Here is a 144179-nt window from a genome sequence, read left to right as displayed (position 1 = left end):
ACAAAAATATATCTGTTGAAAATAGTCTTGTGTAGGCCCAACATCCCAGTGTGGTTTCGCAGTTCCACGGGTCAAATCGCTGTACTATTCAGTTTTGTGCCATTGGTATCTAAAAAAAAAGCAGTTTGAGTGTGTCGCTCACTGTTCAGCCGCAAATATCTGTAGTTAAAAAAGTGTGGCATACCCCAGTAAACAATAACTGTGGTTTTGCCATCCCACGGTAAAAAATCTCTATTATTCAGATTTTGGTAGTTTTTTCCGTAAAGAAAAACAGTAGTGTCTCCTGACTGTTGTGACACAAAAATATATCTGTTGAAAATAGTCTTTTGTAGGCCCGACATCCCAGTGTGGTTTCGCAGTTCCACGGGTCAAATCACTGTACTATCCAGTTTTGAGCCTTTGGTATCTAAAAAAAAGCAGTTTGAGTGTGTCGCTCACTGTTCAGCCGCAAATATCTCTATTTAAAAAAGTGTGGTATACCACAGTAAACAATAACTGTGGTTTTGCCATCCCACGGTAAAAAATCTCTATTATTCAGCTTTTCCTAGTTTTTTCCTTAAAGAAAAACAGTAGTGTCTCCTGACTGTTGTGACACAAAAATATATCTGTTGAAAATAGTCTTGTGTAGGCCCGACATCCCAGTGTGGTTTCGCAGTTCCACGGGTCAAATCGCTGTACTATCCAGTTTTGGGCCTTTGGTATCTAAAAAAAAAGCAGTTTGAGTCTGTCGCTCACTGTTCAGCCGCAAATATCTCTATTTAAAAAAGTGTGGTATACCCCAGTAAACAATAACTGTGGTTTTGCCATCCCACGGTAAAAAATCTCTATTATTCAGCTTTTGGTAGTTTTTTCCGTAAATAAAAACAGTAGTGTCTCCTGACTGTGTGACACAAAAATATATCTGTTGAAAATAGTCTTGTGTGGGCCCGACATCCCAGTGTGGTTTCGCAGTTCCACTGGTTAAATCGCTGTACTATCCAGTTTTCGGCCTTTGGTATCTAAAAAAAAAGCAGTTTAAGTGTGTCGCTCACTGTTCAGCCACAAATATCTCTATTTAAAAAAGTGTGGTATACCCCAGTAAACAATAACTGTGGTTTTGCCATCCCACGGTAAAAAATCTCTATTATTCAGCTTTTGGTAGTTTTTTCCGTAAAGAAAAACAGTAGTGTCTCCTGACTGTTGTGACACAAAAATATATCTGTTGAAAATAGTCTTGTGTAGGCCCGAAATCCCAGTGTGGTTTCGCAGTTCCACGGGTCAAATCGCTGTACTATCCAGTTCTGGGCCTTTGGTATCTAAAAAAAAAGCAGTTTGAGTGTGTCGCGCACTGTTCAGCCGCAAATATCTCTATTTAAAAAAGTGTGGTATACCCCAGTAAACAATAACTGTGGTTTTGCCATCCCACGGTAAAAATTCTCTATTATTCAGCTTTTGGTAGTTTTTTCCGTAAAGAAAAACAGTAGTGTCTCCTGACTGTTGTGACACAAAAATATATCTGTTGAAAATAGTCTTGTGTAGGCCCGACATCCCAGTGTGGTTTCGCAGTTCCACGGGTCAAATCGCTGTACTATCCAGTTTTGGGCCTTTGGTATCTAAAAAAAAAGCAGTTTGAGTGTGTCGCTCACTGTTCAGCCGCAAATATCTCTATTTAAAAAAGTGTGGTATACCCCAGTAAACAATAACTGTGGTTTTGCCATCCCACGGAAAAAATCTCTATTATTCAGCTTTTGGTAGTTTTTTCCGTAAAGAAAAACAGTAGTGTCTCCTGACTGTTGTGACACAAAAATATATCTGTTGAAAATCGTCTTGTGTAGGCCCGACATCCCAGTGTGGTTTCGCAGTTCCACGGGTCAAATCGCTGTATTATCCAGTTTTGGGCCTTTGGTATCTAAAAAAAAAGCAGTTTGAGTGTGTCGCTCACTGTTCAGCCACAAATATCTCTGTTTAAAAAAGTGTGGTATACCCCAGTAAACAATAACTGTGGTTTTGCCATGCCACGGTAAAAAATCTATATTATTCAGCTTTTGGTAGTTTTTTCCGTAAAGAAAAACAGTAGTGTCTCCTGACTGTTGTGACACAAAAATATATCTGTTGAAAATAGTCTTGTGTAGGCTCGACATCGCAGTGTGGTTTCGCAGTTCCACGGGTCAAATCGCTGTACTATCCAGATTTGGGCCTTTGGTATCTAAAAAAAAGCAGTTTGAGTGTGTCGCTCACTGTTAAGCCGCAAATATCTCTATTTAAAAAAGTTTGGTAAACCCCAGTAAACAATAACTGTGGTTTTGCCATCCCACGGTAAAAAATCTCTATTATTCAGCTTTTGGTAGTTTTTTCCGTAAAGAAAAACAGTAGTGTCTCCTGACTGTTGTGACACAAAAATATATCTGTTGAAAATAGTTTTGTGTAGGCCCGAAATCCCAGTGTGGTTTCGCAGTTCCACGGGTCAAATCACTGTACTATCCAGTTCTGGGCCTTTGGTATCTAAAAAAAAAGCAGTTTGAGTGTGTCGCGCACTGTTCAGCTGCAAATATCTCTATTTAAAAAAGTGTGGTATACCCCAGTAAACAATAACTGTGGTTTTGCCATCCCACGGTAAAAATTCTCTATTATTCAGCTTTTGGTAGTTTTTTCCGTAAAGAAAAACAGTAGGGTCTCCTGACTGTTGTGACACAAAAATATATCTGTTGAAAATAGTCTTGTGTAGGCCCAACATCCCAGTGTGGTTTCGCAGTTCCACGGGTCAAATCGCTGTACTATTCAGTTTTGTGCCGTTGGTATCTAAAAAAAACCAGTTTGAGTGTGTCGCTCACTGTTCAGCCGCAAATATCTCTATTTAAAAAAGTGTGGCATACCACAGTAAACAATAACTGTGGTTTTGCCATCCCACGGTAAAAAATCTCTATTATTCAGCTTTTGCTAGTTTTTTCCGTAAAGAAAAACAGTAGTGTCTCCTGACTGTGTGACACAAAAATATATCTGTTGAAAATAGTCTTGTGTAGGCCCGACATCCCAGTGTGATTTCGCAGTTCCACTGGTTAAATCGCTGTACTATCCAGTTTTCGGCCTTTGGTATCTAAAAAAAAAGCAGTTTAAGTGTGTCGCTCACTTTTCAGCCACAAATATCTCTATTTAAAAAAGTGTGGTATACCCCAGTAAACAATAACTGTGGTTTTGCCATCCCACGGTAAAAAATCTCTATTATTCAGCTTTTGGTAGTTTTTTCCGTAAAGAAAAACAGTAGTGTCTCCTGACTGTTGTTACACAAAAATATATCTGTTGAAAATAGTCTTGTGTAGACCCGACATCCCAGTGTGGTTTCGCAGTTCCACGGGACAAATCGCTGGACTATCCAGTTTTGGGCCTTTGGTATCTAAAAAAAAAGCAGTTTGAGTTTGTCGCTCACTGTTCAGCCGCAAATATCTCTATTTAAAAAAGTGTGGTATACCCCAGTAAACAATAACTGTGGTTTTGCCATCCCACGGTAAAAAATCTCTATTATTCAGCTTTTGGTAGTTTTTTCCGTAAAGAAAAACAGTAATGTCTCTTGACTGTTGTGACACAAAAATATATCTGTTGAAAATAGTCTTGTGTAGGCCCGACATCCCAGTGTGGTTTCGCAGTTTCACGGGTCAAATCGCTGTACTATCCAGTTCTAGGCCTTTGATATCTAAAAAAAAAGCAGTTTGAGTGTGTCGCTCACTGTTCAGCCGCAAATATCTCTATTTAAAAAAGTGTGGTATACCCCAGTAAACAATAACTGTGGTTTTGCCATCCCACGGTAAAAAATCTCTATTATTCAGCTTTTGGTAGTTTTTTCCGTAAAGAAAAACAGTAGTGTCTCCTGACTGTTGTGATACAAAAATATATCTGTTGAAAATAGTCTTGTGTAGGCCCGACATCCCAGTGTGGTTTCGCAGTTCCACGGGTCAAATTGCTGTACTATCCAGTTTTGGGCCTTTGGTATCTAAAAAAAAAGCAGTTTGAGTGTGTCGCTCACTGTTCAGCCACAAATATCTCTGTTTAAAAAAGTGTGGTATACCCCAGTAAACAATAACTGTGGTTTTGCCATGCCACGGTAAAAAATCTCTATTATTCAGCTTTTGGTAGTTTTTTCCGTAAAGAAAAACAGTAGTGTCTCCTGACTGTTGTGACACAAAAATATATCTGTTGAAAATAGTCTTGTGTAGGCCCGACATCCCAATGTGGTTTCGCAGTTCCACGGGACAAATCGCTGTACTATCCAGTTTTGGGCCTTTGGTATCTAAAAAAAAAGCAGTTTGAGTTTGTCGCTCACTGTTCAGCCGCAAATATCTCTATTTAAAAAAGTGTGGCATACCCCAGTAAACAATAACTGTGGTTTTGCCATCCCACGGTAAAAAATCTCTATTATTCAGCTTTTGGTAGTTTTCTCCGTAAAGAAAAACAGTAGTGTCTCCTGACTGTTGTGACACAAAAATATTTCTGTTGAAAATCGTCTTGTGTAGGCCCGACATCCCAGTGTGGTTTCGCAGTTCCACGGGTCAAATCGCTGTACTATTCAGTTTTGTGCCGTTGGTATCTAAAAAAAAAGCAGTTTGAGTGTGTCGCTCACTGTTCAGCCGCAAATATCTCTATTTAAAAAAGTGTGGCATACCCCAGTAAACAATAACTGTGGTTTTGCCATCCCACGGTAAAAAATCTCTATTATTCAGCTTTTGCTAGTTTTTTCCGTAAAGAAAAACAGTAGTGTCTCCTGACTGTTGTGACACAAAAATATATCTGTTGAAAATAGTCTTGTGTAGGCCCGACATCCCAGTGTGGTTTCGCAGTTCCATGGGTCAAATCGCTCTACTATCCAGTTTTGGGCCTTTGGTATCTAAAAAAAAAGCAGTTTGAGTGTGTCGCTCACTGTTCAGCCGCAAATATCTCTATTTAAAAAAGTGTGGTATACCCCAGTAAACAATAACTGTGGTTTTGCCATCCCACTGTAAAAAATCTCTATTATTCAGCTTTTGGTAGTTTTTTCCGTAAAGAAAAACAGTAGTGTCTCCTGACTGTGTGACACAAAAATATATCTGTTGAAAATAGTCTTGTGTAGGCCCGACATCCCAGTGTGGTTTCGCAGTTCCACTGGTTAAATCGCTGTACTATCCAGATTTCGGCCTTTGGTATCTAAAAAAAAGCAGTTTAAGTGTGTCGCTCACTTTTCAGCCACAAATATCTCTATTTAAAAAAGTGTGGTATACCCCAGTAAACAATAACTGTGGTTTTGCCATCCCACGGTAAAAAATCTCTATTATTCAGCTTTTGGTAGTTTTTTCCGTAAAGAAAAACAGTAGTGTCTCCTGACTGTTGTGACACAAAAATATATCTGTTGAAAATAGTCTTGTGTAGGCCCAACATCCCAGTGTGGTTTCGCAGTTCCACGGGACAAATCGCTGTACTATCCAGTTTTGGGCCTTTGGTATCTAAAAAAAAAGCAGTTTGAGTTTGTCGCTCACTGTTCAGCCGCAATTATCTCTATTTAAAAAAGTGTGGTATACCCCAGTAAACAATAACTGTGGTTTTGCCATCCCACGGTAAAAAATCTCTATTATTCAGCTTTTGGTAGTTTTTTCCGTAAAGAAAAACAGTAATGTCTCTTGACTGTTGTGACACAAAAATATATCTGTTGAAAATAGTCTTGTGTAGGCCCGACATCCCAGTGTGGTTTCGCAGTTTCACGGGTCAAATCGCTGTACTATCCAGTTATGGGCCTTTGATATCTAAAAAAAAAGCAGTTTGAGTGTGTCGCTCACTGTTCAGCCGCAAATATCTCTATTTAAAAAAGTGTGGTATACCCCAGTAAACAATAACTGTGGTTTTGCCATCCCACGGTAAAAAATCTCTATTATTCAGATTTTGGTAGTTTTTTCCGTAAAGAAAAACAGTAGTGTCTCCTGACTGTTGTGACACAAAAATATATCTGTTGAAAATAGTCTTGTGTAGGCCCGACATCCCAGTGTGGTTTCGCAGTTCCTCGGGCCAAATCGCTGTACTATCCAGTTTTGAGCCTTTGGTATCTAAAAAAAAAGCAGTTTGAGTGTGTCGCTCACTGTTCAGCCGCAAATATCTCTATTTAAAAAAGTGTGGTATACCCCAGTAAACAATAACTGTGGTTTTGCCATCCCACGGTAAAAAAATCTCTATTATTCAGCTTTTGGTAGTTTTCTCCGTAAAGAAAAACAGTAGTGTCTCCTGACTGTTGTGACACAAAAATATTTCTGTTGAAAATCGTCTTGTGTAGGCCCGACATCCCAGTGTGGTTTCGCAGTTCCACGGGTCAAATCGCTGTACTATCCAGTTTGGGGCCTTTGGTATCTAAAAAAAAAGCACTTTGAGTGTGTCGCTTACTGTTCAGCCGCAAATATCTCTATTTAAAAAAGTGTGGTATACCCCAGTAAACAATAACTGTGGTTTTGCCATCCCACGGTAAAAAATCTCTATTATTCAGCTTTTGGTAGTTTTTTCCGTAAAGAAAAACAGTAGTGTCTCCTGACTGTTGTGACACAAAAATATATCTGTTGAAAATAGTCTTGTGTAGGCCCGACATCCCAGTGTGGTTTCGCAGTTCCACGGGTCAAATTGCTGTACTATCCAGTTTTGGGCCTTTGGTATCTAAAAAAAAAGCAGTTTGAGTGTGTCGCTCACTGTTCAGCCACAAATATCTCTGTTTAAAAAAGTGTGGTATACCCCAGTAAACAATAACTGTGGTTTTGCCATGCCACGGTAAAAAATCTCTATTATTCAGCTTTTGGTAGTTTTTTCCGTAAAGAAAAACAGTAGTGTCTCCTGACTGTTGTGACACAAAAATATATCTGTTGAAAATAGTCTTGTGTAGGCCCGACATCCCAGTGTGGTTTCGCAGTTCCACGGGTCAAATCGCTGTACTATCCAGATTTGGGCCTTTGGTATCTAAAAAAAAATCAGTTTGAGTGTGTCGCTCACTGTTCAGCCGCAAATATCTCTATTTAAAAAAGTGTGGTATACCCCAGTAAACAATAACTGTGGTTTTCCTCTTCCACGGTTCTAATCTACTCTTTATTACCCTTTTTCCATTGATAGTGCAAGTGTAAGCTATTTTACTTCATTTACAATGGGCAAGGCGCGTGGCAAGGGACGTGGAAGTGGACGTTCTGGTGATGCTTCGTGCAGAGGACGGGGCCGTTGCCAAGGTGAAAATGTGCCACAACCAACAGCCACATCTTCTCGCTCCCACTTCTTGACCGAATTACTAGGGAAGCACAGAACAACACCAGTATTGAGAACTGATTAGTGTGAACAGGTTATTAATTGGATAGCAGATAATACTTCCAGTTACCTGGGCACCACCACCTCCGGTCTGTCTTCCACACGGTCAACTCTTAGTAGCCATGAGTCTCGACCGCATACTCCTCCTCACCCTGATGCTCCTTCCTCCCACCATGCCGAGTGTCGTCAGACAGCAAGTGATCCCACACTTGGACACTCTGAAGAGCTGTTCACTGGTCAATTTCCATATTTGTGCCCCTCGCCTGATACGCTTGAAGTGCTGGAAGAGGAGATCCCATGTTGCGATGCCCAAATATTTGAACAGCCACGGCCACAGGAAGTCGACGTTGGCAATCTGTCACAAGAGGTGGACGATGACGAGACACAATTGCCAGGAAGTGAGGAGGAGGATCGTGGTGCGCAAGTGGAAGAGGAGGAGGTGGTGGATGGTCTAGTAACTGACCCAACGTGGAAGGAGGACATGCAGAGTGAGGCCAGCAGCACACAGGGGGAGGGAGGCAGAGTACCCCAACAGGCAGGAAGAAGCAGTGTGGTGGCCGCAGACAGAAGGCAGGCAACCGTTCCCCGTAACACCAACACGAGGGACGTTGCCAGTACAAGCGGTAGGTCTTCCAGAGTCTGGAATTTGTTTAAAGACTCTGCTGATAACCCCAAAAAGGCCATTTGTTCCACCTGCCATGCCAGCATCAGCAGGGGTGATAAAACTACCAGCCTGACCACCACCAGCATGATCAGGCACATGGCAGCAAAGCACCCGACTTTGTGGGGCGAAACCCAGGGTCCACGACCAGTGAAAGCGGGTGTCACCACTGCTTCTTCCACTGTTGTGCGTGCAATAGAACCCCCTGTTGTGTGTGCAAGGCAATCCCCTGTCCATACTGCATGTAAAGATGCCCCCTCCTCTCAGTCTTCACTTGCTATGGCAGTTTCTCAAGAAACAGCATCAACGTCCACGTCCACGTCCCACCGCAGCGTTCAATTGTCCATATCCCAGACCTTTGAATGAAAGCGGAAATTCGCAGCTAACGCCCCACAGGCCACAGTCCTAAATTCGCACATTTCACGACTGCTTGCATTGGAAATGCTGCCTTTTAGGCTGGTGGAGACGGAATCCTTCCGCAATCTTATGGCGGTGGCCGTCCCTCGGTACTCGGTCCCCAGCCGACACTATTTTGCCCGGTGTGCCATCCCCGCACTACACAAGCACGTGTCCCAAAGCATCTGTCGTGCCCTCAACAACGCAGTTACTGGGAGAGTCCACCTGACAACGGACACGTGGACAAGTGCTTGTGGCCAGGGAAGATTCATCTCTCTGACGGCACACTGGGTAAACATAGTGGAAGCCGGGACCCAGTCGGACCTTGGGATGGAACACATACTCCCCACACCGAGGATTGCGGGCCCTATGTCAGTCAGAGTTGCCCCCACAGTGTACAGCTCCTGCGCATCCTCCTCCTCCTCCTCCTCCTCATGTTCAGCCTCCATCTCAGATATCACCACATCAGTTACAAGCTGGAAGCATTGCAGTTCTGCCTCCGCCAAGCGTCAACAGGCTGTGCTGAAACTCATAAGCTTAGGTGATAAACCTCACACTGCTTGTGAGTTGTGGACAGCTGTGAAAGAGCAGGCAGATCTGTGGCTGAGACCGCTGAACCTACATCCCGGCATGGTCATGTGTGACAATGGCCGTAACCTGGTGGCTGCTCTGAGGCGAGGTGAGATCACACACCTACCATGCCTGGCTCATGTGCTTAACCTCGTGGTTCAGCGGTTTCTTAAATCATACCCTGAGTTGCCAGATCTGCTCATGAAAGTACGCCGCCTGTCAGCTCATTTTCGCAAGTCGGCTACAGCTTCCGCCGCCCTTGCTGTGTTGCAGCAGCGTTTGCAGCTTCCGGCACACCGACTGGTGTGTGATGTCCCCACACGTTGGAACTCTACCCTCCACTTGTTGAAAAGGATTTGTGAGCAGAAGAGAGCAGTTGTGGAGTACCAGCTGCAACAAGGCCGTCGATATTCAGGTCAGACTCCACACATAAGACCTCAGGAGTGGACCTGGATGTCTGACATATGTACCATCCTGACAAACTTTGAGGAGGCCACCAAGATGGTGAGTGGCGATGACGCCATCATTAGTGTCAGCATCCCACTTGTCTGTCTTTTGCAACGCTCTCTGCAGAGAATTAAAGAAGAGGCATTGCAGCCAGAGTATGATGAGATGGATCAAGAAGCCGTAGCGGGCGACTACACACAGCCCAGCCTCATCTCATCCCAACGTGCATTGGGGAACAATGAGGGAGAGGAGGAGGAGGAGGTAGAATAGGAGCTGCTATCATGCGTTGTAGACGGTAGTACCTGTACAAGTGTCATACCGTCGGTTCAGCGTGGGTGGCCTGAGGACAGGGGGGAGGAGTAAGAGGAGGAGGAGGAGGAGAGCATGGTCAGTCGTCATCTTGGTGAGGACACGGAAATCTTGCCCGTTACCAGTCTGGCTCGCATGGCTGACTTTATGTTACTCTGCCTTAACCGTGACCCTCGCGTTGTCAAAATGTTGGGTGACAGTCATTACTGGTTGGTGCCACTTGTAGACCCCCGCTACAAGGAGAACATTAACTCTCTTATTCCTGAGGTGGAGAGGTCTACAAAAATGGGGCAGTACCAGAAAGCCCTTGCTGCAGAACTCTTAAAAAAATTCCCATCTGAACACGCTAGCGGCAGAGGTCACAGTTCGTTGCCCAACCAAGGCGTACAGGCGAGAGAGATGCAACTCCAATCCAGCAGAGGCAGGGGCACACTGTCACCATTCTGGGACAGTTTTCTGACACCCACACAGCTTACAGGCCCTGAGGCGCGGGGTACTCTCACAAGGAGTGGAAAGTTTCAAAAGATGGTGAGGGAGTACCTTGCCGACCGTACCAGCGTCCTCCGTGATTCCTCTGTGCCCTTTAATTATTGGGTATCCAAGCTGGACACTAGGAATAAACTCGCTCTGTACGCCTTGGAGGTCCTGGCCTGCCCTGCCGCTAGCGTGTTATCGGAGCGGGTTTTTAGTGCCGCTGGGGGAATTATAACTGATAAGCGCACTCGCCTGTCAACTGACAATGCTGACAAGCTGACCCTTATCAAAATGAACAAGGGCTGGATTGGGCCAGACTTCTCATCACCACCAAATGACAGCAGAGTAACATAAAGTCAAATCCACTGTGTTATTTCGGGAGGTGTATTCACATGCACCGCTTCACACCCACACATGGGTATACGCTTCCTCGTTTCGGCTGTTTTATCTTTTTCTCCTTATCCTCAGCCTCCACCACCACTATACCACCAGGGTGCCAGCATTGCAAGTTCCTCCGTCCTTATTTTTGGCAGCTTTTGCTTGAAAGGCATAAGCAAATACTATGGGAGACCCACTCTCCAATAATGGGACTTATGTTTGTAATATGCTGTACTGCATGTGACACGCCCCCTGGGCCGTGTGTACACGTGTGTGGGATACCCGGTGCCGGGTCTCTGGGGTCTGTAGTCTCCGTGGCGGTGACCCGATCCCATGGCTCAGGCTGGTCAAACCAGTGGCAGTCTTTCTTAGGTTTTGAGGTTAATTGTCCAACTGCGCCACCTATGGATTGCGGTCAGGGAGTACCACCGCTGCGAGGCAGACCGCTGAGGCTGGTGTTGTGTGCGCAGCAGAGAATGGGATAACTCCCCACGGGAGGAGTATAGCCTCAGGGCAGTGAGTGTGGATGATGGGGGTGATGGTGCATGAGCGCAGCAGGAACGACTCAGAGTCTTTGCAGTGCAGTTCAGGGTCTTTACTGATGATTATAAGGTAGACCCTCCCGGGAGTACTGGCTAGCATAAGAAGCCTGGTCAGTCTGTGTGCAAGCAGGAGTTCCCCTGGCTAGGTGGAGTTGTAGGCCTCTCCGTCTGTCTGCACTCTTCCTGGCTACCTTGCTGTAAGCGGGTAGAAGTAGCCCACGTCCCTGAGTGTACCGTGTAGTGCTCACCCGTATGGCTGGTGACTTGGGGCCTTCTGTTAGCCTCCGCTCCACAATGGCGGTGCTGGTCCCTTGCTTGTGACTGAGCCTCCGGGCTTCTATGGCCAAAGGACCAGAAATCCCCTGCTGGCTGGTTTCTGCTGCTGGATATATAAGTCCTCACAGCCTCGGACTCCTGTGTCCGGTTCCTATTGTCTTCTGCCAGGGCGAGCTCTGCTCAGCTTCCAGCCCCTGGTCTTTAGCTCCTAGCTCCTACAGAGCTCCTTGCTGTTACTTTCCCTTGCTCTCACTCTGACTCTGACTGTTCTCTGTTCTCTGACTCACTCAACCCCGCCCCAGATCCAGTTTATAAGGGCAGAATTCTCCCCTCCCAGGACTGGGGCAGGAGGATGTTGCATGTTTAAGGGATCCTGACCAGGAAACCTCCCACTTGCTCTCCGACGTAATATCTCTATTACTGTGGTGACCAGACCCCTGGGGTGCCACACATGGCTCTTGTAAGGGGCATTGCAGTTCCTCATAATTTTTGGAAAGCCTTCCATTCACTGCTTAGGCCAACAGTGCACAGGAGACCCAGTTGCTATAAATGGAAAAAAAGGTTTAGTTAACGCCCTCTGACCTCCATGTAATTTCCAAGGGGCATTGGAGTGCCTCGAAATTTTTGGTAGGCACTGCACTCACTGTATGCCCTATAACTGTGCAGCCGAACCGCTCCTTTTGTTACAGAAACATATCCTACAAGACATATCTGGTTGACTGGCCTGATATTGATGTGAATGGTCCCTGTTCCTCCTGCTCTTTCTCCTTTGCCACTACCTCATCCATCATTTATCACCTGAAGCTTTGTTTTAACGGGAGTCATAGAACTTGGATAGTAGCAGGAAAACATCCAGCAATCCTCGGAGGAGGTAGGATATGCGCCAAAACGCTGACCACCTCAGGCCTAGCCGCTACTACATACATGCGCTTGCATTACAACAAAACAAAGCAGATGCTAACTTCTGTCATCCTCATCATGCTCCTCACCTTGGCACTCTCAACTCCCCTGATGGAGAAGCCAGGGCCCACCGGAGGAGTCTGATAGCCCGGTGGGCTCAGCCAATGCTGCCCTAAAGCAGGCCAGGCTAAGAAAAGTGTGGTAAAGGTTACCGGGAGAAATAGCGGTGGCTGGGGACCGAGTATGGACACCCGGCCACCCCCTGGAGGCTGGGGAGCAAGCGGGGACACCCGGCCACCAGGCGGCTGGGGACTGAGTATGGATACTAGGCCGCCGACACAGCCATGGCGTGGTGGCCAGATTCCGCCTCCACATGCCTAAAAGGCCCAATTTAAAGTGCAAGCAAGCAAGCAGTATGGTATTGCAGCCTGGGGGTGGGTGGGTGGCAGGCTGCATACTTGCGCTTGCATTGCAAGGAATGGGAGAGGTACAATTGAACACTGCCCTGGGACAAGGAATTGAATGGGGATAGTTGCAAGTCTGCAACGACAGGTGCAAGGTGGGAGGCATCTTCGCATTTACCATGAACAGGGGTTTGGCATGCACACACTACAGCGGAATAGGCTCTCCTTCCCACTAAATGCACTGGGGAGGGCACAGGTAATGTTTTGGTATACGCGCTTAATCTTATGTATAAGGCACACCAGGACAAATAGGGGCGGCTGGGGACTGAGTATGGATACCTTGCTGCCGAAGCAGCCATGAGGTAGTGGCCAGCTTCGGCCTCCTCCAAACTAAAAGGCCCCATTTCAAGTACAAGCTAGCAGTATGGAATTGCAGTCTTGGGGTGGGTGGGCGGCAGGCTGCACACTTACACTTGCATTAAAAGAAAACATAGCAGATGCTAACTTCTGTCATCATCATCATACTCCTCACCTTGGCACTCTCAACTCCACCGATGGAGAAGTCAGGGCCCACCGGAGGAGTCTGGTTCTCTGGTGGGCTCGTCCAATGCTGCCTAAAGCAGGCCGGGCTAAGAAAAGTGTGTGGGGGGATGTTCCAAGGAGAAATAGGGGCGGCTGGGGACCGTTTATGGACACCCGGCTGCCCCCAGGCGGCTGGGGACCGTGTGTGGACACCCGGCCGCGCGGCGGCTGGGGACCGTGTGTGGACACCCGGCCGCGCGGCGCCTGGGGACCAAGTATGGACACCCGGCCGCCGGGCGGCTGGGGACTGAGTATGGATTCCAGGCCGCCAACACAGCCATGACGTGGTGGCCAGATTCCGCCTCCACATGCCTAAAAGGCCCAATTTCAAGTTCAAGCAAGCAAGCAGTATGGTATTGCAGCCTGGGGGTGGGTGGGTGGCAGGCTGCATACTTGCGCTAGCATTGCAAGGAATGGGGGTGGTACAATTGAACACTGCCCTGGGACTAGAACTTGCATGGGGATAGTTGCAAGTCTGCATCTTCTGATGCGGCAAGGATCACTTATGATGGGCACACTTTTAGACAGTGACCTGGGAGTCAGAGATGCTTCCAGGGGTCTTCCCAATGCTATTCCCATGTCTTTTCAGCACTTTATGCATGTGTCACACAGCACATGGCCAGATAAGGTTGTAAAATGTTAAAATGACATTTCCCGGTGAATGCATTTGTCATAGTTGAAAGCAATATAAAAGTGCAAAAACGCATAAAAAATGCTACTTGTGAACAAAGCCGAAGGTGTGGAGGAGTATTTTTGTTTTTGGTGATTTATTTTAACTTATACACAAGTCTTTTCCCTGGAAAGGAACTTCCTTAACATATTTCACAGGAAAAAAGTTTCACTTTCGTTTTTGAACGTTTTATTGTGAGCCCGTAAAAGTGGCTTAATACCTCTGACCACGTTGTTGACAGCAGAGACCTGGGGGTCAGAAATGCTTCCTGGGGCGATCCCCATGCTGTCCCCATGTCATTTGAGCACTGTCACTATCGTTTTGGGCACTTGTTAGGCTTTTAAAAGACTGCCGGGGCTGCCACTGCAAAAATGCTCGAGTCTCCCATAGACTAAAATTGGGCTCGTTGCTCGGGTCGAGCACCCGAGTATCACGGCGAGCTCGGCCCGAGCTTCGAGCACCCGAGCATTTTAGTGCTCGCTCAACACTAGTGGCAATACAAGTCTATGGGTCGGTAATAAAACACAAACAGCAGACAAATGGCATCATTGTACTGTCCTTGTTTAAAGGTGTTGTCCACTACTCGGACAACCCCTTCTCAATCCCTATGTTTCCCCCATTAAAATAATAACACCTAATCTCCCCTCCTGCTTCAGCAGCTTACTGGTATGCATGGGCCCCTCACCCACATCCTGGTATGCATGGTTCCCTCACCCCACAATCCTGGTATGCATGGTTCCCTCACCCCACAATCCTGGTATGTGTGGTTCCTTCACACCACATTCCTGGTATGCATGGTCCCCTCATCCCCCAATCCTGCTCTGCATGGTCCTCTCACCCCCCAGTCCTGGTATGCGTGGTACCCCTCACCCCTCAATCCTGGTATGCATAGTCCCCTCACCCCACAATCCTGGTATGCATGATCCCCTCATCCCCAATCCTGGTATGCATGGCTCCCTTGCCCCCATCCTGGTATGCATGATCCCCTCACCCCCCAATCCTGGTATGCATGGTCCCCTCACCCCCCCAGTCCTGGTATGCATGGTACCCCTCACCCCCCAATCCTGGTATGCATGGTCCCCTCATCCCCAATCCTGATATGCATGGCTCCATCATCCCCAATCCTGGTATGCGTGGCTACCTTGCCCCCATCCTGGTATGCATGGCTCCCTCATCCCCAATACTGATATGTATGGCACCCCTCATCCCCAATCCTGGTATGCATGGCTCCGTCATCCCCAATCCTGGTATGCATAGCACCCCTCATCCCCATTCTGGTATGTATGGTACCCCTCATCCCAATTCTGGTATGTATGGCCTCCTCATCCCAGAAACCTGGTATGCATGGCAACCAATCACTGATCCTAGTAAGCATGGCACTCCTCATTCCTATTCTGGTATGCATGGTACCCCTCATCCTGGTATGCATGGCACCCCATCCCTTATCTTGGTATGCATGGTACCCCTCATTCCTATCCTGGTATGTATGGTACCCCTCATCCCTATTCTGGTATGCATGGCACCCCTCACCCCCCAATCCTGGTATGCATGGTCCCCTCACCCCCAAATCCTGGTATGCATGGTCCCCTCACCCCCCAATCCTGGTATGCATGGTCACCTCACCCCCAATCCTGGTATGCATGGTCCCCTCACCCCCCAGTCCTGGTATCCATGGTCCTCTCATCCCCCAATCCTGGTATGCAAGGTCCCCTCATCCCCCAATAATGGTATGTGTGGTACCCCTCATCCTGGTGTGCATGGCACCCCTCATCCCCAATCCTGATATGCATGGCACCCCTCATCCCCCAATCCTGGTATGCATGGTCCCCTCACTCCCCAATCCTGGTGTGCGTGGTACTCCTCACCCCCCAATCCTGGTATGCGTGGTACACCTCACCCCCTAATCCTGGTATGCATGGTCCCTTCACCCGTCAACCTGGTATGTGTGGTACCCCTCACCCCCCAATCCTCGTATGCATGGTCCCCTCACCGCCCAATCCTGGTATGCATGGTCCCCTCACCGCCCAATCCTGGTATGCATGGTCCCCTCACCCCACAATCCTGGTATGCATGGTCCCCTCACCCGCAATCCTGGTATGCCTGGTTCCCTCACCCCACAATCCTTGTATGCGTGGTTCCTTCACCCCACAGTCCTGATAAGTGTGGTTCCCTCACCCTACAATCCTGGTATGCATCATCCCTTCATCCCACAATCCTGGTATGCATGGTCCCCTCATCCCCCAATCCTGGTATGCATGGTCCCCTCACCCCACATTCCAGGTATGCATGGTCTCCTCACCCCGCAATCCTGGAATGCATGGTCCCCTCACCCCACAGTCCTGGTATGCATGGTCCGCTCACCCCAATCCTGGAATGCATGGTCCCCTCAACCCCCAATCCAGGTATGCATGGTTCCCTCACCCCACAATCCTGGTATGCGTGGTGCCCCTCATCCTGGTATGCATGTTTCCCTCACCCCCTAATCCTGGTATTCATGGTCCCCTCACCCCCCAGTCCTGGTATGCATGGTACCTCTCATCCCCCAATCCTGGTATGAATGGTCCCCTCACCCAACAATCCTGGTATGCATGGTCCCCTCATCCCCCAATCCTGGTATGTGACGCGCCCCCTGGGCCGTGGGGTACTCGGTAGCTGGGCTGGTCGGTGCTGGGGGATGTCACAGTGGCAGTGACCCGGTCAGTGACCCAGGGCGGTCAATAAAAAGTGGATTATAATTTTTACAGTTTAATGTTTGTGACGCCAAGTTAATGCGCCCCCTGGGCCGTGGGGTACTCGGTAGCCGGGCTGGTCGTTGCTAGGGGAGATGTCAAAGTGGCGGTGACCCGGTCCGTGACCCAGGGCGGTCAATAAATGGGAAATTTGGGAAAGGGGATTATAGTTTTTATATAATGTTTGTGACGCCACCTGTGGTATGCGGCTAAAGGGAGCCGCTACTGCAGAGCAGGTCCTCTGGAGCTGTTGGTAATGCAGCAGAGTTGGTTCAGCTCACCACAGGTAGAGCTAAGCTCCAGGGCATTGCTGTGGTGATTATAGATGAGGTAGATGTTGCTGTGCAGTGTGTTGCAGGGGATGATGGCGCAGCAATAATTCACAGAGACAGTGGGGTGCAGTCTTCAGGGTTTACTCACACTTTTTAAGTTCCTCAGGTTACACTTTCTGAATTATAACTGCCCATGTCATCCTATGTTCACCAAGGAAGGGGTTCAGCAATCCCTCAGGTAATTCAAGAGCACTTAACGGGACCCCTTTCTATGTGCCTTTCTCAGTCGTCTTCCTGCGCTGTCTCTCACCCTCCTGCCCTGCGCCTCACAATCAGTGTCCCGAGCCGGTAGCCTCCGATCTTGTTGGGCGACCTGCAGTCCCCTGGACCCTCTGTGGCCACCTTTTCGGCGATGTAATCGTGGCTGTGGCAACTGCACCCTAAAAGTAGAGAAGCCTCCGGTTTCTAGCTGAACGTTGCAATTCTCACTAGTTAGGGGCCGGTCCCCTCTGCGGCCTGATCCCTCCACGTCCTGGTAGATTCGGGCATACGGGTGGCCTCCAGCACTTCCCGTACCCCCAGGATCCCCTCTTCCCTTCTGGAGCCTTCCTTTCTGTTCCTCTTCTCTCCTCAGTCAGCTCCTGTAGAGCTCCTCTCCAACTCACTGTCCTCCTTTGACTGGAACCCTTCTAGATGGTTCCATCCCTTCTTATACACCTGCTGAAGTGCTCCCCTTAACTCCTTCCTCCACCCACACCCATTACATGGTTCCCCCTCTCTTGGTTCCCCAACACTACAGCCAGGTACAGGGCTTAGCAGAGGAGCAGCGCATCTTGCCCCTCCTGCTGGTCTGGAATAGTGTTGGATGCAGGTGTTTGGGTGTCGTGCAGTACTCCATCCTTACCCTAAAGTGAGATACCACACCTCTGGGTGAGATGCTGCACCTCTGTGGCGACTGAACCCGCAGGGACGCCACTTATGCGTGGTACCCCTCATCCCCCAATCCTGGTATGAATGGTCCCCTCACCTCACAATCCTGGTATGCAAGGTTCCATCACCCTCAAATCCTGGTATGCATGGTCCCCTTACCCCCCAATCCTGGTATGCGTGGTACCCTTCATCCCCCCAATCCTGGTATGTGTGGTACCCCTTATCCCCCCAATCCCGGTATGTGTAGCACCCCTCATCCCTTTCATGCTGCACACATACAAAAAAATAAACAGTTATACTCACCTTTCTTCTCTGTGCTCCAGCGCTGCTGCGTCCTGTTCTGCCGGAGGCCGAGGTAGAAGTGCACCGCGCTGTCCAGCACCATTTTGCTGAAGACACACTGCAAATGTGTCTTCAGGAAAATGCGCTATGCGCACGTGCCGATCCGACGCCTCACTCCTGCCCCGGTCTCCGGCTAGAACAGAGGCGCCGCGGCAACGGTAAGTATGTAAGTATGGCGCCGGAGATCGCTTTATGCTTATGCAGACCGCGATCTCCGGCGCCATACACTCCTCTTACCTGTAACGGCTGGATACGGTCTTCTGTCTGAAGCCTTTATAGACTGCGCATCTACAAAGGCTTCAGACAGAGACACGCATCCCCGGTTATATTATAGATTTTAACTTAATTGTTGTAATTCATTCAATTTGTAAGTTGGACTTGATGTAGGTATATTGCAATAATGCTCTTTTTTTACTTACCTTGCAACTATCAGATTTTTCCTTACATTGTACTTATTATTGTCTTGTTGTGCACTTCTCTACTATTTATGAAGTTTAGTTTAGGTTTGGTTTAGTTAAATTTAGGTTTGTTTGTGGGCATTGCATGTTAATAAATGTGTTTTATTGTTCACTTGTATGAACTAGCTTCTTTGTCAATTTAAATGCTCGAAAAAACTGGAGTAATTTGTGCCAAACTCCCCACTGCCACTCGTGTTTCATGACTTGCACCATATCTATCATATTTTAAACACTTTCTGTTCATTGTCCAACAAGGTGGCATGGTCTTGCTTAAGATAGGAATTACCTAACATATTGTTCGCCACAGAAAGTCGTCAACATTTTTATGCAAAGTGCAGGCACAAAGTAAACCAACTAATAGGTAATGTAAACTTAGACTAGACAGTTTTTTAAAAATACTAGACTCATCAAACAATATAAATCACTTATATATCACTATACATCTGATGTATTTTAAAACTGTCTAGTAGAGATGAGCAAATAAAGTCCAGCAGCCCAAATTCTTACATTTTTCAAAAATTCACACTCACCAACATGTGGATTTTTTTGTAATTCGCTTCTTTGCAACTCAGCAAAATTGGCTGCTGCTGGCAGTCATTTTTCTGAACTATAATGGCTCAGCCCCTTCACTACTCACCACCTCCTGTCTGGTCTGCATATTCTGAATCCCTTGCTGTTTGTGATGGAATCTTTGGACCAAAGATGTGACCAGGATTAGACAGGTGACAGTGAGGAGTGGAGTGGCCAGAGAGGATAGTGCTGAGGTGAGTATAACAATTTTTATATTTTTTGCTTGTTATGTTGAGACTCCAGAGCAAAATATGGGACATTCAATTCATGGAGAATAACTTCTCTGCTAATCAAGTTTCCTAGAAAAAAAACCCGCAAACAGACAAATTTAAATTTTGCATTATCCACTCTCGTCTCTACTGTCTGGTCTAAGTTTGCACTGTCTAAGATTTACTTCTGTACTTGCCTGGATACATATACCTTATATTTGTTGCTGATGTGGTTTTCCACCACTTTAATATTCATCAGGAGATTCATCAATATAAGATGGGCAAGGGTCTGAAATCTACTATTTCCATTCATCAGCTTCTTGTTGTGACAAAGCAACAAAACTTCCTTAAGAATTATAACCCTACGTACCTCACGTACTATCTATAAACCCTATAAACACCATTCAAGAAAACTTTTAATAAAAGTATGCACAAAACTATTAATTTACATGCAAAAAATGTTTGACACTTAGAGTGGCGACCAAAGATTTAGCTTTTTTTTTAAAGTGTGCTTACTTCTGTCTGGTTGTTGTGATGCGATTTTCCTGGTGATTGCAGTAAACCGGAAGCAAATGGTTGTCAGCTATAAGGATGAAAATTGTGTTTGACATTGTTTTATCTTTTTAGGTGTTAGTTTTCAACATTTGCTGGGCCAAATGATTTGCATATTTTGTCATGGGTAGTCGAATTTTTCTTACATTTTTTTTGATATGTGTGTGTTTTTAGATTAAAACATAACAAAGACAAAGACAAATTTATCAGTAGATGTCAGGAAGCTTTTTATTCTGAGAGTGAAGTCAGGCAAAAGCCAAAAAGAGGTAGGTACGGAATTGAACTGTTCAACTGTTCTCAGAGTCAAGTGTCACATATATTAAAGAAAGAAAAAGAAGGTTATGGAACAGATGACAATTCTAGAAGTGGATGACCACGGAAAACTTCCTCCAGAGTTGATCACATTATTAAAAAAAAGTCAGTATCCGATGTCCATAAAAGTGCTGTACAAATTTTGCATGAAATTAACGAAGAATATTGGGTCAAAGTGAGTCGCCAAACTGTGGTGCGATCGCTAAGAGCAGTAGGATTGAATGCACGAGTTCCAGTCAAGAAGCCTTTCATCTCTGCAAAGAACGGGAAGATCCATCTTGAGTTTGCCAAAGAAGCCAATGGAAAGAGACAGATTGGTCTGGGATGTTGTGGTTGGATGAATCCAAGTTCAATCTGGTAGTGATGGCAAGCACTATATACCGCCCAATTGGAAAATGAAATGATGTAAAGTACCAAACACCTACAAGTGAAACATGATGGTGGCAATGTCACAGTTTGGGGCTGTTTTCTGCATCTGTCATTGGTCCTCTGCATAGAATTGATGGAAATATGAATGCTGCCATGTACAAGGATATACTGGAGAACGTAATGCTGCCATATGGTAAAACCAAAGTAGGCAGGGAATGGAAATTGCAGCAAGACAATGATCCTACGCATACATCCACTTTAGTCAAAAATTGGTTAGCAAAGAAAAATGTTTGCATGTTGCAATGGCCAAGCCAATCACCTGATTTAAATCTTATAGAGCACCTTTAGGATGTGTTAGGGTGGCGAGTTGGGGCCCGTACCCATAGCAATAAAGATGAATTGTTTGCAGATTTGCAAATGGAATAGAACAAGATCCCTCAAGATGTATTCCATATCCCGTCACTGTGGTGCAGTAATTAAAGCAAGAGGTTATGCTACAAAATACTAAGTTATGGCATTGTAAACAATGAATTACTCTCTATGTTGTGATCAAAAAATAGTATATGCAAAAGTTTTGGCAGTTTTCTTTAATTAAATGACCATACCTATATTCAAAAACATTTTGGTTCAAATTAAGGTCTTGCAGGATGACAAATTTATGCACTTTTAATTCATCAATAGGAAAATGTCATCACAGCAACCAGACAGAAGTAATCATACTTTTAAAAAAATGCAAAAATTTTGGTCGCCACCGTACATAAAAACATCCAAGTATAGGTTTCAAAATGCAAAGGAAACACATGCTCTGACCGCTAAAACATACATCAATCAAAATGCTCGAATTATACTTTTGTGGCTGCTGTAATATTGTAATAAAATGCAGTAAGAGGTAATCATATCTACCCCTAAATGGTATCAATAAAAACATCAGCTCAGAGTGCAAAAAATAAGCCATCACACAGCCTCAGATCCCCAAAAAATGAAAACGGCCTCGGAAAATGGTGACATTTTTTTTTCTTACAAATTTCCAATATTGTTTTCACCACTTTAAAAATCTATACATGTTTGGTGTCTATATTCTTGTACTGACCTGAAGAATCATATTGCAAGGTCAGTTTTACCATATAGTGAACATGGTAAAAAGCAACTGTGGAATTGCACTTTTTTTGCAATTTCAGCACACTTTTTTTCAGCTTTGCAGTGCATCACATGTTAAAATGAATAGTGTCATTCAAACGTACAACTCGTTCCGCAAGAAAAAAAGCTTTCATATAGCTACAGGGACTGAAAAAAAAAAAGTTATGGCTCTTGGAAGAAAGGGAAGGTTAAACGAAAGCACAAAAATAGGAAGGTCATGAAGGGTTTAATAATAGTCTTTTAGTAAATGTTAATCATAGCAATGCCTCCCTTTTTATTATTTACAGACAATTTATCCATCAGGTACTTCTCCATGCTAAGATAGTCTGGAGGGGATCTGCCTGTAAATTTCATCATATATGTCTACTAGGGGAATGCTGTGATATATTACCGATGGGTTAACCATCATAGGCCATACATGGCCTGTGATGTTTGCTCTTGTGTGTCTCCTTACATAGTTAAGTCATAGCAAATATATCAATCCTAGTGGTTACATAAACAAGTAGTACATACCTTTTTTTAGGATGCCGCAGAATGCCCATCACCCACTTATACCCTTGAAGAATTGGCAGGGTACTGGACTATGCGTGCATATTATGATGAGCGACCACTAAAATGCTCGGGTACTCGTTGCTCGGGTCGGACAAATTGTAATGCTCGAGTGCTCGGTCTGAGTAACGAGCCCAACGTAAGTCTATAGGAAACTTGAGCGTTTTTCCGGAGGCTCCCCATGGCGGTCTGCAGAGAGCCTAAAAATTGCCCAAATCGACAAAAACGGTGCTCAAATGACACGGGAACAGCATGGAGAAGACCCCTGGAAGCATTTCTGACTCCCAGGTCACTGCTGTCAACAACGTTTTCAGAGGTATTATGCCACTTTTATGGACTCACAATAAAACATGCAAAAATGAAACCAGAATGGATTTTCCTGGGAAATATGTTAAAAAACATCCTTTCCAGTGTAATGACTTGTATATAAGGCAACATAAATAACCAAAAACAAAAATACTCCTCCACACTTCTGGCTATGTACACACTGTAGCATCGGCGTCTCTGCCCCCTGCCAGGCAGAGACGCCGTCCCTCTCACCTCCCCGCTCCCCGCGCGGCGTACTCCTGCCTCCTCTTCCTGCTGCTGCCGGCGCGCGCAGCTTCCCGGGCACTGTGCTTAGGGCGCGCGCATGCGCTCCCTCTCTCTTAAAGGAGCCGCGCTCGCCGTCCTAAGGAGTCCCCGGCCAATAGCCGGAGAACCTCCCATATATAAGGCACCTCCTCCAAAATGGAGGTGCCCGAGCAATAGTTGATGCACAGCATACTTACCTCTGCTTCAGCCCTCAGGTCCACTTGCCAGCCTGACTACTGTTCCAGTCCGCTAGTTTGACTACTCTCCAGCCCGACAGTCTGTCTTCCGTTCATCCGCCAGTCTGTCTATCGGCAAGTCCACCTGCTTACCAGGAAGCACCTGCCAGTTACCTACCTGCTACCTGCCGTGCCCGCTAGTCCGCTCACCTGGGAGCACTCGCCTGTTACCTGCCTGTTACCTGCTAGCCTGCCTGGAGGCTCTGCCGTCATTTGCCATGACCACTTGATAGCCTACCTGGAGGCTTCTGCTGTCACCTGCCGTGACTACCTGTCTGCTAACCTAGAGACTTCAGCCTGCTCTGCCGTCAACTGCCGTGACCACCCGTCAACTAACCCAGAGACTTCTGCCTGCTTGTTGTGCCCATCCGCTATACCGGTCAGTCCCAGTCTTCTGACCCGTGGGAGCCACCTGCTCTCTTACAAGGTCGTCCCAAGAGTAGCACCTGGTCCCTCTGCTCGGTCCCTCCCTGGTCATGGAGTCGTTAGCCGCCGTACGACCAGGTTCGGTCTGAGTTGATACTTAGTTACGCCCCTCTGGGTCCCTCCTTGCACCGCGGCACAGAGGTTCCACCACCCGGAACAGTTTGCTCGGGCCATGGAACCCGGTGGCCCCCAGGCCCCTTCGCTTGCTGACCTGTACCAGGAGGTTTCTCGTCAGAGATCCCAGCAGGAAACCATCCTGAACTACCTGCGGTCTGTCAACACTCGCCTGGACATGCTGTCCGTACCACCTGTGTCCGCCCCAAGTCAAGCATCACCCGCTCCAGCAGCGCCGCTGCCCACCAATACCACGGCATCCAACCCAGGCCCCCGGCTTTCTGCACCTCCTCATTTTGGAGGCGACCCCGCTCTAGAACGGGGTTTCATAAACCAGTGCACCCTGCACTTTGAACTCTTGGCACATCAGTTCATCTCCAACCGGGCCAAGGTGGCATTTATCATGTCCCATCTCACTGGGGAAGCACTGGCATGGCTACATCCCCTGTTGGAAAGAGGGGATCCCCTGGTGTCCGACCTATCGTCTTTCGTCGCTGCTTTCTGGAAAGTCTTTGATGAGCCAGGACGAAAATCCTCTTCAGCCTCCTCTCTGCTACGTCTCCGCCAGGGGAACCCCACCGTGGGCCAATATGCCATACGGTTCCGTACCCTCTCTTCTGAGCTTGCCTGGGATAACGAGGCTCTGGTGTCCATCTTCTGGGAGGGCCTTTCCGGCCGGATTAAGGACGAATTAGCCTGTCGGGACATTCCTACCACCCTGGATGACCTGGTGTCACAAGCTACCCGGATTGACATCCGGTTCTAAGAACGTACCAAAGAGACTACCCGGGAGAGAAAGTTTCCTCACCTTGCTCCTGTTTTCCAGAGACCTGCCTCTCAACCAGTCACTCCCCGGGCACACTCGCCCGAACCGATGCAGATCGACCAGATCTCGCCAAGAGTCACGTCGAGCCGAGGGGAGCTGTTTCTATTGTGGCAGTAAAGAGCACCTGATCCGCTCCTGCCCGGAGAGGCCGGGAAACTTCAGTGTCTAGGACCGCTCGGAGAGGTCGCCCTAGGCAAAAGTAAGCCCTCTCCATCCCTGACTTTGTCTGTCTCTATCTCCTGGGGAGAGAACCGTCTCTTTGAAATTGCTCATCTGGATTCTGGAGCTGCTGGAAACCTCATTTCCCAGTCCCTGGTAGAGAGATACCGAATTCCCACCAAACCTCTGGCTGAACCACTGTCCGTCGCCTCCCTGGATGGAAGACTCCTTCCGGTGACCATCCTGCTCGTCACTGAGCCCCTAACCCTGCAGGTGGGAATGCTGCACTCGGAGAAAATCTCCTTCCATGTGCTGTCCGGACTCTCTCACTCCCTATTGCTAGGTCTACCCTGGCTCCAGACACATGAACCCGTGCTGAACTGGCAATCCGGTGAAGTACTCTGCTGGGGGCAGGACTGCCATAGGACCTGCCTGGTTCTGGTTCGCTCAACTCGTCCACCACCTACCCCAGCTAATTTACCCGGTCTACCGGCTCCTTACTGGTCCTACGCGGATGTCTTCGGTAAAAAGGAAGCAGAGACACTGCCACCTCATAGGCCATATGATTGCCCGATCGACCTGGTACCTGGCGCCACTCCACTCCATGGGCGTATATACCCGTTGTCGGCGGCCGAAACCCGGGCCATGTCTGAGTACATTGAGGAGAATCTGGCTAGGGGATTCATCCGGAAATCTATCTTCCCGGCTGGAGCCGGATTCTTCTTTGTCAAGAAGAAGGATGGCTCGCTACGCCCCTGTATTGTTTATAGAGGACTCAATCAGATCAGGGTAAAAAACAAATATCCTCTGCCTCTCATCTCCTAGTTGTTTGATCACCTTAAGGGCGCCAGGATCTTTTCCAAGCTGGATCTACGTGGAGCGTATAACCTGGTCCGAATCCGTCAAGGAGATGAGTGGAAGACGGCATTCAATACCCGGGATGGTCACTATGAATACTGTGTGATGCCCTTCGGTCTCTGCAATGCTCCCGCTGTCTTCCAAGAATTGGTCAATGATGTCTTCCGTGATCTTCTTTACTCCTGCGTGGTGGTATAGCTGGACGATATCTTGGTCTTCTCTCCGGATCTTCACACACACACCGGAGGGATGTTCGTCAGGTCCTGCTTAGGCTCAGGCAGAACCACCTCTATGCAAAATACGAGAATACGAGAAGTGCCTCTTCGAGCAGACCTCTCTTCCATTCCTGGGCTATGTTATCTCCCAGACAGGCCTACGAACGGATCCCGAGAAACTCTCTGCTGTTCTAAAGTGGCCCCGTCCGGAGGGGTTGAAGGCGATTCAGCGATTCCTGGGCTTCGCCAACTACTATCGTCTCTTCATTCCGCACTTCTCTTCCCGGACTGCTCCCATATCTGCGCTCACCCGTAAGGGAGCAAATCCTAAGGTATGGTCGCCCGAAGCTGAGGAGGCCTTCCTCTCCTTAAAGCAAGCCTTCTCCTCTGCCCCGGTACTGCACCGTCCAGACTGCAACAAACAATTCTACCTGGAGGTTGATGCTTCCTCCTCCGGAGCCGGAGCGTTGCTCACCCAAAAGTCTTCATCCGGGAGAATGGTAACCTGCGGCTTCTCCAAACTCTTCTCCTCGTCTGAGCGCAACTACTCCATTGGAGACCGAGAATTGTTAGCCGTTAAATTGGCGCTGGAGGAGTGGCGCTACCTGCTTGAGGGGGCTCTATGCCCGGTGGTCATCTATACGGATCACAAAAATCTGGCATATCTCCAAAGTGCCCAAAGACTCAATCCGCGTCAGGCCCGGTGGTCTTTGTTCTTCGCCCGCTTCGACTTCGTCCTTAATTTCCGCCCGGCGGACAAGAATGTCAAAGCCGACGCCTTGTCCCGATCCTTCCTGTCCTCCGATCAAGAGGAGGAGCCTATGCACATCATCGACCCCTCCAAGGTGATGAGGATGGCCCCCTTGGATCTGACTCGTCTTCCACCCGGTAAGACGTTTGTAGTAGTACCAGATCATGAGACGGTTCTTCGCTGGGATTATTCATCTAAACTAGCCGGCCATGCTGGCCAAAAGAAGACCTTCCTGCTCATCACCTGGCATTACTGGTGGCCTACCCTGTGCAAGGATGTGGTAGACTTCATCTCAGCCTGTTCGTCCTGTGCTGGCAACAAAGTTCCCAGACATCTACCAGCCGGTCATATCCTGCCTCTTCCCGTACCTGATGCCCCGTGGCAACACATTGCTATGGACTTTATTACAGATCTCCCTGTCTCTGCCGGTTGTACAGTCATTTGGGTGGTCGCTGACCGCTTTTCTAAAATGGCTCACTTCATCCCTCTGCCTGGTCTCCCGTCGGCATCAGAGCTAGCTAAGGACTTCTTCCTTCACATCTTTCGTTTCCATGGCCTACCCCTCCACATCAAGTCGGATCGAGCGGTTCAGTTCACCTCACATTTCTGGAGAGCTATGTGTAAACTGCTAGATGTCACCCTGGATTTCTCCTCCGCTTACCATCCACAGTCCAATGGTCAAGTGGAGCGGATCAACCAGATCCTTACCAGCTACTTCGGGCACTTTGTTAACGCTCACCATACTGATTGGGTGGATCTCCTGCCATGGGCCAAATTTTCCTACAACAACCATAAGAGTGAATCATCTTCCAAGTCTCCGTTCTTTATAGTCTATGGTCAACATCGCCGGATTCCGTTTCCCATCTCCGCTTCTGTGGACAACCCTGCCGCGGAGTCTCTGGTCAGCGAATTTTCCACCATTTGGGAGAATACTAGGTCCGCACTTCTTCAGTCCTCCGAGCGGATGAAGAGACATGCTGACAAGAGACATCTGGATCTGCCTCTATTCCATCCGGGAGACAAGGTTTGGCTCTCCTCCAAACATGTTCGGCTCAAAATACCCTCCTACAAGTTAGGTCCTCGGTTCATCGGTCCATTTGAAGTCCTTAAACAAATCAATCCAGTGGCCTACAAGTTAAAACTCCCAGCCACATTACTGATTCCCAACTCCTTCCATGTATCTCTCAAACCAGTTGTCTTTAATTCTTTTTCCAACAATCCAGGTTCTTCCCCTGCTCCGGTTTCCGCTGAGAACGTTTTTGAGGTAGAGAATATTCTGGCCACCAAAAGGGTAAGAGGAAAAACCTTTTTTCTGGTGGAATGGAAGGGGTTTTGCCCAGAGGAGAGAACTTGGGAACCCAGGGAGAACATCCATGCCCCACTTCTCCTTGAAAAATTTCTTTCTGGCCTAAAAAAGAGGGGGCGTAAAGGGTGGGGTACTGTAGCATCGGCGTCTCTGCCCCCTGCCAGGCAGAGACGCCGTCCCTCTCACCTCCCCGCTCCCCGCGCGGCATCCTCCTGCGCTCCTCTTCCTGCTGCTGCCGGCGCGCGCAGCTTCCCAGGCACTGTGCTTAGGACGCGCTCCCTCTCTCTTAAAGGGGTCGCGTGCGCCGTCCTAAGGAGTCCCCGGCCAATAGCCAGAGGACCTCCCATATATAAGGCACCTCCTCAAAAATGGAGGTGCCCAAGCAATAGTTGATGCACAGCACACTTACCTCTGCTTCAGCCCTCAGGTCCACTTGCCAGCCTGACTACTGCTCCAGTCCTCCAGTCTGAATACTCTCCAGCCCGACAGTCTTCCGTTCATCCGCCAGTCTGTCTATGGGCAAGTCCGCCTGCTTACCAGGAAGCACCTGCCAGTTACCTGCCTGCTACCTGCTGTGCCCGCTAGTCCTCTTACCTGGGAGCACTCGCCTGATACCTGCCTGTTACCTGCTAGCCTACCTGGAGGCTCTGCCGTCACTTGCCGTGACCATCTGATAGCCTACCTGGAGGCTTCTGCCGTCACCTGCCGTGACCACCCATCAACTAACCCAGAGACTTCTGCCTGCTTGTTGTGCCCATGCGCTATACCGGTCAGTCCCAGTCTTCTGACCCATGGGAGCCACCTGCTCTCTTACAAGGTCGTCCCCAGAGTAGCACCTGGTCCCTCTGCTCGGTCCCTCCCTGGTCACGGAGTCGTTAGCTGCCGTACGACCAGGGTCGGTCTGAGTTGATACTTAGTTATGCCCCTCTGGGTCCCTCCTTGCACCGCGGCACATAGGTTCCACCACCCGGATCCGTAACACACACGTAGCATTTTAGATGCGTTTTTGCACTTTTGCTTTCAACCAAGAAAAATGCATTCACCGGGAAATGTAATTTTAACATTTTACAACCTTATCTGGCCATGTGGTATGTGAAACATCTTCAGACACATGCATACAGTGCTGAAAAGTCATGGGAACAGCATGGGGAAGACCCCTGGAAGCATCTCTGACTCCCAGGTCACTGCCTAAGTGTGCCCATCATAAGTGATCATTGGCGCATGCAAAGATGCCTCCCACCATGCACCTGTCATTGCTCACTTGCAACAATCACTGTCCACGTCCTTGTCGCAGCGCAGCGTTCATTCGTCCCTACCCCATTCCTTGGAATGCAAGCACAAGTATGCAGCCAGACACCCACCCACCCACAGGCTGCAATACTATACTGGCAAATTTTTGACAGCTGCTTCCACTTCAAATGTGGATTTTTATGCTCATGGAGGCGGAAGCTGTCCACAACCTCATGGCGGTGGCCGGGTGTCTATAATCGGTTCCCAGTCGCCACTATTTCTCCTAGTGTCGTCTCTGCCTTCCACAAGCAAGCACGCGTCCCACAACATTACCCGTGTCCTCTCCAGTGCACTTACTGGGAAAGACAACCTAACCACAAACACGTGGTCAAGTGAATGTGGCCAGGGACGGTACGAAGCCTGTCCACAGCTTTTTTTCTGAGAGTTGTATGTCACCACAGCCATATTCTTTAGCTTGTTGAAAGGACTTATGAAACCGTATCTACTCCAGCTGTCATTTCTCCCAGGAAGTCCTCTAAAGCTGCTTGCACTTGAAATGTGGCATTTTAGGCTCATGGAGGCGGAAGCTGTCCACAATCTCATGGTGGCGGCGGCCGGCTATCCATACTCGGTCCCCAGCCACCACTATTTCTCCCGGTGTCGTCTCTGCCTTCCACAAGCATGGGTCCCACAACATTACCCATGCCCTCCCCAGTGGACTTACTGGGAAGGACCACCTAACCATAAACACGTGGACAGGTGAATGTGGCCAGGGATGGTATGGAGCAAGTCCACTTTAAAAATGCAGCCATAGAGTGTCCGGGAACCGGAGACTCTCCGGTGTGCCCTGACCACCATTTGCTTAGTTTTCTGTTACTTGGGATGCAAGCACAAGTATGCAGCCAGCCAGCCACCCACCCACAAGCTGCAATACTATACTGCCAAATTTTTGACAGCTGCTTGCACTTGAAATGTTGCCTTTTAGGCTCGTGGAGGCGGAAGCTGTGCACAACCTTATGGCGGCGGCCGGGTGTCCATACTCGGTCTCTAGCCGCCACTATTTGTCCCGGTGTCGTATCCACCTTCCACAAGCATGGGTCCTTCACCATTACCCTACAACAGTGCACTTACTGGGAAGGACCGCCTAACCATAAACACGTGAATGTGGCAAGGAACGGTACGGAGCCAGTCCACAGCTTGTCGGTGAGTTGTATTTCACCACAGCCAAATTTTTAGCTCGGTGAAAGGACTGACTTTTGGGAAAACGTATTTACTCCGGCTGTCATTTCTCCGTCACCAGGTTCCGCCCATTGTCACACGACCATGCCTGGCTGTATGTTCAGCGGTGAGAGTCACAGATCAGTCTGCTGTGTTACAGCTTTCAACAACTCTGTCACCTAAGCATTAAGTGTGCTATCTTCAGCACAGCCTGTTGCCGCTTGGCCAAGGCAGTGCTGAAGTGCTTTCAGCTTGTGACTGATGTGGTCTTTCAGAGATGGAGGCCGAACTGGAGGAGGCGGTGCAGGAGCTGACCAATGTGATTACATTGAGGTTACATTGGCGACTCTGATTTTTATACTAATGAAAATCCTACTGTGTTCTTTTTTTTTTACGTTATTTTTTAAGACAAATGTATTCACCGGGAAATGTCATTCTAACATTTTATAACCTTATCTGGCCATGTGGTGTGTGACACATCATCATACACATTTTGTTTCATTTATGATGGCGGGACTCTGAAAGTCACAAACCTATTTTTATAGGGCCATCAGGCAGCCCTTACTATTCTTAAAGGGCCAGCAGTTGACCCTCGATATTGTTAGAGAGCCATCAGCATGCTATGCTTTGTTGTTCCCATTTTTAACGAGTGGGTCTCCTTTACTGTTATTGTGTATGCAGTGACTGCGAGGGCTGCCCAAAATTTGGAGGCATTCCAATGCCCCTTGCAAGTGACGTAGAGGTCAGAGAGCCTCCTAAAAACAATGTTCCCATTATTAGGAAGTGAGTCTCCCATAGTGTTTGCCTATGCAGTGAAGCAATGGCTGCCAACAATTTGGAGGAACTCCAATGCCCCTTGCAAGAGACGTAGAGGTCAGAGAGCTTCCTAAAAGCAATATTCTCATTATTAGGAAGTGGGTCTCCCATACTGTTTGCCTATGCAGTGAAGCAACAACTGCCAAAAATTTGGAGAAACTCTAATGCCAATTGCAAGATACGTAGAGGTCAGAGAGCCTCCTATAAGCAATGTTCCCATTATTCGAAAGTGCGTCTTCCATAGTGTTTGCCTATGCCGTGAAGCAACGGCTGCCAAAAAATTTGGAGGCACTCCAATGCCCCTTGCAAGAGACATAGAGGTCAGAGAACCTCCTTAAAACAACATTCTCATTATTGGGAAGTGGGTCTCCCATAGTGTTTGCCTATGTAGTGAAGCAACGGCTGTCAAAAATTTGGAGAAACTCCAATGCCCCTTTCAAGATACGTAGAGGTCAGAGAGCCTCCTATAAGCAGTGTTCCCATTATTAGGAAGTGGGTCTTCCATAGTGTTTGCCTATGCAGTGAAGCAACGGCTGCTAAAAAATTTGGAGGAACTCCAATGCCCCTTGCAAGAGATGTAGATATGTTGATATGGTACATATGGTGGTAGAGGATGAAGATGTGGAGAAGGAGGAGGACAAGAACAAATAGACAAAATCAGAAAGCGTATACCCATGTCTGGGTGTGAAGTGGGAATAGACTTCCCCAAAAAAAGATACTGTATTTGTGTATATGTTACGGTGCTATCATTCGGTGGTGTTGAGAAGTCAGACCCAATCCAGCCCTTGTTCATTTTTATAAGAGTCAGCCAGTCAGCATTTTCAGTTGACAAGCAAATGCGCCTATTGGTTATAATTCCACCGGCTGCATTAAAAACCCGATCTGACAAAACGCTAGCAGCAGGGCAGGCCAGGCCCTCCAAGGCGTAGAGAGCCAGATCATGCCACGTGTCTGAGAAAACTGTCCCAGAACTTTGACAGTGTTCCTCTGCCTCTGCTGGATTGCATTTGTGTCTCTCTCACCTGTACTCCTTGGTTGTCCAACGAACTGTGACCTCTGCCGCCAACGTTTTCAGATGGGAATTTTTTTAATAATTCCGCAACAAGGGCCTTCTCGTAATGCCCCATTTTATTAGGCCTTTCTGGTACGGGAATAAGAGACAGAAAGTTATCCTTGTAGCGTGCGTCTAGAAATGTCACCAACCAATAATGACTGTCCCTCCCAACAAAATTTGGACAATGTGAGGGTCACAAGAAAGGCAGCGTAACATAAACTCAGCCATGTTTGCCACACTGCAAAGAGGGAAGACTTCCATGTCCTCACCAAGAGGACGACTCACCATGCTCTCCTCCTCTTCCTCCTACTCTTCCTCCTCCTCCCTGTCCTCATGCCATCCACGCTGAACAGACGGTATGGCCGTTGTGCAGGTAGTACCATCTATAGCGCAGGAAACTAGCTCCTGTTCTTCTTCCTCCTCCTCTTCCTCATTGTCACCCAATCCACATTGGAATGAGGTGAGGCTGGGCTGTGTGTAATCACCCTGTATGGTTCCTTGCTTCATCTCATCGTGCTCCGCCTGCAATGCATCCTCTTGAGAGCAGAGAGCTTTTCAGAAGATAGAAAAGCGGAATAGTGATGCTAATTATGGTGTCATTGCCACTCACCATCTTGGTGGAGTCCTCAAAGTTTTGGAGGATGGTACATATGTCTGACATCTATGTTCACTCCTGAGGTCTTATGTGTGGAGTCTGAACTGAATACCGACGGCCTTATTGATGCAGGTAGTCAAAAACTGCCCTATTCTGCTCACAAATTCTTCCCAACATCTGCAATGTAGAGTTCCAACGCTTGGGGACATCACACACCAGTCGGTGAGCCAGAAGCTGCAAACGCTGCTGAAGCACGGCAAGAACGGCAGAAGCTGTAGCTCACTTTCTAAAATGAGCACATAGGCAACATACTTTGACAAGCAGATCCGACAGATCCGGGTAGGTTTTGAGAATCCGCTGAACCACGAGATTAAGCACATGGTCAAGGCATGGTACATGTGTGAGCTCGCCACGCCTCAGAGCCGCCACCAGGTTCTGGCCATTGTCACACACGACTATGCCTGGCTGTAGGTTCAGCGGTGTGAGCTACAGATCTGCCTGCTCTTTCACAGCTGTCTACAACTCTTCAGCGTTGTGTGGATTGTCACCTAAGCATATTAGCTTCAGTACAGCCTGTTGCCGCTTGGCCGAGGCAGTGCTGCAGTGCTTCCAGCTTGGGACTGATGTGGTCATTTTGGAGATGGATACTGAAGAGAAGGAGGAGGTGCAGGAGCTGTAGAATGTGGGGGCAACCCTGATTGACCCAGGGCCCGCAATCCTCGGCGTCGGGAGGACGTGTTCTGTCCCAAGGTCCTACTGGTTCCCAGCTTCCACTATGTTAACCCAGTGTGCCGTCAGCAAGATGTACCATCCCTGCCAACAAGCACTTGTCTACGTGTCCGTGGTTAGGTAGACTTTCCCAGTAACTGTCTTTTTGAGGGCACGGCTAATGTTGTAGGACACGTGCTTGTGTAATGCGGGGACGGCACACCAGGAGAAATAGTGGCGGCTGGGGACCGAGTATCAAGGGATGGCCACTGCCATGAGCTTGCGGAAAGCTTCCATCTCCACGATGGCAACATTTCAAGTGCAAACATTTGCGAAATGAGTGAATTTAGTAGTGTGGCCTGTGGGGCGTTAGCTGCTTATTTTTGCTTGCGTTCCAAGGACTGGGGTAGGGACAACTGAACGCTGCGCTAGGACTGACAGTCTTTGTGTAGTGGAATGCTACACACCACACCCATAGGGAAACACAAACTGTCACCCTATGAGATACTATTTGGGTCACAACCAGCTATAGCTAGATTTACACCACAACAATTATCAGAAGAAACAGATTATGTTGTGCAATATGTGATTCAGCCTTAACTAACACCCATGCGTTAGTATCATCTTCTATTCCAGATCCAGCTGATGCAGAAGGTTGTCATACCCTCAAGCCTGGAGATTATGTGTATGTGAAGAAGCTTGTTCGGAAACACGGACTAGAACCATTGTATGACGGACCATACCAAGTTCTCCTGACAACCCCAACAGCAGTAAAACATGAATTTTCTGAATATAAGTCTAGTGATCCAACATGTGGCAATCCGAATGTTGGATATTGTAGCCCCCTGGGACAAATACCTTCATGGTGTATGTTATCAAATAACACAGTTTTTATTGATTTGGTACATAAATTAGTATTACAGCAGTCTGCTTTATGGGATCTACCATCAACCACATATTTAGTCTGTGGGAATAATGCGTATAAATGTCTGTCAGTCGGAGTTGGGGGGACTGGTACGTTGGCCCGGATAACTCCAGCCACTTATCTTATTCCCCATAGTAAAGTAGATATGAGAGCCATCCTTCTTCATACCATTTATAAACGTGCTAAGGACAACACCGCACTTCCATCAGGAAGACCTAATTTAGTACAAATGAGTATACCCAATAATATAGCCAGCACTGTCTTCCTCTACCCTATGGCAACACAAATGTGGGATAAATTAGTGGAGGTCACTGATTACTTAGATGACCAGATTTGGAATATTTTGGAAGTAATTAATACTTCTGTTGCAGTGCAGAATCAACTTATTATAGTGGCCAATCAACATACTTTAGTGCTGGACTATTTGACAGCAGCTCAAGGAGGGATGTGTCAGGTTATAGGCCCAGCCTGTTGTCACTATATTGACCCCGACTCTACCATATGGTTAAAGACTAAAATGGAAGACATTAGGAAACTCAGGGAAGAGTATAACAAACATAATGAACATAAGAACATAATGAATTGACCAAAGACAGTTGGTGGTCTGATAAACTTTCCTTTTTAAATCCTGCTAATTGGTTTAAAGGAATTGGTGGATGGATTGCTGGAATATTACAAGGAGTGTTGCATATTGCTGCTTGCGTCTTGTTAATATATGTTTTACTAAAACTGCCTTTTGGTCTTACCAATGCTCCGGCATTTTTTCAGAATCTTATTAATGACATCCTTAGACCTTTGATCGGCAAAAATGTGGTTGTGTATTTGGATACCATTCTGATTTATTCGCCTGATCTGGAGTCTCATTGGCGGAGCGTACGTGAGGTTTTACAGTTATCAATGGACAATTCGCTTTTTGCTAAGCTAGAGAAATGTGAGTTCGCTGTACAGAGAATTAGTTTTTTGGGTTACATTATCTCCAGTGAAGGTTTTGAGATGGACCCGGTTAAAGTTCAAGCTGTGCAGTAGAGATGAGCGGTGTTCGACTAGAACTGTTCGCCAATCTCAAATTCGAGCTGTTTTGGGCGGTGTTCGAGTTGTTCGACGAACCAGAACGATTTGCAAAAAATTCGGCTGTTCGAGGTTATGTTCGATAACTGTTCGTGCACCAAAAGCGTGTCCTGCATGTCTGGCGCTATTTAGAGCACCAATCATGCAGGGATTGTCTGCCACTCACTGTAATGCCACAGCCATGGTGGTTGTGGCATTACAGTGATTGCCCAAATCGATGGGAACAGTGCTCACAGTGAAACATGAAAAGCCGGCAATTCAGCAGCGGCATACACCGGTACCCGACAAATTAGAACCGAAAGAATAGAGCTTCACACATAGATTAGATAGATATAAACATGTCAGCCACATATATACGAAGTACAGTGAAAGTGCTGCTTAAAGTACTTGTCATTTAGTGTAAAGGATTTATAAAAAAAAATATTAGTGTTTTCATGCACTGTCTCTTTAAAAAAGCCGGCCGGCAATTCAGCAGCGGTACCCGACAATTTAGAATAGAAGGAACAGAGAATCACACATAGATTAGATAGATAGAAACATGTCAGTCACATATATATGAAGTACAATGACAGTGTTGCTTACTGTACTTGTCATTTAGTGTAAAGGATTTATTAAAAAAATAATAGTGTTTTCATGCACCGTCTCTTTAAGAAAGCCGGCCGGCATTTCAGCATCTGTACCCGACAATTTATAACAGACAGAATAGAGCTTCACACATAGATTAGATAGATAGAAACATGTCAGTCACATATATATGAAGTACAGTGATAGTGTTGGTTACTGTACTTGTCATTTAGTATTAAAATAAAGGATTTATTATTAAAAAAATTGGCGTGGGGTTCCCCTTAATTTTAGGCTCTAGCGGAGGTTAAGCAGACAGCTGGGGCAGATGTTTGAAGCCTGGGAAGGGGGTAATACCCACGGAGCTTCCCAGGCTACTAATATCAGCCCCCAGCTGAATTCATAGCCTTTACTAGCTATTAAAATGGGGGACCCCCCCAAAAAAATGACGTGGGGTCCCCCCTAATTTAATAGCTAGCAAAGGCTAGGCAGACAGCTGGGGGCTGATATTAATAGCCCAGGAAGGGAGCCATGAATATTGGCACCCTCCCAGGCTAGAAACACCAGCCGTCAGCCGCCCCAGAAATGGCGCATTCATAGGATGCGCCAATTCTGGCACTTAGCCTCGCTCTTCCATGCTGCCCTGTAGCGGTGGAAGGGGGTAATAGAGCTGGGGTTGATGTCAGCTTATAATGCCAGCTGACATCAAGCCCAGGTTAGTAATGGAGAGGCGTCTATAAGACACCCCCATTACTAACCCCATAGTCAAAGTTAAAAAAAACACAAACACCCAGAATAAAGTCCTTTAATTGAAATAAGCACACAATTCTTTATTGTTCTAAATTAAACCATACTTACCGTCACGCCCATTCCAGCTGAAGCCAACGATCTCCTGTAATAAAAATAAAATAATAAAGCAACCTCATCCTTACCTTTCCATGGTTCCCACGACAGCTTCAGCTCTGCTACATCGAGATGACAGGCTGGACCGCAGCAGAACGCCGCCATCCAGCCTGTCATCCCGCAGACACTGAGAAGAGCAGGCATGCTTGCGCTCCTCAGTGTCTCGCTGTGACGGCATCCAGATGAGCCGAGGTCATGTCCAATGATCTCAGCTCACCTCATGCACGTCACTGACAGCGTGGGAAAATTCTCACGCTGAAGCGCTGAGTGCAGGAGAATTTTCCCACGCTGTCAGTGAGGTGCATGAGGTGAGCTGAGTTCATTGGACATGAGCTCACCTCATGCACGTCACTGACAGCGTGGGAGAATTCTCCTGCACTCAGCACTTCAGCGTGAGAATTTTCCCACGCTGTCAGTGACGTGCATGAGGTGAGCTGAGATCATTGGACATGACCTCGGCTCATCTGGATGCCGTTACAGCGAGACACTGAGGAGCACAAGCATGCCTGCTCTTCTCAGTGTCTGCGGCATGACAGGCTGGATGGCAGCGTTCTGCTGCGGTCCAGCCTGTCATCTCGATGTAGCAGAGCTGAAGCTGTCGTGGGAACCATGGAAAGGTAAGGATGAGGTTGGTTTATTATTTTTCTTTTATTGCAGGAGATCGTTGGCTTCAGCTGGAATGGGCGTGATGGTAAGTATAGTTTAATTTAGAACAATAAAGAATTGTGTGTTTATTTCAATTAAAGGACTTTATTCTGGGTGTTGTGTTTTTTTTAAATACTTTACTAGAAATTCATGGCGGTCATGTCTAATACTGGCGTGACCCCATGAATTTTGGGCTTGGGGCCAGCTGATAATACCAAGCTGGCCCTAACCCCTTTATTACCCAGTGAGCCACCGCACCAGGGCCCTGGATGAGTTGGGTACAGCGCCAGAAGATGGCGCTTCTATGAACGCGCCATTTTCCGGGGTGGCTGCGGACTGCAATTTGCAGCTAGGGGGCCCAGAAAGCTTGGGCCTCCCTGCGCTGCAGATTCCAGCCCCCAGCTGCCTAGTTGTACCTGGCTGGACACAAATATAGTGCGAAGTCCCACGTATCTTTTTTTTAATTATTTCATGAAATTCATGAAATAATTAAGAAAAAAAGGCCTTCCCTATATTGTTGTGTCCGGCCAGGTACAAATAGTCAGCTGGTGGTTGGGGGCAGCCCGTTCCTGCCTGCTGTACCTGGCTGGACACAAATATAGTGCGAAGCCCCACTTCAATTTTTTTTAATTATTTCATGAAATTCATGAAATAATGAAGAAAAAAAGGCCTTCCCTATATTGTTGTGTCCGGCCAGGTACAAATAGGCAGCTGGTGGTTGGGGGCAGCCCATTCCTGCCTGCTGTACCTGGCTGGACACAAATATAGTGCGAAGCCCCACTTCAATTTTTTAAAATTATTTCAGGAAATTCATGAAATAATTTAAAGAAAATTGACGTGGGGCTTCGCCCTGTTTTTGTGTCCAGCCAGGTACAACTAGGCAGCTGGGGGCTGGAATCCGCAGCGCAGGGAGGCCCATGCTTTCTGGGCCACCCCCGCTGCAAATTGCAGTCCGCAGCCACCCCGGAAAATGGCGCGTTCATAGAAGCGCCATCTTCTGGCGCTGTACCCAACTCATCCAGGGCCCTGATGCGGTGGCTCACTGGGTAATAAAGGGGTTAGGGCCAGCTTGGCATTATCAGCTGGCCCTAAGCCCAAAATTCATGGGGTCACGCCAATATTAGACATGACCACCATGAATTTCTAGTAAAGTATTTAAAAAAAACACAACACCCAGAAAAAAGTCCTTTAATTGAAATAAACACACAATTCTTTATTGTTCTAAATTAAACCATACTTACCATCACGCCCATTCCAGCTGAAGCCAACGATCTCCTGAAATAAAAGAAAAATAATAAAGCAACATCATCCTTACCTTTCCATGGTTCCCATGACAGCTTCAGCTCTGCTACATCGAGATGACAGGCTGGACCGCAGCAGAACGCTGCCATCCAGCCTGTCATCCCGCAGACACTGAGAAGCGCAGGCTTGCTTGCGCTCCACAGTGTCTCTCTGTGAGGGCATCCAGATGAGCCGAGTTAATGTCCAATGAACTCGGCTCACCTCATGCACGTCACTGACAGCGTGGGAAAATTCTCCTGCACTCAGCGCTTCAGCGTGGGAGAATTCTCACGCTGAAGCGCTGAGTGCAGGAGAATTCTCCCACGCTGTCAGTGACGTGCAGGAGGTGAGCTGAGTTCATTGGACATGAGCTCACCTTATGCACGTCACTGACAGCGTGGGAGAATTCTCCTGCACTCAGCGCTTCAGCGTGAGAATTTTCCCACGCTGTCAGTGACGTGCATGAGGTGCGCCGAGTTCATTGGACATGAACTCGTCTCATCTTTATGCCGTCACAGCCAGACACTGCAGAGCGCAAGCATGCCTGCGCTTCTCAGTGTCTGCGGGATGACAGGCTGGATGGCGGCGTTCTGCTGCGGTCCAGCCTGTCATCTCGATGTAGCAGAGCTGAAGCTGTCGTGGGAACCATGGAAAGGTAAGGATGATGTTGCTTTATTATTTTTCTTTTATTGCAGGAGATCGTTGGCTTCAGCTGGAATGGGCGTGACGGTAAGTATGGTTTAATTTAGAACAATAAAGGATTGTGTCTTTATTTCAATTAAAGGACTTTATTCTGGGTGTTTGTGTTTTTTTTTAGCTTTCACTATGGGGTTAGTAATGGGGGTGTCTTATAGACGCCTCTCCATTACTAACCTGGGCTTTATGTCAGCTGGAATTATAAGCTGACATCAACCCCAGCCATATTACCCCCTGCCACCGCTACAGGGCAGCGTGGAAGAGCGAGGCTAAGTGCCAGAATTGGCGCATCCTATGAATGCGCCATTTCTGGGGCGGCTGACGGCTGGTGTTTCTAGCCTGGGAGGGGGCCAATATTCATGGCTCCCTTCCTGGGCTATTAATATCAGCCCCCAGCTGTCTGCCTAGCCTTTGCTAGCTATTAAATTAGGGGGGACCCCACGTCATTTTTTTGGGGGTCCCCCATTTTAATAGCTAGTAAAGGCTATGTATTCATCTGGGGGCTCATATTAGTAGCCTGGGAAGCTCCGTGGGTATTACCCCCTTCCCAGGCTTCAAACATCTGCCCCAGCTGTCTGCTTAACCTCCGCTAGAGACTAAAATTAAGGGGAACCCCACGCCAATTTTTTTTAATAATAAATCCTTTATTTTAATACTAAATGACAAGTACAGTAACCAACACTATCACTGTACTTCATATATATGTGACTGACATGTTTCTATCTATCTAATCTATGTGTGAAGCTCTATTCTGTCTGTTATAAATTGTCGGGTACAGATGCTGAATTGCCGGCCGGCTTTTTTAAAGAGACGGTGCATGAAAACACTAATATTTTTTTTAATAAATCCTTTACACTAAATGACAAGTACAGTAAGCAACATTGTCACTGTACTTCATATATATGTGACTGACATGTTTCTATCTATCTAATCTATGTGTGAAGCTCTATTCTGTCTGTTATAAATTGTCGGGTACCGCTGCTGAATTGCCGGCCGGCTTTTTTAAAGAGACAGTGCATGAAAACACTATTATATTTTTTAATAAATCCTTTACACTAAATGACAAGTACAGTAAGCAACACTGTCACTGTACTTCATATATATGTGACTGACATGTTTCTATCTAATCTATGTGTGAAGCTCTATTCCTTCTTGTCTAAATTGTCGGGTACCGGTGTATGCCGCTGCTGAATTGCCGGCCGGCTTTTTTAAAGAAAGCGTCTTCTGAGCAGTTTGTCAGCTTTTGGACACCTTTGAAGGTGTTTTCTATGTGTTTCTATGTGTTTTTGTTTGCCTGCCATTGGTTTTAACGGTGTTCGACGGTGTTCTAAGGTGTTCGACGAACAGTTCGACGAACAGTTCCTCGAACATCCCGGTGTTCGACGAACCGAACCGAACCCGAACACTACGGGGGTGGCTCAACACTACTGTGCAGGAATGGCCTAGGCCTATTGGTTTGAAATCGATACAGAGGTTTTTGGGTTTCTCCAATTATTACAGAAAATTCATAAAAAATGTTTCTATTATTGTCAAACCGCTGACCGATCTCACTTGGAAAGGTGCTAATGCGGTTCAGTGGACTTCTGAGGCCATTGAAGCTTTTTTGTTTCTAAAGGAGAGGTTCACCTCTGCTGCCATCCTTATGCAGCCTGATGTGACTAAGCCGTTTTTGGTTGAGGTTGATGCTTCTTCTGTGGGGGTTGGTGCGGTGTTTTCTCAGGAAAGCAAGGATGGAGTACATCCCTGTGCCTTTTTTTCAAAAAAATTTTCTGAGACTGAACTTAATTACGATATTGGTAATCAGGAATTGCAGGCTATTAAACTCGCATTTGAACACTGGCGTCAACTCTTGGAAGGTGCTGAATTTCCCATTCAGGTTTTCACTGATCATAAAAATCTGATCTATCTTGATGCTGCCAAGCGCTTGAATGCCCGTCAGGCTAGGTGGGCACTTTTTTTCTCGCGGTTTAATTTTTCCGTTACTTACATCCCGGGTACCAAGAATGTTAAAGCGGATGCTTTGTCTCGCAGCTTTTCTCCCATGGTCAGTGCTGAGGAGGAGGAGGAGAGCATTTTACAAGAAGGTGTTGTGATTGCTGCTTTGGACTCCGTTTTGGAGGATGAGATTCTTAAAGCTCAGGAGAATGCCTCATCTAACACTCCCCATGGGAGGTTGTTTGTGCCTAGGACCTTTAGGAGAGATTTGTTTGTTGAGTGTCATGAGTCTCGGTTGGCAGGTCATCCAGGAATTTCTGAGACCAAGAGACTTGTGGGTCGCAGTTTTTGGTGGCCTGGATGGCAGAAGGAAGTCATTAAGTGGGTGCGTCAATGTACTGTGTGTGCTAGATCTAAGTCTTCGCATGCTCCTGCTGCGGGGTTGCTTTGCCCTCTGGAGGTTCCTAGTGCACCTTGGACACATCTGGCTATGGACTTTATTACTGACCTTCCCCCCTCTGAAGGTTTCACGGTCATCTGGGTGGTCGTGGACAGTTTTAGCAAGATGTGTCACTTGGTTCCCTTCATCAAACTGCCTTGCGCTAAGACACTCGCTAAGGCCTTTGTCAAGGAAATTGTCAGACTACATGGCGTTCCTAGTGAAATTGTTTCTGATAGGGGACCTCAGTTCGTGGCTCATTTTTGGCGTGCTTTTTGTGACAGGTTGGGAGTTCATTTGTCGTTTTCATCCGGATATCATCCTGAGTCTAATGGCCAGACAGAAAGAAAGAACCAGGATGTTGAGCAGTTCTTGCGTTGCTTTGTGGCAGACAATCAAGAGGGGTGGTCTGAGTTTCTGCCACTTGCTGAATTTGCTCTTAACAACCATACATCCTCTTCTGCTGGGTGTTCGCCTTTTTTTTGTTGTACTGGGAGACATCCGTCTTTTGGGTCATTCTCCAAATTGGTATCGGCTGTGCCGGAGGAGAAGAGTTTTTCCGGTGATTTGGAGAGAGTTTGGATGAATGTGCGTGATAATCTTCAGGAGGCTAACAAAAAATCTAAGAGGTACTTTGACAGGAAACGGCAAGAGGTTTCGTTTGCTATTGGTGACATGGTTTGGTTGTCCTCTAAAAATCTGCGATTGAGGATTCCTTCGAAAAAATTGGGTCCCAAGTTTATAGGGCCCTTTAAGGTGCTTCAGATAGTTAACCAATCTGCTGTTAGGTTGGAGGTTCCTACCTCCTGGAAGATTAATCCGGTGTTTCATGTTTCTCTGTTGAAAAAAGCTGATGTGTCGGTTGGTGACGCCTCTGCCACTGTTCCTTCGGTGGTGGAGGACGGGGAATATGAAATTTTCCGCATCCTAAATTCTAGACGGTATAGAGGGAGTTTGCAGTATCTCGTCGCTTGGAATGGTTTCGGACCCGAGAATAACTCATGGGTGTGGGTGGATGATGTTTCTGCTTCCAGACTTGTCAGAGCGTTTCACAGGAGGTTTCCTGATAAGCCCGGTCCTAGGGGATCCGGAGGATCCTCTTAGAAGAGGGGGTACTGTTAGAACTCTCCTGTTAGGTTTTTTCTAGTTTGCTGGTCACATGACCATTTTTGCCTATTTAATCCGGCTCCACCGTCCTGGCCTTGCTGGACTTCATTGTATTTACTACTCTTGAGCTAGCTTGGTGCTCTGTTACCGTTCTCTGTTAGTTTTGCTAGGTCTTCGGACCTTTATGTTCTTTGTTGTGTATTTGTCTTTGACTGCTACAATTTCTGCTAGGAGGTGTCCAACTTTATCCCAGTCCCTAGTTCTTGTAGGGATCCCTCCCTTGCATCTATAGGTCTTCGTACAGACTAGCCGAGGACTTTAGCGGGTCTGATCGCAGGATCAGGTTCCCCGTTACATCGTAGGGAACCAGTTTAGTTCTATTGTAGGGACAGATCTCCTGTCTATCCTTAGTGCTTGTAGCAGATCATAACAACCCATGCTGCAGTTTCACATTTGCTGCGTTTACAATGATCTCACCTTGCTGTTGTGTTATACTCCCCATGCCTATTCTCAGTATAATGGAGAATTCTGAAGGACCATTCAATAAAACAGACGCCACCTCCTGATACTCTTGTCCATGTTCTATTTCCCAAGTTTGGGAGAGGGTGATTAGGGAAGAGTTCAGAGGACCCTGGGTCTCTCTGAATGGAGTATGGACCATGGCAGGGGCAGGTGGGGGTAGTGATTTATAATACCCCCCGTCAGCGTTAAGTAATGGGCAGGTTGGTGCTACAACACCGGGTTTACGTGCTCCACAATTATAGCACGTCTTGCGCCATCCTGGATTAGTGACCCAACACACAGTACAGAGCCAACTGTCTGGGTTATATGATGGTGGCTAGCTCTCAGTGGGAAGTGCAGGGTATTTAATCTCCTTAGGTATAAATTCATCAGTTTCCGGATTCATGGGGGCTGGGGTACTGCTACATTTGTGGGGGTACGGGATGCTTCTTTAGGGGCTTCGGAGTTGGTTTGTGGACACATAAGTTGGGAAGGGGAATCTACTTCCGCCTCTATTCTTTTCCCATCAGCTTCATTTTGTAACACAAAACAGCCAATCTTCGTTACAGGGCTAGATAATTTTCATTTCTTGACATAAAAGTAATTGAAATAGCCAGGCTTCATCTCCTCCTCTATTTCAATATATCCTTCATCACAAATCTCATGTGTGACTTTCCTGAACTTCTCAGCGTCTTCCAACAATCCACAGTCAACTAATCTACCCCTTTGCTGCCGGATGCCTTCATCCCACAACACAGGCTTAAGCCTCCCCTCCACAGGAAAATTTAACACCTTAAACACTTTCATTGCATTCTTAAATGATCTGTTCCCCTCTCGACTGATCATGACAGTCATCACACATCCTCACTCTCCTTCGGGGAAGACAAATTCTTTCTGATCCACGGAAACATTGATTAATCACTACAACTGACAAAATGATCCTTAATTTGTGCACAGCACGAGTCCGGACCTCAGCTGCTGTTCCACTGACTTTATTTCACCCCTTCCCGTCGGGGAGTCTCAAACGGCCAGATGAAAGGAGGAGCGCTTCTTCAACTTTGCAGCTTTGCAGCGCTCCGGACACTCGATATACGTATATCTACTAGCATATCCTACTGTCCTACCCAATCTTCGATCACCTGCTGCGACTGAAACTAACAATGTTCAGTCTCCTAAGGACTTTTGTCAGACGTTGAGAAAGATTCACACAATATTCACTTGTCAATCCGAGGTGATACTGTTTTAGAAGTAAATAATATCAGAACCCTAATGGAACTACACCCCTTATAGTCTCACCTTTGACTATATCCAACCAGGACGTCCAGAGACACTGCAAACAACCACACACCACGTGGAAACCACGCCAAACGGTCAGTATCATCAGTAAAGAACTGGTGCACTTACCGTGGCTTTTTGTGGGGGATGATCAGTCCCAATTCCAGTGGGGGAGGCTGAAAGAAGGTCTCTCTTTGTGGACGTCCAGAGGTAGAGGGGCGTCCCTGGTTAGGGATTCAAGTCACGGCACCAGCTGTTAAGGGAGGGCAATAACCCTTCACGGTTGACCAAGTGAGTGTCAAATTATTATGTTGATTGTGCAATCCACAGAAAACCAAACAGAGGCAATGCGTGCTCTGTTTGGGAGGATTTAAAGAATCTCTGATCCCATTTATTTTGCTTAGCATTTTATATTGTTTGAGTTTATTAATGTCCAATCATCTACTGCCGTACTACAGGCTTGAGCCAATGTTAGTACAATTATTACAGAAACACATATATGGTCATATTATCATTATTAGTTCGAAGCACTATGGAAATTTTACAAGGTCAATCCTGGCCTAGACTAGATAGATAACAGGAGCAGGGTGTCTGACAAAATGTTCTTGAGATAAAAAGTTCCATGGGAAGAGAAGGAAAGAATGTATGTTATGTAAGGAGTGATAATAACATGATTCTAAAGCAAGCAGACAAAATGGAGTTGCTCTAGCATGAATAGCAATATGTCCTTTACAAAGAGTAGCACATAAATCAGATATGTTCGTCACAGTCTACCCTTCAGACAGGTAGAGTAGGGAGAGGTATGTTGAACTAGGGAAAGAATTGGCAGTTTATTTGTCAGGTATTAGGTATTCCACAGCTATATATATATACACATCTGAACTAACAGTCCTTCAATGGACTAATCCAATAGAATAGCTACAGTGGTGGCCAAAAGTATTGGCACCCCTGCAATTCTGTCAGATAATACTCAGTTTCTTCCTGAAAATGATTGCAATCACAAATTCTTTGGTATTATTATCTTCATTTAATTTGTCTTCAATGAAAAAACACAAAAAGAATTGTCCTAAAGCCAAATTGGATACAATTCCACACCAAACCTAAAAAAGGGGGTGGACAAAAGTATTGGCACTGTTTGAAAAATCATGTGATGCTTCTCTAATTCACGTAATTAACAGCACCTGTAACTTACCTGTGGCACCTAACAGGTGTTGGTAATAACTAAATCACACTTGCAGCCAATTAACATGGATTAAAGTTGACTCAACCTCTGTCCTGCGTCCTTGTGTGTACCACATTGAGCATGGAGAAAAGAAAAAAGACCAAAGAACTGTCTGAGGACTTGAGAAACCAAATTGTGAGGAAGCATGAGCAATCTCAAGGCTACAAGTCCATCTCCAAAGACCTGAATGTTCCTGTGTCTTCCGTGCGCAGTGTCATCAAGAAGTTTAAAGCCCATGGCACTGTGGCTAACCTCCCTAGATGTGGACGGAAAAGAAAAATTGACGAGAGATTTCAACGCAAGATTGTGCGGATGGTGGATAAAGAACCTCGACTAACATCCAAACAAGTTCAAGCTGCCCTGCAGTCCGAGGGTACAACAGTGTCAACCCGTACTATCCGTCAGCATCTGAATGAAAAGGGACTGTATGGTAGGATACCCAGGAAGACTCCACTTCTTACCCCGAGACATAAAAAAGCCAGGCTGGAGTTTGCCAAAACTTACCTGAGAAAGCCAAAAAAGTTTTTGAAGAATGTTCTCTGGTCAGATGAGACAAAAGTAGAGCTTTTTGGCAAAAAGCATCAACATAGAGTGTACAGGAAAAAAAAAAAGGCATTCAAAGAAAAGAACACGGTCCCTACAGTCAAACATGGCGGAGGTTCCCTGATATTTTGGGGTTGCTTTGCTGCCTCTGGCACTGGACTGCTTGACCATGTGCATGGCATTATGAAGTCTGAAGACTACCAACAAATTTTGCAGCATAAAGTAGGGCCCAGTGTGAGAAAGCTGGGTCTCCCTCAGAGGTCATGGGTCTTCCAGCAGGACAATGACCCAAAACACACTTCCAAAAGCACTATAAAATGGTTTGAGAGAAAGCACTGGAGACTTCTTAGGTGGCCAGCAATGAGTCCAGACCTGAATCCCATAGAACACATGTGGAGAGATCTCAAAATGGCAGTTTGGAGAAGGCACCCTTCAAATATCAGGGACCTGGAGCAGTTTGCCAAAGAAGAATGGTCTACAATTCCAGCAGAGCATTGTAAGAAACTCATTGATGGTTACCGGAAGCGGTTGTTCGCAGTTATTTTGGCTAAAGGTTGTGCAACCAAGTATTAGGCTGAGGGTGCCAATACTTTTGTCTGGCCCATTTTTGGAGTTTTGTGTGAAATGATCAATGATTTGATTTTTGCTTCATTCTCTTTTGTGTTTTTTCCTTGCAAGCAAATTAAATGAAGATAATAATACCAAAGAATTTGTGATTGCAATCATTTTCAGGAAGAAACTGAGTATTATCTGACAGAATTGCAGGGGTGCCAATACTTTTGGCCACCACTGTATAATCTGCTTAACGTACGGCAGAAAAATTACCTTAGTATCAACAATATATAACAGCCAAGAGGTATCTCTTAAAATATAACCTTTAATGAATCTCTAAAAAACATTTACACCTCCGATATCTGATACTAGCCACTAATTACATCTTATTCACATCAGGATGGACAGATACGACCTCTTAAATAACATATCAATAAAGGCAAAAGATGTAAAAAAATAGACAAATAGACTAAAGACATATAATGTCTAATTAGTCCCTTTAGGATGTACACATATGACCTTTAAGATAGCGAATATCAAAAGGCCAATAATTTCAAACCAATCCTGGTCAATAAATGAAAAAATACAGTGCTATCAAACGTTAGTGACATGTGTGGATCTCACCCATTTTTTGCATGCGGACATCATTCAGGGTTCTTCATCCCATTCAGTTAATTTGTTCTTTGGAAGAAATCTTCCCTGTCGTGCCCCTGGTGTTAGCTCCCGCCCTTACAAGTGCAGCATCCAAGTATATCTTACATCACCCACAAACAAGTCCCTCCCGACGCGTTTCTTCCTACTTATGGAGGATTCATCAGGGAAGTGTATTTGGTATTTTGGGGAGCACTAGCAATACATAAGAGCAAAAAAAGTGACTCTGTACTATAAAGTGCCAAGTGACTTAAAAAACGCAACTTAATGAACCGCACAATGATGAGTGTCCATCTCAGTGGTACAGAATGCTGTTGCCACTTTCCACAAGTGCAAAAATGGGGGATGATCACACACCTACCTTCTCTGTTTAAATACATTCATTTTCCCTCCATTTCTCAGCGTCCTATGTCATTTACGGGGCGGGGCTTATTTTCCAATTGAAGTTACTTGCCATAGTTCACAATCTCCTTATTATAAAGTATAACATTTCACTTTCTCCAAATTAAGCTTGGTAATATATGTCTCATTCAGAGACCTCGTTAAATTCTTATATTAAGTATAGTATATTTTCTTCATACAATCCCATGCTGATGTCATATGCCTTACAGCAGAGTCACATGGTGTATATTCTGGTTCCCCATGTGGCTTCTCTTGTCCTATTGTATGCCCGGGGCTTATAGCCTCTTAACGTGTACCATAGGCTGTTGCCCACATCATTTCCGGGACCCGGGACGTCTATTACACATTTAATTTCCCGGCACCTGAAATGCATACCACTTACATCACTTCCGGGCACTCGGGACACATATTGTTTGCGTCATTTCCGGGCCCCTGGAATGCATACCGCTTACACCCCTTCTGGGCGCCCGGGACGTATATTGCTCGCGTCATTTCCGGGCGCCTGGAACGCATATCACCTACATCATTTCCCGGTGCCTGGAACGCATGTTGCTCGCGTTACTTCCGGGTATCCGGAGCGCATATTCCTCCCATTGTTTCTAGGCATCTATGACGCATATCTTGCACGCCGTCGCTTAGGACAGTTCTCCAATAAGCAAATCCCACATAAGTGTTCTCAAAAAACTCTCCACCGTTGAGCGCCACTCTCATGTCTCGCAAGGAAACCTCACCCCCATTCTCATAACCACCTCCTCTTATTCTCACATGTTATGGGGACTGATGACCATTCTAATTTTTACTACCAAAGTAAATATATTTCCTTTATAGACATATTACCATTCTTGCTAATTATTATAGCCATCACTTAATTCCAGAGGTTATTACTAAGGCAGATTTTAGTATCAGAGAATCAGAGGCTCATATTGCCCATCTTCTCATTAGGGGCATATAGACATTTAACCTTCTTTAAGAAGGCATTCACCATCATTTTTAACAAATCTGATTTTTGTCAGGTCCTTATAGGGTAGTCACCTAAGCATGATCACACATATGAAGAATACTACATATACATGGGGATAAAAACATGGCAATTAAATGAAGCAGCTATAACTGAGCTGCTCATTCAATCCCCTAGAGGTCATGGGGCCTAAACGGAATATCCATCTTGCTTCTTTTTGTTGCAAGATCTTGTCCATGTCTCCAACCCTATTGTTAATTTTCATACAGTCAATCCCAACAAAAGGAGATTACCTTAGGATCTCCTCCATGTATCAAATTCACATGCTTCACAATAGGTGTCTCTTTTTTATTTAAAATATCATTTAGATGTTCTCCTACTCGTCTTCTCATCTCTCATATAGTTTTACGTACGTATTCCTTTTTACAGATACATGTTGCCTTATACACTACAAACTTTGTTCTACAATTGATAAAGTTCCTAATCTCAAAAGACTCACCAGTGACATTACTTATAAACGTTTTCATAGTTTTAACATTCGGGCAGGCCACACAACCTCCACATTTGTAGTAGCCCTTTGGTCTTACTGGTAACCAAGATTTGTCTCTTTTTGGGCAGACATAATGGCTTTTAACTACTCTTTCCCCAATTGTTCTGTTCCTTCAAAAGGTAATCTGTCGTGTGTTACCCACTATTGCTGTTAGATCCTCATCCATTGGTTTGAAATTATTGGCCTTTTGGTATTCGGTATCTAAAAGGTCATATGTGTACATCCTAAAGGGGCTAATTAGACATTATATGTCTTAAGTCTATTTGTCTATTTTTGACATCTTTTGCCTCTTTTTTGATATGTTATTTAAGAGGTCATATCAGTCCGTCCTTATGTGAATAAGATGTAATTAGTGGCTAGTATCAGATATCGGAGGTATAAATGTTTTTTAGAGATTTATTAAAGGTTATATTTTAAGAGATACCTCTTAGCTGTTATATAATGGACTAATCCAGCTGCATATATTACTGATGATAGCAGAAGTTAGACAGGCAGAGTTTGTGGACACTGTATACAGCAGAATAGGGTCAATTGCATGTTCTGTCTGCGGCTGTTACAGATATCCATAGCCCAAGATATCAGGGCTTTTCTTTTTGCTCTTAATCCTGATTATTTATATCTATAGACAAAGGAGGGATTTCAAGGCACATCCAAACCAGGAGGAATAAAATTCAATCTTTTATTCGAAAACTTTATAATCACATGTTAAAAGCATTGAAACCTGACGCGTTTCTGGTGTATGTCAGCACCATTACTCATAGGATTCTGATAAAACCAAAGCCCATCGTATATATATAGGAAGGGCCACATTTAGCCCATTAGTCAAATTAACATAATTAACATACTGAAGGAAGACAGCTGAAAGTCCAAAGAGACCAACAGGGAAAATTTAGCGCAAGACATATCCCAATCATGGCTACCAAAAAACATACATAAACGATATGCATGATTTCTAACAATATAATGATTACATGATTATCTTTATACCGCAAAAGAAATTCGCAACTATACATTTTCTAGAGATAAGATGCTTAATAAATATAAAAAGGTCATTCCTGAAATCCATACCTCTAGGGAATTTTGTATTTAATTTGAGTATCCAAAGGGCTAACTGCTTCTGCCATTACACCTTCTCAATAGCAAAGAATGAAAATTGACTGATATCACATTTATGTATACTAGAAAAATGTTTTGCTGCTCATGAATAATCTGCATTGTTCTTTTGTATATTAGAGATATGTTCACTTATTCTCTTTTTTAATTTCCTGGTAGCATAACTAATGTATTATAGCTTACACATGTTGCATTGAATGCAATATACTACATGAGTAGACTCACAATTAATGAATGAATTGATGTGAAGGTATTATGTAGCAGACCAAACGTGTATTTTCTGTGTTGTACAAAACACACACCGCATCAGTTTTTAAAACATTTGAAAAAGCCGGTAAGGCTGCGTGCCCACTATGCGTTTTTCAAGCATTTTTGCCGTGGAATTTCCGCAGCAAAAACGCTTAAAAAACGCTTAGTAATACGTGCCCCATGGTCCCCAATGATAATCCGCATGTGCTGTGCACATACTGCGGAAATTTCCGCTGCGGATTATCATTTGTAGAAAAATGCGCAGTATGTCCATTAATTTTTGCGGACACGCTGCGTAATTGCCGCCTTCGACTTGCATTGAATCGCTTAATATCCGCATCACTACATGTGCACATGCGGATATTAGGCGATTCAATGTGCGGATGGTACCTGAGTCTGGAGAAGAGGAGACTTCTCCTCCAGATCCCGGGTACCGTGGTACCTGTTAAAGAAAGAATTTAAAATAAAAAATATATATATAATCACCTTCCGATGTCCCCCGGTCTTTTCTCTGCTTCGTACGGTCTCTTGTACAGCTCGCGGTGGTGTGAAAGGACCTTCCATGACATCATTTAGTCATGTGACAGGTCAAATGACATCATGAAAGGTCCTTTCACACCATGACCATGACCGGGGACCATCAGAAGGTGAGTATAGTGTTTTTTTTTTATTTTTTAACATTTTTACCTTTTTTTTAACTAACTAGGTCACACTATATAAAATCCATGCCAGCTGCATGGATTTATATAGTGTGACCAAGTTGTCAAGCACTTTTCCAAGTGATGCTAAAATCGCTTGGATAGCGCTGGATAACCCGCGTGCAGAAATGCATGCAAATACGCTTGACAAACGCTTCTACCTGGCTGGAAAAACGCATGTAAAATCTGCATGCATTTTTCCTGCCAGGGAGAGGTGGAAAAAATGTGCAGCGTTTCTGCATCGTGGGCACTTAGCCTAATAGATAGCCATGATTCCTGCGTTTTAACATTTGGTAACAAGCTAGGTGACAACATGTCAACAAGTCATGACCCCTGTTGGCGACGCACCTGCAGCCCCCTTTGATGATGTTCCCGAAGAGTCTCATCTTGATTAAAAATAGGTAGACATGTCAGCACGATATCCTTTAACATATTAAATTGTGGGCTATAAGCCGTAGAAAAGGTAAAGGTAACAATAGATGACAAGGATTTTTCCAAGTCCTCCTTTTTTGACTTGTATGATAAATCTTTATGAGGAATGTTTTTCACCTGTTGCAGAGTTTTAGAAACTACAGATTTATTATACCCCTCATCTCCCAATCTTCTAATAATGGAACCTTCTTTAAGGAAACTATCATAATCAGAGCAAATCCTCCTTGCTCTAATTAATTCGCCCTTGGGGATGGCTTTTATTGTATGTTTAGAGTTGGAGCTTGCAGATAGTAGGATTGCGTTACCTGCAGTTTCTTTGCGATATAGAGATGTTTAAATACGGCCAGTGCGTATATTGCCAAGCAAAAATATATCCAAAAAGGACATGCTAGAAGACAGGCTGCTACAGGTGAAATGCAAGTTGCAATCATTGGAATTAAGATACAATATGAAATCAGAAAAGGTAGCCACATCTCCTTGCCAAATTAGAAGTAGATCATCCACAAACCCGCCGTACCAGGCTATAAAAGGATTGTTGTCCGAAAAGATCATAAATTCTTCCCACCATGTGACAAACAATATCGCTAATGAGGGGGAGAATTTAGACCCCATGGGGGCACTGAGAATCTGAAGAGAATCTAAATTGGAACATGAAAAAATTGTGTTTCAATAGGTAATCAAGCGACATCAAAATAAATTGTTTAAGAGAAGCAGAATATGCGCTGTACTTGTCCAGATGAAATTTGATGGCTACGATAGCTAATGAATGTGGAATTGATGAGTATTGATAATGTCGCATGTTGCAAAAGAATATCATGTTGCCTCAAAGTGATGTTTCTCAAAATTCTTTTGCGTAGCCTGCACTTTTTCGTTAATATCCCTAAGGTCACGTTCCACCAGTGTTTGGAATAAATCCAAACACGGGACTCTGGATTGAAGAAGATAATATGAGGGGTTAGTTGAAATAACAGTAATATCATGATCCTGAATTTTATTATCCACTAACTCTGGATCCTGTAGTGACATTAGAGTCAGCAAGGCATTTTGCTCAGAAAACAAAAGAGATCCATCATTGTCTGGTTGAGAAAATTCCAACTTACAGTTCCTATTTGGAGTATCCCCTTGTTCTGTAGAAAAATGTCTCTTGAGAGTCAAAAGTCTGGTGAATCTGTTCACATCCCTGATGTTAGTAAAAAAATTAAAGTTCTGAGTAGGAACAAAATTTAGTCCTTTGGCTAGGATATCTATTTGAATTGGTGAAAAAATAGTAGGTGTTAGAATAATGACACTTCATAAGTTTTTGTTCACTAAAGAAACCGCCGTATCCTCTCTCTCTCTCGTTGGATATCGTCTCTAATCTTCTGTTTCAGGCTCTTCTACCACCCCTCCTCCTCCCTTTGCATTTTTTTGAATGTGGAAAAGATCTTTCATATCAGAAATCAGTGTTGAAGCAGGAGGTATCTGTGCCGCTGTCAGTGGCATTATATTCCATTGAGGAAAAAGAGACTGTTTTATTGTTATGATAATCACATTGTTGTCGACCGCAACGGTTTTTTAAAATTGGTTTAAATGGATCCCCACGGTTCTTTTTGGACCAATTATACATCTTATCATTTTTATAATCCATATAGTCTTTGTGGAATTTAGTCTTTTAATGTAAGTGACAAGATCCTTAAGAGAGTTCATATTATCAGTCATTTTTTAAAAAGAAACTATAATTAGTGATGAGCGAATTTGTTCGAAATCCGATCTTACAACTTAAATTCTACATGAATATGGCACATTCGGATTCGTGATCGGAAATGCGAGCAAGGTATCTTAAATTCGGGAAAAATTGTCAATGTTCGGTGAATAAATGCAGGAACGTGATTGCGGGGCAACTACGGCGTTTTTAACTGTTTTGCTAGCATAGTGCTTGTGTAAATGTAGATGAGTGGGGGACAAGGGTAGATGAGTGGTGGGGCTGGTGATAGCTTAGAACAGGTCAGATCAGCGGCGTGTTTGTAATTGTTTTTTCTTTCCTGTAGGTGGTAACTTTAAGTTAAGAAAGCGCGGCCAGCCAATCAGAGCGCCGGAAGCATCCACACTGTCCAGACACAAGGGCTTCTGCAATTGGCTGCTGAAATCACCTGTCCTCTCTATATAAAAACCAGCCATGTTCCCTCAGCACCATTTTATGCATGTCACTCATGTTAGATGCTGCTGCTGCACCCAGCTCCTGTGTAATGAGAGTTATTAGCTAGATCAGGGTTCCCCAACTCCAGTCCTCAAGGCCCACCAACAGGTCATATTTTCAGGATTTCCTTGGTGTTGCTCAGGTGATGGAATTATTGCCTGTGCAGGTGATGTAATTATCACCTGAGCAATACGAAGGAAATCCTGAAAACATGCCCTGTTGGTGGGCCTTGAGGACTGGAGTTGGGGAACCCTGAGCTAGATAGATGGGCGCTTCTGTGGAAGTCAGATAGTGTAGATAAGTCCTGTGCTGTGTACCTGTTCAATCGACCTTGCAGCACATTTTTTTTCTTGTGCAATTACTGAGATTCTGACAGAAAGAGCAGGGTCCATGCCATAGAACAGTGTTGTGAATCGGTTGTACTGTGCTCCATGCAGGAGTATACCTTCAATCTATTTTTGCACTTGCTAATGTGATAAAGCAAGCAAGCAAGCCCTTGTAGGCCACTTTTTGATTTTTTGGGGGTAGAATTTCAGATATCTGCAGAGCTTGTCAGTGCAGAGCTTCTGAGTGCAGAGCACAAAACCTTCTTATTTCATTTGCTAATGTGATAGTTCAATTTGTGTTAACACAGTTTGTCAGTTTTTTTAGTGTGTGAACTTCAGCTGTATGCACAGTAAAACAATTTTTTTTTCTGTTGGCAGGCAGAGTCCACAAAAGCTTTTTTTGTGTCGCAAAGGTCATACACTCTGCTAAACGTCAGCTACTATGTTAGTGGCGGTGAACTTCAGCTGTTTTCAAAGTAAAAAAATTGATTTTTTTGTCTTGCTAGGCTCAGTCCACCAAAGATTTTTTTTGTGTGGCAAACGTCATACACTCTGCAATACGTCAGCTACTACATTAGTGGCAGTGAACTTCAGCTGTTTTCAGAGTAAAAAAATATATTTTTTTCTGTTGCTAGCCAAAGTCCACCAAACATTTTTTTGTGTGGCAAATGTGATAAACTCTGCTAAAAGCCACCTACTATCTTAGCAGTAGTGCACCTCAGCTGTTTTCAGAGTAAAAAAAATGATTTTTTTCTGTTGCTAGGCAGAGTTCACCAAAGATTTTTTTGTGTGGCGAACATGATACACTCTGCTAAAAGCCACCTACTACCTTAGTAGCGGTGAACCCCTAGTTTTCAGAGTAAAAGATAGATTTTTTTCTGTTGCTAAGCAGAGTCCACAAAATATTTTTTTGTGTTGAAAACTTGATACACTTTGTTAAAAGCCACCTACTATTTTAGTGGCTGTGAAATTCAGCTTTATGCAGAGCTCATGCAGAGTAAAAAAATACGGAATTGAGGAAACAAGCATGAGAATTACCTAGCCACCAACCCAGCATGGGCTTGAACCTCATGAAAGAGCCCGACTTATGAGTGCATTCTTGCTGCACTATCTGCAATGTGATCCCCGTATACTTATGATACGCTATAGTGCTAACTAAAGATGAGCGGTGTTCAACTCGAACAGTTCGCCAATCTCAAATTCGAGCTGTTTTGGGCGGTGTTGGAGCCGTTCAGCGAACACGAACAATTTGAAAAAAATGGATGGATCTCTGCAGAAATAATGAAGATCTCCATTTTTTTTCCCTTTCCCGCATTTACAGTGGGGAGGTGCAATCTGTCAGCCTATCAGCAGCGCACACACGAAGCCAACTGCTTTTTTTCACACAAACAAGGGCATGAGTCATTGGCAGTGTATGTCACATGTCCTTACCCTATAAGACCCAGCCATTTTCCCCGTTGCCACCATTTTCTCACTGCTGCAGCTGCGTGTTAGACGGCACCGCTGTTGCTGTGCGCCCTACACTTTGTTAATTTCAAGCCAATTTTCGCACAAATCTACAGATAGCTTGGGAGTAGGGAATAGTTGTGATTGCAGTCCTTTTGAGGACTAGGCTACATCATTTCCTACGACTTTTATCAGGCAGGTCTGTGCTCTTAAATAGATAGGTTGGGAGAAAAGACTAATTGTAATTGCAGTCCTTTTGAGGGCTAGGTTACATCAGTTCCTATCACTTTTATCAGGCATGTCTGTGCTCTTAAATAGATAGGTTGGGAGTAAAGACTAATTGTAATTGCAGTCCTTTTGAGGGCTAGGTTACAGCAGTTCCTATCACTTTTTGCCAGGCAGGTCTGTGCCAGTGCTGTGCAAGTTTTTTCACAGCATTTGGCTAAATCTAGAAAAGCAAATCCTTTTTGGCCTCTTGCAGTGTGTGTTAGTCAGTGGAGTAGCCTATCTGTGTTGCAAGCTAAACCACCTGTGTATAGAATATAATTTTTTTTACTGCACCTAGTGAAGTAAAACCAATTAGTCCATCTATACTAACCTCCACCAGGTTGCAAATTCAATATAATTTTTTTCTGCATCTAGCTCTGAAAAAATATTTCGGCTTGTAGCAGTGTGTGGGACTTGTTCTATTAGTCCATCTATACTAACCTCCACCAGGTTGTAAATTCAATATAATTTTTATCTGCATCTAGCTCTGAAAAAATATTTCGGCTTGTAGCAGTGTGTGGGACTTGTTCTATTAGTCCATCTATACTAACCTCCACCAGGTTGCAAATTCAATATAATTTTTTTGTGCATCTAGCTCTGAAAAAATATTTCGGCTTGTAGCAGTGTGTGGGACTTGTTCTATTAGTCCATCTATACTAACCTCCACCAGGTTGTAAATTCAATATAATTTTTATCTGCATCTAGCTCTGAAAAAATATTTCGGCTTGTAGCAGTGTGTGGGACTTGTTCTATTAGTCCATCTATACTAACCTCCACCAGGTTGCAAATTCAATATAATTTTTTTGTGCATCTAGCTCTGAAAAAATATTTCGGCTTGTAGCAGTGTGTGGGACTTGTTCTATTAGTCCATCTATACTAACCTCCACCAGGTTGCAAATTCAATATAATTTTTTTTTGCATCTAGCTCTGAAAAAATATTTCGGCTTGTAGCAGTGTGTGGGACTTGTTCTATTAGTCTGTCTATACTAACCTCCACCAGGTTGCAAATTCAATATAATTTTTATCTGCATCTAGCTCTGAAAAAATATTTCGCTTTGTAGCAGTGTGTGGGATTTGTTCTATTAGTCCATCTATACTAACCTCCACCAGGTTGCAAATTCAATATAATTTTTATCTGCATCTAGCTCTGAAAAAATATTTTGGCTTGTAGCAGTGTGTGGGATTTGTTCTATTAGTCCATCTATACTAACCTCCACCAGGTTGCAAATTCAATATAATTTTTATCTGCATCTAGCTCTGAAAAAATATTTCGGCTTGTAGCAGTGTGTGGGACTTGTTCTATTAGTCCATCTTTACTAACCTCCACCAGGATGCAAATTCAATATAATTTTTATCTGCATCTAGCTCTGAAAAAATATTTCGGCTTGTAGCAGTGTGTGGGACTTGTTCTATTAGTCCATCTATACTAACCTCCACCAGGTTGCAAATTCAATATAATTTTTTTCTGCATCTAGCTCTGAAAAAACATTTCTGCTTGTAGCAGTGTGTGGGACTTGTTCTATTAGTCCATCTATACTAACCTCCGCCAGGTTGCAAATTCAATATAATTTTTTTCTGCATCTAGCTCTGAAAAAATATTTCGGCTTGTAGCATTGTGTGGGACTTGATCTATTAGTCCATGTATACTAACCTCCGCCAGGTTGCAAATTCAATATAATTTTTTTCTGCATCTAGCTCTGAAAAAATATTTCGGCTTGTAGCAGTGTGTGGGACTTGTTCCATTAGTCCATCTATACTAACCTCCACCAGGTTGCAAATTCAATATAATATTTTTCTGCATCTAGCTCTGAAAAAATATTTCGGCTTGTAGCAGTGTGTGGGACTTGTTCTATTAGTCCATCTATACTAACCTCCACCAGGTTGCAAATTCAATATAATTTTTATCTCCATCTAGCTCTGAAAAAATATTTCGGCTTGTAGCAGTGTGTGGGACTTGTTCTATTAGTCCATCTAAACTAACCTCCACCAGGTTGCAAATTCAATATAATTTTTATCTGCATCTAGCTCTGAAAAAATATTTCGGTTTGTAGCAGTGTGTGGGATTTGTTCTATTAGTCCATCTATACTAACCTCCACCAGGTTGCAAATTCAATATAATTTTTATCTGCATCTAGCTCTGAAAAAATATTTCGGCTTGTAGCAGTGTGTGGGACTTGTTCTATTAGTCCATCTATACTAACCTCCACCAGGTTGCAAATTCAATATAATTTTTATCTGCATCTAGCTCTGAAAAAATATTTCGGCTTGTAGCAGTGTGTGGGACTTGTTCTATTAGTCCATCTATACTAACCTCCACCAGGTTGCAAATTCAATATAATTTTTTTCTGCATCTAGCTCTGAAAAAACATTTCTGCTTGTAGCAGTGTGTGGGAATTGTTCTATTAGTCCATCTATACTAACCTCCGCCAGGTTGCAAATTCAATATAATTTTTTTCTGCATCTAGCTCTGAAAAAATATTTCGGTTTGTAGCAGTGTGTGGGACTTGATCTATTAGTCCATGTAAACTAACCTACGCCAGGTTGCAAATTCAATATAATTTTTTTCTGCATCTAGCTCTGAAAAAATATTTCGGCTTGTAGCAGTGTGTGGGACTTGTTCTATTAGTCCATCTACACTAACCTCCACCAGGTTGCAAATTCAATATAATATTTTTCTGCATCTAGCTCTGAAAAAATATTTCGGCTTGTAGCAGTGTGTGGGACTTGTTCTATTAGTCCATCTATACTAACCTCCACCAGGTTGCAAATTCAATATAATTTTTATCTCCATCTAGCTCTGAAAAAATATTTCGGCTTGTAGCAGTGTGTGGGACTTGTTCTAATAGTCCATCTATACTAACCTCCACCATATTGCAAATTCAATATAATTTTTTTCTGCATCTAGCTCTGAAAAAATATTTTGGCTTGTAGCAGTGTATGGGACTTGTTCTATTAGTCCATCTATACTAACCTCCACCAGGTTGCAAATTCAATATAATTTTTATCTGCATCTAGCTCTGGAAAAATATTTTGGCTTGTAGCAGTGTGTGGGACTTGTTCTATTAGTCCATCTATACTAACCTCCACCAGGTTGCAAATTCAATATAATTTTTATCTGCATCTAGCTCTGAAAAAATATTTCGGCTTGTAGCAGTGTGTGGGACTTGTTCTATTAGTCCATCTATACTAACCTCCACCAGGTTGCAAATTCAATATAATTTTTATCTGCATCTAGCTCTGAAAAAATATTTCGGCTTGTAGCAGTGTGTGGGACTTGTTCTATTAGTCCATCTATACTAACCTCCACCAGGTTGCAAATTCAATATAATTTTTTTCTGCATCTAGCTCTGAAAAAACATTACGGCTTGTAGCAGTGTGTGGGACTTGTTCTATTAGTCCATCTATACTAACCTCCTCCAGGTTGCAAATTCAATATAATTTTTATCTGCATCTAGCTCTGAAAAAATATTTCGGCTTGTAGCAGTGTGTGGGACTTGATCTATTAGTCCATCTATACTAACCTCCGCCAGGTTGCAAATTCAATATAATTTTTTTCTGCATCTAGCTCTGAAAAAATATTTCGGCTTGTAGCAGTGTGTGGGACTTGTTCTATTAGTCCATCTATACTAACCTCCACCAGGTTGCAAATTCAATATAATTTTTTTCTGCATCTAGCTCTGAAAAAATATTTAGGCTTGTAGCAGTGTTTGGGACTTGTTCAAATAGTCCATCTATACTAACCTCCACCATATTGCAAATTCAATAGAATTTTTTTCCGCCTGTAGCTCTCAAAAAATTTTTCGGCTGGTCGCAGTGTGTGGGACTTGTTCTATTAGTGCATCTATACTAGCCTCCACCAGGTTGCAAATTCAATATAATTTCTTTCTGCATCTAGCTCTGAAAAAATATTTCGGCTTTTAGCAGTGTGTGGGACTTGTTCTATTAGTCCATCTATGCTAACCTCCACCAGGTTGCAAATTCAATATAATTTTTACCTGCATCTAGCTCTGAAAAAATATTTCGGCTTGTAGCAGTGTGTGGGACTTGTTCTATTAGTCCATCTATACTAACCTCCGCCAGGTTGCAAATTCAATATAATTTTTTTCTGCATCTAGCTCTGAAAAAATATTTCGGCTTGTAGCAGTGTGTGGGACTTGTTCTAATAGTCCATCTATACTAACCTCCACCATATTGCAAATTCAATATAATTTTTTTCTGCATCTAGCTCTGAAAAAATATTTTGGCTTGTAGCAGTGTATGGGACTTGTTCTATTAGTCCATCTATACTAACCTCCACCAGGTTGCAAATTCAATATAATTTTTATCTGCATCTAGCTCTGAAAAAATATTTTGGCTTGTAGCAGTGTGTGGGACTTGTTCTATTAGTCCATCTATACTAACCTCCACCAGGTTGCAAATTCAATATAATTTTTATCTGCATCTAGCTCTGAAAAAATATTTCGGCTTGTAGCAGTGTGTGGGACTTGTTCTATTAGTCCATCTATACTAACCTCCACCAGGTTGCAAATTCAATATAATTTTTATCTGCATCTAGCTCTGAAAAAATATTCCGGCTTGTAGCAGTGTGTGGGACTTGTTCTATTAGTCCATCTATACTAACCTCCACCAGGTTGCAAATTCAATATAATTTTTTTCTGCATCTAGCTCTGAAAAAACATTACGGCTTGTAGCAGTGTGTGGGACTTGTTCTATTAGTCCATCTATACTAACCTCCGCCAGGTTGCAAATTCAATATAATTTTTATCTGCATCTAGCTCTGAAAAAATATTTCGGCTTGTAGCAGTGTGTGGGACTTGATCTATTAGTCCATCTATACTAACCTCCGCCAGGTTGCAAATTCAATATAATTTTTTTCTGCATCTAGCTCTGAAAAAATATTTCGGCTTGTAGCAGTGTGTGGGACTTGTTCTATTAGTCCATCTATACTAACCTCCACCAGGTTGCAAATTCAATATAATTTTTTTCTGCATCTAGCTCTGAAAAAATATTTAGGCTTGTAGCAGTGTTTGGGACATGTTCTAATAGTCCATCTATACTAACCTCCACCATATTGCAAATTCAATATAATTTTTTTCCGCCTCTAGCTCTCAAAAAATTTTTCGGCTTGTCGCAGTGTGTGGGACTTGTTCTATTAGTGCATCTATACTAGCCTCCACCAGGTTGCAAATTCAATATAATTTCTTTCTGCATCTAGCTCTGAAAAAATATTTCGGCTTTTAGCAGTGTGTGGGACTTGTTCTATTAGTCCATCTATGCTAACCTCCACCAGGTTGCAAATTCAATATAATTTTTACCTGCATCTAGCTCTGAAAAAATATTTCGGCTTGTAGCAGTGTGTGGGACTTGTTCTATTAGTCCATCTATACTAACCTCCACCAGGTTGCAAATTCAATATAATTTCTATCTGCATCTAGCTCTGAAAAAATATTTCGGCTTGTAGCAGTGTGTGGGACTTGTTCTATTAGTCCATCTATACTAACCTCCACCAGATTGCAAATTCAATATAATTTTTTTCTGCATCTAGCTCTGAAAAAATGTTTCGGCTTGTAGCAGAGTGTGAGACTTGTTCTATTTGTCCATCTATACTAACCTCCACCAGGTTGCAAATTCAATATAATTTTTTTCTGCATCTAGCTCTGAAAAAATATTTCGGCTTGTAGCATTGTGTGGGACTTGTTCTATTAGTCCATCTATACTAACCTCCACCAGGTTGCAAATTTAATATAATTTTTTTCTGCATCTAGCTCTGAAAAAATATTTCGGCTTGTAGCATTGTGTGGGACTTGTTCTATTAGTCCATCTATACTAACTTCCACCAGGATGCAAATTCAATATAATTTTTTTCTGCTTCTAACCCAGCCAATACTTTTGGGCTAATACCACAGTTTGGCCACTCAGCTCTGCTCGGTTCCCATCCATTGTTTTTTATGCAAACAACTCCAGAGTTGTCAATTAGTTAATCACCAAAATGAGTGGAAAAAGGCCTGCTGCTGATGGAAAGGGGAATAGGCGTGTTGGGAAGGGAAAAAAAGGTTGTGTCCGTGGGGAAGGTGTTAAAGCAACAGTAACATCTGCAGACGAAAGACCATCTTCCAGCCAAACTAAGATGTCTACTTCTTTTAGCGGACAATGTGATAAGATCCCTTTCTTACGGCCACGCCAATCGCTACAAATTCCAGTTGAGGCACAATAACAGCAGGAGCTTCAATGGATATCAAGTGCTCCTTTAAGTGGGCTCTCCTCCACCTCAACTTCAACATCACAAAGACTCCAGTCCTCAGAGGTGTCACCCCAATTTCACTTGCTTCCTCACAGCTCCCAAGTCTCCAGCTGCCCGTCTGAGTATGGGGTATACAGATGGTTGAGTCTGCAGAGCTGTTTACTCATACTATAGCCTGGGAATCAAAGGTCGACTCCAGAGCTTCTGTGAATCTAGACGAGGAAATGATCTGCACTGATGCCCAGAATCTTTATGAGTCGGATCCAGGACCAGACGCAGAAGGTTCTGACCATAATGTAGACCCTCGTTCCCAAACTGTAACTCCTGTTGGTGGAGACAATGAGGAAGACGATGTTGAGACTCCAATACCTGATTGGAGCGACAACTTGAGTTTTTTGTCAGGGCAGCAAGAGGTTGGCTCTGAGGACGACGGGTGTGGTAACACACAGGGTGATGATGACGAGTTGGAGATCCCACTTACTGTCAACCCACAGTCAGCCAGTCGATGAGGTTAGCAGAGGAGGTGGAGGAGGATGCTAGTGACGATGTGGTCAGGTTGCGCCTTCCTGGACAGAGACGTAGTACAGGAAGCACATCAACAACTGCATCCTCAAACACAACTCTGCCTCTGACCACAAGCCGTGGTGGCTCTTCAGGTCGCATGGATGCTAAGCCTTGCATAGCCTGGGCATTTTTTCAGATCGATAAGGATGACCCAACTCGTGTTATCTGTAACATTTGTCAGCAAAAGCTAAGTAGAGGCCAAAAAATACATAGTTTGAGTACTTCATGCATGAACCGGCACATGGATATAAAGCATAAGTTGCAGTGGGAAGCTCACTGTGCTACAATGTGGCCTAGCCGGCCGGGCCAACCGCCGTCTGACACATCTTGTGCATCCGCGGCCTCTTCATCCTCTGTGACTGGGGGGACAGCTGTCACAACTGTTTTGGGACGCAGACCTGCCACCTCTTTACCCTCAACAGCCAGCGTGATTGGCAGGTCATCATTTTCTTTGGAGGTGGAAACACCAGCTGGTGTTCAGCGCTGTCCGACATCGATAGCACCACCTTTGGATCAAGGCAACCTAACATGTCCGCCTGCATCTTCCTCACAGACCGGCAGTTTGCCGGGGACACCCTTCTCAACCCCGTCTAAGCACAACAGCCAGCCCTCGGTCCCTTAGATATGGACAAGTAAAAGACCATTTCCTCATAGCCATGAGAAAGCTAAGAGATTGAATTTCACCATCTGCAAGCTCTTGGCTACATAAATGCTGCCTTTCCGCCTGGTGGACACAGAGGATTTTCGAGACCTTATGTCCGTCGAAGTGCCCCAGTACCAGATGCCCAGTCGGCACTACTTCTCAAAGAAAGGTGTGCCTGCGCTCCACCAGCATGTCGCACACAACATCACCGCTTCTTTGAGAAACTCTGTTTGTGACAGGGTGCATTTCACCACAGACACTTGGACGAGTAGGCATGGACAGGGGCGTTACATGTCGCTGACTGGGCACTGGGTAACTATGGTGACAGCAGGACAAGGGGCTGCTGTCCAAGTCTTGCCGTCCCCACGAGTTGTGTGTCAATCCTCTTTATATCGATGTTCCTCCACTGCTTCTGCCTCCTCAACCTCCTCTTGGTCCTCCACCTGCACCCAAAGCCTGTCTGTTCATGCCACAAGCTTTCTAACTGCGCAGAAGGGATCCTGCACACCTCCTTACTATGCTGGCAGCAGGGCTCAACGTCATCAGGCGGTTTTTACTTTGAAATGTCTGGGAAATGTGAGTCACACAGCTGAGGAGTTGTGGTCAGCTCTGGAGAACCAGTTTCATGAATGGTTGTCTCCACTGGACTTGAAACCAGGGAAGGCCGTGTGCGACAATGCTGCAAACCTGGGTGCGGCCCTTCGACAGGGCAATGTCACACACGTGCCTTGTATGGCTCACGTGTTGAACCTGGTTGTCCAGCAATTTTTAGCCCACTATCCCGGACTAGATGGCCTTCTGCAGAGTGCACGGTCGCTGTGTGCTCACTTCCGCCGTTCGCATCCCTCAGCTCAGCGACTTACATCTCTACAGAAGTCGTTGGGCCTGCCACTTCACCGGCTAAAATGCGATGTGCCTACCCGGTGGAATTCAACTCTGCACATGTTGCAGCGACTATGCAGCACCGACAAGCCCTGGTGCAGTACGTTCTGACGTGTAACCTGGGCCAACGAGATCCAGAGGTGGGGCAAATCACGCTGGAGGAGTGGTCTCAGATCAGGGACCTATGCACCCTTCTGCACAGTTTTGAAATGGCGACGAAGATGTTTAGTGCTGACGATGCCATTATCAGCAAGGCTATTCCAGTGATTTCCATGCTGGAGCACATGTTAAACAGAATTCGGAGTCAGGTGGTGGCACAAGAGGAGGTGGAGGAAGTAGAGGAAGAGGAGTTGTACGCGGAAGAGCTAACATCTGCAAGGTCCAGATGGTCGGTAGCACCAAGGCAGCAGGCATGTGAGGGTGGGGGAGATGGTTTTACCAGGGCGCATGGTAGCAGCCAAACTAGTGAGGAAGGTGCAGGAGCCCACGAAGAAGTGGAGGACAAACTGATGGAAGACTTATCAGATGAGGGAGACCTTGATCACACTTCTGTTGTGCGAGGGTGGGGGGAGAGGGCAGAGGAAGGAAGCATGATTGTTACCTCACCAACAACACAACAGGGACTTGCTGCTCCTGGACGCGCAAGACACATGAGTACCTTCTTGCTGCACTACCTGCAACATGACCCTCAAATTGTGAGAATTAGCAATAATCCTGACTACTGGGTTGCCACACTGTTAGATCCCCGGTACAAAAGTAAATTTGCAGAAATTATTCCTGCCATAGGAAGAGATGCACGCATGCAGGAGTATCAGCAGAGACTGTTGCAGAATCTTACATGTGCTTTTCCCCAAAACACTAGTGGCGCACGTAGTGAATCTCACAGTTCCAACTTGCCAACCGTGGGACCGTAGAGTGTTCAGCACTCAAAACGTAACAGAAACACAGTATCTGCTGGTAACATCAATTTTGCGGAATCATTTCACCACTTTTTTAGCCCATCCTTTGCAAGGCCACAGGAGACAAGAAGTCTGACACATAGTCAACGCCTAGAGACGATGGTACAGGAGTATCTCCAAGTAAACATTGAAGCCATGACTGTGTCACTGGACCCTTGCTCTTTTTGGGCTTCCAATCTGGATAAATGGCCGGAGCTGACCACTTACACCTTGGAGATATTGTCATGCCCCGCAGCCAGCGTTCTGTCTGAACGTGTGTTCAGCGCTGCTGGTGATGTGCTGACAGATAAGCGCGCACGGCTCTCCACTGATAATGTAGACTGACTCACGTTCATAAAGATGAACAAATCATGGATCCGAAATGACTTTTCTACCCCTGTGTCATCCTGGGGAGAGTAAAAGCTTGATGATTTGTTAAAATCACCTCACCAACCGTTTTAAGCTTTCAAATTACTTATCATGTTTATCTGTATCTTGGCTGGAAATAATTTGGGCCTTGTAGCAGTTTGCAGTACTGATTCTATTAGGCCATCTATACTAAACTCCACCAGATTTAAAATTACTAATCATGTTTATCTGTATCTTGGCTGGAAAATAATTTGGGCCTTGTAGCAGTGTGCAGTTCTGATTCTATTAGGCCATCTATACTAAACTCCACCAGATTTAAAATTACTAATCATGTTTATCTGTATCTTGGCTGGAAAATAATTTGGGCCTTGTAGCAGTTTGCAGTACTGATTCTATTAGGCCATCTATACTAAGCTCCACCAGCTTTCAAATTAATAATAATTTTTAGCCCGGAAAATAATTTTGGGGCTCCTAGATGCACAAGACACATGAGTGCCTTCTTGCTGCACTACCTGCAACATGACCCTCAGATTGTCAGAATTCGAAATAATCCTGACTACTGGGTTGCCACACTCTTAGATCCCCCACACTCTTCGATCAACCTTTTCATTTTAATAAAGAACAAAAAAATGGTCATTTTTGAAATTATAAGCATTAGCAGGTTATTAGAAACTGAAATTAAACAGTTTTCAACTCAAATCTTTATTCTAGGTGATGTTACATTTGCACATAGGACCCCTTGTTCGAAAGGAGCTTCTGAACTGTCTCGTCCATTGAATTTGTCAGGTTTTGGATGGTTTCTGCTTCAATTGTTTTGCATGAGGACAGAATACCCTCCCAGAGCTGTTGCTTAGATGTGAACTGCCTTCCGCCATCATAGACACTCCTTTTGATGATGCTCCAGAGGTTCTCAATGGGGTTGAGGTCAGGGGAGCATGGGGGTCACACCATAAGTTTGTCCCCTTTTATTCCCATATCACCAAATGATGCAGATGTGTTATGTGCAGCATGAGATGGTGCATTATCATGCATGAAAATTATCTTGCTGCAGAATACACGGTTCTTCTTCTTGAACCATGGCAGGAAGTGCTGTTTGAGAAACTCCACATACATTATGGAGTTCATCTTTACCCCTTCAGGGATCCTAAAGGGGCCGACAATCTCTCTCCCCATGATTCCAGCCCAAAACATTACTCCACCTCCTCCTTGTTGGCGCCGTAGCTGTGTTTGCATGGGGTGTCCATCAACCAGCCATCCTCCACTCCATCCATCTGGAACATCGAGCGTTGCATGGCAGTTATCGGTGAACAAAACAGTTTTGAAGTCAGTCTTCATGTATTGTTTGGCCCACTGGAGCTGTTTCTGCTTGTGTACAGTGGATAGAGGAGGTCGACAGGATGGCTTACGCACAGCTTCAAACCTCTGAAGGACCCTGCATCTTGTTGTTCGGGGGACGTTGGAGGCACCAGCAGCTTCAAAAACTTGTCTGCTGCTATGACAAGGCTTTTTTGCCGCTGCTCTTTTAACCTGACGTAATTGCCTGTAGGAAAGAGTCCTCAATTTTCCCTTATCAGCACGCACACGTGTGTACTGTGAATCAGCTACATACTTCTTGATTGTGCGATGATCAGGATGAAATGTCTTGGCAATGTTGATTGTAGTCATGCCTTGACCTAAACACTCCACAATTTGTTGCTTCTCAGCAGCCGACACATCCTTTTTCTTTCCCATTTTGGCAGAAAATGTAGGCTGCTTAATAATGTGGGACAGCCTTCTTAAGTAGTCTTGCCTTTCATTGGACACACCAGCCAAACTAATTAGCAGAGTGTCTGCAATTGCTTACAGTGATATAAAGAGCCCTGACACACATCACCATCAATGAGTTTAACTGACAAACAAAAAAATTCTTACCTTATCACTCCTAAACACTTTTTGCATAATAATTTGGAACACAGTGTACATGTGCTTTTTCACAAAACACCAGTGGTTCACGTAGTGAATCTTACAGTTCTAACTTGCCAACCATGGTCTGTATGGAGTTGTTCAATAAAGGGCCCAAAATTAAGATAACATAGACGGGAGAGGTCTCTATGAATACAAATTCCTAAGTATTTGATACCCTGTGAGGGCCATGCAAAATAGATAAAGCTAATCTATTAAATTATTTTTTTTTGACAACTTTCACAAAGGAAATAGAACTAACACTAGAAATGAGAAGTGACAAGCTTAATCCTCCACTAAGTATGACTAATATAACCCAAGTTGAGGTACAGAAACGCCTCAGTAACATTAAAATAAACAAATCACCAGGACCTGATGGCATACACCCACGGGTACTAAGGGAACTAAGTAATGTGATAGACAGACCGTTATATCTTATATTTAAGGACTCTGTTGAGACTGGGTCTGTACCACTTGATTGGCGACAGGCAAATGTAGTGCCAATAATCAAAAAGGGAGCGAAAAGTGACGCCGGAAACTATCGGCCGGTGAGTCTGACGTCCGTTGTGGGCAAAATTTTTGAAAGCTTCATTAAAGAGGCAATTACAGATGCATCTTGATGCTAATAATCTTTTAATCACGAACCAACATGGATTCATGAGGAATCGCTCCTGCCAAACAAACCTGATTGACTTCTACGAGGAGGTTAGCTCTCGAGTAGATCAGGGGAACCAGTGGATGTCGTGCTTCTCGACTTCTCAAAAGCGTTCGATAGCGTGCCACATAATAGGTTGGTATACAAAATGAGAATGATGGGGCTTGTGGAAAATGTCTGCAAGTGGGTAGCTAAGTGGCTAAAGGATAGAAGGCAGAGGGTGGTTATAAATGGAATATACTCATATTGGGTAAGCGTCACTAGTGGGGTACCACAGGGGTCTGTACTAGGCCCAATGTTATTTAATATCTTTATTAACGACATAGTCAACGGGATAAATAGTAAAATATCAATATTTGCAGATGACACAAAGTTATGTAAAACAATTAATACAAAAGAGGACAGTGCAGACCTACAGAGGGATTTGGATAAGCTGGGTAGGTGGAGCATTAAATGGCAAATGAGGTTTAACGAGGAGAAATGTAAGGTCATACATATGGGAAGGAAAAATGGAAGTCACCAGTACTCACTGAATGGGAAATCATTGGGGAATTCAGAGATGGAGAAGGACTTCATAGAATCATAGAATCATAGAATCATAGAATGGTAGAGTTGGAAAGGACCTCCTGGGTCATCTGGTCCAACCCCCTGCTCAAAGCAGGATTCACTAAATCATCTCAGACAGATGTCTGTCCAGCCTCTGTTTGAAGACGTCCATTGAAGGGGAACTCACCACCTCTCGTGGCAGCCTGTTCCACTCATTAATCACCCTAACTGTCAAAAAGTTTTTTCTAATATCTAATCTGTGTCTCCTCCCATTTAGTTTCATCCCATTGCTTCTAGTCTTTCCTTGTGCAAATGAGAATAAAGATGATCCTTCTTCAATGTGACAGCCCTTGACATATTTGTAGACAGCTATTAAGTCTCCTCTCAGTCTTCTTTTTTGCAAGCTAAACATTCCCAAATCCTGCAACCGTTCCTCATAGGACATGGTTTGCAGACCAGTCACCATTCTGGTCGCTCTTCTCTGAACTTGCTCCAGTTTGTCTATGTCTTTTTTAAAATGTGGTGCCCAAAACTGTACACAGTATTCCAGATGAGGTCTGACCAAAGAGGAGTAAAGACCGATAATGACTTCACGTGATCTAGACTGTATGCTTCTGTTAATACATCCCAGAATTGTATTTGCCTTTTTTGCTGCTGCATCACACTGTTGACTCATGTTCAGTCTATGATCTATTAGTATACCTAAGTCTTTTTCACATGTACTGTTGCTTAGCTCTATTCCTCCCATTCTGTATATGCTTTTTTCATTTTTATTGCCCAGATGTAGTACTTTGCATTTTTCCCTGTTAAAAACCATTCTGTTGGTTGCTGCCCACTGCTCCAGTTTATTTAGGTCTTTTTGAATCCTCTCTCTCTCTTCTCTAGTATTAGCTATCCCTCCTAGCTTTGTGTCATCAGCAAATTTAATCAGTTTACCCTCAATTCCTTCATCTAAATCATTGATAAAGATGTTGAACAATACAGGTCATCTTGATTGATAGCAAACTTAATTGGAGTGCCCAAAGTCAGGCCGCTGCTGTAAGGGCAAACAGGGTAATGGGATGTATCAGAAGAGGTATAGCTGCAAAGGATGAGAACATTGTTCTTCCACTGTACAAAGCACTGGTCAGACCACACTTGGAATACTGAGCTCAGTTATGGGCCCCAATATATAGAAAGGATATAAATGAGCTTGAAAAGGTACAAAGGAGGGCAGCAAAATTAATAAAGGGAATGGAGGGACTGCAATACCCAGAGAGGTTGGCAAAACTAGGACTATTCAGCCTGGAAAAGAGAAGGTTGAGGGGGGACATAATAAATGTGTACAAATATGTTAGGGGACAGTATAGAGATCTTGCCAGGGATTTGTTCAAAAGGAGGGATATTACGGTAACAAGAGGATACTCACTAAGACTGGAAGAGAAAAGGTTTCAGCACCAGCATAGGAAGGGGTTCTTTACGGTAAGAGCAGTGAGAATATGGAATTCACTGAGTGAGGAGACGGTAATGTCGGATTCACTACACCAGTTCAAGCGGGGACTGGATGCATTTCTAGATACCAGTCAGATTTCAGCATATACTTAAAAATAAAATAAAATAGGTTGATACAGGGATTTATTCTGACTGCTGGTTTCAGAGTCGGGAGGGAATTTTTCCTCAGGTGAAGATTGGCTAAATCATTTGGGGTTTTTGCCCTCCTCTGGATCAACTTTAGCAATTACAGAACTAACAGGTCGAACTTGATGGACGCAAGTCTTTATTCGGCTTTACAAACTATGTTACTATGTTACTATGTTACTGGATGGAATCCTCTATGGATTTGGGGAGGGAGACATGGAGGGCCTCAGACTTCGCTGCATTGATTTTAAAATTTGACCATGTAACCAAGTGATCTATTTCAGCCATAACAGCAGGGATGGATATATGTGATTGAGTGATATATACTAGGACATCATCAGCAAATGCAGAGCACTTGTACTCGGTGCCTCCCACCTCAATCCACCTAATATTGGGGTTATGGAGAATTGATGAGAGCAGGTGCTCCATCACTAGGATGTATAAGAGAGGGGACAGAGGACATCCCTGTCTTGTCCCATTGGTGATTATGAAAGGTGATGAAAATGTTCCATTTATCTTCAGCCTAGGTGACGTATTGCGATACAAGGCCGTGATTTTGCCTATAAAAGGGTCCCCTAGACCCCTACCCCAAGCTTTTTAAGAGAATAATATATGGCATGCCAGGAGACTCTATGGAATGCTTTCTCAGCATCCAACGAGAGTATCTAATTACAAATTTTTAACTGCATCTAGCCCAGGAAATACTTTGTGCCTAGTAGCAGTGTCTGCTAGTCAGCGGATTATCCCAGCTGTTAAGCAAGCTACACCACCTGTAGTTTGGACACTTAATTTTTTCAAAGGAAATGGTTCTGGCCCCCGGGACACTCAGTGAAGAGCATCGGGGAGGCACCCCAAGGCACAAGGGCTGGGACTGGCGGTAGGACGCCTTGTGGTGGACCGCCAAGCTCGATCCTTATAAAAGCTTTTTAACTACAGCAGCTTTAGCGGACGCTACTGTAGCTGGAATTACTCGGCTGCTGGCATGAGACTTGACCTCCAATAGATCCTTGTAAAAGGATTTAAAGTGTACTCCTTCAAATTAGAGAGACAATTTAAATTAAAAAGATTAGACCTGCCTCCACCACTGGGGGGCTCGCTTTAACCACCAGCGGACAGGCACCAGTATTGGGAGAGGGGGGCTGGCCATCAGGGTCCACCGCAGCTCTGGCACAAACCCGGCAACACGGAGGTCGCACGTGCAGGAACGGACTGGCCGTGTCGACTTTGCACTTTTTTGGTTTTATAAGGGCATGACATGCCTATATCTGTGTCTCCCCCTCCTTTTACTCCTCCACCTCTTTTCTTTTCGCATGACTATATATACTTGTCACTTTTCCATGTGTTAGCTGTGTCTTCTGAGCAGTTTGTCAGCTTTTGGACACCTTTGAAGGTGTTTTCTATATGTTTCTATGTGTTTTTGTTTGCCTGCCATTGGTTTTAACGGTGTTCGATGGTGTTCGACGAACAGTTCGACGAACAGTTCGGCGAACATATGGGTGTTCGACGAACCGAACCGAACTCGAACACTACGGGGATGGCTCAACACTAGTGCTAACGACTGGGCTGCCACTCTGTTAGATCCACGTTATAAGAGTAAATTTTGCCAGATGTTTTCCGCCCTGGAAAGGGACCCGTTAATGCTGGAATATCGAAACAAACTTTTACACAACCTTAACATACAGTAGGATTTCCCAAAGCCAACAGTGAGCACACAGAGTTCATCGCAGCTCTACACTTCCAACCTCCGGCACATCAATTCGTCAATGGCAAAATATTTGCATGAGCAGTAGTGTAAGTGTAGCGCCCCGAGGGTTCGGCCGCTACAGGGGTATTGCACCTCTGCCAGAGGTGTGATATCCCACTCCCGGGTAAGGATGGAGCATGGAAAAGGGCTCAGTTAGCTGCATGCATCACACCCCATTTCCGAGGGACAGTTCAACAGTGCTCCCATTAGACAGAAATGCAGGCACGACAGACCATGTCCCTGGCTGGAGTGGGGAGGGAGGAGGAAAATCCAGTGATGTAGGAGCAGGAGGGGACGGTTTCTGAGCGTAGGTAGGAGCTCATTGGTTGCTAGTCACCTGAGCTCACACACTAGGGAAGGGTATATAAGGTGGGCACCATCTTAGTTCTGGGTCAGTTCAAGCAGGAGTAGAAGAGAGAGAAGGAGTTCAGCCAGAGAGGGCTGACAGGGAGCAGTGGCTCAGTCTGGGCCCAGCTCCACGAGGCAGGCCTAGAGGGAAGGCTGGAGTAGAAGAAAGGAACAGAAAGGAAAAGCAAGGACCAGAAACAGAAAGAGAAGTACCCAAAGTGTAGAAGGGCTCAGAAACAAGAAGGTGGAAGGGACCCTAAGAACCCATGAGAATACAGGGTGAAGGTTCAGGCAGATTAAGGGTACCGGATCCCAAGTTGGTGGAGGAGAAACTACCCTCAGCCAAAGACCGGAGGTCGTGATCATTTATTGGTGCGACACCTCATCAAACCTGCTAGGAAGGCTCCATATAGGACAGTGGGGAACGGGGCCCACGTTTACCAGCGCAGTTCCGCGGCAGCTGGACAAAAGTGGGTCACTGGTGAGGCAGGCCAGAGAAAGGATTGAAGGGGGTCCTGTGCCATGCTCCTGAACGGCCTCGGGGTTGACCGAGCCCCTCACCTGGTGGACGCAGCACGGCTCGGGCAGTCACTACCAGTACCGCAGTGGCTTGGAGTATACGAACTGTGAGTAAAAGACCCTGGACTGCAACATGTTGTTTTTGTGCTTTTTACTTCGCCAGCACTAACGGTACTGGGACGCCCTGCACCATCACCCCCACCATCCACTACACTGCCCTGGGGCTGCACTCTTCCCGTGGGGAGTTACACTATCTTAGCTGCATACACCATCAGCCCCAGCGGTCGTGCCTTGCAGCGGCGGTTCATAATAGCCACAATCCACGGGTGGCGTAGTCGGACATCACTTAAAACTTATAAAGGGACTACCACTGGTCTGACCACCCTGAGCCACAGAACCGGGTAGCCACTACTATCCCCATCGTTCCCCTATTGCCCGGATCCGAGTGCCCCACGGCCCAGGGGGCGAGTCATAAGCAGCAGAAGCAATTTCTGAGAGTCCTTTCACAGATTTTTTAGATCAGCTCGTGCACCTGCACAACAGAGTGCAAGTCTGACACGTTGGCTGTAGTGGAAGAGGTTTTGGTTCCTAATTCTCCAATTTCTACCGTAGTGAAATTAATGCAACTTTGCTGGTGTCTGCCCCTAATTTTTGGAAATGTGGAGAATCCTGATTGAGTCTCCATCTATTGGGTTTAGCTGTAGTGGAAGAGGTTTCTGTCTCCATTAAACTACTTTTACTCTGGTGAAATTGATGCCACTTTGGTGGTGTTAGGCCCTAATTTAGGGAAATGTAAACACTTCTGATTGAGTCTCCATCTACTGGGTTGGCTGTAGGGGAAGAGGTGTCGTTCCTAATTCTACAATTTCTACTGTACTGAAATTGATGCCACTCTGCTGGTGTCTGCCACTATTTTTTGGAAATGTGGAGAATCTTGATGGAGTCTCCATCTATTGGGTTTAGCTGTAGTGAAAGAGGCTTCTGTCTCCATTAAATTACTTCTACTAAGTACTGTCTACAATTAGACTACAGTTGTGGTCACGTAAAAGATTGTTTACTCCTACACATGACAAAGCTAAGAGGTTGAATTCCACCATTTCCAATCTGTAGGCCAGGGAAATGGTGGTCTTAGGCCCTAATTTTTTTTAAATGTGAACAGCTCTGATTGTGTCTCCATTAGTGCTCGCCTCTGCTCGGTACTCGCCCAAGCATCCCACTGCTCGAGATGCTCGGCGCTCTGCGAGTATTTCCTGGTTGCTTGAGCGGGAGCTTGGGTCCCCACCCTGCATGTTTGGCGCTCTTTAGAGAGCCAATGAACATGCAGAGATTGCCTGCCACACACTGTAATGCTGTAGCCATGTTGATTGTGGTATTACAGTGATTGGCTGGCCGCACAGCATCATCAGGTGTATATAAGACCGGGCGCCGCCATGCTCGTCACAGTCTGCTCCGGAATCAGGCATAGTAGGGAGAGGTGCTGCTGCATCAGGGAGAGATTTGCTTGTTTACAGTTAGTACAGGTATTCCACAACATACAGTACAGACCAAAAGTTTGGACACACCTTCTCATTTAAAGATTTTTCTGTATTTTCATGATTATGAAAATTGTACATTCACACTGAAGGCATCAAAACTATGAAATAACACATGTGGAATTATATACTTAACAAAAAAGTGTGAAACAACTGAAAATATGTCTTATATTCTAGGTTCTTCTAAGTAGCCACTTTTTGCTTTGATGACTACTTTGCACACTCTTGGCATTCTGTTGATGTGCTTCAAGAGGTAGTCACCGGAAATGGTCTTCCAACAATCTTGAAGGAGTTCCCAGAGATGCTTAGCACTTGTTGGCCCTTTTGCCTTCACTCTGCAGTCCAGCTGACCCCAAACCATCTCGATTGGGTTCAGGTCTGGTGACTGTGGAGGCCAGGCCATCTGGCATAGCACCCCATCACACTCCTTCTTGTTCAAATAGCCTTTACACAGCCTGGAGGTCTGTTTGGGGTCATTGTCTTGTTGAAAAATAAATGATGGTCCAACTAAACGCAAACCGGATGGAATAGCATGCTGCTACAAGATGCTGTGGTAGCCATGCTGGTTCAGTATGCCTTCAATTTTGAATAAATCCCCAACAGTGTCACCAGCAAAGGACCCCCACACCATCACACCTCCTCCTCCATGCTTCACGGTGGGAACCAGGCATGTAGAGTCCATCCGTTCACCTTTTCTGCATCGCACAAAGACACGGTGGTTGGAACCAAAGATCTCAAATTTGGACTCATCAGACCAAAGCACAGATTTCCATTGGTCTAATGTCCATTCCTTGTGTTCTTTAGCCCAAACAAGTCTCTTCTGCTTGTTGCCTGTCCTTAGCAGTGGTTTCCTAGCAGCTATTTTACCATGAAGGCCTGCTGCACAAAGTCTCCTCTTAACATTTGTTTAAGAGATGTGTCTGCTGCTTGAACTCTGTGTGGCATTGACCTGGTCTCTAATCTGAGCTGCTGTTAACCTGCGATTTCTGAGGCTGGTGACTTGGATAAACTTATGCTCAGAAGCAGAGGTGACTCTTGGTTTTCCTTTCCTGGGGCGGTCCTCATGTGAGCCAGTTTCTTTGTATCGCTTGATGATTTTTGCAACTGCACTTGGGGACACATTCAAAGTATGCCCAATTTTTCGGACTGACTGACCTTCATTTCTTAAAGTAATGATGGCCACTTGTTTTTCTTTACTTAGCTGCTTTTTTTTTGCCACAATACAAATTCTAACAGTCTATTCAGTAGGACTATCAGCTGTGCATACACCGGACTTCTGCACAACACAACTGATGGTCCCAACCCCATTTATAAGGCAAGAAATCCCACTTATTAAACCTGACAGGGCACACCTGTGAAGTGAAAACCATTTCCGGTGACTACCTCTTGAAGCTCATCAAGAGAATGCCAAGAGTGTGCAAAGCAGTCATCAAAGCAAAAGGTGGCTACTTTGAAGAACCTAGAACATAAGACATATTTTCAGTTGTTTCACACTTTTTTGTTAAGTATATAATTCCACATGTGTTAATTCATAGTTTTGACGCCTTCAGTGTGAATGTACAATTTTCAAAGTCATGAAAATACAGAAAAATCTTTCAATGAGAAGGTGCGTCCAAACTTTTGGTCTGTACTGTATATATATATATATATATATATATATATATATATATATATATATATATATATATACAGCTCTGGCAAAAATTAAGAGACCACTGCACAGTTTTCTCACCTCATTCTACTTAATGTGCTTCTGATTAGGTGATCATCTAAACCAAATCTTATGTAACGAGGGAAAGTATAAAAAATCACTGCTGTGGTCTTCACAATCCTCTTGCAATAGGACAAGCTGGATAGCAAAACAAGTGCTAGGAATAGCCCAAAAGTAATTTGAATGAAAAAAAAACTTTTAACCATGCCAAAGGAGTTGAAAAGAAAAGTCTTGAGTGAGGAGAAGAAGGGCTCAACTCTGGCTTTACTAGCAGAGGGATACAGTGAGTGCCATGTTGCCTCCATCCTTAAAATTTCAAAGACGGCAGTCCATCACAACAAGGTCAAGCAGCAGACATTAGGGACAACAAAGCTACAGACCGGCAGAGAGCGAAAGCGACTCTCCACTGCTGATCGGGATGACCGTCAATTTATTCGAATGTCACTCAGCAACTGCAGGATGACATCAAGTGACCTTCAAAATGAATGGCAAATGGCAGCTGGTGTGAAGTGCATGGCAAGAACAGTTCGTAACAGGCTCCTAGAGGCAGGACTCAAGTCATGTAAAGCTAGAAGAAAGCCTTTCATCAATTGAGAAGCAAAGGAAAGCAAGGCTGAAGTTTGCCAAAGACCATAAGGATTGGACCATAGAGGACTGAAGTAAGGTAATCTTCTCTGATGAGTCTGATTTTCAGCTTTGCCCGACACCTGGTCGTCTAATGACGGAGACCTGGAGAGGCATACAAGCCACAGTGTCTTTTACCCACTGTGAAATTTGGTGGAGGATCGGAGATGATCTAGGGATGCTTCAGCAAGGCTGGAATTGGGCAGGTTAATCTTTGCGACGAACGTATGAATCAAGCCACATACAAGGTTATCCTTGAAAAACACTTGCTTCCTTCTGCTCAGGCAATGTTACCCAACTCTGAGGACTGTTTTTTTCCAGCAGGACAATGCCCCATGCCACAACGCTAGGTCAATCAATTTGTGGATGAAGAAGCACCACATCAAGACCCTGTCATGGCCAGCCCAATCTCCAGACCTGAACCCCATTGAAAACCTCTGAAATGTAATCAAGAGGAAGATGGATAGTCACAAGCCATCAAACAAAGAAGAACTGCTTAAATTTTTGTGCCAGGAGTGGTATAAGGTCACCCAAAAGCAGCGTGAAAGACTGGTGGAAAGCATTCCAAGATGCATGAAAGCTGGGATTAAAAATCATGGTTAGTCCACCAAAATATTGAGTTCTGAGCTCTTCCTGAGTTAAAACATGAGAATTGTTGTTTCTAAATTAATAAGAACTTGTTTTCTTTGCATTATTTGAGGTCTGAAAGCACTGTTTCTTTTTTATTATTTTGACGATTTCTCATTTGCTGCAAATAAATACCAAATTTTTAGCTTTGAATTTCGGTGACATGTCAGTAGTTTATAGAATAAAACAACAATGTACATTTTACTCAAAAATATACCTATAAAGAGAAAAATCAGAGAAAATGAAAATTATGCAGTGGTCTCTTAATTTTTGCCAGAGCTGTATATATCAGAGCTAGGCAGGCAGGCAGTGTATGTACAGTGGTGGCCAAAAGTATTGCCACCCCTGCAATTCTGTTAGATAATACTTAGTTTCTTCCTGAAAATGATTGTGTAGCGCCCCGAGGGTTCGGCCGCTACAGGGGTATTGCACCTCAGACCAGAGGTGTGATATTCCACTCCCAGGTAAGGATGGAGTATGGACCAGGGCTCAGTTAGCTGCATACAGCACACACACCCCATTTCCGAGGGACAGCTCAACGGTGCTCCCACTAGACAGAAGTGCAGGCACGACCGACTATGTCCCTGGCTGGAGTGGGGAGGGGGGTGGAACACCCAGTGCTGTAGGGGCAGATAGGGGTTGGTTCCTGAGCGTAGGAAGGAGCCCATTGGTTGCTGGTCACCTGGGCTCATAGTCAGAGGGAGGTATAAAAGGTGGGCACCATCTTAGATCTAGGTTCTGTCCAGAGAGGAGAAGACAGGGAGTAGAGGCTCTGTAGGAGCTCTACTCCAGAAGGGCCTAGTGAGAGGCCGAGGAGGAGGTGAAGGGGAGCTGAGATTTTGGCTCATCTCAGCTCCAAGAGAAAGGAACAGAAAGGAACAGAAACAGAAAGGAACTGCAAAGAAAGAGAGAGAGAAACAGAAGGGCTCAGGAACAAGAAGGTGGAAGGGACCCTAAGAACCCACGAGAATCCAGGGTGAAGGGTCAGGCAGATTAAGGGTACCGGATCCCAAGTTGGTGGAGGAGAAACTACCCTCAGCCAAAGACCGGTCGTCGTGATCATCTATTGGTGCGACACCTCATCAAACCTGCTAGGAAGGCACCATATAGGACAGCGGAGGACGGGGCCCACATTAAACCGCACGAGTTCGCGGCAGCTGGACAAAAGTGGGTCACTGGTGAGGCAGGCCAGAGAAAGAATTAAAGAGGGCCCTGTGCCATGCTCCTGAACTGCCTGGGAGTTGACAGAGCCCCTCACCTGGTGGACGCAGCACGGCTCGGGCGGTCACTGCCGACGGAAGTGACCCGGAACAAACGAACTGTGAGTAAAGACCCTGGACTGTAACTTGTTGTCCGTGTGCTCCTTCGCTCCTCCGGCACTACGGTACTGGGACCTTCACCACCATCATTCCCACCATCCACTACACTGCCCTGGGGCCGCACTCTTCCCGTAGGGAGTCACACTACCCTAGCTGCACACCTCATCAGCCCCAGCGGTCAGCATGCAGCGGCGGTTCCTAATAACCGCAATCCACGGGTGGCGTAGTCGGACATTATCTGAAGCACGTAGCAGACTACCATTGACCTGACCACCCTGAGCCGGGTTACCGGGCCGCCACAACTACTACCCCCATCGTTCCCCTATCGCCCGGATCCGAGTGCCCCACGGCCCAGGGGGCGAGTCAGCTTTGGCGTAGTCGGCAGGATTTCGTGCCCGCTAACAACGGGTACTGGGCGCCTGAAAAGAGACTGTTTCATTGTACCAAAGATGGCGCCCGCCCCAGAAGAACGAGCGCCATAATGTGCGCGCCAAAAGACCACAGGAGGCCGCCTCCCATCGTGGGCCTTGTCCCAGAATGGCGCCAAAGAGGAAGCCCGCCCCCGACAACCATGAACACGGCGGTAGAAATGTTCGTCAACGTGGGGGGGCTGCCCCTGAGAGTGATTGTCAGCAGAACGCCCCAGGACCACCCCCCATGGGGGCAGAAAGAGAAGAAAACTGCGGGGCAGGGGGTGGTCTGGATCAGTTTGGCCAGGCCGCACCCGGAGATGGAGAAAGAAATCAGCTCCAGTACTTTGGCGAGGGGCCTGCTGCAAGTTACACCACCATGCAGCCTCACCGAGCTGCTAGTCCATCTCCCCAAGGAGGACCCCGAGTATTCGCGGGCGGCATTGGAGGAGCTGGACCGGAGGATGGTCCGGGTGCAGCAGGACGTGATCGCCGGGTGGAAGGAGGAAGTGGCCCGGCGGGCTGTGACCCTGCAGCAGGAGGCGCCATCGACGTCCAGCAGCACACCAGCCACCGAGGGCAGTGAAGGCAGAGCGGAGGCTAAAGACGACGCCGCGGAGGAGGCCGCGACAGCAGAGGCAGATAACGGAGACGCCCCTGCCCCGAACCCTAGGGCCGCCGACCTGCCCCTGCACCCTGTTGCGGAGCCCAACGCACCTGGACCCGCCGTCGACACCGTGCCTCCATCACCATCAACCGGCCCCCAGGCCGTCGACGCTGCCAGTGAGCCCCGCCCCACGCCGTGCCCTCTGACCCCGTGCGTGCTCAGCCAACCGCCATCGCAGGCCCGGCCGCAAGGCCCAGCACCCCCGGGCGCCGCTGGCACAACGGAACCCCCTGCACCTGCTGTACCACCCTTGGGAGCAACAAGGAAATGACCAGCACGGGCCTGGTCACAAGGCCACGTGCCCCTGGGCGCCGCCAACCCGCCTGCGCCCCCTGCTGCTGCAGTACCACCGCTGGGAGCAGATCTCTTCGCCCAACACACCAGTCCGGATGGGCTTCCATTCATCTGGCCCCCCGAATTTGTCAACCCCCGCTTTCAGAGGAGCCCGCCCGCGGAGGTCGAAGTACCATCTGAGCCCCTTATACCTGCTCCGGCGCCTCAGGAAATCCCCCAGCTGCTATTGGAGGATGCCCAGTTTTAATGGGACCCCACAGGGGAGGACCTGATGGGGTTCACGAAGGAAACACGAGCGGGAGCAGCCGAGCGGCGGGAGGCCTGCCGCCAACAGCTGGAAATGTTTGAGAAAGAGCAGCGAGAGCGGCGGGTGAAGCAAGAGAAGCTGCAGGTCCAGAGCGCGGAGCAGAAAATGAAGGCTCGGCGAGATCCCCGAACTGCCCGCAGTTCCCGAGTCACCGGGACTGTTGTGAAGTTCCAGATGTAGCGCGGCTGGGGTTTCATCCGAGACCCTGAGACCATCAGCGATATATTCGTGACAAGGAGAGATGTGGAGAGTCACCTGCCGGAAGGCCATCGTGGGCGGGACCTATTTCCGGGTGATGTGGTGTCTTACACCCGACACCAAGGCGTGAAGGGATGGTACGCCCTCCACGTCCACAGAGTAGTAGAGGAGGAGGAACAACACTACTCGGATGCTGAGTATCAAGAGGACCCGGATGGGCCTGAAGATCATGAGGAGCAAGGAGCGGCTGGAGGGTATCGCTACCAGTGAACAGTAGCATACCAGTGTATATAGTTACCCGTCAGGGTACAAAGGAACTGTGTGGGACTGTTTCCAGAAAAGTGTGGTCCCCGTTGGGACTGATATAGGACTGTTTGATTGTTGCCCTATCCCTTAAGTAACCTGGCTGAGGACTGAGAGCAGCCATCCCTCTTCCCCTACCAGGCTGAGGACTGTGAGCAGCCATTTCCCTTCCCAAAACTGGCCGAGGACTGAGAGTGGCCACCCCTTTGTATATAGTTGCGCTTCTTAAAGCGCCCCCTACTGGTTTTATAAAAAAGACTGCAACGTCTACCTCAAGATTTACTGGACTGTTACACCTTTACCTGGTCGAGATCCAAGAATACAAGAATGTGTCTTGCTTAAAAATGTTTTACATGAGAAAGTTTTATATGCTGCTAGGTAATAATGCAAATGTTTTACAAGATGTTTTATATGACAAAAGAGTTCCAGAGGCATTAGCAAAGTGTTTTATAATAGTGACAAGAATAGAAAAGTGTTTCCCATAAAGGGAATTGAACCGTATTGCCTGTTTTCTGATGTGAAAAGTTATTGAAAAAGTTTTGCATGTCCTGTAATTATCTGTTTTTGCTCTTTTCCAGCCCGAGGACATGCTGTGCTTTACCGGGGGGGAATGTAGCGCCCCGATGGTTCGGCCGCTACAGGGGTATTGCACCTCAGACCAGAGGTGTGATATTCCACTCCCAGGTAAGGATGGAGTATGGACCAGGGCTCAGTTAGCTGCATACAGCACACACACCCCATTTCCGAGGGACAGCTCAACGGTGCTCCCACTAGACAGAAGTGCAGGCACGACCGACTATGTCCCTGGCTGGAGTGGGGAGGGGGGTGGAACACCCAGTGTTGTAGGAGCAGATAAGGGTTGGTCCTGAGCGTAGGAAGGAGCCCATTGGTTGCTGGTCACCTGGGCTCATGGTCAGAGGGAGGTATAAAAGGTGGGCACCATCTTAGATCTAGGTTCTGTCCAGAGAGGAGAAGACAGGGAGTAGAGGCTCTGTAGGAGCTCTACTCCAGAAGGGCCTAGTGAGAGGCCGAGGAGGAGGTGAAGGGGAGCTGAGATTTTGGCTCATCTCAGCTCCAAGAGAAAGGAACAGAAAGGAACAGAAACAGAAAGGAACTGCAAAGAAAGAGAGAGAGAAACAGAAGGGCTCAGGAACAAGAAGGTGGAAGGGACCCTAAGAACCCACGAGAATCCAGGGTGAAGGGTCAGGCAGATTAAGGGTACCGGATCCCAAGTTGGTGGAGGAGAAACTACCCTCAGCCAAAGACCGGTCGTCGTGATCATCTATTGGTGCGACACCTCATCAAACCTGCTAGGAAGGCACCATATAGGACAGCGGAGGACGGGGCCCACGTTAAACCGCACGAGTCCGCGGCAGCTGGACAAAAGTGGGTCACTGGTGAGGCAGGCCATAGAAAGGATTAATGAGGGTCCTGTGCCATGCTCCTGAACTGCCTGGGAGTTGACCGAGCCCCTCACCTGGTGGACGCAGCACGGCTCGGGCGGTCACTGCCGACGGAAGTGACCCGGAACAAACGAACTGTGAGTAAAGACCCTGGACTGTAACTTGTTGTCCGTGTGCTCCTTCGCTCCTCTGGCACTACCGGTACTGGGACCTTCACCACCATCACTCCCACCATCCACTACACTGCCCTGGGGCCGCACTCTTCCCGTGGGGAGTCACACTACTCTAGCTGCACACCTCAACAGCCCCAGCGGTCAGCATGCAGCGGCGGTTCCTAATAACCGCAATCCACGGGTGGCGTAGTCGGACATTATCTGAAGCACGTAGCAGACTACCATTGGCCTGACCACCCTGAGCCGCGGGACCGGACCGCCACAACTACTACCCCCATCGTTCCCCTATCGCCCGGATCCGCGTGCCCCACGGCCCAGGGGGCGAGTCAATTGCAATCACAAATTCTTTGGTATTATTATCTTCATTTAATTTGCTTGCAAGGAAAAAACACAAAAAGAATTGTCCTGAAGCCAAATTGGATATAATTCCACACCAAACCTAAAAGAGGGGGTGGACAAAAGTATTGACACTGTTTGAAAAATCTTGTGATGCTTCTCTAAGTCGTGCAATCAACAGCACCTGTAACTTACCTGTGGGATCTAACAGGTGTTGGCAATAACTAAATCAAACTTGCAGCAAGTTAACATGGATTAAAGTTGACTCAACCTCTGTCTTGTGTCCTTGTGTGTACCACATTGAGCATGGAGAAAAGAAAGAAGACCAAAGAACTGTCTGAGGACTTGAGAAACCAAATTGCGAGGAAGTATGAGCAATCTCAAGGCTACAAGTCCATCTCCAAAGACCTGAATGTTTCTGTGTCTTCCGTGCGCAGTGTCATCAAGAAGTTTAAAGCCCATGGCTCTGTGGCTAACCTCCCTAGATGTGGACAAAAAAGAAAAATTGACGAGAGATTTCAATGCGAGATTGTGCGGATGGTGGATAAAGAACCTCGACTAAAATCCAAACAAGTTCAAGCTGCCCTGCAGTCCGAGGCTACAACAGTGTCAACCCGTACTATCCGTCGGCGTCTGAATAAAAAGGGACTGTATGGCAGGATACCCAGTGGGACCCCACTTCTTACTCCGAGACATAAAAAAGCCAGGCTGGAGTTTGACAAAACGTACCTGAGAAAGCCTAAAATGTTTTGGAAGAATGTTCTCTGGTCAGATGAGACAAAAGTCGAGCTTTTTGGGAAAAAGCATCAACATAGAGTGTACAGGAAAAAAAAAGAGGCATTCAAAGAAAAGAACACGGTCCCTACAGTCAAACATGGCGGAGGTTCCCTGATGTTTAAGGATTGCTTTGCTGCCTCTGGCACTGGATTGCTTGACCGTGTGCATGGCATTATGAAGTCTGAAGACTACCAACAAATTTTGCAGCATAATGTAGGGCCCAGTGTGAGAAAGCTGGGTCTCCCTCAGAGGTCATGGGTCTTCCAGCAGGACAATGACCCAAAACACACTTCCAAAAGCACTATAAAATGGTTTGAGAGAAAGCATTGGAGACTTCTAAGGTGGCCAGCAATGAGTCCAGACTTGAATCCCATAGAACACCTGTGGAGAGATCTCAAAATGGCAGTTTGGAGAAGGCACCCTTCAAATATCAGGGACCTGGAGCAGTTTGCCAAAGAAGAATGGTCTACAATTTCAGCAGAGCATTGTAAGAAACTCATTGATGGTTACCGGAAGCGGTTGTTCGCAGTTATTTTGGCTAAAGGTTGTGCAACCAAGTATTAGGCTGTGGTTGCCAATACTTTTGTCTGGCCCATTTTTGGAGTTTTGTGTGAAATGATCAATGATTTGATTTTTGCTTCATTCTCTTTTGTGTTTTTTCCTTGCAAGCAAATTAAATAAAGATAATAATACCAAAGAAATTGTGATTGCAATCATATTCCGGAAGAAACTGAGTATTATCTGACAGAATTGCAATACTTTTGGCCACCACTGTAGCAGACTGCAGTGTATAATACAGCACAAGAGGCTTCATTCCAGTTCTGTCTGCTGCTTCTGTTACAGATATTTCTACAAATAGCCCCAGTTATCAGGGGCCAGGGAAAATTATTTTTTTGATCTTAATCCTGATTATTTGGTTAAAAAGCAATCCAGAGAACATTATTCTGCTCCATTTGCTTGTTGCCACAGCAGAATACAGCCAGATTCTTACAATATTACAGCGAAAAAAATCCAGAAATTTGTAGTGAACATTGAAAATATTGGCCTCCATTTAGATTTTGTTGCAGTGTGTCAGTGAAGTTATTGACACCAGGTTGCTGTGAAAAATAGTAACCTACGGGCCAGCTATTTAAAACTGTAGTTTTCTGTCACACGTATCACATATAAGTTCGCTCCAAATTCAGCCATTTCTGGCCTCCATTTTCAATTTTGTTGCAGTGAGTCAGTGAAGTTATTGACACCAGGTCGCTGCAAAAAATAGTAAACTACAGGCCAGCTATTTAAAACTGTGTTTTTCCGCCACACATCACATATCACTACGTTTCAAATCCAGCCATTTGTAGTGAACGTGGAAAATATTGTCCTCCATTCAAAATGTGCAAGGCTTATGGCAAAGGATGAGAAAGTGGACATGATGGTGGTGATGATGTGTGCAGATGATGAGGCCGAGGCCGTGGGCAAGCTGAATTTGTGCAACAACAAACACCCACATCTTCTCGCTCGACCTTCCTGTCACAATTAATAGGGGACCGCAGAACACCACTATTGAACACAGAGCAGTGTGAAAAGTTTATTGGTTAGATAGCAGATAATGCTTCCAGTCACTTAGCCACCACCACGACCACCACCCTGTCTTCCACACGGTCAAGACTCAGTAGCCGTGAGTCTGGACTGCATATTCCTCACCCTGATCCTCCTTCCTCCCACCATGCCGAGTGCCCGGAGACAACTGATCCCAAACTTGGACACTCCAATCCCGGTCCATTTGAAGTGGAGCAAGAGGAGATCGCATGTAGCGATGCCCAAATATTTGAGCAGCCACGGTCACACAAAGGTGATGGTGGGAAATTGTGACAAGGGTTGGATGATGCCAGAAAGTCAGGAGGAGGACCAGGGTGAGGAAGTTGAAGATGAGGTGGTGGAGTATGAAGTCACTGACCCAACCTGGCAAGGTGACCTGCAGAGCGAGGACAGCAGCACACGAGGAGGGAGGCGTAGCACCACAACAGGCAAGAACAAGCAGTGTGGTGGCCGCAGACAGAAGGCGGGCAACCGTTCCCCGTAACATCAACACGACAGAAGTTGCCATTAAAACTGTTAGGTCTTCCCTAGTCTGATTGTTTTTTTAAGACTCTGCAGATACAGTAACCACAAAAAGGCCATTTGCACCACCTGCCAGGCCAGCATCAGCAAGGGTAGCAAAACTACCAGCCTGACCACCACCAGCATGATCGGGCACATGGCAGAAAAGCACCTGACTAAGTGGGCTGAAACCCAGGGTCCAGCAACAGTGTCTGCGGGTGACACCACTGCTTGTTCCTCTGTTGTGCATGCACGCCAATCCCCTGTCCATGGCGCATGACAAGATGCCTCCCGCCCTGCACCTGTTGTTAAACACTCTCAGCTAGCACCTTCAGCAAGCACGTCCACGTCCTTGTCCCAGCGCAGCGTTCAGTTTTCCCTACCCCAGTCCTTGGAACGCAAGAAAAAATATGCAGCTAATGCCCCACAAGACACACTACTAAATTCACTCATTTCGCAAATGCTTGCGCTCGAAATGTTGCCTTTTAGGCTTGAGGAGACAGAAGCTTTCTGCAACCTTACGGTGGCAGCCGTCCCTCAGTACTCGGTCCCCAGCCGCCACTATTTCTTCCGGTGTGCCGTTCCCGCATTACACAAGCACGTGTCCCGCAAAATTAGCCGTGCCCTCAACAACGCAGTCACTGGGAAAGTCCACCTAACCACGGACAAGTGGACAAGTGCTTGTGGGCAGGGACGGTACATCTCGCTGACGGCACACTGGGTTAACATAGTGGAAACCGGGACCCAGTCGGACGTTGGGACGGAACACGTCCTCCCGACACCGAGGATTGCAGGCCCTGGGTCAATCAGGGTTGCCCCCACAGTCTACAGCTCCTGCATCTCCTCCTCCTCCTCCTGTTCAGCATTCATCTCCGAAATGACCACATCAGTCGCAAACACTATGGGAGACCCACTTCCTAATAATCGTAACATTGTTTTAAGGAGGCTCTCTGACCTATACGTCTCTTCCAAGGGGCATTGAAGTGCCTCCAATTTTTTGGCAGCCCTTTCAGTCATTGCATGCGCAATAATAGTATAGCAGACCAACTCGTTAATTCTGAGAACAACAAAGCATAGCCGGCTGCTGGCTTTCTAACAATAGCGAGGGCTGTTCTAGCCCTCTAAGAATAGTAAGGGCCACCTGATGGCCCTATAAAAATAAGCTTTGTGACTTTCAGTGTCCCTCATCATAAATGAAACAGGATGTGTCTGATGATGTGTCATACACCACATGGCCAGGTAAGGTTGTAAAATGTTAAAATGACATTTTCCGGTGAATGCATTTGTCTTAAAAAAAAGTAAAAAAATCACAGCAGGATCTTTCTTTAGTAAAAAAAAACAGTAGCCAATGTAACCTCAATGTAATCACATTGTTCAGCTCCTGCACCTTCTCCTCCAGTTCAGCCTCCATCTCCGAAGGACCACATCAGTCACAAGTAGAAAGCACTGCAGCACTGCCTTGGCCAAGCGGCAACAGGCTGTGCTGAAGATAACATTCTTAATGCTTAGGTGACAGAATGCCCAGTGCTGCAGAGTTGTTGAAAGCTGTAACACAGCAGGTTGATCTGTGGCTCTCACCGCTGAACATACAGCCAGGCATGGTCATGTGTGTCAATAGGCGGAACATGGTGATGGAGAAATGACAGCCGAAGTAGATACGGTTTCCCAAAAGTCAGTCCTTTCACCGAGCTAAAAAATATGGCTTTGGTGAAATACAACTCAGTGACAAACTGTGGACTGGCTCAGTACCATCCCTGGCCACATTTACTTGACCACGTGTTTGTGGTTAGGCAGTCCTTCCCAGTAAGTGCACTGGGGAGGGCATGGGTAATGCTGTGGGGCCCGTGCTTGTGGAAGGCGTAGACTACATCAGGAGAAATAATGGCGGCTGGGGACCAAGTATGGACACCCGGCCTCCGCCGCCTTGAGGTTGTGGACAGCTTCCGCCTCCACAATCCTAAAAGGCAACATTTCAAGTGCAATCAGCTTTAGATGACTTCCTGGGAGAAATGAAAGCTGGAGTAGATACAGTTTCCCAAGTCCTTTCACCAAACTAAAGAATATGGCTGTGGTGAAATACAACTCTCCAAGGAATGGGGTAGGTACAACTGAACAATGCAATGGGACAAGGACATGGGCGGTGATTGTTGCAAGTCTGCAACGACAGGTGCATGGTGGGAGGCATCTTCATATGCGCCAAGGATCACTTATGATGAGCACACTTTTAGGCTGTTACCTGGGAGTCAGGGATGCTTCCAGGTGTCTTCCCCATGCTGTTCCCATGTCTTTTCAGCACTGTATGCATGTGTCTGATGATGTGTCACACGCCACATGGTCAGATAAGGTTGTAAAATGTTAAAATGACATTTTCCGATGAATGCATTTGTCTTGCTTGAAATAAATGCAAAAGAGCAAAAACGCACCAAAAACGCTACGTGTGAACATAGCCCAAGGTGTGGAAGAGCATTTTTGGTTTTGGTTATTTATTTTGCCTTATATACACAAGTCATTACCCTGGAAAGGATCTTCTTTAAATTATTTCTCAGGAAAATCCATTTTGGTTTAATTTTTGCATGCTTTATTGTGAGTCCGTAAAAGTGGCATAAAACCAATGAAAACGTTGTTGACAGCAGTGACCTGGGAGTCAGAAATGCTTCCAGGAGACTTCCCCATGCTGTTCCCATGTCCTTTGAGCACTGTTCCCTTCGATTTGGGAAATTTCTATGCCCTCTGCAGACCGCCGTGGGGAGCCGCCGGAAAAATGCTTGAGTTTCCCATAGACTTACATTGGCCTCATTACTCGGACCGAGCACTCGAGCATTCCAATTTGCTCGACCCGAGCAACGAGTAACCGAGCATTTTAGAACTTGCTCATCACTAGTCTCCATTTGCTGTGTTGGCTGCAGTGGAAGTGGTATTGGTCCCCATTATACTACTTAAACTCTAGTTAAATTTGCCACTTTGTTGTTTTTAGACTCTAATTTATTAAAAAGTGAACACTCCTGATTGGGGCTCCATCTACTACTCTGGTGGAATTGATGCCATTTTGGTGGTGTTAGGCCCTAATTTAGGGAAATGTAAACACTTCTGACTGAGTCTACATCTACTGGGTTGGCTGTAGGGGAAAAGGAGTCGTTTCTAATTCTACAATTTCTACTGTACTGAAATTGATACCACTTTGCTGCTGTCAGCCACTAATTTTTGGAAATGTGGGGAATCCTGATTGGGTCTGCATCTATTGGGTTTGGCTGTAGTGGAAGAGGTTTCTATCTCCATTAAACTACTACTCTGGTGACATTGATGCCTCTTTGCTGGAGTCTGCCACTAATTTTTGGAAAAGTGAGGAATCCTGATTGGGTCTCTATCTATTGGGTTTGGCTGTAGTAGAAGAGGTTTCTTTCTCTGTTAAACAACTTCTACTCTGGTGAATTTGATGCCACTTTGATGGTGTCTGCCACTAATTTTTGGAAATGTGGAGAACCCTGATTGGGTCTCCATCTATTGGGTTTGGCTGTAGTGGAAGAGGTTTCTGTCTCCATTAAACTACTACTCTGGTGAAATTGATGCCTCTTTGATGGAGTCTAACACTAATTTTTAGAAAAGTGGGGAATCTTGATTGGGTCTCCATCTATTGGGTTTGGCTGTAGTAGAAGAGGTTTCTGTCTCTGTTAAACTACTACTACTCTGATGAATTTGATGCCACTTTGATGGTGTCTGCCACTAATTTTTGGAAATGTGGAGAATCCTGATTGGGTCTCCATCTATTGGGTTTGGCTGTAGTGGAAGAGGTTTCTGTCTCCATTAAACTACTACTCTGGTGAAATTGATGCCTCTTTGCTGGAGTCTGCCACTAATTTTTAGAAAAGTGGGGAACCCTGATTGGGTCTCCATCTATTGGGTTTGGCTGTAGTAGAAGAGGTTTCTTTCTCTGTTAAACTACTTCTACTCTGGTGAATTTGATGCCACTTTGATGGTGTCTGCCACTAATTTTTGGAAATGTGGAGAATCCTTATTGGGTCTCCATCTATTGGGTTTGGCTGTAGTGGAAGAGTTGTCGGTTACCATTATACTAGTTCTACTCTAGTGAAATTAATTCTTTGGTGCAGATATTTTTGTCACAAGGGTACACAAGATGTCATCGAAAATTCTTAGTACAGTAGTATATAAAGCAGGTGTAAGGCGGCGGGTGTACACACCGGTCAGTAACTGAGGCTGTGACCCAAGCAAGTGCAACATAAGCAGCTTTTATTCAGCAAAACTTACAGGTAAACAGAAAGTCCTCCGGTTCGCAGCCGGGTTAACATAAGTCCATAACAATGGTTGCCGGGGGCAACAGCCGCGCCGGGCCTCTCAGAGCCTGATGGGTGCAGAGCCTTCCCAGGGGTGGGTTCAGCTGCTCACAGGCCCGCCGAGCTTTCCTGCTATGCTCCTAACAGGTTCCAATACTGAGCAACACTAATCCTTAATGCAGGGTTTTTAAAGGACCTGTGGCAAGAGCCACTGGAAAACCTGGTTTGGAGCGAGGAGGCAGCCCCACTGCCTTCCTTTAGCCTCCCCCAAGAAATGAAGGCCCTGCCAGGTTTTACTTAATCTGCCTTAGCCAGATAGCCTGACCAGGTCAATGCTCACCTTCATTCCTGCATTGCAGCCGCAGCTGTGTCTGTGACTGCAATGCACTCCAATGGATTTAATAGGTCTCGGTACACATTCTGGGGATATATAATGTCCCTCGTATACGATCCCAGTCACTGCCTCACACAGGCTATATTTCATCTTTTAATTTTTCGGTGCTGACATACAGGGTTACACATTAGTACTAAGAGAGCACTAAATGGTTCAGCGGTTTCCCAAAACCTACCCAGATCTGCTTGAGCTGCTTGTAAAAGTACAATGCGTGTGTGTCCATTTCAGAAAGTCAGCTATAGCTTCCGCCACCCTGGCAGTGCTTCAGCAGCGTTTGCAGCTTCCAGCTCACCAACTGTTGTGAGTTGTCACGACATGTTGGAAATAAAAGTTGAAGATGTTGGGAAGGATTTGTGAGCAGCAGAGGGCAGTTGTTGAGTACCAGCTTCAACAAGCCCATTGGCATTCAGGTCAGCCTCCGCACATAAGAGCTAATGAGTGGGCATGGATGTCTGACATCTGTGCCATCCTCTAAAACTTTGGGGACTAGACCAAGATGGTTTGCGGCGACAATGCCATAATTAGCGTCACCATCCTGCTTCTCTGCCTACTGAAACACACTGTGCTCACAGTTAAAGAGGAAGCATTGCAGGCAGAGCAAGGAACTATGCAGCCCAGCATCATCTCATCTCAATGCAGATTTGGTGATAATGAGGAGTGATAATTGGGTGATAATGAGGAGGAGGAGGTGGAGGATGAGGAGGAGAACATGGACAGCCATCCTATTGGGGAGGACAGGGAACTCTTGGCTGTCTTGGAAGTCTTAATACCCCTCTTTCAGTCTGTGGGAAAGCTGTATGAGTTTCGCTAAATGACCTTCAGAGGCCTTAACCGTGGCTTTGCTTATGCACGTTATTTCTCAAAATGCATAGCAGATCAGACCATTGCTCAACTCTGTAGTGATTAAATTCAAGGAGTAAAGAAAGATCTTTGTCTGTGACTAAGCACCACCGAGAAGTGTGAGCAGATGTTGGAGGGGCTGCCATTGCTTATGCAACAAGCTGCATTAGAGGACTTTCTGGAAGAAATGACAGTCAGAGTAGATACGGTTTCCCTCTATGCCAGTCCTTTCTAGTGACGAGGGTTTGGATTCTTCTCAGACCCTACTTTGTCCGGGCCCGGATCAACTGAAAAAAAAATTGGGTATCGCTACACATGCTTTCCCCCTCTTGAGTCTGTGAAGCTCTGGATCAGACCTCTGATGCCCCGGGATAGAATGTGTGAACAGCTCTGCAGACTTGCCCATCTGTGCTTACCCACAGTCAGTTGGCCGGTTGGAGATTTGTGACGTGGGTGAAAACAAAGGTAATTGGGGTGCCACCTCTGAGGACTGCACTGTGTGTGATGTTAAGGTGGAGGAAGGGAAGCTGAGGCCACTTAATGCAGCACTTGTGCTGGAGCGCATGATCTTCCTGCCCCTCATCTACAAGGTATACCACTGCCAAAGAAAGGGAGTGGAGTCCAGTAACAGAAGTTTTAAAAATGCTCCACAATTGCTCACTGCAGCAAAACAAACCTACTTCTCATCTCTCATATTATACGTGACTCACACCCCTAAACAGCTGTTCAGTACTTCCAAGTCTCTCCTCTGTCCACCAGCTCCCCCTCCCTCTTCTCTCCTTTCATCTCAGCTGAAGACTTAGCCCCATTCTTCAAACAGAAGATTGAGAACAAAGGGCAAAGCCCTTCTCATAATAACTCAACTCTCCTCTTCCAATATCAGCTTCTCCACCATCACATAAGATCATCTTTACTCTCCAAATCACATCTCACCACCTGTGAACTTGACCCAATACCATCCCACCTAATTCCAAACCGCACCACAATCTTCATCCCAAGTCTAACCCTCCTTTTCAACCTGTCACTAACAACTGGCATCTTCCCCTCATGATTCAAACATATCTCGATCACACCCATCCTGCAAAACCCTCCCTTGACCTATCCTATGTTTAGCTATTGCACCATCTCACTTCTCCCCTATGCCTCCAAACCACTGGATCAACATGTCTATTTTGAACTGTCCTCCCACCTCTCCTCCTGCTCCCTCTTTGACTGCTTACAATCTGGCTTCTGACCTCACTATTCCACTGAAACTACCCTGACTAAAGTCACCAACGACCTACTAACTGCCAAATTCAAGCAAGACTACTCTGTCCTCCTCCTCCTAGACTTGTCATCTGCCTTTGGCACAGTAGACCATACCCTCTTACTACAGACTCTCATCTCTCAGCATCACAGACTTGGCCCTGTCTTAGAACTTTTCATACCTAACCAACAGGACATTCAGTGTCTCTCACTCACACCACCTCCTCATATCACCCCCTATGCGTCGGTATCCCCCAAGGTCCAGTTCTAGGACCCAGGCTCTTCTCCATCTACACCTTCGGCCTGGGACAGCTCATAGTCTCACAGCTTTCAGTGTCACCTAGATGCTGATGACACACAGATCTACCTCTCTGGACCTGATATAACCTCCTTAATAACCAGAATCCCACAATGTGTGTCCTGTATTTCATCTTTCTTCTCTGCTAGATTTTAAAGCAGGCTACATGTCATCTTTTAATTCTTTGATACAGATATTGTTTTCCACACAGGGGTACACATGATAAAATAGAAATTGGTTTTCTTACTACCGTGGTATATAAAGAAGGCTGCATTTCATCTTTTAATTCTTTGGTGCTGATATTGCTTTCAATACAGGGGTACACATTGTTGATGAGCGAGCGCTAAATGTGGTCAACTTAGTGGTTCACTGGTTTCTCAAAACCTACCCAGAGCTGCTTGTGAAAGTACGCAGCGTATGTGCCCATTTCGGAAAGTCAGCTACAGCTTCCGTCACCCTGGCAGTGCTTTAGCAGTGTTTGCAGCTTCCAGCTAACTAACTGGTGTGTGATGTGACCTCACATTGGAAATCAATGTTGCAGATGTTGGAAAGGATTTTTGAGCAGTAGGAGGCAGTTGGAATTCAGATCAGCCTCCGCACTTAAGAGCTCATAAGTGGGCATGGATGTCTGACAACTGTATCTTCCTCCAGAACTTTGAGGACTCCACCAAGATGGTGAAGGCGCTGATGCCATAATTAGCATCACAATTAGTGATAATTGAGTATGCCTCATTAACCCTTTCGGCGTTTCATTCATTGTTGCGGCGCCTGCAATTGTCACGGCTGTTAGACAGCTGTGACACATGCAGAAATAGCCTGGCAAACAGGTTATCTCTGCATGTGTCACAGCTGTCTAACAGCCGTGACACTTGCAGGCACGGCGACAATGAATGAAACACCGAGCACCCCATAATACTCGGCGAGCACCCGAGCATGCTCCCCAATGGGGTTGATGAGGAATACTCGATAATCACTAGTCACCAGCCCACTTCTCTGTCTACTGAAATGCTGCTGCTCACAATTAAAGAGGAGGCATTGCAGGTGGAGCAAGGAACTATACAGGGTGATGCTACACAGCCCAGCCTCATCTCATCTCATTGCAGATTGGGTGATAATGAGGAGGAGGAGGATGAGGAGAACATAGACAGTCATCTTCTTGGCGAGGACAGGGAAGTCTTGGCTGTCTTGAAAGTCTGTGGGAAAGCTGTATGAATTTCTCTTAATGATCACTTCAGTGGCCTAAACCGTGGCTTTGCTTATGCACATTATCTCTCAAAATGCATTGCAGATCAGGTCATTGGCCAACTCTGTAGTCATGAATTTCAAGGCGTAAAGAAAGATCTTTTTGTTTGACTAAGCACCACTGAAAATTGTGAGCTGATGTTGGACGTGCTGCCATTGCTTATGGAACAAGCTGCATTAGAGGACTTCCTGGGAGAAATGACAGCTGGAGTTGATATGGTTTCACTCTATCCCAGTCCTTTCACTGAGCTAAAGAATATGGCTGTGGTGAAATACAACACTCACTGAGAAGCCATGTCAGACTGAAGAACATTGGGCCCACCAGAGGAATTGATTCTGAGGGCTCACCTTTCACCTCCACTCAAGAGCCCCATAGCATCTGCAAGGTTTACACCATGAACTCTCCTGAAGGAGAAGCCAGGACTCCGATGGGCTCGTCTAATCTTCCTGAGAAGCAGCCCTGGCTAAGAAAAGTCTGTGTGAAGGTTACCCGACATTCTATGGCTGCTTTTTTTTACTTTGGACTGGCTCCAGCAATCTATAAGACTTAAGAGCAATCCAGCACCTTGGCAAAGCCCAATTCTGTTCTCCCTCTGATATCTAACAATAACAAACAGGTCATGCTGCAGAAACTTGCACCTACTGCCACTCAGTATCTTCAGCTCCTTTGTGAGGAATAATGTTTGGGCAGCCACTCAGTCTACCAAATAAAATTCCTGAGAAAGAAATTGTAGATGGCTTTGCTTCTGTTACTGAGTGTTAATACCAAACCATGGCATGCCATAATTCACTGGAAATATTCCAGGCTGGTGGGAGACAAGCTCATTCCCACAGAAAAGTAACAGTGACACTGATGCAACGGGAGATAGAGGGGGAAGGAGGGCCCTAGTGGTAGTTAAAAAGGGTAGGGATACCTCCTGACACCAACCTGTGTCTGTCGCAAAGCTCCCCTATCATCCTTGGATGGGTCCTTTCCCCCATGCGCGATTACATGCCTAAGCCTTTGCTGGCCCTGGACTCAACCTGCTAGTGCGCAGGCCAGTGAGACACTAGTCTCACCACTACAATAGTACAACACAAGGAAGACAGACAATGGGAAGATAACAAAATAAAATACACTTTTCTCTCCAACAGAAAACTTCACCGCTGCAATTGCAATGAATACCATAGCTTCTCCAGAGACTGACTCCTTCAAGGAGGTCAGCATAGAATGAACTATAACCAGCAGTCAGCTGATGGATCATGTAGCTATTGAAAGAGAGGTGGGAGTGGCACCAACCAACATCAGCTGACCGCTAACAAAAGGCTGCCAGCAAGAGACTAACATTAACCTTTGCTGGACCAAAAGGAAAAAAACTACATTTAAATTACAGCATAACCAGAGCTGCCATAAACCTCCAAATTATTTGTGGCAACCAGCAAGCTAAGAAGATGGTGGCCTCTATCATTATGAAGGAGTTAGCTCGTTATCTAGTAGTCTGGTTTTTATACTAAAGATCCTGCTTATTTTTATAGTTTTAAGTGAGCACACAGAGACAGTGGTTTCAAAACCTACCCAGAGCTGCTTGTGAAAGTACGCTGCGTGTTTGCCCATTTCAAAAAGTCAGCTACAGCTTCTGCCACCCTGGCAGTGCTTCAGCAGTGTTTGCAGCTTCCAGCTCACCGACTGGTGTGCGATGGGACCACACATTGGAAATCAGTGTTGTAGATATTGGGAAGGATTTGTGAGCAGTAGGGGGCAGTTGTTGAGTACCATCTTTAACACGCCCATATCTAGCCTCTCTCCTCAGATCTAGCCTGCTGAATCACATTTGTCACAGAAAAAAAAATATTTTTTTACTCTTGTTAGTAACAGAAAAAAATGGTTTACTCAGTGTGCACACAGGTGAATTTCAATGACACAAAATGACAAGGCGGCTTATGGTGTGCAGCGTCACACTACTCACAGAAAAAAAAGATTTTTTCACTCTGCATACGGCTGAATTTCAACGCCACAAAATGACAAGGTGGCTTATGATGGACAGTATCACGTTTGTCACAGGAAAAAATATATTTTTGTACTCTTGTTAGCAACAGGAAAAAAAATGGTTTGTTTACTCAGTGTGCAAACAGGTGAATTTCAACGGCACAAAATGACAAAGTGGCTTATGGCGGACAGTATCGTGTTTGTCTCAGAATAAATTTTTTTTTTTTTACTTTTGTTAGCAATATCTGTCTATATATCTATCTATTATCTATATATCTAGCTATCCATATATCTATCTATCAATCTATTTTCTATTTACCTATCTATTCATATATCTATTATCTGTTGACCTATCTAATTATCCATCTAAGATAGATAATAGATATATTGATATATAGATAGATCGATAATAGATGGATAGATATATAGATAGATATATTGATAGATAATAGATTGATAGATAGATATATAAACGGATAAATTTATCGATAGATAGATAATAGTTAGCTATATGGCTATATAGATATATTGATGGATAATAGATATATGAATATATACCTAAATAGATTAATAGATATACGGATCGATAGATAATAGATATATGGATAGATATTTAGATAGATAATAGATATATGGATAGATAGATAGATAGATATATGGATTGATATATGGATAGATAAATCTATTTCTAGATAGATAGATAGATAATAGATATATAGATATAGTGATAGATAATATATATATACGGCTAGATAAATAGATTAATAGATATATAGATAGATAAAAAATATATGGATAGATAGATATTAGATAGATAGATAATAGATATATGGATAGCTATATGGATAGATAAATCAATTTATAGATAGATAGATAATAGTTAGCTATATAGATATATTGATAGATACAGTGGGTACGGAAAGTATTCAGGCCCCTTTAAATTTTTCACTCTTTGTTTCATTGCATCCATTTAGTAAATTCTAAAAACTTTATTTTTTTTTCTCATTAAAGTACACTCTGCACCTTATCTTGATGGAAAAAAAACAGAAATGTAGACATTTTTGCACATTTATTAAAAAAGAAAAACTGAAATATCACATGGTCATAAGTATTCAGACCTTTTGCTCAGACACTCATATTTAAGTCACATGCTGTCCATTTCCTTGTGATCCTCCTTCAGATGGTTCTACTCCTTCATTGGAGTCCAGCTGTGTTTAATTAAACTGATAGGACTTGATTTGGAAAGGCACACACCTGTCTATATAAGACCTCACAGCTCACAGTGCATGTCAGACCAAATGAGAATCATGAGCTCAAAGGAACTGCCCAGGAGACAGAATTTTGGCAAGGCACAGATCTGGCCAAGGTTATAAAAGAATTTCTGCATTACTCAAGGTTCCTTAGAGCACAGTGGCCTCTATAATCCTTAAATGGAAGACGTTTGAGACCACCAGAGTTCTTCCTAATCCTGGCCGTCCAGCCAAACTGAGCAATCGTGGGAGAAGAGCCTTGGTGAGAGAGGTAAAGAAGAACCCCAAGATCACAGTGGCTGAGCTCCAGAGATGCAGTAGGGAGATGAGAGAAAGTTCCACAAAGTCAACTATCACTGCAGTCCTCCACCAGTCGGGCCTTTATGGCAGAGTGGCCTTATGGTAACCTCTCCTCAGTGCAAGACATATGAAAGCCCGCATAGAGTTTGCTCAAAAACATATGAAGGACTCCCAGACTATGAGAAATAAGATTCTCTGGTCTGATGAGACGAAGATAGAACTTTTTGGTGATAATTCCAAGTGGTATGTATGGAGAAAACCAGGCACTACTCCTCACCTGCCCAATACAATCCCAACAGTGAAACATGGTGGTGTCAGCATCATGCTATGGGGGTGTTTTACAGCTGCAGGGACAGGATGACTGGTCGCAATTGAAGGAAACATGAATGTGGCCAAGTACAGAGATATGCTGGATGTAAACCTCTTCCAGAGTGCTCTGGACCTCAGACTTGGGCAAAGGTTTACCTTCCAACAAGAGAATGACCCTAAGCACACAGCTAAAATAATAAAGGAGTGGCTTCAGAACAACTCTGTGACCATTCTTGACTGGCCCAGCCAGAGCCCTGACCTAAACCCAATTGAGCATCTCTGGAGTGACCTGAAAATGGCTGTCCACCACCGTTCACCATCCAACCTGACGGAACTGGACAGGATCTGCAAGGAAGAATGGCAGAGGATTCCCAAATCCAGGTGTGAAAAACTTTTTTCATCATTCCCAAGAAGACTCAGGGCTGTACTAGCTCAAAAGGGTGCTTCTACTCAATACTGAGCAAAGGGTCTGAATACTTATGACCATGTGATATTTCAGTTTTTCTTTTTTAATAAATTTGCAAAAATGTCTACATTTTTCAAACTTCTTCCATTTAAGGATTATGGAGGCCACTGTGCTCTAAGGAACCTTGAGTAATGCAGAAATTCTTTTATAACCTTGGCCAGATCTGTGCCTTGCCAAAATTCTGTCTCTGAGCTCCTGGGCAGTTCCTTTGAGCTCATGATTCTCATTTGGTCTGACGTGCACTGTGAGCTGTGAGGTCTTATATAGACAGGTGTGTGCCTTTCCAAATCAAGTCCTATCAGTTTAATTAAACACATCTGGACTCCAATGAAGGAGTAGAACCATCTGAAGGAGGATCACAAGGAAATGGACAGCATGTGACTTAAATATGAGTGTCTGAGCAAAGGGTCTGAATACTTATGACCATGTGTTATTTCAGTTTTTCTTTTTCAATAAATTTGCAAAAATGTCTACATTTCTGTTTTTTTTCAGTCAAGATAAGGTGCAGAGTGTACTTTAATGAGAAAAAATGAACTTTTTAGAATTTACCAAATGGCTGCAATAAAGCAAAGAGTGAAATATTTAAAGGGGTCTGAATACTTTCCGTACCCACTGTACAGTTAGTGCGCTGAAAATTCTGCCATTTCTGGCTTCCATTGAAATTTTGGTGCTGTGTGCCAGTGAAGTTATTGACACGAGGTCGCTGTTTAAAATAGTTTCCTACAGGCCATCTATTTAAAACTGTGGTTTGTCCATCACACGGATCACATATATGTGCCCTGAAATTCTGCCATTTCTGGCCTCCATTTAAATTTTGTTGCAGTGTGTTTGCGAAGTTATTGACACCAGTTCGCTGTTAAAAATAGTAACCTATAGGCCAGCAATTTAAAACTGTGGTTTGTCCGTCACACGTATCACATATCACTGCGGTTCAAATCCAGCCATTTGTAGTGAACGTGGAAAATATTGTCCTCCATTTAAAATGGGTAAGGCGTGTGGCAAGGAACGGGGAAGTGGACGTGATGGTGATGATTGTGCATGCAGAGGACGAGGCCAAGGACGTGGTTGTATAGCAAATAATGCTTCCAGTCACTTAGCCACCACCACCATGTCTTCCACACGGTCAAGTCCCAGTAGCCGTGAGTCTGGACTGCATATTCCTCACCCTGATCCTCCACTTAGACACTATGAAGATCTGTTCAATTTTCCATTTATAGATTCTGGCCTCTCGCCCGGTCCACTTGAAGCAGGGCAAGAGGAGATCGCATGTAGCGATGGCCAAATATTTGAGCAGCCATGGTCACACAAAGGCAACGGTGGGAAACTGTCACAAGAGGTGGACGATGATGAGACACAATTGCCAGAAATTCAGGAGGAGGACCAGGGTGCGGTAGTGGAAGACGAGGTGGTGGATGATATAGTAACTGACCCAACCTGGCAGGGGGACATATAGTGCGAGGACAGAAGCACACATTGGGAGAAAGGCATAGCACCATAACAGGCAGGAAGAAGAAGCGTGGTGGCCGCAGACAGAAGGAGGGCAACCGTTCCCTGTAACATCAATACGACGGAAGTTGCCAGTACAACTGTTAGGTCTTCCCGAGTCTGGTTGTTTTTTAAAGACTCTGCCGATAACCCCAAAAAGGCCATTTGCACTACCTACCAGGCCAGCATCAGCAGGGGTAGCAAAACAAAAAGCCTTACCACCACCAGCATGATCAGGCACATGGCAGCAAAGCACCCGACTAAGTGGACCGAACCCCAGGGTCCAGGAACAGTGTCTGCGGGTTGCACCACTGCTTCTTCCGCTGTTGTGCGTGCAAGCCAATCCTCTGTCCATGGCGCATGCAAAGATGCCTTCTGCCTTGCACCTGTCGTTGCACACTTTCAACTAGCACTATCAGTAAGCACGTCCTTGTCCCAGCGCAGCGTTCAGTTGTCCCTACTCCAGTCCTTAGAATGCAAGTGCAAATACGCAGCCAACGCCCCACAGAACACACTACTAAATTCACACATTTTGTGATTGCTTGCACTCAAAATGTTGCCTTTTAGGCTCGTGGAGACGGAAGCTTTCCGCAACCTGATGCTGGCAGCTGTCCTTTGGTACTCGGTCCCCAGCTGCCACTATTTCTCCCGGTGATCCGTCCCCGCATTACACGAGCACGTGTCCCACAACATTAGCCGTGCCCTCAACAATGCAGTTACAGGGAAAATCCACCTAACCACGGAGACGTGGACAAGTGCTTGTGGGCAGGGATGGTACATTTCGCTGACGGCACACTGGGTTAACATAGTGGAAGCTAGGACCCAGTCGGACCTTGAGACATAGCACGTCCTCCCAATGCAGAGGAATGTGGGCCCTGGGTCAATCAGGGTTGCCCCCACATTCTACAGCTCCTGCACCTCCTCCTGCTCTTCAGCATCCATCTCTGAAATGGTCACATCAATCGCAAGCTGGAAGCATTGCAGCACTGCCTCGGCCAAGCGGCAACAGGCTGTGCTGAAGCTAATATGCTTAGGTGACAAACCAACTGTTTCTGCCGCCCTTGCCGTGTTTTAGCAGTGTTTGCAGCTTCTGGCTTACCGACTGGTGTGTGATGTTCCCACGCATTGAAACTCTACATAGCAGATGATGGGAAGGATTTGTGAGCAGAAGAGGGCAGTTGTTGACTACTAACATCAACAACGCCAACAGTATTCAGTTCAGACTCCACACATAAGACCTCAGGAGTGGACATAGATGTCAGACATATGTACCATCCTCCAAAACTTTGAGGACTCCACCAAGATAGTGAGTGGCCATGACACCATAATTAGCGTCACCATTCCGCTTCTCTGTCTTCTGAAATGCTCTCTGCTCACAATCAAAGAGGATGCATTGCAGGCGGAGCACGATGAGATGGAGCAAGGAACCATACAGGGTGATTACACACATCCCAGACTCATCTCATCCCAACGTGGATTGGGTGACAATGAGGAGGAGGAGCTAGTTTCATGCACTATAGATGGTACTACCTGCACAACTGTCATACAGTCTGTTCAGCGTGGATGGCCGGGGGACAGGGAAGAGGAGGAGGAGAGCACGGTCAGTCATTCTCTTGGTGAGGACACGGAAGTCTTGCCTGTTAGCAGTTTGGCACGCATGGCTGAGTTTATGTTCTGCTGCCTTTCCTGTGACCTTCGCGTTCTCCAAATTTTGGATGACAGTCATTACTGGTTGGTGACACTTCTAGACCCATGCTACAAGGAGAACTTTCTATCTCTTATTCCCGAGACGAACAGGTCTACTAAAATGGGGCAGTACCAGAAGGCCCTTGTTGCGGAATTATTATTAAAATTCCCATCTGAAAACGCATGGTGGCAGAGGTCACAGTTCGTTGGACAACCAAGGAGTATAGATGAGAGAGGCACAACTCCAATCCAGCAGATGCAAGGGAACACTGACAAAGTTCTGGGACAGTTTTCTCAGACCCTCCCATTTTACAGGCCCTGAGGCGCGGGGTACTCTCACAAGGAATGTAAAAGTTTGGGAAGATGGCGAGGGAGTACCTTGCCGACCGTACCAACATCCTCTGTGATTCCTCTGTGCCTTATAATTACTGGGTATCGAAGCTGGACACGTGGAATGAACTGGCTCTCTATGCCTTGGAAGCCCTGGCCTGCCCTGCCGCTAGCGTTTTATCAGAGCGGGTTTTTAGTGCCACTGGTGAAATTATAACTAATAGGCGCATCTGCCTGTCAACTGAAAATGCTGACAGGCTTACTGTAATAAAAATGAACAAGGGCTGGATTGGGCCAGACTTCTCAACACCACCGAATGATAGCAGCATAACCTAAACTCAAAAACAGTGTGCAGCGTCGCCGTCTCTGCCTCCTGCCTCACCGCCGCAGTCTTGGTCCGGCGTCCTCCAGGTCCCCTGCTGCTGCTGTTGCGAGCACCGCACTCAGCTTCACGGGCACTGTGGTTAGGGCGCGCGCGCGCTCCCTCCCTGTTAAAGGGGCCACGTGCGCTGTCTTAAAGAGTCCAAAATGGAGGTGCCTGTGCATGGTTGTTGTTTGTGTGCTAACACTCTCCTCAGCCCTCAGGTTCCAGTACCTGCCAGTCTGTCTGTTAGCTGTGCCCGCCAGCCAGTCTATCAGCCATGGCTACCGGCCTGTCTATCTACTGTGCCCGCCAGCCAGTCTGTCAGCCGTGCCCGCCTGCCTGTCTACCCAGATCACCTGTCAGGCCACCTGCCTTGTCCGCCTGCATGCCTACCTGGATCACCTGTATGGCTACCTGCCGAACCCGCCTGCCTGCCTACCCAGACCACCCGTCAAGCTACCTGCCATGCTCATTCGCTGTACCGGTCAGCTTCAGCCATCTGACCCATGGGAGTCGCCTGCTCTCACACAAGTTCGGTCCCAGAGTGGCACCTGGTCCACCTGCCCGGTCCCTCCCTGGTTCACAGAGTCGATTAAGCCACTGTGTGGCCAGGGTCGGTCCGAGTTGACACTTAGTTACGCCCCTCTGGTCCCTGCTTGCATCTCAGCACAGAGGTTCCACAACCCGGACCTGTAACACAGTGTCTTTTTTTGGGAGGTCTAACTCTATTCCCATACACCTGTATCTTCACACCCAGATATGGGTATACGCTTCCTGAGTTTGTCTATTTGCTCTTGTCCTCCTCCTTCTCCTCATCCTCCATTACCATATCTTTCACCTCCATATCTACCATATCACCTCTTCTACGTGTCTTGCCAAGGGCAATGGAGTTCCTCCAATTTTTTGGCAGATTTTGCATTCACTGCATAGGCAAACAATATGGGAGACCCACTTCCTAATAATGGGAACATTGTGTTTAGGAGGCTCTCCAACCTCTACGTCTCTTCCAAGGGTCATTGGAGTGCCTTCCAATTTTTGGCAGCTTTTGCATTCACTGCATAGGCAAACACTATGGGAGACGCAGTTCCTAATAATGGGAACATTTTTTTTAGGAGGCTCTCAAACCTCTACGTCTCTTCCAAGGGGCATTGGAGTGCCTCCAAATTTTTGGAATAACAGTATAGGTGACCCACTCGTTAATAATGGGAGCAACAAAGCATAAGCGGCTGATGGCTCTCTAACAATAGTGAGGGACCACTGCTGGCCCTTTAAGAATAGTAAGGGCCGCCTGATGGCCCTATAAAAATAGGCTTAGTGACTTTCAGTCCCTCCGTCATGGAGTCCCTCCATCATAAATGAAACAGTATGTGTCTGATGATGTGTCACACACCACATGGCCAGATAAGGTTATAAAATGTTAAAATAACTTTTATCAGTGAATGCATTTGTCTTGGTTGAAAGAAATACAAAACTGCAAAAACGCATCAAAAACGCTAAGTGTGAACATAGCCCAAGGTGTGGAGGAGCATTTTTGTTTTTGTATATTTATTTTGCCTTATATACAAATCATTACCCTGGAAAGTATGTTCATTAACACATTTCCAAGGAAAACCCATTTTGGTTTTGTTTTTGTATGTTTTATTGTGAGTCCGTAATAAAAGTGGCATAATACCTCTGACAACGTTGTTGACAGCAGTGACCTGGGAGTCAGAAATGCTTCCAGGGGTCTTCCCCATGCTGTTCCCATGTCATTTTAGCACTGTTCCCATTGATTTGGGTAATTTTTAGGCCCTCTGCAGACCACCGATGGGAGCCGCCTGAAAAATGCTCGAGTTTCCCATAGACTTACATTGGGCTCGTTGCTCGGGTCGAGGACCCAAGCAGTTCAATGTGCTCAACCCGAGCATCGAGCACCCGACCGTTTTAGTGCTTGCCTATCACTAAAATGTACTCATTTATTACTAAATGACATGAACAGTAAGGTACACAAACAAAGCACTGATAATATATCACATGTTTACCATATTTTTCGGACCATAAGAGCACTTTTTTTCCCCAAAATTTGGAAGGAAAATGGGGGGTGCATCTTATGTTCCGAACGTTACTTTACCGGTGGTGGTGGAGCGGGGATCGCAGGGTCCTTCGGCGGCGGCAGAGGTGGGATGTGGCTGGAGCCGGGGCCTGTACCTGTGCTAGAGTGGCTGGTGAAGCAGAGGAGTTGGGGCCTCTGCCGGGCTGTGAGCGGTGTCTGGCGGTGTGGCAGACGCTTCAGGTGGCCACGGCCTGAGCCTGTGCATGCGCCGACCGGGAGCTCCGGCGACCATTTTCCTGTAGATCACGTCCTCAGGAAGATGGCCGCGGACAACGGAAGCCGCACACGCTGCTCTTCTTCACTGCCGGATGCCGCTCACAGGTCCAGGCCCCAGCAAGTCCACAGGCCCCAGGAGGCCCAAGGCCCCAGTAAGTCCATAGGCCCCGGGCAGGCCACCGGCCCCAGCCGGTCCACAGGCCCAAGCCAGACACCGGCATCTCACGTCTTCTGCTGCTGCCGGGTTCCTGAGGCAGGGAACGGAGGGAGCTGCGATCATGCTCCACCATCACCGCAACTCACAGCTGCTGGAGCATCGGCTTCATGTATCCAGGGTCTGCAGCATTCGTCCACTTCCGCCTGGCCGGTTTCCTGAAGGACCCTGCCTCCTGCTCCACCACCGCCCAGGTAAGATACCTAATCAGACTATAAGACGGACACCATCTTATAAAAAATATATTTTTTTCCTATTTTCCACCCCAAAATTTGGGGTGCGTCTTATGGTCCGGTGCGTCTTATAGTCCGAAAAATATGGAATATCTATATGTATAACTATCTATTATCTATCTATTATCTATATAGCTAGCTATCCATATAGCTATCCATATATCTATTATCTATCCATATATCTATTATATATCTAGTTATATATATATTATCTATCTATCCAAATATTCATTAATCTATTTATCTATCCATATATCTATTATCTATTTATCGATATATCTATTATCTATCAATAGATCTATATGTCCATATATCTCTCCATTTCTATCTATCTATCCATATATCTATTATCTATCTATATATCTATCCATATATCTATTAATCTACTGTATTTATCTATCTATCCATATATCTATTATCTATCTATCCAAATATATATTAATCTATTTATCTATCTATCCATATATCTATTATCTATCTATCCATATATCTATGAATCTATTTATCAATCTATTCATATATCTATTATCTATCAATATATCTATACAGTATATCCATATATCTAACAACTAGCTATTGACCCCTTTCTACGCCCGGGTGGCGAGCATTTTTATTGGTATATGGTCTCCCATGCTGGTATGTGCTGGCCCCATCCTGGTATTTGTGTTCCCCAATCCTGTTCCCCACCCTGTTGTGAGCTGCGCTCATCCCTATCATAGTATGCATGGCATGCCTCATCCCTATCCTGGTATGCATGGCACCCCTCACCCCCAATCCTGGTATGCATGGCACACCTCAGCCTCAATCCTGGTATGCATGCCACCCCTCACTCTCAATCCTGGTACACATGGCACCCCTCACCCCCAATCCTGGTACGCATGGCACCCCTCACTCCCAATCCTGGTACGCATGGCACCCCTCACCCTCAATTCTGGTGTGCATGGTACCCCTCATCCCTATCCTGGTATACATGGTACCCCTCATCCCTATCCTGGAATGCATGGCTCCTCATCCGAATCATGGTATGCATGGCCCCCCAGATCCCTATCCTGCTATGCATGGTACCCCTCATCCCCCAATCCTGGTATGCATGGCACCCCCCATCCCCAATCCTGGTATGCATGGCGCCCCTTATTTCAAATCTGGTATACATGGCACCCCTCATCCCAATCCTGGTATGCATGACACCCCAGCTCTCATTCTGGTATGCATGGCACCCCTCATCCCAAATTTGATATACATGGCACCCCTCATCCCAATCCTGGTATGTATGGCACCCCTCATCCCCCAATCCTGGTATGCATGGCACCTCCCATCCCCAATTCCTGGCATGTATGGTACCCAATCCCTCATCCTGGTATGCATGGCTTTCTCATGCCCAATCCTGGTATGTATGGCCCCCTCATCCCTATCCTGGTATGCATGGCACTCCTCATCCCCCAATTCTGGTATGCATGGTACCCCTCATCTCCCAATCCTGGTATGCAAGGTACCCCTCATTCACCAATCCTGGTATGCATGGTACCCCTCATACCCAATCTGGGTATGCATGGCACCCCTCATTCCCCAATCCTGGTATGTGTGGTCCTTTCACCCCCAATCCTGGTATGCATGACCCCCCTCTTCCCCCAATCCTGGTATGTATGGTACCCTGCATCCCCCAATACTGGTATGCATGGTCCCCTCACCCCCCAATCCTGGTATGTATGGTACCCCTCATCCCCCAATCCTGGTATGCATGGTCCCCTCACCCCCCATTCCTGGTATGCATGGTCCCCTTACCTTTAATCCTGGTATGCATGGTCCCCTCATCCCCCCAATCCTGGTATGTGTGGCCCCCTCATCCCTCAATCCTGATATGTGTGGCCCCCTCATCCCCCAATCCTAGTATGTGTGGCCCCCTCGTCCCCCAATCCTGATATTTATGGCTCCCCTCATCCCTTTCACGCTGCACGCATACAAAAAAAATAAACACTTATACTCACCTTTCTTCCCTGTGCTCCAGCGCTGCTGTGTCCTGTTCTGCCAGAGGCCGGGGGAGGAGTGCGGCGCCAGAGCACCGTGCTGTCCGGCACCATTTTGCTGAAGACACACTGCAAATGTGTCTTCAGTAAAATGGCGCCGGATAGCACTAGGGCCGAATATATTATAGATTATCTATATATCTATAAATCTATTTATCCATATATTTATCTATCTAGTATCTATCTATATATCTATCCATATATCTATCTATCATATATCTATTAATCTATCTATCCATATATATATTATCTATCAATTTACCCATATATCTATTAATTTATTTATCTATCTATAAATCTATCTATTGTTCTATTATCTATTTTTCTATCTATCGATCTATTATCTATCTATATATCAATATAACTATATATACATATATCTATTATTTATCTTAGGTAGATAATTAGATAGATCAACAGATAATAAATAGATATATTGATAGATAGAGAGATACACACGTGGACAAAATTGTTGGTGCCCCTCGTTTAATGAAAGAAAAACCCACAATGCTCACAGAAATAACTTGAATTTGCCAAAAGAAATAATAAATTAAAAATCTATGAAAATGAACAAATGAAAGTCAGACATTGCTTTTCAACCCTGCTTCCACAGAATTTTGAAAAAAATTAAACTCATGAAATAGGCCTGGACAGAAATGATCGTACCCCTGAAAATAATGTGACAAAGGAGATGTTAAGCATTGGTCCTGTGCTGGATTCGAAATGCATTCACAACCTTTTGTGATCAACCATTTCAGCCCAGCCAGGGCTGATGCTGTTTAGCATCACCATCTGCCCCAAAGCCTAGCTGGTCCGCAAGCACTGTTTATCTTCCAGGTAGTTGTGCCTAGCAATGTTAAGCCTGGGTTGCAGAGGGAAACAGGGCTTGTGGAATCTAAGTCCAGGATTTGACGAACTGAGCATGTCCGTGACCTGGCGGATCATGATTGGTGGACTGGCACCGCCTGATTGGTCCACGGGTAACGTCACCAATGGCGCGTCGGTGGGCAGGGCTTAGTCGTTAAAAGGCCCGCCCACAAACATGGCGACGCGCTCAGATCATTTTGCAAGTGTTGCTGTTGTGTGGACGAGTGTATTCTATGTGCTCTCTAGCTGCTCTCTCCGTGACCTGCCGATGCCGGAGTTAGCTCGGCTGATTAGCACAGGTCACTCAGGCAGGCTTAGATTTGCTTAGGCAGGTAGCTACTAGTGTTGAGCAACCCCTGTAGTGTTCGAGTACGGTTCGGTACGTCGAACACCCGTGTGTTCGCCGAACTGTCCGTCAAACTGTTCATCGAACACCTTCGAATACCGTTAAAACCAATGGCAGGCAAAGAAAAACACATAGAAACACATAGAAAACACCTTCAAAGGTGTCCAAAAGCTGACAAAGTGCTCAGAAGACATAACTAACACATGGAAAAGTGACAAGTACATATAGTCATGTGAAAAGAAAAGAGGTGGAGGAGTAAAAGGAGGGGGAGACACAGATATAGGCATATCATGCCCTTCTAAAATCCAAAAAGTGAGAAGCCAACACGGCCAGTTCGTTTCTGCCCGTGCCACCTTCGTGTCGCCGGGTTTGTGCCAGAGCCGCGGTGGACCCTGACGGCCAGCCCCCCTCTCCCAATACTGGTGCCTGTCCGCTGGTGGGTCGAGCGAGCCCCCCTGTGGTGGAGGCAGCTCTAAGCTTTTTAATTTAAATTGTCTCTCTAATTTGAATGAATACACTTTAAACACTTTTACAAGGATCTATTGGAGGGCAAGTCTCATGCCAGCAGCCGCGTAATTCCAGCTCCAGTAGTGTCCACTAAAGCTGCTGCAGTTAAAAAGCTTTTATAAGGATCGAGCTCAGCTGTCCACCGCAAGGCGTTCTACCGCCAGTCCCAGCCCCTATGCCTTGGGGTGCCTCCTGATGCTCTTCACTGAGTCTCCCGTGGTCCCGAAGCATTTCCTTTGAAAAAATTAAGTGTCCAAACTACAGGTGGTGTAGCTTGCTTAACAGCCGGGATAATCCGCTGACTAGCAGACACTTCTACTAGGCACAAAGTATTTCCTGGGATAGATGCAGTTAAAAATTTGTAATTAGATACTCTCGTTGGATGCTGAGAAAGCATTGCATAGAGTCTCCTGGCACACCATATATTATTCTCTTAAAAAGCTTGGGGTAGGGGTCTAGGGGACCCTTTTATAGCCAAAATCACAGCCCTGTATCGCAATACGTCACCTAGGCTGAAGATAAATGGAACTGTAGCACCCTGAGGGCTCGGTTGCTACAAACTTATTGCACCTCACCCAGAGGTGTGACATCTCACTCTCAGGTAAGGATCCAGTGTGGATCAGGACCTGACACCTGCATGCATTACACCACATTGCCGTGGGGCAGGGCAACCAATATGCCCCTGAGATGGGCACGACAGTCATTTTCCCTGGCTGGAGTGGGGGGATTGAACACTGAGGAAGGGGAACCCTGTAGTGCAGGATCAGGGAGGAAGCAGTTCCTGGGAGAATTGAGAAGGGAGTAAAAAAGGTGGGCACCATCTTAGTTCAGTGCAGAGAAGTCTGAGCAGAAGTGACAGGGAGCAGGGGCTCTGCATGAGCTCTGCTCCGGAGGCGGGCCTAGTAACAGAGGCCCAGGCCTGGAAGAGGGAGAAGGAAGGAAGAGGAGCGGAGAAGGCTCCAGGAATGAGGAACGAAGGGATCCCAGGGGTGCGTACTGGCGAGTCGCCACCGCACGCCCGAATCCACCTGCATGGAGGGGTCAGGCCAAAGGGGGAGACCGCTGCCCGAAACTAGTGGAGGCAGGAAATGACCCTCAGCTAGAAACCGGAGGCTGTGACATTTTATGTGGCGCAGCCCTTCGCTACACCCGCTAGGAAGCCACCACATAGGGTTAGGGAAACTGGCGCCAAGTTTACCAAGAGGAGGCCCGAGGCAGCCGGACTGAAGGGTTGGTAAGAAAGGCCAGACAAAGGACACACAAAGGGGGTCAAGTGAAGTGCTCCAAAGTTATCTGGGAGTTGTCTGAGCCCTTCACCTGGTGAGCACAGTACGACGTGGGCAGCCGTTACCTGCAGAAGTGGTCTGGATAATAAGAACTGTGAGTAAAGGCCCTGGACTGCATCACTGACTCCGTGTCGTTACTGCTGCTGCCCTGCACCATCACCCCTATCCTCTGCATACACTGCCCTGAGGCTTTACTCCTCCCGTGGGGAGTTATGCAACGCTATGCTGCACCCACAACACCATCCTCAGCGGTCTGCCCTGCAGCGGCGGTTCACTCTGACCGCAATCCACGGGTGGCATAGTCGGACATTTAAACATCAAAACCACATAAATAGTTCCTCCACTAGTTTGACCGCCCTGAGCCACGGAACCGGGTCGCCGCCACGGAGACTACAACCACCAGCACCCACCAAAAAGGGTCCGGCTCCGGGTGTCTCAAGGCCCAGGGGGCGCGTCAGAACATTTTCATCACCTTTCATAATCACGAATGGGACAAGGCAGGGATGTCCTCTGTCCCCTCTCTTATCCATCCTAGTGACGGAGCACCTGCTCTCATCAATTCGCCATAACCCCAATATTAGGTGGATTGAGGTGGGAGGCACCGAGTACAAGTGCTCTCTATTTGCTGCTGATGTCCTAGTATATATCACTCAATCACATATATCCATCCCTGCTGTTATGGCTGAAATAGATCACTTTGTTACATGGTCAAATTTTAAAATCAATGCAGCGAAGTCTGAGGCCCTCGATGTCTCCCTCCCCAAATCCATACAGGATTCCATCCAGTCCAACTTTCCATTTGTCTGGCCCTCACAGGGTATCAAATACTTAGGAATTCCTATTCATAGAGACCTCTCCCGTCTATGTTATCTTAATTTTGGGCCCTTCATTGAACAACTCCATACAGACCATGGTTGGCAAGTTAGAACTGTAAGATTCACTACGTGAACCACTGGTGTTTTGTGGAAAAGCACATGTACACTGTGTTCCAAATTATTATGCAAAAAGTGTTTAGGAGTGATAAGGGAAGAATTTGTTTGTTTGTCATTTAAACTCATTGATGGTGATGTGTGTCAGGGCTCTTTATATCACTGTAAGCAATTGCAGACAATTGTGCTAATTAGTTTGGCAGGTGTGTCCAATGAAAGTCAAGACTACTTAAGATGGCTGTCCCACATTATTAAGCAGCCTACATTTTCTGCCAAAATGGGAAAGAAAAAGGATGTGTCGGCTGCTGAGAAGCAACAAATTGTGGAGTGTTTAGGTCAAGGCATGACTACAATCAACATTGTGCGATGATCAGGATGAAGTGTCTTGGCAATCAAGAAGTATGTAGCTGATTCACAGTACACACGTGTGCGTGCTGATAAGGGAAAATTGAGGACTCTTTCCTACAGGCAATTACGTCAGGTTAAAAGAGCAGCGGCAAAAAAGCCTTGTCATAGCAGCAGACCAGTTTTTGAAGCTGCTGGTGCCTCCAACGTCCCCCGAACAACAAGATGCAGGGTCCTTCAGAAGTTTGCAGCTGTGCGTACACCATCCTGTCGACCTCCTCTATCCACTGCACACAAGCAGAAATGGCTCCAGTGGGCCAAACAATACATGAAGACTGACATCAAAACTGTTTTGTTCACGGATGAGTGCCGTGCAACGCTCGATGGTCCAGATGGATGGAGTGGAGGATGGCTGGTTGATGGACACCCCACGCAAACACGGCTACAGCGCCAACAAGGAGGAGGTGGAGTAATGTTTTGGGCTGGAATCATGGGGAGAGAGATTGTCGGCCACTTTAGGATCCCTGAAGGGGTAAAGATGAACTCCATAATGTATGTGTAGTTTCTCAAACAGCACTTCCTGCCATGGCTCAAGAAGAAGAACCGTGTATTCCACAGCAACATCATTTTCATGCATGATAATGCACCGTCTCATGCTGCACATAACACATCTGCATCTCTGGCTGATATGGGCATAAAAGGGGACAAACTTATGGTGTGACCCCCATGCTCCCCTGACCTCTACCCCATTCAGAACCTCTGGAGCATCATCAAAAGGAGTGTCTATGATGGCGGGAGGCAGTTCACATCTAAGCAACAGCTCTGGGAGGGTATTCTGTCCTCATGCAAAACAATTGAAGCAGAAACCATCCAAAACCTGACAAATTCAATGGACGAGAGAGATCAGAAGCTCCTTTCGAACAAGGGGTCCTATGTGCAAATGTAACATAACCTAGAATAAAGTTTTGAGTTCAAAACTGTTTGATTTCGGTTTCTAATAACCTGCTAATGCTTATAATTTCAAAAATAACCATTTTTTGGTCTTTATTAAAATGAAAAGGTTGATCGAAGAGTGTGGGGGATCTAAGAGTGTGGCAACCCAGTAGTCAGGATTACTTCGAATTCTGACAATCTGAGGGTCATGTTGCAGGCAATGCAGCAAGAAGGCACTTATGTGTCTTGCGCATCTCGGAGCCCCAAAATTATTTTCCAGGCTAGATGCAGCTAAAAATTATTATTAATTTTAAATCTGGTGGAGCTTAGTATAGATGGCCTAATAGAATCAGTACTTCACACTGCTTCAAAGCCCAAATTATTTTCCAGCCAAGATACAGATAAACATGATTAGCAATTTTAAATCTGGTGGAGTTTAGTATAGATGGCCTAATAGAATCAGAACTGCACACTGCTACAATTCCCAAATTATTTTCCAGCCAAGATACAGATAGACATGATTAGTAATTTGAAAGCTTAAAACGGTAGGTGAGGTGATTTTAACCAATCATCAAGCTTTTACTCTCCCCAGGATGACACAGGGGTAGAAAAGTCGTTTCGGATCCATGATTTGTTCATCTTTATGAACGTGAGTCTGTCTACATTATCAGTGGAGAGCCGCGTGCGCTTATCTGTCAGCACACCACCAGCAGCGCTGAACACACGTTCAGACAGAATGCTGGCTGCGGGGCATGACAAGATCTCCAAGGCATAAGTGGCAAGCTCCGGCCATTTATCCAGATTGGAAGCCCAAAAAGAGCAAGGGTCCAGTGACACAGTCATGGCTTCAATGTTTACTTGGAGATACTCCTGTACCATCGTCTCTAGGCGTTGACTATGTGTCAGACTTCTTGTCTCCTGTGGCATTGCAAAGGATGGGCTAAAAAAGTGGTGAAATGATTCCACAAAATTGATGTTAACAGCAGATACTGTGTTTCTGTTACGGTTTGAGTGCTGAACACTCGACGGTCCCACGGTTGGCAAGTTGGAACTGTGAGATTCACTACGTGCACCACTGGTGTTTTGTGGAAAAGCACATGTAAGATTCTGCAACAGTCTCTGCTGATACTCCTGCATGCGTGCATCCCTTTCTATGGCAGGAATAATTTCTGCAAATTTACTTTTGCACCGGGGATCTAACAGTGTGGTAACCCAGTAGTCAGGATTATTTCTAATTCTCACAATTCGAGGGTCATGTTGCACGTAGTGCAGCAAGAAGGCACTCATGCGTCTTGCGCATCCAGGAGTACCAAGTCCCTGTTGTGTTGGTGGCGAGGTAACAATCATGCTTCCTTCCTCTGTCCTCTCCCCCCAACCTCGCACAACAGAAATGTGATCAAGGTCTCCCTCATCTGATGAGTCTTCCATCAGTTCGTCCACCACTTCTTCCTGGGCTCCTGCACCTTTCTCACTAGTTTGGCTGCTACCATGCGCCCTGGTAAAACCATCTCCCCCACCCTCACATGCCTGCCGCCTTGGTGCTGCCGACCGTCTGGACCTTGCAGATGTTAGCCCTTCCGCATGCAACTCCTCGTCCTCTACTTCCTCCACCTCCTCTTGTGCCACCACCTGACTCCGAATTCTGTTTAACATGTGCTCCAGCATGTAAATCACCGGAATAGTCATGGTGATAATGGCATCGTCAGCACTAAACATCTTCGTCGCCATTTCAAAACTGTGCAGAAGGGTGCATAGGTCCCTGATCTGAGACCACACCTCTAGCATGATTTGCCCCACCTCTGGATCTCGTTGGCCCAGGCTATACGTCAGAACATATTGCACCAGGGCTTGTCGGTGCTGCCACAGTCGCTGCAACATGTGCAGAGTTGAATTCCACCGGGTAGGCACATCGCATTTTAGCCGGTGAAGTGGCAGGCCCAACGACTTCTGTAGAGATGCAAGTCACTGAGCTGCGGGATGCGAAAGGCGGAAGTGAGCACACAGCGACCATGCCCTCTGCAGAAGGCCATCTAGTCCGGGATAGTGGGCTAAAAATTGCTGGACAACCAGGTTCAACACGTGAGCCATACAAGGCACGTGTGTGACATTGCCCCGGCGAAGGGCCGCACCCAGGTTTACAGCATTGTCGCACACGGCATTCCCTGGTTTCAGGTCCAGTGGAGACAGCCATTCATGAAATTGGTTCTCCAGAGCTGACCACAACTCCTCAGCTGTGTGACACATTTCCCAGACATTTCAAAGTAAAAACCGCCTGATGATGTTGAGCCCTACTGCCAGAATAGTAGGGAGGTGTGCAGGATCCCTTCTGCGCAGTTGGAAAGCTTGTGGCATGACCAGACAGGCTTTGGGTGCAGGTGGAGGACCGAGAGGTGGTTGAGGAGGCAGAAGCAGTGGAGGAACTTTGAGATAAAGAGGATTGACGCACAACTCGTGGGGACGGCAAGACTTGGACAGCAGCCCCTTCTCCTGCTGTCACCATAGTTACCCAGTGCCCAGTCAGAGACATGTAACGCCCCTGTCCATGCCTACTCGTCCAAGTGTCTGTGGTGAAATGTACCCTGTTACACACAGAGTTTCTCAAAGAAGCGGTGATGTTGCGTGCGACATGCTGGTGGAGCGCAGGCACACCTTTCTTTGAGAAGTAGTGCCGACTGGGCATCTGGTACTGGGGCACTGCGACGGACATAAGTTCTCGAAAATCCTCTTCGTCCACCAGGCGGAAAGGCAGCATTTCTGTAGCCAAGAGCTTGCAGATGGTGAAATTCAACCTCTTAGCTTTCTCATGGCTAGGAGGAAATGGTCTTTTACTTGTCCACATCTGAGGGACCGAGGGCTGGCTGTTGTGCTTAGACGGGGTTGAGAAGGGTGTCCCCGGCAAACTGCCGGTCTGTGAGGAAGATGCAGGCGGACAAGTTAGGTTGCCTTGATCCAAAGGTGGTGCTATCGATGTCGGACAGCGCTCAACACCAGCTGGTGTTACCACCTCCAAAGAAAATGATGACCTGCCAATCACGCTGGCTGTTGCGGGTAAAGAGGTGGCTGGTCTGCGTCCCAAAACAGGTGTGACTGCTGTCCCCCCAGTCACAGAGGATGAAGAGGCCGCAGATGCACAAGATGAGGCAAACAGTGGTTGGCCCGGCCGGCTAGGCCGCATTGTAGCACAGTGAGCTTCCCACTGCAACTTATGCTTCATGTCCATGTGACGGTTCATGCATGAAGTACTCAAACTATGCATTTTTTGGCCTCTACTTAGCTTTTGTTGACAAATGTTACAGATAACACGAATTGGGTCATCTTTATCGATCTGAAAAAATGCCCAGGCTATGCAAGACTTAGCACCCATGCAACCTGAAGAGCCACCACAACTTGTGATCAGAGGCAGAGTTGTGTTTGAGGATGCAGTTGTTGACGTGCTTCCAGTACTACTTCTCTGTCCAGGAAAGCGCAACCTGACCTCATCGCCACTAGCATCCTCCTCCACCTCCTCTGCTGACCTCATCTCTTGGCTGACTGTGGGTTGACAGTAAGTGGGATCTCCAACCTCATCATCATCACCCTGTGTGTTATCACACCCTTCGTCCTCAGACCCAACCTGTTCCTGCCCTGACAAAAAACTAAAGTTGTCGCTTGGATCAGGTATTTGAGTCTCATCATCATCTTCCTCATTGTCTCCAAGAACAGGAGTTACAGTTTGGGAATGAGGGTCTACATTATGGTCAGAACCTTCTGTGTCTGGTCCTGGATCCGACTCATAAAGATTCTGGGCATCAGTGCAGATCATTTCCTCTTCTGGATTCACAGAAGCGCTGTAGCCGACTTCTGATTCCCAGGCTATAGTATGAGTAAACAGCTCTGCAGACTCAACCATCTGTTCTACCTCATACTCAGATGGGCAGCTGGAGATTTGGGAGCTGTGAGGAAGCAAGTGCGATTGGGGTGACACCTTTGAGGACTGGAGTATTTGTGATGTTGAAGTTGATGTGGAGGAGAGCCCACTTAAAGGAGCACTTGATATCCGTTGAAGCATCTGCTGTTTTTGTGCCTCATCTGGAATTTGTAGCGATTGGCGTGGCCGTAAGAAAGGGATCTTATCACATTGTCTGCTAAAAGAAGTAGACATTTTAGTTTGGCTGGAAGATGGTCTTTCTTCTGCAGATGTTACTGTTGCTTTAACACCTACCCCACGGACACAACCTTTTTTCCCGTTCCCAACACGCCTTTTCCCCATTCCACCAGCAGCTGGCCTTTTTCCACTCATTTTGGTGGTTAACTAATTCACAACTCTGGAGTTGTTTGCACAAAAAAAAATGGATGGGAACCAAGCAGAGCTGAGCGGCCAAACTGTGGTATTAGGCCAAAACTATTGTCTTGGTTAGATGCAGAAAAAAATTATATTCAATTTGCAATCTGATGGAGGTCAGTATAGATGGACTAATAGAACAAGTCCCACACACTGCTAGAAGGCCAAATATTTTTTCAGAGCTAGATGCCGATAAAAAATATTTTTAATTTGCAACCTGATGAAGGTCAGTATAGATGGACTAATAGAACAAGTCCCACACACTGCTAGAAGGCCAAATATTTTTTCAGAGCTAGATGCAGATAAAATTATTTTTAATTTGCAACCTGATGAAGGTCAGTATAGATGGACTAATAGAACAAGTCCCACACACTGCTAGAAGGCCAAATATTTTTTCAGAGCTAGATGCAGATAAAATTATTTTTAATTTGCAACCTGATGGAGGTCAGTATAGATGGACAAATAGAACAAGTCCCACACACTGCTAGAAGGCCAAATATTTTTTCAGAGCTAGATGCAGATAAAAATTATTTTTAATTTGCAACCTGACGGAGGTCAGTATAGATGGACTAATAGAACAAGTCCCACACACTGCTAGAAGGCCAAATATTTTTTCAGAGCTAGATGCCGATAAAATTTATTTTTAATTTGCAACCTGATGGAGGTCAGTATAGATGGACTAATAGAACAAGTCCCACACACTGCTAGAAGGCCAAATATTTTTTCAGAGCTAGATGCAGAAAAAAATTATATTCAATTTCCAACCTGATGGAGGTCAGTATAGATGGACTAATAGAACAAGTTCCACACACTGCTAGAAGGCCAAATATTTTTTCAAAGCTAGATGCAGATAAAAATTATTTTTAATTTGCAAACTGATGGAGGTCAGTATAGATGGACTAATAGAACAAGTACCACACACTGCTAGAAGGCCAAATATTTTTTCAGAGCTAGATTCAGATAAAAATTATTTTTAATTTGCAACCTGATGGAGGTCAGTATAGATGGACTAATAGAACAAGTCCCACACACTGCTAGAAGGCCAAATATTTTTTCAGAGCTAGATGCAGCTAAAAATTATTTTTAATTTGCAACCTGATGGAGGTCAGTATAGATGGACTAATAGGACAAGTCCCACACACTGCTATAAGGCCAAATATTTTTTCAGAGCTAGATGCAGAAAAATATTATATTCAATTTGCAACCTGATGGAGGTCAGTATAGATGGACTAATAGAACAAGTCCCACACACTGCTAGAAGGCCAAATATTTTTTCAGAGCTAGATGCAGAAAAAAATTATATTCAATTTGCAACCTGATGGAGGTCAGTACAGATGGACTAATAGAACAAGTCCCACACACTGCTAGAAGGCCCAATATTTTTTCAGAGCTAGATGCAGAAAAAAATTATATACAATTTGCAACCTGATGGAGGTCAGTATAGATGGACTAATACAACAAGTCCCACACACTGCTAGAAGGCCAAATATTTTTTCAGAGCTAGATGCAGATAAAAATTATTTTTAATTTGCAAACTGATGGAGGTCAGTATAGATGGACTAATAGAACAAGTCCCACACACTGCTGGAAGGCCAAATATTTTTTCAGAGCTAGATGCAGCTAAAAATTATTTTTAATTTGCAACCTGATGGAGGTCAGTATAGATGGACTAATAGAACAAGCCCCACACACTGCTAGACGGCCAAATATTTTTTCAGAGCTAGATGCAGAAAAAAATTATATTCAATTTGCAACCTGATGGAGGTCAGTATAGATGGACTAATAGAACAAGTCCCACACACTGCCAGAAGGCCAAATATTTTTTCAGAGCTAGATGCAGAAAAATATTAAATTCAATTTGCAACCTGATGGAGGTCAGTATAGATGGACAAATAGAACAAATCCCACATACTGCTAAAAGGCCCAATATTTTTTCAGAGCTAGATGCAGATAAAAATTATTTTTAATTTGCAACCTGATGGAGGTCAGTATAGATGGACTAATAGAACAAGTCCCACACACTGCTAGAAGGCCAAATATTTTTTCAGAGCTAGATGCAGAAAAAAATTATATTCAAATTGCAACCTGATGGAGGTCAGTATAGATGGACTAATAGAACAAGTCCCACACACTGCTAGAAGGCCAAATATTTTTTCAGAGCTAGATGCAGAAAAATATTATATTCAATTAGCAACCTGATGGAGGTCAGTATAGATGGACTAATAGAACAAGTCCCACACACTGCTAGAAGGCCAAATATTTTTTCAGAGCTAGATGCAGATAAAAATTATTTTTAATTTGCAACCTGATGGAGGTCAGTATAGATGGACTAATAGAACAAGTCCCACACACTACTAGAAGGCCAAATATTTTTTCAGAGCTAGATGCAGAAAAAAATTATATTCAATTTGCAACCTGATGGAGGTCAGTATGGATGGACTAATAGAACAAGTCCCACACACTGCTAGAAGGCCAAATATTTTTTCAGAGCTAGATGCAGAAAAATATTATATTCAATTTGCAACCTGATGGAGGTCAGTATAGATGGACTAATAGAACAAGTCCCACACACTGCTAGAAGGCCAAATATTTTTTCAGAGCTAGATGCAGATAAAAATTATTTTTAATTTGCAACCTGATGGAGGTCAGTATAGATGGACTAATAGAACAAGTCCCACACACTACTAGAAGGCCAAATATTTTTTCAGAGCTAGATGCAGAAAAAAATTATATTCAATTTGCAACCTGATGGAGGTCAGTATGGATGGACTAATAGAACAAGTCCCACACACTGCTAGAAGGCCAAATATTTTTTCAGAGCTAGATGCAGAAAAATATTATATTCAATTTGCAACCTGATGGAGGTCAGTATAGATGGACTAATAGAACAAGTCCCACACACTGCTAGAAGGCCAAATATTTTTTCAGAGCTAGATACAGATAAAAATTATTTTTAATTTGCAACCTGATGGAGGTCAGTATAGATGGACTAATAGAATAAGTCCCACACACTGCTAGAAAGCCAAATATTTTTTCAGAGCTAGATGCAGATAAAAATTATTTTTAATTTGCAACCTGATGGAGGTCAGTATAGATGGACTAATAGAATGATGCTATGCCCAAAAGATTTTACTTCACTAGGTGCAGTAAAAAAATTGGTATTCTATACACAGGTGGTATATCTTGCAACACAGATAGGCTACTCCACTGACTAACACACTCTGCAATAGGCCAAAAAGGATTAGCTTTGCTAGATTCAGCCAAATGCTGTGAAAAAAACTTGCACAGCACTGGCACAGACCTGCCTGGCAAAAACTGATAGGAACTGATGTAACCTAGTCCTGAAAAGGACTCCAATTACAATTAGTCTTTACTCCCACAATCTATCTATTTAAGAGCACAGACCTGCCTGATAAAAGTCGTAGGAAATGCTGTAACCTAGTCCTTAAAAGGACTGCAATCACAACTATTCCCTACTCCCAAGCTATCTGTAGATTTGTGCGAAAATTGGCTTGAATTTAACAAGGTATAGCGCACACAGCAACAGCGGTGCCGTCTAACACGCAGCTGCAGCAGTGAGAAAATGGTGGCGACGGGGAAAATGGCTTGGTCTTATAGGGCAAGGACATGTGACATACACTGCCAATGACACATGCCCTTGCTTGTGTGAAAAAAAGCACTTTGCTCCGTGTGTGCGCTGCTGATAGGCTGACAGATTGCACCTCCCCACTGCAAATGCGGGAAAGAGAAAAAAAAATGGAGATCTTCATTGTTCCTGCAGAGATCCATCCCCTGCCCCTCCCCCCACACCGCTGTACACTCAAACTGCGTATTAACATTAATTTTCATCATTACTGAGAAAAAATCCAGTTATGATTTTGGTGCATGAACAGTTATCGAACATAACCTCGAACAGCCGAATTTTTCTCAAATTGTTCGTGTTCGCCGAACGGCTCGAACACCGCCCAAAACAGCTCGAATTTGAGATTGGCGAACAGTTCGAGTAGAACAACACTCATCTCTAATTAGCTTAACAAGACTGTTTTTACTGCCCCTTGGAAGAGACGTGGAGGTTGCAGTAGCTTAACAAGACAGTTTTAATGCCCCTTGGAAAAGACGATGAGGTCGCAGTAGCTTAACAAGACTGTTTTAATGCCCCTTGGAAAAAAGGTGGAGGTCGCAGTAGAATAAAAAGGCAATATGAATGCCCCTGGGAAAAGTGGTGGAGGTCGCAGTAGCTTAACAAGTCGTTTTTAATGCCACTTGGAAAAGTGGTGTAGGTCGCATTAGCTTAACAAGACGGTTTTAAAGTCACTTGGAAGAGGCATGGAGGTTGCAATAGCTTAAAGAGACTGTTTTTAATGACCCTTGGAAGAGACGTGGAGGTTGCAGTAGCTTAACATGTCGGTTTTTGATGCCCCTTGGAAGAGACGTGGAGGTTGCAGTAGCTTAACAAGACGGTTTTAATGCCCCTTGGAAAAGTGGTGGAGGTCGCAGTGGAATAAAAAGATAATATCAATGCCCCTGGGAAAAGTGGTGGAGGTCGTAGTAGCTTAAAAAGACTGTTTTAATGCCCCCTGGAAAAGTGGTGGAGGTCGCATAAGCTTAACAAAACGGTTTTAATGCCCCATGGAAGAGACTTGGAGGTTGCAGTAGCTTAACAAAACTGTTCTAATGCACCTTGGCAGAGACGTGAAGGTCGCAGTAGCTTAACAAGACGGTTTTAATGCCCCTAGGGAAAGTGGTGGAAGTCGCTTTAGCTTAACAAGACTGTTTTAATGCCCCTTTGAAGAGATGTGGAGGTTGCAGTATCTTAATAAGACGGTTTCTAATGCCCCTTGGAAGAGACGTGGAGGTTGCAGTAGCTTAACATGACGGTTTTTAATGCCCCTTGGAAGAGACGTGGAGGTTGCAGTAGCTTAACAAGACGGGTTTAATGCCCCTTGGAAAAGTGGTGGAGGTCGCAGTGGAATAAAAAGACAATATCAATGCCCCTGGGAAAAGTGGTGGAGGTCGCAGTAGTTTAACAAGATGGTTTTAATGCCCCTTGGCTAAGGGTTGTAGGTTGCATTAGATTAACAAGACGATTTTAATGCCCCGTGAAAAAGTGGTCGAGGTCGCAGTAGAATAAAAAGACAACTTTAACGCCCCTTGGAAAAGTGGTGGAGGTCGTAGTAGCTTAAAAAGACGGTTTTAAGGCCCCTTGGAAAAGTGGTGGAGGTCGCATTAGCTTAACAAGACTGTTTAGTGCCCCATGGAAGAGACGTGGAGGTTGCAGTAGCTTAACAAAACTGTTTAAATGCCCCTTGGAAGAGACGTGGAGGTCGCAGTAGCTTAACAAGACGGTTTTAATGACCCTAGGAAAAGTGGTGGAGGTCACAGTTGATTAAAAAGGCAATATCAATGCCCCTGGGAAAAGTGGTGGTGGATGCAGTAGCTTAACAAGACAGTTTTAATGCCCCTTGGAAATGTGGTGGAGGTCGCAGTGGAATAAAAAGACAATATCAATGCCCCTGGTAAAAGTGGTGGAGGTCACAGTAGCTTAATAAGATGTTTTTAATGCCCTTTGGAAGAGACGTGGAGGTCGCAGTGGAATAAAAAGACAATATCCATGCCCCTGGGAAAAGTGGTGGAGGTAGCATTAGCTTAACAAGACGGTTTTTACTGCCCCATGGAAGAGACGTGGAGGTTGCAGTAGCTTAACAAGACAGTTTTAATGCCCCTTGGAAAAGACGATGAGGTCGCAGTAGCTTAACAAGACTGTTTTAATGCCCCTTGGAAAAGCGGTGGAGGACGCAGTGGAATAAAAAGGCAATATCAATGCCCCTGGGAAAAGTGGTGGAGGTCGCAGTAGATTAACAAGACGTTTTTAATGCCCCTTGGAAGAGTGGTGGAGGTCGCAGTGGTATAAAAAGACAATATCAATGCACCTGGGAAAAGTGGTGGAGGTCGCAGTAGCATAACAAGACGGTTTTAATGCCCCTTGGAAAAGTGGTGGAGGTCGCATTAGCTTAACAAGACGGTTTTAATGCCCCTTGGAAAAGTGGTGGAGGTCGCAGTAGCTTAACAAGACTTTTTAAATGGTCCTTGGAAGAGACATGGAGGTCGCAGTAGCTTGACAAGACAGTTTTAATGCCCCTTGGAAAAGAGGTGGAGGTCGCAGTGGAATTAAAAGGCAATATCAATGCCCCTGGGAAAAGTGGTGGAGGTCGTAGTAGTTTAACAAGACGTTTTTAATGCCCCTTGGAAAAGTGGTGGAGGTCGCAGTTGAATAAAAAGACAATATCAATGCCCCTGGCAAAAGTGGTGGAGGTCTCAGTAGCTTAACAGGTCGGTTTTAATGCCCCTTGGAAAAGTGGTGTAGGTCACATTAGCTTAACAAGACGGTTTTAAAGCCACTTGGAAGAGACATGGAGGTTGCAGTAGCTTAACAAGATCGTTTTAATGCCCCTTGGAAAATTGGTGATGATTGCAGTGGAATAATAAGACAATATCAATGCCCCTGCGAAAAGTGGTGGAGGTCGCAGTAGCTTAGCAAGACGGTTTTAATACCCCTTGGAAAAGTGGTGGAGGTCGCAGTAGCTTAACAAGACGGTTTTAATGGCCCTTGGAAGAGTGTTGGAGGTCACAGTAGCTTAAAAAGACGGTTTTAATGCCCCTTGGAAAAGTGGTGGAGGTTGCAGTAGCTTAACAAGACTTTTTAAATGCCCCTTGGAAGAGACATGGAGGTCGCAGTAGCTTAAAAAGATGGTTTTAATGCCCTTTGGAAAAGTGGTGGAGGTCGCATTAGATTAACAAGACGGTTTTAATGCCCCATGGATGAGATGTGGATGTTGCAGTAGCTTAACAAAACTGTTTTAATGCCCCTTGGAAGAGACGTGGAGGTTGCAGTAGCTTAACAAGACGGTTTCAATGCCCAATGGATGAGATGTGGAGGTTGCAGTAGCTTAACAAAACTGTTTTAATGCCCCTTGGAAGAGACGTGGAGGTCGCAGTAGCTTAACAAGACGGTTTTAATGCCCCTAGGAAAAGTGGTGGAGGTCGCTTTCGCTTAACAAGACGATTTTAATGCCCCTTGGAAGAGACGTGGAGGATGCAGTAGCTTAACAAGACGGTTTTAATGCCCCTTGGAAAAGTCGTGGAGGTCGCATTAGCTTAATAAGATGGTTTTAAATGCCCCTTGGTAGAGATGTGGAGGTTGCAGTGGAATAAAAAGACAATATCCATGCCCCTGGGAAAAGTGGTGGATGTCGCATTAGCTTAACAAGACGGTTTTTACTGCCCCTTGGAAGAGACGTGGAGGTTGCAGTAGCTTAACGAGACAGTTTTAATGCCCCTTGGAAAAGACGATGAGGTCGCAATAGCTTAACAAGACTGTTTTAATGCCCCTTGGAAAAGAGGTGGAGGTCGCAGTGGAATTAAAAGGCAATATCAATGCCCCTGGGAAAAGTGGTGGAGGTCGAAGTAGTTTAACAAGACGTTTTTAATGTCCCTTGGAAAAGTGGTGGAGGTCGCAGTTGAATAAAAAGACAATATCCATGCCCCTGGGAAAAGTGGTGGAGGTAGCATTAGCTTAACAAGACGGTTTTTACTGCCCCATGGAAGAGACGTGGAGGTTGCAGTAGCTTAACAAGACAGTTTTAATGCCCCTTGGAAAAGACGATGAGGTCGCAGTAGCTTAACAAGACTGTTTTAATGCCCCTTGGAAAAGCGGTGGAGGACGCAGTGGAATAAAAAGGCAATATCAATGCCCCTGGGAAAAGTGGTGGAGGTCGCAGTAGATTAACAAGACGTTTTTAATGCCCCTTGGAAGAGTGGTGGAGGTCGCAGTGGTATAAAAAGACAATATCAATGCACCTGGGAAAAGTGGTGGAGGTCGCAGTAGCATAACAAGACGGTTTTAATGCCCCTTGGAAAAGTGGTGGAGGTCGCATTAGCTTAACAAGACGGTTTTAATGCCCCTTGGAAAAGTGGTGGAGGTCGCAGTAGCTTAACAAGACTTTTTAAATGGTCCTTGGAAGAGACATGGAGGTCGCAGTAGCTTGACAAGACAGTTTTAATGCCCCTTGGAAAAGAGGTGGAGGTCGCAGTGGAATTAAAAGGCAATATCAATGCCCCTGGGAAAAGTGGTGGAGGTCGTAGTAGTTTAACAAGACGTTTTTAATGCCCCTTGGAAAAGTGGTGGAGGTCGCAGTTGAATAAAAAGACAATATCAATGCCCCTGGCAAAAGTGGTGGAGGTCGCAGTAGCTTAACAGGTCGGTTTTAATGCCCCTTGGAAAAGTGGTGTAGGTCACATTAGCTTAACAAGACGGTTTTAAAGCCACTTGGAAGAGACATGGAGGTTGCAGTAGCTTAACAAGATCGTTTTAATGCCCCTTGGAAAATTGGTGATGATTGCAGTGGAATAATAAGACAATATCAATGCCCCTGCGAAAAGTGGTGGAGGTCGCAGTAGCTTAGCAAGACGGTTTTAATACCCCTTGGAAAAGTGGTGGAGGTCGCAGTAGCTTAACAAGACGGTTTTAATGGCCCTTGGAAGAGTGTTGGAGGTCACAGTAGCTTAACAAGACGGTTTTAATGCCCCTTGGAAAAGTGGTGGAGGTTGCAGTAGCTTAACAAGACTTTTTAAATGCCCCTTGGAAGAGACATGGAGGTCGCAGTAGCTTAAAAAGATGGTTTTAATGCCCTTTGGAAAAGTGGTGGAGGTCGCATTAGATTAACAAGACGGTTTTAATGCCCCATGGATGAGATGTGGATGTTGCAGTAGCTTAACAAAACTGTTTTAATGCCCCTTGGAAGAGACGTGGAGGTTGCAGTAGCTTAACAAGACGGTTTCAATGCCCAATGGATGAGATGTGGAGGTTGCAGTAGCTTAACAAAACTGTTTTAATGCCCCTTGGAAGAGACGTGGAGGTCGCAGTAGCTTAACAAGACGGTTTTAATGCCCCTAGGAAAAGTGGTGGAGGTCGCTTTCGCTTAACAAGACGATTTTAATGCCCCTTGGAAGAGACGTGGAGGATGCAGTAGCTTAACAAGACGGTTTTAATGCCCCTTGGAAAAGTCGTGGAGGTCGCATTAGCTTAATAAGATGGTTTTAAATGCCCCTTGGTAGAGATGTGGAGGTTGCAGTGGAATAAAAAGACAATATCCATGCCCCTGGGAAAAGTGGTGGATGTCGCATTAGCTTAACAAGACGGTTTTTACTGCCCCTTGGAAGAGACGTGGAGGTTGCAGTAGCTTAACGAGACAGTTTTAATGCCCCTTGGAAAAGACGATGAGGTCGCAATAGCTTAACAAGACTGTTTTAATGCCCCTTGGAAAAGAGGTGGAGGTCGCAGTGGAATTAAAAGGCAATATCAATGCCCCTGGGAAAAGTGGTGGAGGTCGAAGTAGTTTAACAAGACGTTTTTAATGTCCCTTGGAAAAGTGGTGGAGGTCGCAGTTGAATAAAAAGACAATATCCATGCCCCTGGGAAAAGTGGTGGAGGTAGCATTAGCTTAACAAGACGGTTTTTACTGCCCCATGGAAGAGACGTGGAGGTTGCAGTAGCTTAACAAGACAGTTTTAATGCCCCTTGGAAAAGACGATGAGGTCGCAGTAGCTTAACAAGACTGTTTTAATGCCCCTTGGAAAAGCGGTGGAGGACGCAGTGGAATAAAAAGGCAATATCAATGCCCCTGGGAAAAGTGGTGGAGGTCGCAGTAGATTAACAAGACGTTTTTAATGCCCCTTGGAAGAGTGGTGGAGGTCGCAGTGGTATAAAAAGACAATATCAATGCACCTGGGAAAAGTGGTGGAGGTCGCAGTAGCATAACAAGACGGTTTTAATGCCCCTTGGAAAAGTGGTGGAGGTCGCATTAGCTTAACAAGACGGTTTTAATGCCCCTTGGAAAAGTGGTGGAGGTCGCAGTAGCTTAACAAGACTTTTTAAATGGTCCTTGGAAGAGACATGGAGGTCGCAGTAGCTTGACAAGACAGTTTTAATGCCCCTTGGAAAAGAGGTGGAGGTCGCAGTGGAATTAAAAGGCAATATCAATGCCCCTGGGAAAAGTGGTGGAGGTCGTAGTAGTTTAACAAGACGTTTTTAATGCCCCTTGGAAAAGTGGTGGAGGTCGCAGTTGAATAAAAAGACAATATCAATGCCCCTGGCAAAAGTGGTGGAGGTCGCAGTAGCTTAACAGGTCGGTTTTAATGCCCCTTGGAAAAGTGGTGTAGGTCACATTAGCTTAACAAGACGGTTTTAAAGCCACTTGGAAGAGACATGGAGGTTGCAGTAGCTTAACAAGATCGTTTTAATGCCCCTTGGAAAATTGGTGATGATTGCAGTGGAATAATAAGACAATATCAATGCCCCTGCGAAAAGTGGTGGAGGTCGCAGTAGCTTAGCAAGACGGTTTTAATACCCCTTGGAAAAGTGGTGGAGGTCGCAGTAGCTTAACAAGACGGTTTTAATGGCCCTTGGAAGAGTGTTGGAGGTCACAGTAGCTTAACAAGACGGTTTTAATGCCCCTTGGAAAAGTGGTGGAGGTTGCAGTAGCTTAACAAGACTTTTTAAATGCCCCTTGGAAGAGACATGGAGGTCGCAGTAGCTTAAAAAGATGGTTTTAATGCCCTTTGGAAAAGTGGTGGAGGTCGCATTAGATTAACAAGACGGTTTTAATGCCCCATGGATGAGATGTGGATGTTGCAGTAGCTTAACAAAACTGTTTTAATGCCCCTTGGAAGAGACGTGGAGGTTGCAGTAGCTTAACAAGACGGTTTCAATGCCCAATGGATGAGATGTGGAGGTTGCAGTAGCTTAACAAAACTGTTTTAATGCCCCTTGGAAGAGACGTGGAGGTCGCAGTAGCTTAACAAGACGGTTTTAATGCCCCTAGGAAAAGTGGTGGAGGTCGCTTTCGCTTAACAAGACGATTTTAATGCCCCTTGGAAGAGACGTGGAGGATGCAGTAGCTTAACAAGACGGTTTTAATGCCCCTTGGAAAAGTCGTGGAGGTCGCATTAGCTTAATAAGATGGTTTTAAATGCCCCTTGGTAGAGATGTGGAGGTTGCAGTGGAATAAAAAGACAATATCCATGCCCCTGGGAAAAGTGGTGGATGTCGCATTAGCTTAACAAGACGGTTTTTACTGCCCCTTGGAAGAGACGTGGAGGTTGCAGTAGCTTAACGAGACAGTTTTAATGCCCCTTGGAAAAGACGATGAGGTCGCAATAGCTTAACAAGACTGTTTTAATGCCCCTTGGAAAAGAGGTGGAGGTCGCAGTGGAATTAAAAGGCAATATCAATGCCCCTGGGAAAAGTGGTGGAGGTCGAAGTAGTTTAACAAGACGTTTTTAATGTCCCTTGGAAAAGTGGTGGAGGTCGCAGTTGAATAAAAAGACAATATCAATGCCCCTGGGAAAAGTGGTGGAGGTCGCAGTAGTTTAACAGGTCGGTTTTAATGCCCCTTGGAAAAGTGGTGTAGGTCACATTAGCTTAACAAGACGGTTTTAAAGCCACTTGGAAGAGACATGGAGGTTGCAGTAGCTTAACAAGATCGTTTAATGCCCCTTGGAAAAGTGGTGGTGATTGCAGTGGAATAATAAGACAATATCAATGCCCCTGCAAAAAGTGGTGGAGGTCGCAGTAGCTTTGCAAGACTGTTTTAATGCCCCTTGGAAAAGTGGTGGAGGTCGCAGTAGCTTAACAAGACGATTTTAATGGCCCTTGGAAAAGTGTTGGAGGTCACAGTAGCTTAACAAGACGGTTTTAATGCCCCTTGGAAAAGTGGTGGAGGTTGCATTAGCTAACAAGACGGTTTTAATGCCCCTTGGAAAAATGGTGGAGATTGCAGTAGCTTAACAAGACTTTTTAAATGCCCCTTGGAAGAGACATGGAGGTCGCAGTAGCTTAACAAGACGGTTTTAATGCCCCTTGGAAAGATGGTGGAGGTCGCATTAGCTTAACAAGATGGTTTTAATGCCCCTTGGAAGAGACGTGGAGTTTGCAGTAGCTTAACAAGACGGTTTTAATGCCCCTTGGAAGAGATGTGGAGGTTGCAGTAGCTTAACTAGACTGTTTTAATGCCCCTTGAAAAAGTGGTGGAGGTCGCATTAGCTTAACAAGATGGTTTTTAATGCCCCTTGAAGAGACTTGGAGGTTTAAGTAGCTTAACAAGACGGTTTTAATGCCCCTGGGAAAAGTGGTGGAAGTCGCAGTGGTATAAAAAGACAATATAAATGCCACTGGGAAAAGTGGTGGAGGTCGCAGTACCTTAACAAGATGGTTTTAATGCCCCTTGGATGAGACGTGGAGGTTGCAGTAGCTTAACAAGACAGTTTTAATGCCCCTTGGAAAAGTGGTGGAGGTCGCAGTGGAATAAAAAGACAATATCAATGCCCCTGGGAAAAGTGGTGGAGGTCGCAGTAGCTTAAAAGGACAGTTTTAATGCCCCTTGGAAAAGTGGTGGAGGTCGCATTAGCTTAACAAGACGGTTTTTACTGCTCCTTGGATGAGACGTGGAGGTTTCAGTAGCTTAACAAGACAGTTTTAATGCTCCTTGGAAAAGACGATGAGGTCGCAGTAGCTTAACAAGACTGTTTTAATGCCCCTTGGAAAAGAGGTGGAGGTCGCAGTAGAATAAAAAGGCAATATCAATGCCACTGGGAAAAGTGGTGGAGGTCGCAGTAGCTTAACAAGATGTTTTTAATGCCCCTTGGAAAGATGGTGGTGGTCGCATTAGCTTAACAAGATGGTTTTAATGCCCCTTGGAAGAGACGTGGAGGTTGCAGTAGCTTAACAAGACGGTTTAATGCCCCTTGGAAGAAACGTGGAGGTTGCAGTAGCTTAACAAAACTGTTTTAATGCCCCTTGGAAGAGACGTGGAGGTCGCAGTAGCTTAACAAGACGGTTTTAATGCCCCTAGGAAAAGTGGTGGAGATGGCTTTAGCTTAACAAGACGGTTTTAATGCCCCTTGGAAGAGACGTGGAGGTCGCAGTAGCTTAACAAGACTGTTTTAATGCCCCTTGGAAAAGTGGTGGAGGTCACAGTTGAATAAAAAGGCAATATCAATGCCCCTGGGAAAAGTGGTGGAGGATGCAATAGCTTAACAAGACGGTTTTAATGCCCCTTGGAAAAGTCGTGGAGGTCGCATTAGCTTAATAAGATGGTTTTTAATGCCCCTTGGTAGAGACATGGAGGTCGCAGTGGAATAAAATGACAATATCCATTCCCCTGGGAAAAGTGGTGGATGTCGCATTGGCTTAACAAGACGGTTTTTACTGCCCCTTGGAAGAGACGTGGAGATTGCAGTAGCTTAACAAGACAGTTTTAATGCCCCTTGGAAAAGAGGTGGAGGTCGCAGTGGAATTAAAAGGCAATATCAATGCCCCTGGGAAAAGTGGTGGAGGTCGAAGTAGTTTAACAAGACATTTTTAATGCCCCTTGGAAAAGTGGTGGAGGTCGCAGTTGAATAAAAAGACAATATCAATGCCACTGGGAAAAGTGGTGGAGGTCGCAGTAGCTTAACAAGATGTTTTTAATGTCCCTTGGAAAAGTGGTGGAGGTCGCAGTCGAATAAAAAGACAATAACAATGCCCCTGGGAAAAGTGGCGGAGTTCGCAGCAGCTTAACAAAACGGTTTTAATGCCCCTTGGAATAGTGGTGTAGGTCGCATAAGCTTAACAAGACGGATTTAAAGCCACTTGGAAGAGACATGGAGGTTGCAGCAGCTTAACAAGATGGTTTTAATGCCCCTTGGAAAACTTGTGGTGATTGCAGTGGAATAATAATACAATATTAATGCCCCTGCGAAAAGTGGTGGAGTTCGCAGTAGCTTAGCAAGACAGTTTTAATGCCCCTTGGAAAAGTGGTGGAGGTCGCATTTGCTTAACAAGACGGTTTTAATGCCACTTGGAAAAGTGGTGGAGGTCGCAGTAGCTTAGCAAGCCGGTTTTAATGCCCCTTGGAAAAGTGGTGAAGGTTGCATTAGCTTAACAAGACGGTTTTAATGCCCCTTGGAAGAGACATGGAGGTTGCATTAGCTTAACAAGACGGTTTTAATGCCCCTGGGTAAAGTCGTGGAAGTTGCAGTGGTATAAAAAGACAATATAAATGCCCCTGGGAAAAGTGGTGGAGGTCGCAGTAGCTTAACAAGACGGTTTTAATGCCCCTTGGAAGAGACGTGGAGATTGCAGTAGACGGTTTTAATGCCCCTTGGAAAAGTGGTGGAGGTCGCATTAGCTTAACAAGACGGTTTTAATGACCCTTGGTAGAGACGTGTAGGTTGCAGTAGCTTAACAAGACGCTTTAAATGCCCCTTGGAAGAGATATGGAGGTCGCAGTAGCTTAACAAGACGTTTCTAATGCACCTTGGAAAAGTGGTGGAGGTCGCATTAGCTTAACAAGACGTTTTTAATGCCCTTGGAAAAGTGGTGGAGGTCGCATTAGCTTAACAAGACGTTTTTAATGCCCCTTGGAAGAGACGTGGAGGTTGCAGTAGCTTAACAAGACGGTTTTAATGCCCCTTGGAAAAGACGTGGACATCGCAGTAGCTTAATAAGACGATTTTAATGCCCCCTTGGAAAGGACGTGGATTTCGCAGTAGAATAAAAAGACAATATCAATGCCCCTAGGAAAAGTGATGGAGGTCGCAGTAGCTCAATAAGATAGTTTTAATGCACCTTGGAAAAGTGGTGGAGGTTGCATTAGCTTAACAAGACGGTTTTTAATGCCCCTTGGTGGAGACGTGGAGGTTGCAGTAGCTTAACAAGACGGTTTTTAATGCCCCTTGGAAGAGACGTGGAGGTCGCAGTAGCTTAAAAAGATGGTTTTAATGCCCTTTGGAAAAGTGGTGGAGGTCGCATTAGATTAACAAGACGGTTTTAATGCCCCATGGATGAGATGTGGATGTTGCAGTAGCTTAACAAAACTGTTTTAATGCCCCTTGGAAGAGACGTGGAGGTTGCAGTAGCTTAACAAGACGGTTTCAATGCCCAATGGATGAGATGTGGAGGTTGCAGTAGCTTAACAAAACTGTTTTAATGCCCCTTGGAAGAGACGTGGAGGTCGCAGTAGCTTAACAAGACGGTTTTAATGCCCCTAGGAAAAGTGGTGGAGGTCGCTTTCGCTTAACAAGACGATTTTAATGCCCCTTGGAAGAGACGTGGAGGATGCAGTAGCTTAACAAGACGGTTTTAATGCCCCTTGGAAAAGTCGTGGAGGTCGCATTAGCTTAATAAGATGGTTTTAAATGCCCCTTGGTAGAGATGTGGAGGTTGCAGTGGAATAAAAAGACAATATCCATGCCCCTGGGAAAAGTGGTGGATGTCGCATTAGCTTAACAAGACGGTTTTTACTGCCCCTTGGAAGAGACGTGGAGGTTGCAGTAGCTTAACGAGACAGTTTTAATGCCCCTTGGAAAAGACGATGAGGTCGCAATAGCTTAACAAGACTGTTTTAATGCCCCTTGGAAAAGAGGTGGAGGTCGCAGTGGAATTAAAAGGCAATATCAATGCCCCTGGGAAAAGTGGTGGAGGTCGAAGTAGTTTAACAAGACGTTTTTAATGTCCCTTGGAAAAGTGGTGGAGGTCGCAGTTGAATAAAAAGACAATATCAATGCCCCTGGGAAAAGTGGTGGAGGTCGCAGTAGTTTAACAGGTCGGTTTTAATGCCCCTTGGAAAAGTGGTGTAGGTCACATTAGCTTAACAAGACGGTTTTAAAGCCACTTGGAAGAGACATGGAGGTTGCAGTAGCTTAACAAGATCGTTTAATGCCCCTTGGAAAAGTGGTGGTGATTGCAGTGGAATAATAAGACAATATCAATGCCCCTGCAAAAAGTGGTGGAGGTCGCAGTAGCTTTGCAAGACTGTTTTAATGCCCCTTGGAAAAGTGGTGGAGGTCGCAGTAGCTTAACAAGACGATTTTAATGGCCCTTGGAAAAGTGTTGGAGGTCACAGTAGCTTAACAAGACGGTTTTAATGCCCCTTGGAAAAGTGGTGGAGGTTGCATTAGCTAACAAGACGGTTTTAATGCCCCTTGGAAAAATGGTGGAGATTGCAGTAGCTTAACAAGACTTTTTAAATGCCCCTTGGAAGAGACATGGAGGTCGCAGTAGCTTAACAAGACGGTTTTAATGCCCCTTGGAAAGATGGTGGAGGTCGCATTAGCTTAACAAGATGGTTTTAATGCCCCTTGGAAGAGACGTGGAGTTTGCAGTAGCTTAACAAGACGGTTTTAATGCCCCTTGGAAGAGATGTGGAGGTTGCAGTAGCTTAACTAGACTGTTTTAATGCCCCTTGAAAAAGTGGTGGAGGTCGCATTAGCTTAACAAGATGGTTTTTAATGCCCCTTGAAGAGACTTGGAGGTTTAAGTAGCTTAACAAGACGGTTTTAATGCCCCTGGGAAAAGTGGTGGAAGTCGCAGTGGTATAAAAAGACAATATAAATGCCACTGGGAAAAGTGGTGGAGGTCGCAGTACCTTAACAAGATGGTTTTAATGCCCCTTGGATGAGACGTGGAGGTTGCAGTAGCTTAACAAGACAGTTTTAATGCCCCTTGGAAAAGTGGTGGAGGTCGCAGTGGAATAAAAAGACAATATCAATGCCCCTGGGAAAAGTGGTGGAGGTCGCAGTAGCTTAAAAGGACAGTTTTAATGCCCCTTGGAAAAGTGGTGGAGGTCGCATTAGCTTAACAAGACGGTTTTTACTGCTCCTTGGATGAGACGTGGAGGTTTCAGTAGCTTAACAAGACAGTTTTAATGCTCCTTGGAAAAGACGATGAGGTCGCAGTAGCTTAACAAGACTGTTTTAATGCCCCTTGGAAAAGAGGTGGAGGTCGCAGTAGAATAAAAAGGCAATATCAATGCCACTGGGAAAAGTGGTGGAGGTCGCAGTAGCTTAACAAGATGTTTTTAATGCCCCTTGGAAAGATGGTGGTGGTCGCATTAGCTTAACAAGATGGTTTTAATGCCCCTTGGAAGAGACGTGGAGGTTGCAGTAGCTTAACAAGACGGTTTAATGCCCCTTGGAAGAAACGTGGAGGTTGCAGTAGCTTAACAAAACTGTTTTAATGCCCCTTGGAAGAGACGTGGAGGTCGCAGTAGCTTAACAAGACGGTTTTAATGCCCCTAGGAAAAGTGGTGGAGATGGCTTTAGCTTAACAAGACGGTTTTAATGCCCCTTGGAAGAGACGTGGAGGTCGCAGTAGCTTAACAAGACTGTTTTAATGCCCCTTGGAAAAGTGGTGGAGGTCACAGTTGAATAAAAAGGCAATATCAATGCCCCTGGGAAAAGTGGTGGAGGATGCAATAGCTTAACAAGACGGTTTTAATGCCCCTTGGAAAAGTCGTGGAGGTCGCATTAGCTTAATAAGATGGTTTTTAATGCCCCTTGGTAGAGACATGGAGGTCGCAGTGGAATAAAATGACAATATCCATTCCCCTGGGAAAAGTGGTGGATGTCGCATTGGCTTAACAAGACGGTTTTTACTGCCCCTTGGAAGAGACGTGGAGATTGCAGTAGCTTAACAAGACAGTTTTAATGCCCCTTGGAAAAGAGGTGGAGGTCGCAGTGGAATTAAAAGGCAATATCAATGCCCCTGGGAAAAGTGGTGGAGGTCGAAGTAGTTTAACAAGACATTTTTAATGCCCCTTGGAAAAGTGGTGGAGGTCGCAGTTGAATAAAAAGACAATATCAATGCCACTGGGAAAAGTGGTGGAGGTCGCAGTAGCTTAACAAGATGTTTTTAATGTCCCTTGGAAAAGTGGTGGAGGTCGCAGTCGAATAAAAAGACAATAACAATGCCCCTGGGAAAAGTGGCGGAGTTCGCAGCAGCTTAACAAAACGGTTTTAATGCCCCTTGGAATAGTGGTGTAGGTCGCATAAGCTTAACAAGACGGATTTAAAGCCACTTGGAAGAGACATGGAGGTTGCAGCAGCTTAACAAGATGGTTTTAATGCCCCTTGGAAAACTTGTGGTGATTGCAGTGGAATAATAATACAATATTAATGCCCCTGCGAAAAGTGGTGGAGTTCGCAGTAGCTTAGCAAGACAGTTTTAATGCCCCTTGGAAAAGTGGTGGAGGTCGCATTTGCTTAACAAGACGGTTTTAATGCCACTTGGAAAAGTGGTGGAGGTCGCAGTAGCTTAGCAAGCCGGTTTTAATGCCCCTTGGAAAAGTGGTGAAGGTTGCATTAGCTTAACAAGACGGTTTTAATGCCCCTTGGAAGAGACATGGAGGTTGCATTAGCTTAACAAGACGGTTTTAATGCCCCTGGGTAAAGTCGTGGAAGTTGCAGTGGTATAAAAAGACAATATAAATGCCCCTGGGAAAAGTGGTGGAGGTCGCAGTAGCTTAACAAGACGGTTTTAATGCCCCTTGGAAGAGACGTGGAGATTGCAGTAGACGGTTTTAATGCCCCTTGGAAAAGTGGTGGAGGTCGCATTAGCTTAACAAGACGGTTTTAATGACCCTTGGTAGAGACGTGTAGGTTGCAGTAGCTTAACAAGACGCTTTAAATGCCCCTTGGAAGAGATATGGAGGTCGCAGTAGCTTAACAAGACGTTTCTAATGCACCTTGGAAAAGTGGTGGAGGTCGCATTAGCTTAACAAGACGTTTTTAATGCCCTTGGAAAAGTGGTGGAGGTCGCATTAGCTTAACAAGACGTTTTTAATGCCCCTTGGAAGAGACGTGGAGGTTGCAGTAGCTTAACAAGACGGTTTTAATGCCCCTTGGAAAAGACGTGGACATCGCAGTAGCTTAATAAGACGATTTTAATGCCCCCTTGGAAAGGACGTGGATTTCGCAGTAGAATAAAAAGACAATATCAATGCCCCTAGGAAAAGTGATGGAGGTCGCAGTAGCTCAATAAGATAGTTTTAATGCACCTTGGAAAAGTGGTGGAGGTTGCATTAGCTTAACAAGACGGTTTTTAATGCCCCTTGGTGGAGACGTGGAGGTTGCAGTAGCTTAACAAGACGGTTTTTAATGCCCCTTGGAAGAGACGTGGAGGTTGCAGTAGCTTAACAAGACTGTTTTAATGCCCCTTGGAAAAGTGGTGAAGGTCGCAGTGGAATAAAAAGACAATATCAATGCCCCTGGGAAAAGTGGTGGAGGAAGCATTAGCTTAATAAGATGGTTTTCTATGCCCCTTGGAAGAGACGTGGAGGTCGCAGTGGAATAAATAGACTATATCCATGCCCCTTGGAAAAGTTGTGGAGGTCGCAGTAGCTTAACAAGACGGTTTTAATGCCCCTTGGAAGAGACGGGGAGGTCGCAGTAGCTTAACAAGACGTTATTAATGCCCCTTGGAAGAGACGTGGAGGTTGGAGTAGCTTAACAAGATGGTTTTAATGCCCCACGGAAAATTGGTGGAGGTCGCAGTAGCTTAACAAGACAGTTTTAATGCCCCTTGTTAGAGACGTGTAGGTTGCAGTACCTTAACAAGACGGTTTAAATGCCCCTTGGAAGAGACGTGGAGGTCGCAGTAGCTTAACAAGACAGTTTTAATGCCCCTTGTTAGAGACGTGTAGGTTGCAGTACTTTAACAAGACGGTTTAAATGCCCCTTGGAAGAGACGTGGAGGTCGCAGTAGCTTAACAAGACGGTTTTAATGCCCCTTGGAAAAGTGGTGGAGGTCGCATTAGCTTAACAAGACGGTTTTAATGCCCCTTCGAGGAGACGTGGAGGTTGCAGTAGCTTAACAAGACGGTTTTAATGCCCCTTGGAAAAGACGTGGAGCTCGCAGTGGAATAAAAAGACAATATCAATGCCCCTGGGAAAAGTGGTGGAGGTCGCAGTAGCTTAACAAGACGGTTTTAAAGCCACTTGGAAGAGACATGGAGGCTGCAATAGCTTAACAAGACGGTTTTTAATGCCCCTTGGAAGAGACGTGTAGGTTGCAGTAGCTTAACAAGACGCTTTAAATGCCCCTTGGAAGAGACATGGAGGTCGCAGTAGCTTAACAAGACGTTTCAAATGCACCTTGGAAAACTGGTGGAGGTCGCATTAGCTTAACAAGACGTTTTTAATGCCCTTGGAAAAGTGGTGGAGGTCGCTTTAGCTTAACAAGACGGTTTTTAATGCCCCTTGGAAGAAACGTGTAGGTTGCAGTAGCTTAACAAGACGCTTTAAATGCCCCTTGGAAGAGACATGGAGGTTGCAGTAGCTTAACAAGACGTTTCTAATGCACCTTGGAAAAGTGGTGGAGGTCGCATTAGCTTAACAAGACGTTTTTAATGCCCTTGGAAAAGTGGTGGAGGTCGCTTTAGCTTAACAAGACGTTTTTAATGCCCCTTGGAAGAGACGTGGAGGTTGCAGTAGCTTAACAAGACGGTTTTAATGCCCCTTGGAAAAGACGTGGACATCGCAGTAGCTTAAGAAGACGATTTTAATGCCCCTTGGAAAAGACGTGGATTTCGCAGTAGAATAAAAAGACAATATCAATGCCCCTTGGAAGAGACGTGGAGGTTGCAGTACCTTAACAAGACGGTTTTTAATGTCCCTTGGAAGAGACGTGGAGGTTGCAGTAGCTTCACATGACGGTTTTAATGCCCCTTGGAAGAGACGTGGAGGTTGCAGTAGCTTAACAAGACGGTTTTAATGCCGCTTGGAAAAGTGGTGGAGGTCGCAGTGGAATAAAAAGACAATATCAATGCCCCTGGGAAAAGTGGTGGAGGTCGCAGTAGCTTAAAAAGATGGTTTTAATGCCCCCTGGAAAAGTGGTGGAGGTCGCTTAAGCTTAACCAAACGGTTTTAATGCCCCATGGAAGAGACGTGGAGGTTGCAGTAGCTTAACAAAACTGTTTTAATGCACCTTGGAAGAGACGTGGAGGTCGCAGTAGCTTAACAAGATGGTTTTAATGCCCCTAGGAAAAGTGGTGGAGGTCGCTTCAGCTTAACAAGACGGTTTTAATACCCCTTTGAAGAGACATGGAGGTCACAGTGGAATAAAAAGACAATATCCATGCCCCTGGGAAAAGTGGAGGAGGTCGCATTAGCTTAACAAGACGGTTTTTACTGCCCCTTGGAAGAGACGTGGAGGTTGCAGTAGCTTAACAAGACAGTTTTAATGCCCCTTGGAAAAGACGATGAGGTCGCAGTAGCTTAACAAGACTGTTTTAATGCCCCTTGGAAAAGAGGTGGAGGTCGCAGTGGAGTAAAAAGGCAATATCAATGCCCCTGGGAAAAGTGGTGGTGGTCCAGTAGATTAACAACACGTTTTTAATGCCCCTTGGAAATGTGGTGGAGGTCGCAGTGGTATAAAAACACAATATCAATGCACCTGGGAAAAGTGGTGGAGGTCGCAGTAGCATAACAAGACGGTTTTAAAGCCCCTTGGAAAAGTGGTGGAGGTTGCATAAGCTTAACAAGACGATTTTAATGCTCCTTGGAAAAGTGGTGGAGGTTGCAGTAGCTTAACAAGACTTTTTAAATGCCCCTTGGAAGAGACATGGAGGTCGCAGTAGCTTAAAAAGATGGTTTTAATGCCCTTTGGAAAAGTGGTGGAGGTCGCATTAGATTAACAAGACGGTTTTAATGCCCCATGGATGAGATGTGGAGGTTGCAGTAGCTTAACAAAACTGTTTTAATGCCCCTTGGAAGAGACGTGGAGGTCGCAGTAGCTTAACAAGACGGTTTTAATGCCCCTAGGAAAAGTGGTGAAGGTCGCTTTAGCTTAACAAGACGGTTTTAATGCCCCTTGGAAGAGACGTGGAGGATGCAGTAGCTTAACAAGACGGTTTTAATGCCCCTTGGAAAAGTCGTGGAGGTCGCATTAGCTTAATAAGATGGTTTTTAATGCCCCTTGGTAGAGACGTGGAGGTCGCAGTGGAATAAAAAGACAATATCCATGCCCCTGGGAAAAGTGGTGGATGTCGCATTAGCTTAACAAGACGGTTTTTACTGCCCCTTGGAAGAGACGTGAAGGTTGCAGTAGCTTAACAAGACAGTTTTAATGCAACTTGGAAAAGACGATGAGGTCGCAATAACTTAACAAGACTGTTTTAATGCCCCTTGGAAAAGAGGTGGAGGTCGCAGTGGAATTAAAAGGCAATATCAATGCCCCTGGGAAAAGTGGTGGAGGTCGTAGTAGTTTAACAAGACGTTTTTAATGCCCCTTGGAAAAGTGGTGGAGGTCGCAGTTGAATAAAAAGACAATATCAATGCCCCTGGGAAAAGTGGTGGAGGTCGCAGTAGCTTAACAAGTCGTTTTTAATGCCACTTGGAAAAGTGGTGTAGGTCGCATTAGCTTAACAAGACGGTTTTAAAGTCACTTGGAAGAGGCATGGAGGTTGCAATAGCTTAACAAGACTGTTTTTAATGACCCTTGGAAGAGACGTGGAGGTTGCAGTAGCTTAACATGTCGGTTTTTGATGCCCCTTGGAAGAGACGTGGAGGTTGCAGTAGCTTAACAAGACGGTTTTAATGCCCCTTGGAAAAGTGGTGGAGGTCGCAGTGGAATAAAAAGATAATATCAATGCCCCTGGGAAAAGTGGTGGAGGTCGTAGTAGCTTAAAAAGACTGTTTTAATGCCCCCTGGAAAAGTGGTGGAGGTCGCATAAGCTTAACAAAACGGTTTTAATGCCCCATGGAAGAGACTTGGAGGTTGCAGTAGCTTAACAAAACTGTTCTAATGCACCTTGGCAGAGACGTGGAGGTCGCAGTACCTTAACAAGACGGTTTTAATGCCCCTAGGGAAAGTGGTGGAAGTCGCTTTAGCTTAACAATACTGTTTTAATGCCCCTTTGAAGAGATGTGGAGGTTGCAGTATGTTAATAAGACGGTTTCTAATGCCCCTTGGAAGAGACGTGGAGGTTGCAGTAGCTTAACATGACGGTTTTTAATGCCCCTTGGAAGAGACGTGGAGGTTGCAGTAGCTTAACAAGACGGGTTTAATGCCCCTTGGAAAAGTGGTGGAGGTCGCAGTGGAATAAAAGACAATATCAATGCACCTGGGAAAAGTGGTGGAGGTCGCAGTAGTTTAATAAGATGGTTTTAATGCCCCTTGGCTAAGGGTTGTAGGTTGCATTAGATTAACAAGACGATTTTAATGCCCCGTGAAAAAGTGGTCGAGGTCGCAGTAGAATAAAAAGACAACTTTAACGCCCCTTGGAAAAGTGGTGGAGGTCGTAGTAGCTTAAAAAGACGGTTTTAAGGCCCCTTGGAAAAGTGGTGGAGGTCGCATTAGCTTAACAAGACTGTTTAGTGCCCCATGGAAGAGACGTGGAGGTTGCAGTAGCTTAACAAAACTGTTTAAATGCCCCTTGGAAGAGACGTGGAGGTCGCAGTAGCTTAACAAGACGGTTTTAATGACCCTAGGAAAAGTGGTGGAGGTCACAGTTGATTAAAAAGGCAATATCAATGCCCCTGGGAAAAGTGGTGGTGGATGCAGTAGCTTAACAAGACAGTTTTAATGCCCCTTGGAAATGTGGTGGAGGTCGCAGTGGAATAAAAAGACAATATCAATGCCCCTGGTAAAAGTGGTGGAGGTCACAGTAGCTTAATAAGATGTTTTTTAATGCCCTTTGGAAGAGACGTGGAGGTCGCAGTGGAATAAAAAGACAATATCCATGCCCCTGGGAAAAGTGGTGGAGGTAGCATTAGCTTAACAAGACGGTTTTTACTGCCCCATGGAAGAGACGTGGAGGTTGCAGTAGCTTAACAAGACAGTTTTAATGCCCCTTGGAAAAGACGATGAGGTCGCAGTAGCTTAACAAGACTGTTTTAATGCCCCTTGGAAAAGCGGTGGAGGACGCAGTGGAATAAAAAGGCAATATCAATGCCCCTGGGAAAAGTGGTGGAGGTCGCAGTAGATTAACAAGACGTTTTTAATGCCCCTTGGAAGAGTGGTGGAGGTCGCAGTGGTATAAAAAGACAATATCAATGCACCTGGGAAAAGTGGTGGAGGTCGCAGTAGCATAACAAGACGGTTTTAATGCCCCTTGGAAAAGTGGTGGAGGTCGCATTAGCTTAACAAGACGGTTTTAATGCCCCTTGGAAAAGTGGTGGAGGTCGCAGTAGCTTAACAAGACTTTTTAAATGGCCCTTGGAAGAGACATGGAGGTCGCAGTAGCTTGACAAGACGGTTTTAATGCCCCTTGGAAAAGCAGTGGAGGTCGCATTAGCTTAACAAGACGGTTTTTAATGCCCCTTGGAAGAGAAGTGGAGGTTTCAGTAGCTTAACAAGATGGTTTTAATGCCCCTGGGAAAAGTGGTAGAAGTCGCAGTGGTATAAAAAGACAATATAAATGCCCCTGGGAAAAGTGGTGGAGGTCGCAGTAGCTTAACAAGACGGTTTTAATGCCCCTTGGAAGAGACGTGGAGGTTGCAGTAGCTTAACAAGACTGTTTTAATGCCCCTTGGAACAGTGGTGGAGGTCGCAGTGGAATAAAAAGACAATATCAATGCCCCTGGGAAAAGTCGTGGAGGTTGCAGTAGCTTAAAATGACGGTTTTAATGCCCCCTGGAAAAGTGGTGGAGGTCGCGTTAGCTTAACAAGACGGTTTTAAAGCCACTTGGAAGAGACATAGAGGTTGCAATAGCTTAACAAGACGGTTTTTAATGCCCCTTGGAAGAGACATGGAGGTTGCAGTAGCTTAACATGACGGTTTTTAATGACCCTTGAAAGAGACGTGGAGGTTGCAGTAGCTTAACAAGACGGTTTTAATTCCCCTTGGAAAAGAGGTGGTCGCAGTTGAATAAAAAGACAATATCAATGCCAATGGGAAAAGTGGTCGATGTCGCAGTAGCTTAAAAAGACGGTTTTAATGCCCATTGGAAAAGAGGTGGAGGTCGCATTAGCTTAACAAGACGGTTTTAATGCCCCATGGAAGAGACGTGGAGGTTGCAGTAGCTTAACAAAACTGTTTTAATGCCCTTTGGAAGAGACGTGGAGGTCGCAGTAGCTTAACAAGACGGTTTTAATGCCCCTAGGAAAAGTGGTGGAGGTCGCTTTAGCTTAACAGGACGGTTTTAATGCCCCTTTGAAGAGACGTGGAGGTTGCAGTACCTTAACAAGACGGTTTTTAATGTCCCTTGGAAGAGACGTGGAGGTTGCAGTAGCTTCACATGACGGTTTTAATGCCCCTTGGAAGAGACGTGGAGGTTGCAGTAGCTTAACAAGACGGTTTTTATGCCCCTTGGAAAAGTGGTGGAGGTCGCAGTGGAATAAAAAGACAATATCAATGCCCCTGGGAAAAGTGGTGGAGTTCGCAGTAGCTTAAAAAGATGGTTTTAATGCCCCCTGGAAAAGTGGTGGAGGTCGCTTAAGCTTAACAAAACGGTTTTAATGCCCCATGGAAGAGACATGGAGGTTGCAGTAGCTTAACAAAACTGTTTTAATGCACCTTGGAAGAGACGTGGAGGTCGCAGTAGCTTAACAAGATGGTTTTAATGCCACTAGGAAAAGTGGTGGAGGTCGCTTCAGCTTAACAAGACGGTTTTAATACCCCTTTGAAGAGACATGGAGGTCACAGTTGAATAAAAAGACAATATCCATGCCCCTGGGAAAAGTGGAGGAGGTCGCATTAGCTTAACAAGACGGTTTTTACTGCCCCTTGGAAGAGACGTGGAGGTTGCAGTAGCTTAACAAGACAGTTTTAATGCCCCTTGGAAAAGACGATGAGGTCGCAGTAGCTTAACAAGACTGTTTTAATGCCCCTTGGAAAAGAGGTGGAGGTCGCAGTGGAGTAAAAAGGCAATATCAATGCCCCTGGGAAAAGTGGTGGTGGTCGCAGTAGATTAACAACACGTTTTTAATGCCCCTTGGAAATGTGGTGGAGGTCGCAGTGGTATAAAAAGACAATATCAATGCACCTGGGAAAAGTGGTGGAGGTCGCAGTAGCATAACAAGACGGTTTTAATGCCCCTTGGAAAAGTGGTGGAGGTCGCATTAGCTTAACAAGACGGTTTTAATGCCCCTTGGAAAAGTGGTGGAGGTCGCAGTAGCTTAACAAGACGGTTTTAAAGCCCCTTGGAAAAGTGGTGGAGGTTGCATTAGCTTAACAAGACGATTTTAATGCTCCTTGGAAAAGTGGTGGAGGTTGCAGTAGCTTAACAAGACTTTTTAAATGCCCCTTGGAAGAGACATGGAGGTCGCAGTAGCTTAAAAAGATGGTTTTAATGCCCTTTGGAAAAGTGGTGGAGGTCGCATTAGATTAACAAGACGGTTTTAATGCCCCATGGATGAGATGTGGAGGTTGCAGTAGCTTAACAAAACTGTTTTAATGCCCCTTGGAAGAGACGTGGAGGTCGCAGTAGCTTAACAAGACGGTTTTAATGCCCCTAGGAAAAGTGGTGGAGGTCGCTTTAGCTTAACAAGACGGTTTTAATGCCCCTTGGAAGAGACGTGGAGGATGCAGTAGCTTAACAAGACGGTTTTAATGCCCCTTGGAAAAGTCGTGGAGGTCGCATTAGCTTAATAAGATGGTTTTTAATGCCCCTTGGTAGAGACGTGGAGGTCGCAGTGGACTAAAAAGACAATATCCATGCCCCTGGGAAAAGTGGTGGATGTCGCATTAGCTTAACAAGACGGTTTTTACTGCCCCTTGGAAGAGACGTGGAGGTTGCAGTAGCTTAACAAGACAGTTTTAATGCCCCTTGGAAAAGACGATGAGGTCGCAATAACTTAACAAGACTGTTTTAATGCCCCTTGGAAAAGAGGTGGAGGTCGCAGTGGAATTAAAAGGCAATATCAATGCCCCTGGGAAAAGTGGTGGAGGTCGTAGTAGTTTAACAAGACGTTTTTAATGCCCCTTGGAAAAGTGGTGGAGGTCGCAGTTGAATAAAAAGACAATATCAATGCTCCTGGGAAAAGTGGTGGAGGTCGCAGTAGCTTAACAGGTCGGTTTTAATGCCCCTTGGAAAAGTGGTGTAGGTCACATTAGCTTAACAAGACGGTTTTAAAGCCACTTGGAAGAGACATGGAGGTTGCAGTAGCTTAACAAGATCGTTTTAATGCCCCTTGGAAAAGTGGTGATGATTGCAGTGGAATAATAAGACAATATCAATGCCCCTGCGAAAAGTGGTGGAGGTCGCAGTAGCTTAGCAAGACGGTTTTAATACCCCTTGGAAAAGTGGTGTAGGTCGCAGTAGCTTAACAAGACGGTTTTAATGCCCCTTGGAAAAGTGGTGGAGGTTGCAGTAGCTTAACAAGACTTTTTAAATGCCCCTTGGAAGAGACATGGAGGTCGCAGTAGCTTAAAAAGATGGTTTTAATGCCCTTTGGAAAAGTGGTGGAGGTCGCATTAGATTAACAAGACGGTTTTAATGCCCCATGGATGAGATGTGGATGTTGCAGTAGCTTAACAAAACTGTTTTAATGCCCCTTGGAAGA

The sequence above is a fragment of the Phyllobates terribilis genome, unplaced genomic scaffold, assembly GCF_046119375.1.
Source record: "Phyllobates terribilis strain yellow unplaced genomic scaffold, ASM4611937v1 Scaffold_3__8_contigs__length_932513732, whole genome shotgun sequence".
NCBI classification, from domain to species: Eukaryota; Metazoa; Chordata; class Amphibia; order Anura; family Dendrobatidae; genus Phyllobates; species Phyllobates terribilis.
The sequence above is the reverse complement of the archived record's forward strand: the minus strand, read 5'-3'. Positions refer to the sequence as shown.